At 36.1% G+C, this 119,180-nt stretch overlaps 5 protein-coding genes across 9 annotated transcripts; 3 read left to right on the top strand and 2 right to left on the bottom strand.

Annotated features, from left to right (window-relative positions):
• Positions 1–3,993: 3,993 nt before the first annotated feature.
• LOC106060435 (uncharacterized) lies at positions 3,994–13,799 on the bottom strand. 2 transcript variants are annotated; one of them, XM_056015980.1, is made up of 7 exons: positions 13,662–13,799; positions 12,853–13,015; positions 11,056–11,263; positions 10,474–10,582; positions 8,100–8,218; positions 7,732–7,873; positions 3,994–5,992 (listed from the first exon to the last, which is right to left on the bottom strand). In XM_056015980.1, the coding sequence occupies exons 1-7, from the start codon at positions 13,751–13,753 to the stop codon at positions 5,578–5,580; spliced, it is 1,248 nt and encodes a 415-aa protein (XP_055871955.1). In that variant the 5' UTR covers positions 13,754–13,799; the 3' UTR covers positions 3,994–5,577. The 2 variants fall into 2 exon arrangements, with proteins under 2 accessions (XP_055871955.1, XP_055871956.1); XM_056015981.1 differs by lacking the exon at positions 13,662–13,799 and adding an exon at positions 13,406–13,599.
• Positions 13,800–19,332: 5,533 nt separating this feature from the next.
• On the top strand, positions 19,333–64,499 carry LOC106060436 (E3 ubiquitin-protein ligase UBR5-like). 3 transcript variants are annotated; one of them, XM_056015202.1, is made up of 49 exons: positions 19,333–19,524; positions 20,289–20,415; positions 20,998–21,071; positions 21,506–21,637; positions 21,741–21,972; positions 22,223–22,282; positions 23,644–23,878; positions 24,423–24,637; positions 24,864–24,986; positions 25,358–25,468; positions 25,571–25,728; positions 26,673–26,924; positions 27,033–27,157; positions 27,722–27,840; positions 28,532–28,651; positions 28,790–28,901; positions 29,383–29,537; positions 30,188–30,388; positions 31,271–31,352; positions 32,091–32,216; positions 33,076–33,184; positions 33,510–33,667; positions 34,507–34,723; positions 35,062–35,326; positions 36,472–36,832; positions 37,164–37,290; positions 38,413–38,518; positions 39,011–39,177; positions 39,707–39,887; positions 40,606–40,773; positions 41,173–41,305; positions 41,801–41,938; positions 42,185–42,466; positions 42,834–43,081; positions 43,227–43,470; positions 52,706–54,172; positions 55,572–55,743; positions 56,482–56,685; positions 57,117–57,333; positions 57,715–57,894; positions 58,361–58,445; positions 58,633–58,895; positions 59,795–59,925; positions 60,210–60,458; positions 60,562–60,790; positions 62,029–62,154; positions 62,338–62,482; positions 62,645–62,730; positions 63,318–64,499. In XM_056015202.1, exons 1-49 carry the CDS (start codon positions 19,463–19,465, stop codon positions 63,528–63,530), a joined length of 9,492 nt encoding a protein of 3,163 aa, XP_055871177.1. In that variant the 5' UTR covers positions 19,333–19,462; the 3' UTR covers positions 63,531–64,499. The 3 variants fall into 3 exon arrangements, with proteins under 3 accessions (XP_055871177.1, XP_055871178.1, XP_055871176.1); XM_056015203.1 differs by having other exon boundaries at positions 24,408–24,637; positions 34,546–34,723; XM_056015201.1 differs by having other exon boundaries at positions 24,408–24,637.
• Positions 64,500–68,227: 3,728 nt separating this feature from the next.
• Positions 68,228–80,885, top strand: LOC106060438 (beta-N-acetyl-D-glucosaminide beta-1,4-N-acetylglucosaminyl-transferase-like). The gene is made up of 7 exons (XM_056016464.1): positions 68,228–68,792; positions 69,457–69,689; positions 70,848–71,038; positions 74,310–74,432; positions 75,484–75,585; positions 77,341–77,479; positions 79,940–80,885. The coding sequence occupies exons 1-7, from the start codon at positions 68,330–68,332 to the stop codon at positions 80,021–80,023; spliced, it is 1,335 nt and encodes a 444-aa protein (XP_055872439.1). The 5' UTR covers positions 68,228–68,329; the 3' UTR covers positions 80,024–80,885.
• A 1,133-nt stretch (positions 80,886–82,018) lies between these two features.
• Positions 82,019–100,221, bottom strand: LOC129923552 (uncharacterized). Its single transcript, XM_056014919.1, has 8 exons — positions 100,105–100,221; positions 96,533–96,717; positions 95,245–95,452; positions 89,528–89,806; positions 87,011–87,109; positions 86,129–86,158; positions 84,173–84,190; positions 82,019–83,137 (listed from the first exon to the last, which is right to left on the bottom strand). Exons 1-8 carry the CDS (start codon positions 100,196–100,198, stop codon positions 83,052–83,054), a joined length of 999 nt encoding a protein of 332 aa, XP_055870894.1. The 5' UTR covers positions 100,199–100,221; the 3' UTR covers positions 82,019–83,051.
• A 1,344-nt stretch (positions 100,222–101,565) lies between these two features.
• On the top strand, positions 101,566–117,773 carry LOC106068104 (uncharacterized). Of its 2 annotated transcripts, none has more exons than XM_056014960.1 (10): positions 101,566–101,703; positions 104,816–104,905; positions 105,097–105,269; positions 106,722–106,920; positions 109,153–109,434; positions 110,006–110,098; positions 111,565–111,597; positions 113,400–113,420; positions 115,952–115,972; positions 117,057–117,773. In XM_056014960.1, the coding sequence occupies exons 2-10, from the start codon at positions 104,845–104,847 to the stop codon at positions 117,086–117,088; spliced, it is 915 nt and encodes a 304-aa protein (XP_055870935.1). In that variant the 5' UTR covers positions 101,566–101,703; positions 104,816–104,844; the 3' UTR covers positions 117,089–117,773. The 2 variants fall into 2 exon arrangements, with proteins under 2 accessions (XP_055870935.1, XP_055870934.1); XM_056014959.1 differs by having other exon boundaries at positions 101,587–101,703; positions 104,823–104,905.
• The last annotated feature ends 1,407 nt before the right edge of the window (positions 117,774–119,180 follow it).

The raw sequence follows: 119,180 nt of genomic DNA, 5'->3' as shown, positions 1-119,180 counted from the left end.
CAGAGATTTTAATTATTTGAATTATTTGTCCATACAAAACCTCCTGATACACTGGGAGACTAATTCAAGTGTTTCTTGTCAGTGAGATGCAAGTGTTTTTCCCCAGTGTTTACAGATTAAGAAGCTCTGTACTACAGTATGCTTTATTAAATCTCTTTTCTGCATATGTTAAAACATTTTAGAAACACAAATAATTTTTTAAAAATAGTTTTCATCACAAAAAAATAGTGGGTTTTTTTTTATTTTAAAAGTGGAATTCTATAATCTTGTAGAAACTTACATTATTTTACTAGAGTTCACATTCGAGTAATTAAGTTCTACAGGACAATTGAAATGGTGTTTGCCTCTTTCCAGGCTAGATTTTTTGTTAGGAATGTTTGCCTCAGCAGACAAGCACCCAAACTTTCCACATGATGGCAGGGATTCAAGCCCAGGACCATCCAGACAAGAGTTGAGAGCATGTATCACATGACCAGGCAGTCACCCACAGCATGTAAGGTTAATATCTACTACTTTGAATCCAATTCACTCATTGTTTGTCCCGCCAAGATGACATGAATTCTTTTGTTTTGTTAAATCAACTTCTTCTCTATTTCTTCATGAAATGATATTTTGTATTTTTTAATTTAGATTTAAGTATTTATTTCCAGACAAATGTGATAACGCCATAAAGTATTTATGCCAAGTAATTTAATTTATTTCTTTTATTTTTTCGTCTATCAGTGCTAAAAAAAATGACTTTAGGCTTTATCATATGCAGTGTATGTAAATGGTATGAATCGAGCTGTGCAAGATTCAAATGATTGTGTGATTGCATAAATGATAACTGTTGATGTGTAGGCTATATTATATTTCAATAACCTAATTTGTTTCACATTCAAAACATTTTAAAAAATGAATTCTAAAGGACTTCTTGTAACCTAGTGTGACAAATGGTACACATTTTTGGACAAATACGAAAATACAAAATTGAAATCATCATAAGTTGTGATATAAATGTTACAAATTATATTCTTTACCTGCCAATTACATATTCAAATAATGTATCAATAAATGTTGCAATCTCATGGAATCTGTATATGTTCATTTTGAATGGAAAAGCTTTAAATTGTCTTTTTACCCTAAAAATTTGCTCTCATTTTTGTAATTTCTCAATCAGAATATTTTAAAATATATATAATATTTTATTACTTGGAAATACTCTAAAGCTTAATAATATCAGATAAAAAAAATAGAATACAAACATCCTGCCTTTTATCACATTGTGTCCCAGTTTTTTTTGTTGTTTTTTTAATGGTATTCTTTGCACACATGATAGAATTCCAACCAATTCTTTAATTGACATTGACTTTTTTTAAAGCTTTCTTAGATATACAATGTTATATTTTATAATATAGCCTATGTGCTGTGTAAGAGCCAGTCATTGAACACTTGTGTGTGTGTGTGTGTGTGTGTGTGTGTGACTGCTTTTTAGTAAAACAACAATAGAACTTAGTGTTAAAACAAACTTTTAAAACGCCATCAAAGAAAGAAATAAAAACATGAAACAAAAAATTGAGTATGTAAAAATGTTATTTAGACTTTTATAACGATCAAAGTTTGTTTCCTTTAATCAATAAATTTATTACAGCTTATATAGGAAGTGCATTAAGTGTTTTTTTTAATTTCATCAATTCTGGCAACATTAAAAATATCCACCTGTCAGAACCTTTACTGGGTTCTATAGTTGTGCTTAGAAACACTGTGTAGGACTTCAGTACTGCTGATTGATAATATACACTAATTAACAAAGGAATATACACTGAATGAACCACAAAATCTCCAATTATCCAGAAATAACAAGTTTAATAACTATAAAATAACAACAACTCTGTAATAGCAAACAAATACCTACTCCCTTCCACTTCCAGAAAACTTCCAGCCACCCAGAAAACTTATCTTCTCATGAAACAAACTCAAAACATCCAGTCCACATAATGTGCATACTGTTTACATTTATACCTGGAATATATAAACAAAGGGATATAATTCTTTCATACTCACTTAACAACAAACAAAGCTTCCAGTCGCTCCCTGCATGCTACTGACACCACCAAATAATAACAATTAAAAAAAACTTCCTTTTTATACTAAATGACCTGTATTTAACATGCAAATCTTTCATTATTATAGACCATTCTATCTTATGAATAATGATATGTTGGGGCATTTGAATGTTCAGTTAAAAAAATTGAATGCATATATATATATAGCTGCTGGTCTTTCATCAAATACCATTTTCGAAATGTTCACTATATTCAATAGTTATTGCAATATGCCTGCTTGTCTCTAAGCGTCATGGTAATTGGCAACTTTTTCTCATGTTCTTATTAATTTCTTATTCTCTGATAACAATTAGTAGCCATTATTTCGATCAAGAAACTATCTTAAAAGTAAAGTACCCCTTTCAGACCTTGAGATCTATAAGTAAGTTAATAAGTAGTTCCTAATATCACACCTTGTAATCTATGGGGCAGGGGGTGCGGTGGCTGAGTGGGTACCTGACTTTAGTTAAGGGAAGTAAAGATATATGGCAGATGATATACAGGTAATTTGTTTCTTTGGCCAATGGTTAACAAAGGTATGTGGCCAGCATAGGACTAACCACCTTTACTTTACCCGAGTTGCAGTGGCTGAGTGGTAAACCGCTTGGCTTCCTAACCAAGGGTTCCGGGTTCAAATCTGATGAAGACTGGTATTTTGAATTTTCAAATTTTAGTGTGCCTCCGAGTCCACCCAGCTCTAAAGGGTACCCGAAATTAGTTACGGCGGTTGGTTGTGCTGGCCACATGACACCCTCGTTAACCATGGGTCACAGAAACAGATGACCTTTACATCATCTGCCCCATAGATCACAAGTCTGAAAGGGGAACTTTACTTTTATACATTTACTTCACCATCTAATGTCCCATTAGAGTTGTATTAATTCAGGGGTATTTGAAAATTCTGAAATTCAAAATTCCTGTCTTCAGAAATTTAAACCCAAGACCATTAGACGCCTAAGTTCAGAACCCAAGTGCTTTACCACACAGCCACCATGCCCTCAAAAGAGATAATGACCTTGATTAAAAATTGTTTCAAATATAAATGGCTATTTCTGGCTCCACTACTTTCAATGATGCTTACACATTTTAAAAACTCATGCAAATCTTGAACTAAAATATTTCCATATCACCTTCACCTGTCCCTGTCTGTTTAACCATTGGAGCACCACACAAGATATGTGAACCATCTTTCTCCATTCCTCTCTGTCCTGTGCCTTGCATAGGATTTCATTAAATGACAAGCCTGTCCATTCATTGATGTCTTCCCATTGCTTGTCACAGCATGGTTTGAGAGCTACTGTGACATGCGGTGGTGACTCCTCTTCTTTTTCTTCCTGGTACTGTTGCATGAAGAAAGGTCTTTGCGAGCCATGAGGTCCTTGTGATGTGGCCATATCAGAGTCTCACTAAGAAGCATGTAAGTAAAACGTTGACACTTATAAATTAAAAAGAGAACATGTCAAGTAAACATTGTTTTCTGCCCTGAACTCTTTAGACTAACTTTAGGGAAGTGGATCCTATTATATTCTCAATTTTTCAAGTAACATAGTACTGAAAAACTGGGTGGCTGAGTGCTTGGCTTACAAACCTGGTGAAGACTAGGATTTTGAATTTCTAGATTTTTAGGGAAAAAGTAAAGGCCGTTAGTTGTTGTCCTGGCCACATGACACCCTGCTCATTAACCACTGGCCAAAGAAACAGATGATCTTAACATCATCTGCCCTATCAATCATAAGGTCTGAAAGGGGAACTTCACTTTTAGTACTGAAAAAGTGTTTTAACAATCTAGAAATGGCACTGGGATAAGTTTAGAGATCATTGGCTCCACTGCCAGAAAAAACTTCTCATTGATAAATTAATTTGAAATGATGTACATTTTAAATAGTATTTATATATTAAGACAACAACATTTTTACTTTCAAAAGCTCAAAGTTTATTTACAAAAAAACATGTATGGCCTTTATAACAACTTCAATTAGACTATTAGTAAATTAAGAAAATGAACTATATAAGTACTGGAACTGTAAACACTCTAAAATTGGAATCACAGTTTGTAGCAAATAAAAAAATAAAACTTCTTTACAGTTACTATAATCAAATAATAACAGTAATTAAACAATTGATTACCTTTGAATAATATCTCATGTCTAGCAATTAAGAAAAATGTAAACGAGTAAAAATTTAAAAGATGTCATTCAGTTCAGGCAAAAGGAATATGATGTAATACATATCACATCGGGTGAGGGGACACTGAACCAAAACTTTTACTTAACATAACTTAACATACACATAAGATAGATTTTAAAATGTAAAGACATAAAACAACTTGTCAATCCTGTCGAAACTTCCCAGAAATGGTTCTATAGGAATATTTATCTTACCAACTTTGGTTTCTAATATGTAAAAGAGATTTATATGACAAATATTTGGTAAATAGCATGATTACCAGCAAATGAGAGTGGGTAAACATTCCACTCACTGACCAACAGGCTAAATAAGGGAGAATGAACAAGCTGTCAAAAATAACTCTCTATCCAAAAGAAATGAAGAAATGTGAAGGGAGTAATAAAATGTGAAAATTGACCAGTTTTAAACCTAAGTTCAGGATAAATGATTTATAACACAAGCTTATCTCCAAATGATCAACAAATAATTGTTTTGCTTTTGAACAGAACACAATGGCAATATGGGAATACATGCTGGAAGCTGAAATTTGAATCTAGCGAAACTTGCCCTTGTGGAGTGTCACTAGAGTATGCTGACTACATATTTCAAAGCTGCACAATATAATAATAATAATAATCTTTATTATCCATAAGGAAATTTGTCTTACAATTTGTGCATTACACCAAACAAAACACTATTAACTATAGAAAACCAAAATATATATTCACACCAGACTCACATATGTTAAGAAACCCCAAAACATCTCTTTAAAAAAAAACTATGGGAGCTGTCTGATTTGGATATCATGACACAGTTCATCTCTGATATTGCACTGGTTATACGAAACCTCCAACATAAAATTTAGAACACAGAAAAAGAAGAATTATCAGTGGATAAAAGTAATTACAATTTATCTCTAAAACATACATTGTGCAATACAAATGTATAAGTTTTACAAATGTTAAGTACCTTCCAAATATTTTCGTATCACTCAATGCTTAATAAATATTTGTTTCTTAAATGAAATAAAAAGATAAAAATATTATTTGACCTAAGAATAAGTAATAATACGTTACATTTATTAAAAGCCAAATTTTAAAATAATGGCCACATTAGACACTGATGAAATGAAATGATACACTGCAGTATAAACAATTAGCACTTTACATTTATAATGAAACAATGTTACCTAGTAGCAGAATTACACTGCATTATCAACAATTATCACTTTAATCAAAACTAAAACATCAAAAATCATCATGTTGAATCAGACTAAAACAACATCATCCTGACATAAAGCTATTTTATGAACACTGAGTCACACCATCTATGAAAACAAATCAACATCCTCACTGGCAGATGCTAAATTATCCTGCAAGTACTTTAAAATGTCATCTTGACCTAAGTTGTCTGACTCAATGCCTGGGGATTTAGTTTCTTTGTCAGAGACACTTCCCTGGCTGGAAAGGATTGTCTTTGGTTTGACTGGGATGGCAGGTTTACCCTGTGCCCCAGATTGCGCAGAGTCTTTAGGAGTAGTGCCTGTCCCTGCAGCCTTTGGCTTGGCTGGCAGAGTAGGCTTTCTTGGCAGCGAAGGTTTTGTTGGTGTTTGTGGATTTGTCAAATGTGACTCTTGCTGCAAATCTCTTGTGGGAGATGATCTCTCACCTTCCCCATTTTGTGGCTTGTTCTTTCTCTTTTTAACATCAACAGTCAGAAGCTGATCAAGGTTGTCTTCTATTCTGTGAATGACATTGACACAATTATAATTTCTTCATTTAGGAATTTAAATTACACAGACATGAACAGCAGGAGACTTAGAAAGATGATGTGAAAAATCTTCAGTGTTGTCATAAAGACTTCAAGTTATTACTGGATGTAAAAAAAAATAAAACTTTTGTCTTCTGCAACTGTCTAAATAAAAAAAAAATTAAAACTTCACTCTTCTGCAACTGTCTCAATGAAAAAAGAATACTTAGAATCAATAAGAGTGTTTAGATTTATAATGCCTCTATGTAATATTAGCAATAGTGCCTCTGACAGGAAAAATCTATATAATAATACTGTTTTAGCCCTATTGGCAATGCGATAGGGTTAACAGTGTACAATAAGCTGACACATATGACCCAGGCCAGTAATACAGTTTAGTGTGCTATGTCGATGGACAAGGGACAATACTGGTATGAACTTTGCATGTAAATATGACCCGTGTTATGGTCACATGATTGAATACCATGGTGGGCCAGAGACAGAGTGTGTAAGGCAGTGAAGGAGACCAAGAATGTTAGTCGGCCATAAAGTTGGTCGGTGAAACGTAGAAATCCAGGAAGAGATAGAGAAACAGTTGAGTTTGATAAGGTGATGTACAGTGTAACATTTGTAGTAGTTTATTGTGTTGCCTATTGTGTCCTATTGGCTATTTTTTTTTACTCATTAATGTACCAGATTATTTTGGAACTCTTGTTGTCAAGTTTTTGAGTTAGATGTGTTGTGTGTTAAGCAGTGTTTTCAGAGGCCTGACTAAGAAAGAGAGAATAGTAACAATACTATAATTCTACATACTAAGTCAGGAGAGAGAGAACAGTAACAATACTATAATTCTACATGCTTGCTCAAAGTAATTGTCAAATTAGCCCTATCCAAAAAAAAAGGCTAGTTACAAAGTCAAATTGTGCCATAGAGATGTATCTATATTTCACCAGTTCTTGAGTAAATGGTATTTAAAGGAACACAAGTGGTCTCTTAAGGTTCATTTGTTCATTGATTTATTTCAGTCATATAACTTGTAATACTAATGTTGGCTTAACAAATATATTTTCATATGATTTCAGTATTGTGATTCAACTTGTGTGATTTTCATTGTATTTGTTAATTAAAGTATTCAGGTTTCAAATTGTAGATATTTTCTTAGGTGATTTATTGATTAGAGAGCTGTGAAACATTCTGGGAAAACAAATCTATTATTGCAATTGAGAATGCACTTAATCATCTAAAATACAACAATATTTAGCAATTGTAAAAATGTGATGAAATTCCTACTTCCCCAAACCACACAAGTATATATTAGTAAATATTCCAGGCAGCTAAATTTGCCAAAATTCACTTTTCAACATCAAATCATAATTAATTTAGTAGTAAACATTCAATTTCACTGTTGAAGAAAATAAAATATCTTCTAAAAGTTGGAAATTTGTAATTAAAGTAAGAAATGTTTGTTGCTAAAACTTAATTTCTACTTTCTGCTTCAATGCAGATTCATCGCCTGAACTTGCTTGGTAGACTTGACTTAAGTTGTTTTTTTAATATATTTTAGCTGTAAAAAATTAGTTGACAACTGGTGCAACTATATAACAGCTGATGCTCTACATAACATCAAATTATAAAACTAGCTGAAACTCACTTCATCCTACTTCGAATCGATTAACAGTCAGCATTATACACAAACTGTTATATACAGTAGTTGAAACCTGTCGAAACTTACTCAAAAAGTTCAGAATGATCTTCTGAAACACTTTCATAAACTTTAACATTCTTTTTTATGATGGCATCAGGAATAAACTGGAAGTCCTTTTCATCATCTTCAGTAAGTTCTCTCTTCAAATCTTGTCCCTCAAACATAAGAACTATAAATACATATGTAAAATGTATCAAAAATACTGTAGCCATTTAAACACATTAAGAAATAATATGAGATTTTTCTTTGCATTTAGTTATTTATATATTTATGAGAATACTTGAAAGAAAATGTTAAAATTTGGATTGTCAGATGACTACTAGTAGACAAATAGAAAATGGTTCAATGTAATGTGAAAATAGCGCAGAGCAGTGTGTGGTGTTTAAATTGTCTACCTGTGCTGCCTTCACCCTTATCTTCAAACAGAGCTTTGTCCTGCTCCTCTTCTTCCAAGTGGAACAGCTCACTATCTTCTTCCTCTTCATATCTGTCTAACAGGAAGTCTACATTGTTGCTGCAGACAGAAGTCAAAAAGATGCTATAAAAACATTTCTTAAAAAAAAAGGCAACAACACCATTTCACAAGAGCATAATAAACATTATTTACAAAAAAAAAACAACCTACAACTCATATGCAACCCATGAAATCTGTGACATTAGAGGATTTTCTACAACAACAAATTTCCAGAAGTGCTTTTCTAATGAAAAAAAGTTTGTGTTAGTACTATTTCCTTTCTGCATCCCCAGATACCATCTAGTTTTTGCAAGTAAATTTGATTTACAACTATACTAAATAAGGGACACAAAAGACTCAACCTAATGTGGATCAGAGAGTGCCAGAGTTTGTAAAAATACTAGGTTATTAAGAATATGGTTACACAGAGGAAAAGTATGTACTATAAAAAAGACATCTGTGGCATTTATGTCTCAAGAGACTATCTTTTCCCTTTACAACTTCTCATGTGACTAAATAGGCCTTGATGCACAGCTGCAGTCACAGGTGTTGGGCATCTGTAATCACCTGGTGCTGTTGCAATTTCCACCCTTCTTTCTACTTCTGGTGTGTATGCCATCTGCAATCCAAGGTCGTTCCTTTATGCTTGCTCTCCATGTTTATCTATCCAGTGCATCTTTTTTCCAACTGTTGGTGTCAATTTTGAAGAGCTTAATGTTGCGCTTGCATACATCCTAGTATACCTTTAAAGTGGGTGTCACGTACACTATATCTATATTTAGCCATAATCTATATTTAGCTTGTTGGCGGAATTTTAGCTACCTCAGGATTTTCTATCACGCAACTAAATAATGTTTTGAAATGGATATGATTGATTTGAGATGTTGATTGTTGTACATTGAGCTGCATTTATTGGTCTGATTTTAACCAAGTGGCAGAGAGATATTTAGTCACACGACAAAACGCCCAAGCTTTGGAAGCTGAGAGATTTGACCGCCAGTCTTGTGTGGAACGTGTTAGAGATAACATGTACGAGAGTCTAGTGTTAGAACTCAATTATATTATTGTGTAGATCAGTTATTCTATTCAAGTACATTTAACCATTGTAATTATTTGTGAATAGCTTTTCCAAGTTTTGAATTAAAGTAATTGTTTTAGACGAAGAGAAGTTTCTTCATTGAATATATAATAATATACTTAGATCGTCTTGTCAACTAGTAATTTCTAGATGATCCTCTTATCAACTGGCAACTTCTAGATGATCCTCTTATCAACTAGTAACTTCTAGATGATCCTCTTATCAACTGGCAACTTCTAGATGATCCTCTTATCAACTAGCAACTTCTAGATGATCATCTTATCAACTGACGATTTCTGAATCCTCGGCAATTACGATCATTGATTGTGCTTCAACGTGACATCTTGGCATCAAGTTTGATCGTAACATCTAGCACTATTGATGATCGTAACAGTGGGCTACCAGCAGCTCTCCATACAGAAAGTCTTGTGGGAATTGACCTTGTGGCATTTTGTGAACATGACAAGGTGTATGCTGCTGATAACAACAGCATGGATGTCCTGGCACCCTGCCTTTCACAGCACTTCATCAGTAGTTATTTTATCTTGCTACCTCATTTTAAAAATTCACCTTAAGCAACAGAGGTGGAAGGTATTCAGCTTTTTTTTGCTGCCAAGAGTAGGTTGACCATATCACTACTGTATAGCAGAGTGCTCATCACACAAATCCTGTAGACTAGAGCTTTGGCACTGGTAGTCAGCAAGGTATTGTTCCCCACTCTTTTCTCCAGCCATGGCTATCCTGTTGTTGATAGTCTTTATCCAGTAGCACATCGTTGGAGATAATCAAGCCATAAAAAGATGTGAATGGATGAAAACAGTAATTTATTTACCTAATAAGACAAATACATATAAGAGACTTATTACAAACAAACTTTTCAATATCAACTCATGTTTATGTAGGCCTTTGCAAAAGGGAAACTTTATAATAGAATTATTACAACTAGGAGACCAAAAATATTTAATTTCTGTTAATATGGGAATGGTATGGTCTTTTATCATACAAAATTAACATGGGTCCTTCACTAAGGAAATGCCCATTTCACTGAAAATTTCTTTTGCATTTGTTATGTACAAGAAATTAAGACTTTTTAATTGGTCTTCCCTTATATCAGACCACATAATTACAGAAAAACTGTCTGCCTCATATGATGACATTACTATGATATACCTTAAGTCATTTCATAAACACCTAATAATTCTGCAATAGTCTCAGACTAACAAATAAATATAATTACTCAGCGCCAGTAGCATTTTCTTCCTCTTCTGTTTCTACTGAAGCAGGGGCAGATGAGTTGTCCAGTGGTTCACCGATGCTGAATTTCTTGGCTCTAATGGAATCTACACCTATTTGAAAGCAAATGATAAATACATTTTACCCAATCCTATATTGGTATCAATGATAAAAAAAAAAGTTTAACTCAGGAATATTTTTGACATTGAAGTAACAACAAGAGCTAGTAACTGATTACATTTTATTTTTAAAATGGTATTTAAACTAATCCACACTATATTTCACCTCCAATTTATAGAGACTTAACCTAGTTTAGAATTTTCAGGTGAAAATCTAAATTATGTTCCAATTAAAACTACAATTAAGGATCCCAATAGAACCCAGATTAGGCTGCAGCTATAAGAGTTTACTAAAACTGTTATAAAAAGAACAAACCAGATGAGATCTGTACTCTTTAGCAATTCTTTAGTTTTACAAAATGCATTGGAGAAAATGTTTAAAGGCACATTTAATAATTTAGGACTTGGAACACATTATACTTTTAGTGTAGATTTTGTTGTATTCTTTAGATTGCTTTTAAATTTACCAAGAAATGTCAGCAAAGGAACAGACATGGCCAGCTTTGGCACAGTGACTATGAATCTCAATAGTTGGTCCAAGCTGTTGCGTCTTTCCCGCAGTACAGGTTCACTGACTATAATAGACATCTTGTTGATGACGGGTAATGTTGTGTTGGGAAACATCTCTGCCAATGTAGCTCTCAAATCCTCAAACTCACTTAGTTGTTTCTCCAGCTGAGAAAAAATTTAATAAAAGAAATATTCTATCTTACAGAACAGAAATTAACAAGACTAATTCTTCACTGGAAGCAAGTAAAAAAAAAGGTTTGTTGGCTTCCTTCAATCGTAGAACAACTATGGTTCATCTTGCACACTTCCTTATGAGGCTGTGGAGCCCTATTTTGGAGAGACACTCCCGTCACAAATATCACAGGTTAAGGTGGCTTTTGCTTTGGTGGTAGAGGAGCTGGCCATTTTTTGTATTGTACGTTTTTCTTCTTGAGCTGAGACCCATGTTCTTTCACTGTCCATAGCTTTCTTAGTCACTGTCTCTCTCCATCCGGTGCGGTCTAGAGCTATGTCTTCCCAAGGGTCGGTATTGATGTTCACTGATTTGAGGTCCCATTTTATTACATCTATGTAACGGAGGTGGGGGCTGTAAAGATGCTGGGAATACCTGTTCGCGCAAGGATCTCAGTATTGCACACTTTTTCTTTCCATGTGATTTTCAAGATCCTACGGAGACATCGCAAATGGAATGAGTTTAGTTTTCTCTCTTGCTTTGCATAGGTGGTCCATAATTCACTGCCATACAGTAGTGTACTCATAACGCATGCCTTGTAGACTTCCATTTTGGTCACCGTAGTTAGCTAATGGTTTTCCCAAACTCTTGGCCTGAGTCTAGCGAAGGTCGAGGCAGCCTTCCCTATGCCTTTTTTTATCTCCTCTACTAGAGACAGGTCATCTTGAATTGTAAATCCTAGATAGCAGAATACATTTACAGCCTCCAGCTTGTTGTCGTCTATGGGGATGGAGGGTGGTGCTGTAGCAGGTGGTCCCATAACATTTGTTTTCTTCATGCTAATAGTTAAGCCATATTCTATCTTATAGAACAGAAATTAACAAGGCTAATTCTTCACTGGAAACAAGTAAAAAAAAAGGTTTACTATGTTAAATAATTGTTGTTACCTTATTTGAAAATGAAAGTTTTTTCTGGAATTTATTAACAAATCTTTTTTATACTGCAATGTTATTTTGTTTTTAAACTATAATCTAACTTTAAAAAAAAAACTATTTATTAATCAACCTCACTAAACTGATCTTTTGCAATGTTATATAGCATTCCACCTAGATTTGTTTACTTTTTAAAAAATATATTAAGTATTAAAATTGCTTATGATTAAAAACAAAACAAAACCCTTAAAAGGTTACCTATGTGTAAAGGATTCCTTTAGAAGTCAAAATGTGATGTAAGAAAAGATTGTTATGTGATATAATATTTTAATATGGTAAATTCCTTTTGATTGGATCAAGTTAACTAGTTAACATATGAAAGGCTGATTAATAAGTCTGTGGTAGAGATGGCAGTGAGCAGGGTTGGACCATTGAGACTGTAGGCCTAGATCTAGTATACAGATGTTTGTAAATGTTTTAAATGTTTCGGATGTTAATTCAGAGTGCATACCACATGACCAAGCAGCCAATGTACAGCAACTTTTCATAACATGTAAAACATTTACAAACATCTGTGTACTAGATCTAGGCTTACAATCCTTTTTTGAGTAATAATACATGTATAAAAGTATGAAACCAAAATTTCTTACACTGTACTGCACAACATCTGAATCTTTGTGACTGGGAGATTTGAAACATGACAAATTGGAGACCAGCACCACCTGATAGTGGACTGTGTTCGACACAAGTCCTTTCTGCACTGAGTAAGATGTAACATAAAGGTCAATGCCTGACTCTTTATTCTTAAGTTCCCTGAAATAAGCAATTTTAAAATTAATTGTGAATTTAAACTTAGTAAAACTTAGTAAAGCAATACTAAATCATGAGTAAATGCTATGGCTATGGCACACAAAATGATATATTTATATTTTAATCATTAATGATTAATGGCATGGTGATGGTCAATAATAATTAATATATCTACATGCAGATATGATGATATTATTTATCAGAAATGCAATCATTTGCAATGCTGTTGACAGAGAGTGTTGACTGTTGTGTAATGTGTTGAAATTTAAATTGAACGCTGTAGGCGGCTACTAGAATATATATAGATAGTATTATTCTAATTATTAGAGTAGGCCTTATTATAAGTATTATTATAGGCCACTGTAGGAGGTGTACAGCTTTTAAATTTAATACCTAGATGTCACAACTGGCTTGGGCATTTTTAAAAAGGAAATATATAGATCTATTTAAAATGATGTAGATCTAGATTATATCTAGATCTAGTAGGTCAAGATGTAGATTTATAGACAGATTGAGACTACATCGCAAGACACGCCCACTTGGATGATTTTGTTTATGTTTATGTTTTTACTGAGCGTATCAATTTGAAGTTCGCGTTTCGTTAAAATGTTAAGTTCTTATTTTTATTTACCAATGACATATCACAAACCTATATATATGTCCGTAGATCAAGGTCTGTGTGGTAATGAATGATGTCTTAGGGACCTGGAATGGTCCATCAACTTGAAAAACGGAGGTCATGCTCCTAGCCCAAAAAAGAGGCAAAAGCCCAAGGATTCCTAGGATGTAAACAGCTCGACAACTGAAGTCAAAAGCTGAGGTATCCTTAAAAAAAAAGGAGGTCATGCTCCATATGTCCTCAAACGGAAATAGCTCAGCTCCACAAATTAATGTGAATGGCCTTTCCCTTTACGCATAACTATTCGCTCAGCATTTTTGTCATCAGTTTTACCTAGCTAACAAGGCATTGCAGTAGTCAAGGCGGGGATAGTATTAATGTTACAGCAAGCTTTTTTGTCGACTCCGTAGTCAAATATGGTCGGATAGAGCAGAGACCCTTGCAGAGCTGACTTTTGTGTGAGGGTCAAAAGACAGAGTTGAGTGAAAGAAAACTACAAGAACTACGTGGGCATTGGGAACCTGGCAGTTCGTGCTGAATAGTAAATTTGTACTCTCCTTCACTTGTGTAATATTGTTTTGAATGTTAATTTTAATTTGCTAATATATGTCTTATCTACAATCATCTTAAGTTTAAATGTTGACATACTTCCGAGACATTAAAACTCGCAAAAAGGAGATTTGTGAAAGATGGGAGACTGGTCAAGCTGTGGTGAAAAAGACGGCATGTAATTTCTTATCTGCTCGATCTTGACAATAAAGAAATTTTACCTTATCTTATCATATCTTATCTAATATAATAAAGACTTTACTTCAAAAAAGAAGATGATTACGCCCTACGCGTCATGCATCTAGCTATGCATATTAGCCAATGACTTAAATTCTGCCAAGTCATTAAATTGTCTTTCCTGGCTGGAAAAAAAGAGGGAGATCAGAGAGTGGAATAGATGACGGTAGCCAACAAATTCTTGTCCAAGAGCAGCATTGATCAAAAAAAACTTTATCATTACGGTCGTCATGCGAAAGAAAAAAATCACAGATCTTGGTGAGATATGATAAACAGTTACTTTTTATACAAAGTTTGGCCTATAACAACTTTGTCTGGTTGGAATCTTTATATATAGGCTACACGCTTTATACTTTTCCAACTTCCCATTCTCTGATCTAATTCAAACTTTGTACAATTATTCATTGTCAATGACTACATATGAATCGATCACAAAATGAACAAATTAGTTAACCCTTTCTCTCCTAATCGACGATACCATCGTTGATTTGACCTCATTTAATTAAATTAATATTTATTTATTTTTTAACTTGGCTTTGTGTCATATAAAAGAGCATGCATTTCCCTTTAATTCTATACGAAATAAAACATTTTCTGATAACAAACAACAAAGCTATTGAAGCCTAATCATAACAGGGGTAGTGAAATAGTAATGAGCAAATACAAGAACTCCTTCAAAATGTAGAAAAATAATTACGGAGAGAAAGAGTTAATCCATATTATTTGTAATTAGTTAATTTTGTTTTATATTGTAAATGTAATGAACTTAACGGAAATAAGCCGTGTGTAAAGAATTAGTTCACAAAAAATTTTCAGAACTAAAAATCATTTATAGATGTTTAAAATACCACTGCCACTGACTCAAATTTCAAAAGTTTATGTCGGAGAAATTCTACTTTCGATGCGCAGGTTCAAGTAAACAAAATTGGGGTTCCAGGGAGGGAAATATATATATATATATATATATATATATATATATATATATATATATATATATATATATATATATATATATATATATCATGGGCGTAGCCAGGGGGGGGTCGGAATTTAGTGAATGATTTTTTGCTTTGATTTTGTTTATTTTAGGTGAGATTTTAATACTAAACCATCAATTGCTCCAGCACAACCAATGGGGTTTTGAGTTTAAAACCCCTTACCAAGGGGTTTTGAGTTTAAAACCCCCTACCAGGGGGGTTCGAGTTTAAAAACCCCTATCAGGGGTTTTGAGTTTAAAACCCCCTACTAGGGGTTTTGAGTTTAAAACCCCCTACTAGGGGTTTTGAGTTTTAAGCCCCCTACTTGGAGTTTTTGCAGTTAACCCCCCCCCCCTTCTATCCTAGTAGGGGGTTTTGAGTTTTAAACCCCCTACTTGGAGTTTTTGCAGTTAACCCCCCCCCCTTCTATAAAACAAAACAAAACAAAAATGCAAACGAAAATCCCCTAATTCCGAGAGCACAGTTAAGGGAGATTTTGATTTTAAAACCCCCTCCAAAATTTACGATAAACCCACTCTTCAATTTAAAAAAGTTAATTACGCATTCAAAATGTTATGAGCGTAGCTAAATGGGTTTTGACTTAGTTTTTAGTTTAAACCCCACTTCAGCGGGGTTTGAAGGTAAAAAATACCTCTTTAATAAAAAAAAAACAAAGCAAATTATACACTCAAAATGTTTTCAGTGCAGTCAAAGGGGTTTTGAGTTTAAACTCCCCTCCAGTGGAGTTTGAAGCTAAAAAGTACCTTTTTAATATAAATAAAAGCAAATTACTCACACTAAAATCTATGAACGCAGCCAAAGGGGTTTTGAGTTTAAACCCCCCGCCAGGGGGGGGGGGGGCTTGAGGCTAAAAAATACATCTTCAGTGTAAGAAAAAAAGCAAATTACGCACTCAAAATGCTATGAGCGTTGCCAAAAGGGGTTTTGAGTTTAAACTCCCATTCAGAGGGCTTTAATGTTAAAAATACCTCTTCAATATATAAAAAAAAAGCAAATTACACACTAAAATTATTTGAGCGTAGCCAATCCAATCGGGAGTTTTGAGTTTAAACCCCTCTTCTACAGATGGCGTTTGTTTAAAGTTTAAAACCCCTCCAGATGGTTTTGAGTTTAAGATCCCCTTACAGAGCATTTTGAGGTGGAAAACCCCCAACAGATGATTTTGACGATAAAACTTCTCTTTTCGATATAAAATCTAAAGCAAACTACAGTCACTTAATTCCAAGAGCGTATTCAAGAGTGGTTACACATTTTTACCAGTGGCAGGGCTCCCTTAATAAACTGCAGTGAATATTTATCTGCCGAAATTGAAAAACACTAAATGTGATTCAACAAAGATGACTAAGACAGATTTTATGAGTCAATTATAGAGATCGGGTTTAAATCAAGGAAATCCTATGCCGAACTGGAAGTCGACCCTTTAGTAAGATTGTGAGAGAGCGACGCATGAGGTTTGCGGGACATGTTCTCCGACAAAATGAATTAAGCATAAGAAGAGTTGCATTGATATCCTAGTACAACTTAACGCCACTCATTCATTGAGGTCCTCATGGCAGGTGGGAAGAGGCTTCAGATATTACCAGTGACAGATTTTTATGGCAACAGCTTGACGTCAAATGCTCCGAACGGCGCGGTAGGGTCTAAGTCAGTAAGAATAGCACATTAGGTTTTTGAAATAAAACTTTTTAGTAGCAGGAAAATGCACTGTAGATACCTCAGAATATGCATTTTGTTGGCTTTCAATACCAGAAATAGTGCTTGGCGACGGGGCTTCGCCCCGCGCTAGCGCTCCCCAGACCCCATTGCTAGTAATGGCAGGGAATCTACAATTTTATGGAAACAGCTTGAAGGCAAATGCGCCAAACGGCGCGGGAGGGTCTAAGTCAGTAAGAATAGCACATTAGATTTTTGAAATAAAACATTTTAATAGCAAGAAAATGCACTGTAGATACCTCAGAATATACATTTTGTTGGCTTTCAATATCAGAAATAGTGCTTGGCAGCGGGGCTTCGCCCCGCGCTGGGGGAGCTCCTAGCGCTCCCCCAGACCCCCTTGCTACAATTTTCCCACTAACTCATGGAAGAACCTATTCTAGGGCACAATAAACGTCTTCCGAAAGAATGAAGGGTCAGAATGCAATAAAGATTATGTACACACACACATAAATACATATAAAAAAAAATTCGCGGGGGGGGGGGGAGAAAAAAATCCCCCCAAAGCCCCCCCCCCCGAAAAAAAATCCTGGCTACGCCCATGATATATATATATACAAAAAACAAAAAACATTATAACTATAAGAAACCAAAGTGTACATTCACACCAGACTCACTCATAATTTACATGTGACAAAGTTTATACCAGATTGTTCTTATTTAATGATTTGATTGCCAGGGGAACAAAAGAGTGTTTGTGTCTGTTTGTCTTAGCTATCGGTGTCTTGTATCTCTTTTGTGATGGTAAAATCACAAAATCCTGACACAAAGGGTGATTCTTTATTTCGAGGATCTCTCTCTCTCTCTCTCTCTCTCTCTCTCTCTCTCTCTCTATATATATATATATATATATATATATATATATATATATATATAGAGAGAGAGAGAGAGAGAGAGAGAGAGAAGAAATGAAATATAAACGTTACTTGAAAAAAAGAAGACCACATTGCATATGTTAACCAATAACTTCGATTCTGCCAAGTCATTGGTTTTCTTGGCTGGCTCTAATAGCAGTAGCAAAGGAAAGAAGGAGCATTTGTACATATGTGTCAAAGCATATGGGACGAGGAATGCGCCTTTATCTTTCAATTGTGCCTTTCTGAGTATTTTTTTAGGTTTTGTTTTTGTATTTGAAGATAATGGTTCAGTGTTTTATGCATAATTGCTACTTTTCTTTTAAGTCTATCCTTAAGGATTTCTAAAATTAGTGATTTTACTAATGGTGTTTCTCTAGTCAAATGTAACAGATACACTAATTCACGGGATTAAAAAAAAATTCTGTTAGGTTGATTGCTAAAATGTGGCCCGTTTATTGCAATTCAATAAAATAGGGGTGTTCCGGCCATAATTATCAATATAAAGCCTGTCGTGGACAGATCAACGGGCGTTGCCGTTGAGTACTGCTAGCAGTTCACGTATAGGCCTATCACTTTGTTCAATAAGGGAGAAATCTTTCTGAATTAAATCTTCATAAGTTTGTAACATATAGAATGTGTTGTTTCGTAGCTTGTCTTTATAGGATAATGAAAAGTCAAAATAAATTATTGGTTTTTTTTTTTTTTCTTCTTTTTATTTTTACACTATGAAGAAAGGAAGAGTTACTGAGCTAATAGATTTAGTAGGGATTTTAAAATAAAAATTAAAAATAACAGTAAAACTTTCTAAGAGAAATTAAGGAAGATCTAAAATAATTAAAGGCCTACTGAATTCTAGTCTGAATCATACATTGAGCCTAGAATAAACCAATAACTGGCGATCTGCCAGGGACTAATACGTCGTGTAGTCTTAATAATAATAACATATAAAATATGCCTCGATTTTTTTTTTGTTTAAAGGTAAATTTTAAAATTTCTCTTGCAAAATTTATGGAGTATACAAAACGGGAGGGAAGGTGTCGGGGATCTTAGGGTTAGGCTTAGGGCTAGGACATTTGCCCCACCCAGACCCAATAAATTTATAGGCTCAGCCCTAACTTTGCACAGATAAAATTTATCAATCAATTTAGGCTAAACAAATAGTTTAAAGTATCTTCTTTTAATAAATAATTATACTGATAAATGTTTTCAAATTTGCGCATATTTTTTAAAACTGAGCTCTAAGATTAGAAAAATGATCTAGATGTATTCTAATATAGAGCTAGATCTACGCACTAAGTGAGCCTTTTGCCAAGGCGCTGTCCCATTCTGTTTTTAGCCAATGAGCAAGAGACATCCATTTATTGCAGGACTCTTTACCGATGATAGCACTGTGAAATAAAAGTGCCTAGATCAAAGAGTTCTTAATTATGATTTAAAACAACTTATATTTAATTTTCTTCAATATATTTGTGATAAAATGACATCCCTACATTTCGCTGTGCAGCCTTTGCCCGGCAACGATGATTTATTAATTGATAAGTAAGTCAAATCAAATATCGAAATTGTGGTACCCTGTTTTCGATAGTTTTTTTTTATAGTAATTTTTTAAGTCTTTTACCATTCATTTCTCATGATTCAGTGATTAGATCTACTCTAGTATTAGATCTAGATCTAGATTATTCTAGATTTAATTTGTGTGTGTGTGACAGTCTACATTTTACTGTTTCGAATTAGAATCTAGCTAGAATAGAATAGTGTGTAATAATATTATAATATTTAATATCTAGATTCTAGTCTAGATCTAAAATCTAATAACTTTAATAAGTAAAAACAATTATTAAATATTAATCAATTAATCATAATTAATGGATCTATAATATCATCTAGATTATTCTAGATATTAGACTTAGTAGAGTGACTTAGACTGACTAGACATTCTAGATTTTAGATATAAAGTTAAAAGTAGAAAATATCTCTGGGTCCTGGGTACACTAGATTCACTAGATTACTAGATCTAAAATCTATAAAAAGTATATACTTAATTTTTATATACTTTATAGTGATGAGTATACTGTCTAAGTCTTACTAGTCTAGACAACTAGACTACTCTACATCTTGAGTCTTAAGATCTAGTCTAATTTAGAATTTGATAGATTTTAGACATCTTGAATTTAGTCTTCAATAAAGTAAATTAAGATTGGACATGTAAGACATGTTTGTTTCTATTTTACCACATTAGTATTTTATAGATTTTTATAGAATTAAGCTTTACTATCATCATCATTGTCTTTTTCAAATTGCAGATTACGTGAAGTTTCTGAGAGGTTTAGTCGACATGGCTTTGCTGCTCCGACAGCTTTGAGTAGTTTGAGGAATGTGACTATTACAGAATGTGCTGTAGGACCAAGCCATATTGCTCTTTTAAGAGAGGTTAGCTTTAAGATGATTTTAAAATATTATAACAAAAACCTATACTAAATTCTAACTTGGTTTGTGAATCTAAAATCTAAGTTTTACAAAGTGTAAACAAAGAAAAGGAAATGTAAAACAGTTTTTAAACATCTTGGAAGGCGTGGTGGCTAAGTGGAATAGTGCTGGGCATCGGAATCAAGGGGTTTTGGGTTTGAACTCTGGGACCACCAAACTATAATAGGTACATAACATGTTGGGGAAAGTAAAGGCAGTTGGTCACTTTGCCAGCCACAACATCCTTTTTTTTTAACTATTGGCCACATAAACATTTGAGCTTTTTATCATCTGCCCATATATTGAAGGTCTAAAAGGGGTGCCTTGCCTTTTTATAGATAATCTAAAAAAAATTAAAAAATCCATGAATAGCTTCACAAACCACAATTTTATTACTTCCCCTATTGTTCTAATAAAAAAAAAGTCTATACACAAAGTAAATCTTATTTATGGTATATAGTTATCTACAGCTTAAAAAAGGTGAATTTCAATATATTAGGGGAAAAAAAGCTAATAAACATATATTCTCTTTTAATTATCAATTAGGATGGCAGAGTGTGTCGTGTTGCTTATCATGTTGCTACTGACAAATTGGACCTCAGCAAATCTGACACGAAACCGTAAGTAAACTATGAAGTGTGTCCAAGTGTTGTAAATAGAAAAATATATTTGGGAATGCTTGCATTTAAACGTTTGAAACATTTTTCATCAATATAAATTTTGCAATGTGATGCACTGTTGTTAAACAGTGTTTTCGTATCAAAATTACTTCAAGAAGCGCAAAACATTTTATGGCTTAATGTTAAAAACAATGTTCTGGTTTAGAAACCCACATTTTGGCTGTACAAGAAGACATCTTTAATAATGATTCCTGCTTCATCATCTACAGTCACACAAAAAAATACAAATGTTGGATCATACAAAAATTTTAATCACATTTGTTTCAATCTTGCGTTAAACATTTCTTTTATTAATGAATAAATTTATATTAATTCATGCCTTAAAACACTAGACCTATTACAATAAACTTTGTGATGATTTTTTTCCCCCCTAGAAAACCTAGCAAGCTTGAGAAGCTAGAGAGAACTTCTTCAACTGCCAGGAGTGGCACAGTTGTAATGGAGAGTCCTATTGTCTTAGTTTCTGATGCTCTAGGCTCTGCTGCGGCTCAGTCCTCAGCCACAGGGTATATTCACATTTTCATGATTAGTTTAGTTATTTTGCACAAAGAAAACAAGGCTAATTGAGTTATGACTACATGTGTTTGTTTTGTTTTTTCTTAAATGTAGACGCTGGTCAGCTGTGGCGTCAAATCCCACAGTGACCCGAAGTGGATCCGTTGTCACTGGAGGTGCTACGGGTGGCAGTGCCAGCGGTGGGGCCAACAACAACCAGCCTGCAGGCTTCAGCAGGATGCAAAGGGCAGTGCATGTTAGCAGAGGTGGTCGTAGGTCAGGTGTTATTGTGGGCGGTCGTCCACTTGTTCCTGCCTCTGTTGTTCCAGAAGATCTCATTAGCCAGGTAAAAATCTCACTGAAAGTTAAACTAATATATCTCATAAATCTGATTTCGTATTTATCTAAATAAATGATTAAAAAATAACATAAAAACTGTTTTTTTTTTTTCTTTTGTTTTTTTTTTTTACTTGCCAACTGACCTCCTATTTTACTTGAAATGACAAAATGTTACATTTGTTTTGAATGTATTTGAGGACTATAATCATGAAAATTTGTTTCCTTTTAAACCTTATTGAACTTTTTTTTCCTCATAGTGTCAAGTTGTACTGCAGGGTAAATCCAGAAATCTTATTATCAGAGAACTACAGAGAACTGTAAGTGATTCAATAATTTATTTTATTGATCAAATACACAAATATTGATTACAGAAACTAAGTTATAGTAAATTGGGCTTTGAAATTAAGAAACGCATCAAACTGTGACTTGCAGTATTTTAATTTAAAGTTTATCATGGCTTAAACTTCACTATACTTTCTGCAAAGAACAGGAAGTTGGGGTAGTACTCATGGCCATTAGAGAATCTCAGTTTTTTAATTCTAATGTAGGTTGGGTTTTTTATTTTGAGTGAAGCTGGGTTTTATTTTGAGTGAAGTTAAGGCATCCAAAGCTTGCTAGGTATCTTGTCATTCATGAGTGGATTAAAATGTCATTTTTCTATGCTTATTATTTCACCTAATTTTTAACTGTTTGTTAAGGAAATTTAAAAACTTTGCCCCATGTAAAATGTAATACAAGTCTTGAATAAACTGGGCTTTAGACAATTCTGAGCTATGTTTTGTTTTGTTAAAGACAAAATTTGAAGAGATGATCAATAGAAATTGATGATATTAAAACAGATAAATAAGATAATAACTGTTTTAAAGTCCATTTTTAATCATTCTCTCTTGAGGTGATCACTTGTATATATAGTTATTAGGAAATGTATACATTTGAATGATTCATTAAACAGTGTCACCAATATTACCTATATGATGTATGCTCTATGGATTTTAGAAAAAAATAGATTAAATAATAGCACATTATACTTAGCTTGCCTCTGACGCCAGAAAGTGATGTTTAATTTAAGGGGAACTTAACTCTTTCTCTCCTAACTCACGATACCAACGTTGATTTGAACCCATTAAATTAAATTAATTTTAGTTTTTTAAACTCCAAATAGTGTTATAAAAAAAAGAGAGAGCGTTCTTCTATAATTCTATACATTTCCTGATTACATACATTCAAGTTTAAACATAACGGTAGTGAAACACAAATGAGCAAGCTGAATAATTTCGCCGGAACGTGGAAAATAATTACGGAGAGAAAGAGTTAAAGTTCGATGCTGGAATTGTGGCATCTCATTGGTACTTCACCCCTTTGAGGGCCCTGGCCTGCTTCAACACATCCTTCCATTTAGATCTATCATGAGATGTTGTAGATCTGCTTATACTTCCTAGCCATCATATTTGTGGTCTGCGTTTAGGTCATCTACCGTTTGTTTGTTCCCAGTATACTATTTTTGCCCTTCTGTTCTCTGACATTCTTTTAAGGTACCTTGCCCATCATAACCTGTCCCCCCCCCCCTTTTTTTTTTTCATCACTGTAGATTAATAATTTTGTGGCTCTGTTGTTAAAATTGATACTGGAAATTCTAAACCTTTAAGGTTTTATTGATTTTATTTTGTCATCGTTTCAGAACCTTGATGTAAATATGGCTGTGAATAACTTACTAAGCAGGGATGATGAAGGAGAAGGAGATGATGATGACAGTCAAGACTCGTATGTCCCAGATGATTTGATTTCTCTCTTGGACTCGGGCGTCCATGGTGAGCACCCGTCTGTCATCATTGATGCTGATGCTATGTTCAATGAAGATGTCTTTGGGTACTCTACCCTTAGAAATCGAGGGTCTGGAACACGCTCCAGGCTTGGTTAGTATCTCTTGAATAAAAAAATTATTTCCAAAATTAAAAAAAAAACTCAGTTCTTAACTCATTTAAAGTCAAAATCTCTGAAGTTCAACTCAAGCTGTAATAAAATTAGGTAAACATGATAATAGTTGCACTAGACATCATATCAGACATTAAAAAATGTGTCTTTTTTTGTTTTAAAACCAAAATGGTTAATAACAAATTTCTAAAAATTATTTTCCTTTATAGATAATATTTTGATTCCAATTAATTATAAACTTTGAAAATTTAAGATTAGAAGGGCCATTTTGCCAAAAAGCAACACTAAGAATACAGGAAACATTTTAAAATTAGTATTTTACGTATTACAATATTATGGAATAAACTAAACTTAATTTTGTTACATTAGTTACATTACAAATGAATGCTAGATATTGTATCACTATTGTTAACAAATGTCAATAATATTTATAAATGTTAGTGGTTTGTTCAATCATGAACTTCTTCCTTCACAGTGGTTCTAATCCAATTCATTTTTTATAAAATTTAGCTTGCTTTTTAACAGGGGAAAGAGAGAGGGATTTAGAGCGTGACAGGGATTCTATGTTTCGCATACGTGACCACCGAAGGAGACTTGAGACCACTTTTAGAGACGAGACCCTGAAGTCATTGGAGCGAGACAAGGCGGACGGTGGGGGGTCTGATGGAGGGAAGAAGCAGAATTCTCCAGCGCAAAATCCGTTGATCTTCGGAGAAGAGTTGCAGTACTGGAACGAGAAAGTTAGTGTCAGATTGCTTTCTTTTTTTTTTTTTTTTTTAAATATGTATTACATCATCATTATAATTACATCAGCTATAGATCGCAAGGTCTGAAAAGGGAAATGTATGTACTTCTTTACTATTGAATCTTGTCATTGCTTGGCTACTCTAGTGAGACTCTCATGTCTATGAGTAGCAAAACACATAATACTAGTTACCAAAAACTATATATATATTTCCAACCTAGGATGTGGATGCGCCATTATTTAAGCACATTGAAGCCATGTATTCAGATCTTATAGCTGTAGGAAAAGATGGGCGTCTATACAGTTGGAAGTGGTCAGATCCAGAACCTTACAAAAATGTAGAGGTACCCCTTTTTTTTTTTTTTTTTTTTTTTTTTTTTTTTTTGTTGCTGTAGTGAGTGTTTTTGTCTATAGAAGTGAAACTAGGAACTACTTGTTATTTTTTGTAGCATTTTTTCTTTTATTACCTCACATGTAGTGTTATGTGTATGTAAAAATATGTAGAATATATAAACATGTCTGTTATTTAACTTTTTGTAATAGAGATATTTTTGATGTTTTTTGTACCAGTAAATATGTTATGTTAACCCTTGTAAACCGTAAGCCACAGAAACAGATGGCATTTACATTACCTGCCTGTAGATGACAAGGTTTAAAAGGGTTAACTTAACTACTTACTTTTAAAATATGTTTACTTCTTTTGTTTGTCTTTTAGAATCCACACATTCATCATCCAAAAGCTGCAGCTCTGGGTCTCGTCCAGGAAAAAATAACTCTTCTATCTGCTTGTGCTGTGAGAGCTACTGTGTTGACAGAATCTGGGAAAGTAAGCTTCCCTATAGTTATACAGCTTAGTTGTTAACACATTATTTTTTTAGTATTCGTTTTGTCATGTTCTTGTTAGCTAATGTTAAGTTGTAATCGCCAGGTTGCTACTTGGCTCGATGAATCTTTGAACTCTGTGGCTACCAAGCTAGAACATACGGCTCAGCAGTTCCCAGAGTTCCAGAGTGACAGCATTGTGTCTCTACACACATGCAGCCTCTACACCTGCGCTAGACTTGAAAGTGGCGCTCTTTACTGGTGGTATGTATTTTTTTTATTTTGTTCTTATTAGCATGAAAACCTAAGTTGACCGCCACTGGTCAACAATTATGTCTGCACTGGATGTGGCCAAATAAGTAGGCTACACTAAAGTCTATATTCATTCTACTGGTGGTTCAGGGAAACCATAATGACACTGAACAATTTCTTAGGGGTGGTCTCTACATCAAGGACTTAGCCTAGTTGTGTTACTTGAGTTTCAAAAGGTTGAAAGCGACTAATGGATAACATTCTTATTATATTATTATTATTATAGCTTTTATATAGCGCTACTTTCATGCTTATAGCATGCTCAGAGCACTTTTGGTCCAATCTCATCTGTGGACTAGTGGGGGGGGGGGGGGGGGTATCTAGGAGTTGGTTTTCCGTGCTGCCTTTAGGCGCTCAGTAAACGCAACTCTGCCAGAGTCGGGTGTCGAACCTCGAGCCCCCTTCTAGGTAGCCAAGCCAAGTTCAAGCGCACTTGGCCTCTCGACCACACTTCACACATTAATCATCAATAATATGCAAAAGGTGTTAAATCATTCATGTTACATATAACAAGTCTCTGTTTGTTAATTCTTCTATAAAATGTACACTTTAATTGCAAAGTTTGTTCTATACATTTCTAGGGTGTGATGTCTTTTTGATGTATGTTTGTTATATACATTTCTAGGGATGTGATGTCTTTTTGATGTATGTTTGTTCTATACATTTCTAGGGATGTGATATGTCTTTTTGATGTATGTTTGTTATATACATTTCTAGGGTGTGATGTCTTTTTGATGTATGTTTGTTATATACATTTCTAGGGATGTGATGTCTTTTTGATGTATGTTTGTTATATACATTTCTAGGGATGTGATGTCTTTTTGATGTATGTTTGTTCTATACATTTCTAGGGATGTGATGTCTTTTTGATGTATGTTTGTTCTATACATTTCTAGGGGTGTGATGCCATTTGCTCAAAGAAAGAAACTAGTAGAGCGCTCCAGTAAGAAAAAAAAGGCTAAGGAGTCTTCTGCAGCAGCTTCTGAGATTGTAGCCGGAGCTACGGTCTGTCTCCGCAGTGCACCACTATATAATGCCGGCGCTATTGCTTTCACTGAAATTAATGGTGTACCCAAAGTTGGAGTCTTGTTAGAGTCTGCTTGGACACTAACTGAGCCTTGTCGGTTCAGAATTCGACAGCCAGGAGTGTAAGCCTTGTTTTCTTTTTCTGTTACAGAGTTAGTTTGATAATTTAGGGTCACATATGTATTCTAGAGGGTCTTTGCTATTCATTCATGCACTGTGCACTGTTTCAGAGATTTGAAAGCAGAACCCAGCAAACCCGAGCCACCTAAGTCAAGTGAGATTAAAACAGACATGCCACCCCCTTCCCCTGCCTCTTCAGTCTGCAGTGATCACAGCAGTGCCTCAATCTCACTCAGTAAGTTACTTATCTTAGCTATCAAAATGTGACTTTGTTGTTTTAGATGTGTTCATTTTGGTTACAGAGCCATAGTTGAATTTTGGGCTAATCACTCTGTTTTTAAATGTGGATATTTTAAGTCCATCAGCTGTACATAATTATCTGTATGGGGAGCTATTTAATTTGTGTATTGTTGGACAATGTGTTAACTGATACTTTTACTAGACCTTATTTTTCTTAATAGCTCAACTTTTTAGCCTAAAAAATAAATTAGAGGATTAAATCATTCAAAACTAGTCCTTTAGTTGAATTAAGTTATTCATGTAATGCCTTACCGATCTTTGTTCTATTGTACAAATGTTTGCTCTAATCATGTACGTTTTTTTTTTTGTAATGCACAATTGTAAAATAAATTTCCTAATGGATTATAAAGATTATTATTATTATAATTATTATTATTTTAGCAGAGTGGTAACTTGAAAGTCCTATGCTTGAAATGAAAGTCCCATGCTTGAATATGTTCTTGGCTTGACCAATGGAAATAGTATTTATTTATATTAGTTATGTTGTCAAATTTTTTAGAGAGAAAGAAAGGGCCTGTCACTCCTGTTAAAGATGATGAGAAAGAGGAAAGATGGCCCCTGAAACATGTAGTGTTTGTGGAAGATGTCAAGACAGTTCAGCTTGGCAAAGTATTAAAGGTGAGAGTTTTTCTTTCTTTCCTCAAGTTAATTTAGTTGACTACCTCTTAAAATGATTTTTCTTGTTTTCTTGTATCATTTTTTTCTGACTTTCATTAAAAAAAAAAGAAAATTTTAAGCGCCCCTTATTGGGTTTGCTTCAGGCAACTTTCATTTTTCTTAGAAGGCATGTTTGCTAAAGTTATATGTCACAACCCGTGGGCAGTAAAAACATTTGATTTGTAATTTGAGCCTCAGACCATCTTAACCATCTTTTAAGCAAAAGGTTTTATCGAATGTCATTAGTAATAATAAACTATGTAATTGTCAATCTGAATATCCTTTCTTTCTTGAAGGAAATATTTTTTGCTGTAGTTAATCATTTTCTACAGCACGACATGGCCTAAATTGTGCTGATGTGCCTAAAATCAAAAACAAAAAACAAATTATTTTCTACAGTTTCTTGCTAACTATATATTTGTTGTTGATATTCAAAACAGTGCACAGGTGTTCATTAAGAGTTAAAGACTGTAGAAAGGCAGAGTTTGTGATGTTTGAATCAATTAGTAGTTGTTAGTATTTAAATAGTACACTTTTTTTGTTGAGTTGCACTTGGCAGAAATTTAGAGACCAGAATTTTTCCCAGAAAATACTGCAAAACCTAACTCAAGTATTTTTGTCATGAAGTGTTTTTATTCTTATATTTTTCCAGGTTGATGGAGTATGTGCAGCTGTCAGATTTAATAGAGACTCTGACATAGCAGGTTCCAGTAAAGATGATGTATCCTCATTGCTGCAGGACTGTAGACTTTTGCGTAAAGATGAACTGCAGGTCTGTGTTGCATTTTTTTTAAAGAAAGAAATTTCTATGAAGCTATTTTACTATATTATTTAAAAAACTGTACTAAATATAGTATAGAGTAGTAAATATCAATTATTTTATTGTATTAAGAAAACCTTGTATATTTAGATTGTGAAGACAACAGGGGGCCCTAGAAACCCAGATTGTTTCCAGAAGCTGCCCAAAAAAGTTGCTTTTGCTGAACATGGACAAATAGAAGCTGTCACTGCAGATGCAGAAGGTAAACTCATTGACTATTTTATATGTCTGTTTGTTCACACTAATTACACCAATCTTTAGGAATTACATTGACTTCACATGATAATGATAATAATATTCAGAAATTTTAATATTTTTAAAGGGATTTCATTTATCTTTGCTTTGGTGAAATCTAATAAAAAATCTTCTAATTAAGAGAAAGTTAAAAAAATTTACTTTGGTTAGGCCAAAGAGAAATTGTGTTGTTCAAGATTCTGTTGTTTAAACAGCAATTATAATAATTTCAAGCAAACGTTGAATTTCAAAGAATAGGATAAAAGTAAGAATATCGTAAATAGTAAATTAATCTAGACATTCAAGCCATATAAAACCATTTAATTTAATAACATGATTTTACTATTAGAAATTAACTCTGCCTACTCCGTACATTTCTATGGGACATCATTATGTATATGTACTGTGGGGTACATGTAATTGGCATGACCATGTCACTATCTTCCCAGGTCTTCACATTATATCTAGAAGTGGATCTCGTCTGTACTACACATACTACAATCTCAGCACCCAAAAAGCTGAAGCCAACTGCTTGTTTCCCACCAGCTCAGATGCCTTCCTAGGCACCAGAATCCATGATGTCAACATTGTTACTTGTGGAGTTGTAAGTTATGTTTTTCAGAAATACATGTTAGGGTTTATGCTGCATTACAAAAAAAAATAAAAATACAAGAACCAATGTGTATAAACATTTGTTTATGAGACTATGTCCATGAGACAGATAAAATAGCTTTGTCTTGTTTCTGTGCTCATCTATAAACCAAGATTTGGTTTGGCAAACTGGAATGATTAACTGAATAATTTCTAGTTCCTAGTTGCATGAGTTTTTTTATTTTTATTTGTTAGAATAGTTTATCCATCCTGGGACATATATTATAGCCACCTCTACCATATAGGGAAGCGTGGTTGAGAGGCTAAGCGCACTTGAACTTAGCTTGTCTTGGCTACCTATAAAGGGGGCTTGAGGTACGACACTCGACTCGGGCAGAGTTGTGTTTACTGAGCGCCTAAAGGTAGCACGGAAAAACCTTCTCCTAGATACACACACACACACACACACACACCCCCCCCCCACTGGTTCACAACTGAGATTGGACCAAAGCGCTCTGAGCATGCTATAAGCATGAAAGTAGTGCTATATAAAAGCCATAATAATAATAATAATATAGCTTTTTTTTTTTTGGTTCTACTTTATATGACATTATGTCATTATTTTTCTTTAAAATAACATTTTTTTTAAACATATGTTCTTAGTCTCCCCCTGCTGCTTCTATCATCCTGCGAGATGGCAATGGAGCCATATACCCACTGGCTAAGGATTGCTCAGAAAACATTAGAGATCCTATTTGGCTTGACCTTCCCCCAGTCTCTTCAGTTGGCATGAGAATTCAGAAGCTTCCAAACTTTGCCTTAGCAGGGAAAGATTCTGCTCTGGTCATAGCCTTTACAGTCAAGGTATGTCCAAAAAAACATTTTATATGTGAAGAAATGTTTTATATAAAAAAAATTTTTTCATTACAAAATAATTTTGACTTATTGTTTCTGCTACTCCTTTATCTATTAACTCTTTCTCTCCATAATTTTCCTTGTATTGATAGTATTGTTTGTTTTGTCTCATTTGTAATACACTATCCTGTTAACTTTTTTGTTTGTTATCAGAAAATGGTATATTTGATATTAAATTGTAGAAGAAAGCATGCTCTTTTAATGCAACACACAAAAAAAAGTTTATATATCCAAAAATCAATTTAGTTTAATGGGGATCAAATCAACGTTGTCATTGTCAATTAGGAGAGAAAGAGTTAATATGTAAATCTCTTTTTTCGTCATAAATATTTAAATATTTTACACATACATACATGAATAACTTAATTTGGGAAAAATAACTAATAAATAAATACCCATAAAAAAAAAACTTTTTGGTGTTCAAAGATTGGCTTGTTTTTAAACTTTCAAATGTTAACATTGAAGAAATTTTGAAGAAATGCATTGTATGTCTAAAAACATATACATATATTGGTTTGATACAGTTGAATATTTTGTAAATCTTTCCTTAAACAGCAAAACTTTTAAATCAAACATTAGCCTATCCATAGAGATTTGTATGTTTTTTAATCATTTATATCATTGTTAGCCTTTGAATAAATGCAGTAAGTAACTTGAATGTCCAAATATGACTTACATATAAAACTCTAATCTCAGGGAAATTTGCTTTTGAGAGAAAAAATGTTATGTTGTCAGATCTTGAGACTTCATTCTTTGAATTTTAGGTCAGTTTTAAAACTGCCTATATCACTACAAGTTGTCCCTGTAATCAAATAATACTTTGTGTTTCAGCACCAGCTTCTCATGCCTCACATCAACAGATCTGATATCACTAAAGTCAAGTCTGTCATTGCTTCATTGGAAGAGGAGGCTAGTAAGTACAGCTTAAGACTGACATGGAATTTCCTCTTGATACTTAGTTTCATCTGGAGAGGCACAATGTTGTTGAAAATAGTTTCTATCCTTTTTTTTTTTTTTTGTTCCATACTGTACTTTTGAACTAGTTCTACTGGCTTGGTCACTTTTTTTGTTTTCTGAACAAAAGATATGAATGCTAAGTGGCTTAACTCAAATTAACTCGATTAACTGACTTATTTGATACTGGAATCAGGTATAATTATAATTTTTGATCAGACTGGTGGAAATCTGTTGGAATTGAAACCTGGTATAACTGGGTGTTGGGTAAAACTGAATTTGGTTTACTTTTAATTTGTAATTTCAAATGATTCTTGATTACAGTTTATCTGAAGTTGTAGAAATAATGACTAATGTATGGGAGATACCAAGACCCATCAGAGTGTCCATAGATTCCATTATGCTATGTTTATAAGTAAACTAAAATTTTAGAACCCCACACCTTTGTATAATCTGCACTGCAGACATTCATTTGTAGAAACGTGTATAGCCCACCGGTTATAGGTGCAAAAATACAGTGGTTTTACCTCATATTCTTTTTTTTTTTTTTGATGTCTTGAAACAAACATAATTGCTTTATGATCCTGACTCTTCGACATTGATTCTTTACTTAAAATGCTGACATTTTTGTGTGTATTTGTACACAATTTGATGCAACTGTTTGTTAGCTGTAAGTTTTAATATTATCTTGTGATAGAAGAGTCTGTGGCCTCGACGCTCAAGCTGCAGGAAATATTGAAAGAACACTGTGATGGTAACCGAAATATTCTTCACATGTGTGTTGCAGCCTGCATCCCACAGTCCAATAAGGAATGTGACAATGGTAAATAAATGTTTTAAAGTACTCTCCATATATTTCAGGCCTTGACAATTATAGCCACTGTTAGTTATCTCTATGGCTTTACAATATTAGTTCAGTGTTATTTTGGGTTTTTTTTTCAGCACCCTATTAGGTTTTTTTGTTTAATAGACACATTAATTGTCAACCCTGAGGGAAAATCAGGAGCCAGTGACCCCCACAGTGCTTCACTTTGGCAGAGCCTTCAATCCCCTGGCCCCTAACTGTATTTGCGTTTGCTGTTCTTTTGGATACATCAGCTGAGTGAAGAGGGGGGAGCTGCTGTGTAGGCAATATTATTCAGGCCAGGCATTCAATGAGATGATCCATGTTAGCTTTTTTGACTAAAGGATGCCATACAGACTCTTTTCAACAACTCCCAACATATTCCACTTCCTTTTCATGTTTAGTGGATAATAATAAAAAGATGCTTCAATTTTTTTTTTAAATTTTGTTTTGCTTTAAAACATAATGCTAATGAAATTTTGTAAAAAGTCATTATTTCTTTTATAGATTACAATTTAATTACTTATTAATTGTACTTATTCCAAAATGGCTTTCATAGTTCGGAATTTTTCACTAGTAATTAAGATATTTTAAAAACTTATGTGAGAACTATTTGCACAATTAACTAACTTTGAAAGGTGGTTTACACATATGCTTTGTCTTTACTGTTAGTTTCCTTGTCAGAAAACATAACTGGTTAGAATCAATAATAGAAAGAAAATGATTTTGCTAGACTGTATTTTGTTAGCAAAAAAAAAGACAAAAAAAGACAAGATAACAGTGAAGCAATAAGTTACATTTTGTGACCCTGTTCAAATGTATTGCCTGTTTTTCACAGAGACTCAACAAGGACCCAATTCATTCAGCTGCACCCTTGATGCAGTGACCAGTGCTGTTGATGCTATAGCATCTCTCCAGTCCAGATCTGAGAGTTCAGCCAGCAGAAGGTATGTATCTGAATCAACAGGTCAATAGATTTAAGTAAGGCCTCGTTTCTTGGTTGTCATCAAACAAGCCATAGCATGTTTTAGCATTATTTTCCTCTGGTCTGTACATCCTGTCACTGCTAGACCTGTGTTTGTGTGTAATCTGTTCTATATATTAAACAAATTGAAATGGACATAACAAATAGTGCTATAGTTTATGCAGTTGACAATGTTACAGTGTATGTTTCATTTATAACATTATTATAAAAAATGTTTTGCTTTTTTAAAATTCCCGTTTTATTTCTTATCATTTTTAAAGTAAAAAAAATCTCTTCCCTTTCTTCAGTATGAGTGTTAGAGAACTCATCAGACGTGCCTCATCTGCCGCTAGAGGTGTGAGTGGCTTGGACTCGAGAGATTTGGACAGGGATGATTCTGGAATAGCTGTTCCCACTATCAGCTGGCCTTCAGATCCTCCACCCAGTTATGACTCCATACCATCTTGTAAGTAGTCATATGTCTAAAATCTAAATTTAATTAGGTAATGATTGTAAATCTATTTATGGAATGGCTACCCTCTACCTTGTTGAATGATGAGACACACATTTATAACTGGTCTAAAAACCCTTAATGGCTGCTAGAACTGTTGCACTAGCAAAAAATGTCATTTTTCGATTACTTGGGGTTTTAAATCTGGTTAAAGACATGATATAAAAATTTATGATAAACATCATTGAGGCTCTTCCTAATCTAGGCGGTTTATTCCTGTTTAATGCTATTACACTTCTATTACCAATATATATGCAACTAATTTTGGTCCTTACATCCTTCAAAATGTGTGCAGATACAGTTAAATCATTTATAAAAATACTCAGAAACTAAATACTTAAAGTTTAAACAATCCTAAGACACATCATTTAGCTTAAAATAGTTGCTAAAGGCTACATGTGGTTGGAATAGCTGCAAAAGGCTACATGTGGTTGGAATAGCTGCTAAAGGCTACATGTGGTTGGAATAGTTGCTAAAAGCTACAGGTGGTTCTTAGCAAGCATATTCTTTGTTTTAAAAAATTAAATATACATTTGCTTTTTGGTAAACAGTATTTGTAAAGCAAGACTAAAAAGTTTGATAACAACTGTGTAAAAGTACACTGTCTTATCTGACTGGTTTTTATCTTGTATAATAGTAAACTTTTCATCACACAGGTTTTTATCTTGTTTCAAATTATGTATTTTTAACACTTGTTCAAAAGCAACATCTACTTGTGGTCCTTTTGTTTTTGAAACAAGTATGCATATTTTTATGTCATATTTTGAATGCTATAAATATTTCCATTGTTTAAGCTGACTGGTCAACTCGCCAATCAAATTCTGCTACATCAGTAGGTCATGGGTCCGTGAGTGGTCCATCTGGTCTATCTGGGTCAGAATTCAGCAATATCAATGTGGCCCCAGTCAAAATGGATGACAAAGAGAGACGTGCGGTAGCTCTTCAAATCTTAGAGGCTATTCTGGAGTGCCCCTTGTTTCAGCCTCATCTGTTTGAGCTATTGAGTTCCAAGTAAGTTTGTTAGGGACAATTCACTCTGGTCAGGCTTTTACTTTAAACAAAGTATTTTAGAATTCTATCTTTTATTATCTGTTTCTTAATAAATTTTTAAAAATATGTATTTAAGTTTAAATAATGCTCTAGACAATAGTTATGCTTCATTTTAGAATTATCACTATAAAAAAAAAGCAAATTACGGACCATAAAACTTGCTTTACTTTTACAAATAATTCTGAAAGAAATTTTTTTGTTTTAAACTGTTTTAATTTCAAAACACTTATTAGAATCCTAACTTTGCCAGTCACCTGTTATTTATTTAATTGTACTACTAAATTGTAATTTTTTTGAAGGAATGCTGAAGGATGCACACCATTTATGCAAGCAGTTTGCTGCAGGGCCTACCCAGCAGCTTTGTCCATTCTGGAAGCTGCCATCAAAGTCAGGAACCAGCTTCAGGCAGAGGACAGTGTGGCCAGCACAGAGCTAAGCAGGTCTGAGCTGCTCATGAGCATGATTTACCCACCAGGTTCTAGCCTGGACAACTCTCCGCTCCACGTTCTCTGCGCTAATGACACCTGCAGTTTTACTTGGACAGGAGCCAACCATATAAATCAGGTTTGTTTAGTCCTTTGCAAAAGAAATGAGATGCTTCTTTAGAACCATTTTGATATGAGACTGCCTGGTCTGGAAACCTATGCACCGTTCATCTCAGATATAGGATTACTCGTCTGAACCCTCTAAAGTAAAATGAGACCAAAGAAGAAACATTACTTAGTTAAAACATGCTTTCGATTTGAAGAATAGGATATAATTTGATTTACAAAGAAATCTTTGAATGAAATTTATTTCAATTAAATTTTTATATACCTTCAATTCACCTTCACCTATTCTTTAGTCTGTCAAACTGTTAGGGCACCACACACAATCTGTTGATTGTCTTTCTCCATTCCAGTTTTTTGCCTTGGATAGAATTTCATTTAATTACTGGCCTGTTCATTCTTTTATGTTGTCTTCCTATCGCTTTCTCTGTCTGCCTCTTCTTCTTTTTCCTGGTACTGTTCCCTGGAGGAAGGTCTTTGCAAGCTCTGAAGACCTTGTTGTGTGGCCATAAAGTTTAAGTTTGCGTTGTTTTGACAGTGGTTAGCAGGTCATTGTGGGGTCCAATTATTTTAGCTTATGTTTTACTTATTAAATTCATTATAATACATTGTCTGCCAATTCTGATATTCTGTCAGCCATCTGTGTGCTACTTAAGACATTAAAGTTTTCCCTGTGCCACCAGCCTTTTAGTGCATTTCACACTTGGCTGAACTTGACCTATCTAGCCTTTATCTCATGGAGCAGAAAAGTTTAATTTTGACTTAAGAGTCATTAAGTCAAAAAAAAAACTAGGGGAACTAATTATAACTAATTTATTTTTATTATCCACACACTGTCTGTATTATGAACAGAAAAAAAAAAACAGAAAATGCTGCAGATTTTAGTGTCTATAGAATTCTGAAGAATGTGAAAGCTACCTGACCTTTTTTACTGAAATAAAAAAAAAAGGATGAAAGTTTCTTCAGACATTCTTAGCATCATGCCAGAAATACATTTTATAGGAACATTCTAAAATGAATATCTCTCACTTGTAAACATTATTTGTTCATTATTATCCATTTTGTTATATTTCTGTAAGTGTAATTACATAGTTTTGTATAGTCTCTTAGTTTTTCTTACTTTAACACTATTTTAACTAGTTTGAATATTCAATTTTCTAGGACATATTCGAGTGCAAGACTTGTGGCCTAACTGGCACCTTGTGCTGCTGTACTGAATGTGCTAGGGTCTGCCACAAAGGTCACGACTGTAAGCTGAAGAAGACGTCCCCCACGGCTTACTGTGACTGCTGGGAAAAGTGCAAATGCAAAGCCCTCATTGCTGGTGTTCAAACCTCAAGGAATGCTCTGCTGAACAGACTGTTGCAGGTGACTGACCTGGTCACAGCCCCCAACTCCAGGGGAGAGAACATTCTTCTCTTCTTGGTGCAGACGGTAGGCAGACAGCAAGTGGAACAGAGGCAGTTCCAGCCAACTAGAACAAGGGTGTCTGGAACGAGGAGAGCACAGCTTGCCGACTTAGGTGAGTACAAAGTGGATAAAAATAGACGCATATACCATATAAATATCTACATTATTCTTATCATAAACAATAGCCACCTAAAATCTATTTGAGTCATGTATTTCAACTTAAATATGAAGTGATTGGTCCAAACTGTAGGACACAGAATCAGATGACCTTTATATCATCTGCCCTATAGACCACAAGGTCTAAAAGGGGAACTTTTTTATTTTAATGTTTTTGTATACCATGTCTTATTATCGACAGTCAGAACTTATTCTGTTTGTATAATTACCCTAACACTTTTTAGTCACTGAGCTAGTTTAACATGTTTCTTACTGTTTGGGCATAGACATTGAAATGCCAGAGCATGATTTGGAACCTCCTCGGTTTAGCAGGAGAGCTTTGGAGAGAATCCTCAATGATTGGTCAGCTGTTAAAGCCATGCTCATCTCAGGATTAAAGCAGCCAACCTCTGGGTGAGTAGCTTCCTTTTATTTTTTACTTATTCTAGGATTTTTTAATTGATTGTCGTAGCCAAAACATTGGTGTTAGCAGAAAAAGTCTCTTCTTTGTTGACATCTGTAGCACTGGTAGCATGAAAGCTAGTCTTATATTGAGATGAATAGCACAATGCTCTAGTTTGTAAATGTTTGTAAAATGTTTTACATGTTTCGGATGTTCCTTCAGAGTTGAAGATAATTACTTCCTAGTCCAAACCTCCCGCAGGACGACGGGGAATGGGAGCGGGCAGGGTTTGAACCCTGGACCATCGATAAATCTGAACGACAGTCCAGCGCGTAAACTGCACGACCAGGCTTCTGGATCATGCACCTCTCTTCAAGAATTTATCGTTGAGAAGGAATCTTAGTGTCCATCTCAAACAGGGCCTTTCAATATTGTATACATCTTTGTGTTGTATACAGGCTTTAAAGATTTTTCAGCATGTGACTTTTCACTGTGACATCTGCCATTGCTTCTGATTTTCATCATCTGGAACATTTTTTTTTGTCTCACTCTGTTTTGGAATTTACTAGCATGTTACCACCAATCATATTGATTCAAGGAATGAAAGTAATAAACGTAATTGAACATGTGAACCTTATACTTTTGTTAGTCTATTGACTCTTTCTCTCCTAATCGACGATACCATTGTTGATTTGACCTCATTAAATTAAATTGTTTAATTTTATAAACTTGACTTTGTGTTATATAAATAAGAGCATGCATTTCCCAATTCTATACCAAATACAACATTTTCTGATAACAAACTTCAAAGCTATTGAAGCTTAATCATAACAGAATAGTAAAATAGTAATGAGCAAAATTAAGAATTCCTTCGAAACGTGGTAAAATAATAACGGAGAGAAAGAGTTAAAATCTACATTTATTTGCAGGACTGATGCTTCGATGTGACACACACAATAAAATATTAAATATACTGTTTCTAGTGACCATTTTTTAAAATGGGTTAAAATCATTGAAAAAAAAAAAGTTCATGTCAATGGGCAGGAGAATTTAATGTTTAGTGGCCTAGAGTATGAATGTTGAAATGACTGCTTACCAATACGCTAAATGATGATGCATTGTTGCCATTGTAGAGGACCTGATGTTGTCTATGAGGAACAGATTTATCTAGAGAGTCAAAGTGGAACTGCCAGACTGGATAAGTTCACACACTGTCTTCTAGTCAAATGTAGTAGTGAAGTAAGTAGTTCAGTAGCATAGACTAAGTTAGACTCCAGTTAATCTATAAACAAATTTGTAGATGGTTCTTATAAATTTTAATTTGTTTACATTGTAATTTTTTTTTTGTTATATGGTAGTTTATTTTCCATTGTACTCAAAATTTTTGTTACATTTGACTTTTTTTTTTTTTTTTTTTTTTTTTTTAAACTTTCAAGTCTGTTGCCATCTAGATTCTTTCAAGCCAACACTACAGTTGCTAGTTTCTTACTTTTTTGGTTGTTTAGTTATGAGGCTTTAATTTAGTTATTATTTGACCTGTTTATTGATACTACATTTTTTTTTTTCAATCTACATTGTTCATTTAAAAAAAAAAAAATTTTTATCAACTGACCTAGCAAGCTGCTTGACCTCAAACTTGAATGAAATATAAGATTAGTTGACACGTTTGCGTGTATGCTTTCTTCTTTTGAAAGGATAATTTTGTGAACACATTAATGCTTGTTTTCTCAGATGCTGGACACACTGCTGACCACATTGATCAGAGAAATGCAGTGTGAAGGGGTGCCCACACGAAGGGAAGAGGCTCGCCAAGTGACCAGGAGATTTGTGCGCTCAGTGGCTCGTGTCTTTGTGGTGCTTAACATAGGCATGCTTCCCGCAGCGAGCAAAAAAAGAAGGTACCCATCTCCCCCGTATTGTAGAATTAGTTAATGACTAGATAGCCAATGGAAACTTTGAGAATAATATAAAAAAAATAAATAAATAAAATGCAGTAGTTTAGTAGTGTAACTTTCAAATTGACTTGGTGGAAGTTACTTTAACTGTTACAAAACCCGTAGGCTATGTTTTAGAGACTCTTGGATGCCATGTACTAGAATTTTGGGCTGTTTAACCAGAGATGTTAAAATCTTGTTAAAGTATACACTTTAATCTGGCAATTCAGTCCTAAGACTTTTTAGTTGATACTATATTTACCGTGTATTCAGGGGAGATTGCTGAAAATTCAGGTTTGATTAATGTAAAATAATACCAGGAGCTGGTTTCATTTCTGACGCGCACCTTAAATAGTAATGATCACTACCCTATAGAATCATAATAATTGGTTGTGCTAAGATTTTTCACTTCCTACCCCTGCACTTCAGGCTTGAGTTGACACTTCTATTTGAAAATGTTTGCCCTTAAAACTTGTTTGTTTCCTTCTTGCAGCCTTCATGCCACTCCATGTCAGCCCTTAGTGAAATGCAAACGTGTATTCCAGGCACTGATAACCATAGCGACAGAGGAACTGTGCCAAATGGCCGATGCTTTGATTGTGCCAGTAAGAATGGGTGTAGCTAGGCCAACGGCACCATTTGCCCTAGTCAGCATCAATGCTGATGCAGTACAGGTAAAGATCTGATAGAATAAATAAATGTTAAAAGATGCTAGATAGAATGTAAAGATAATGAGAAGATACTATTTAATAAGAGTTCTAATTTTCCAAAATTAAATGGGTCAATGGTTATTTACATGTTCACTCAAGTGAGACAAACAAATTACAAGTATCATGATAAATCATACTATCACAGCCAAACAGTTTAAAATGTATTTATCACTGGTTTAACTTGACTGAATGATGAAATTCATATTCAATCTGATGACCAGGCAAACTTTTGTTTTGGTTTGAATTGAATGCTACGGACGCTGAAAGTCTTAAAGTTAAATCACATTTTAGTCCTCAGTATTTTATATACAGATTTCTTTTGAACATAGAAAAGATATTAAAGTACAAAGCTGTTTAGTCGTCAATTAATCAGAAACAACCAATGGCCGACTTGCTTCTGACTTTTTGGGCCTGTCCATTCTTAAATTTTGTCTTCCAATCACTTCCTCCGCCTGTCTCTCTTTCTTTTCCCATAGTCAGAAGGTCATTATGCGGCCCACTTGCCATAGTGACCCTGTTTCGTAGTCTTTTAAAAACTCACAGCTTACTTAATTTTAAAAAAAAAAGTTTAGCAGCTATTTTTGGTTAACCACCTTGAGAATTCAGTGATCATGGAATGGTCACACTTTGCAAGCCTTTTGAAATTCAAATTGTTCTCAATTCTTAATGTTTGCTTCTTCAGGGCAGTGAAGAGCTGTTTGTCTTGGACCCATTGCCCCCGAGACCATCTTCCACTGACACCACTACACAGCGAATGCCAATCCTGACTCACCGCTCACCTAGGCACAGGTCCCAACCCTTGTCACGGTCACCGGCACATGATGAGAGAATGCCTGTTGATATTGAAGAGGTTAGCGATACCCTCCATCCCATTTGTGTTTTTTCAAAATAAATATAAAAATGTCATTTATATTTTTTAATAATGTTAGTAATTTCATTTTCAAACTTATAGTTACTTCTTAGAATTTTTTTTTTGTTTATTTATTTGTGGTAGAAATTTTTCTTTTTTAGTTTAAATTATAATTAGCTTTAGTTTAAAATATAATTTAGCTTTAGTTTAAAATATAATTACCTTGTGGGCTAAGGTTGGAAAAAAATAATATTTCTTGTGTAAATTATGATGGAAAAACATTGTGGTCAGTTTATCCAAACTAAGCTTGTATTCATTGAAAACCCTAATGAAAAATATCAAATAACAGCTCAATCAAAGACAAAACTAATTAACACTTTTTTATTGTCTCTTGAACAGGTGGAGGTGGTGGAGAGCATGCAGGTAGAGGATGACCACAGTGACCGTGAGGACAGAGATGATCGCCAGTCTGAGCATTCAGACATAAACCTGGACCATGACCCTGAGCAGCCTCCCCCTGACCCAGAGGATGGTGAGTTTACAATTTTGAGTAGATAAGTAGATAGTTTAATGCTGAAAAAAAATGAATCATAGACACCTGAGCCTTGAGTTAGTATTAATTCTACATGTTTCTCAAGATATTGGTCATTAAAATCCTGCAAAACCTTGATTAACAGTAATTTGGTTCTCATGTATTGAACTTTCTCAAGTGTAGGTAATGCTCCACAAACCAATTTGAAGCTTCCTCTCTTACGCATGGAACATGTTTTCCTTATATGAGCAGATCATGTCATTGTGAAAATTGTCTGCGCTTGTGATCTAGTGTATCAATTCTGAATTTACAAACTTACTACAACCCTTCAAAATATAAATGTATTGATTTTCTCATTTCACTAACAACAGCTATTAGTTCAAAAGAGAAACTGGCAATCCTTCTGAAATGGAAGCTTTTTTTTTTTTTTTTACATTTGTTCATTTCTTTTTTTTTCAATTTTATTTAAAATCTTTTATTACTGTATGACAATAGGACCAGCTGAAAGTGACATGAGTCTAGTCATGTTGACAGAGGAATCTGACAGTGACAGTGAGAGTAGCCACAGTAACCAGGACAATGTCAGTGTCCAGCGATCAGCTGTTACCATGGCAACAGCTGGCTCTGATGCTGGTAAGACATTATATTTGCTTTTGAAAAAGATTTTATCGCTGTAAAGTTGAGTGTCACATCTCTTAAAAACTTTAGTGACTCGGAAGGTATTAATGATTTTTTCCCCCCACTTAAATCTACCTATTTGTCTAAAAATGTGTATAATGATATATACTTTATACAAGAGCAGTAGAACTGAACATATACATTCTTGCCTCATTTTATTTGTTAATTTAGCTGAGAAATATTCTTAACTTGTCAATTAAGGTCTCGGCAGCTTGGCCCACTTCTCTGAAGACTCCGGAGACTCCTCTAACCAGGAAGATGACTATGAAAGTGAGGCAGGTGAGAGTGAAGAGAGAGACACTGATGAATTCATTTACATGGACGAGCAGCTCGAGAGGCCCACCACTGCGGGCCCAGGAGCACAAGGCCAGCGCACGCTGCAAGCACCTCAGACAATGCAGTGGGCCATAAGGCAGAGGGATCCTGTAATCACTACAACCGCCACTAGACCTCCAACTACTACGACCACAACAAGTACAGCAGGTTAGCTCTCTTTTAGTATTATCCTAACAGTAGCTGATTTTGTTATTGAAGGCATTTGACCAAAGGATGAAATCCATACAATTTCTGATAGCCAAGGTTTTTGGCTTGACTTAAACGCTACGGACGCTGATGGTCATATGTTCAACTTTTTAACAAGTATTAGATATTTTAATTATTTTTTTTTTTGTTTCATAAATTATTACCATTTTATAAATATTTTAAATATAAATATTTTGCTTAAATTCGCAAAAGAAAAAAAAAAATTGTGCTTTAATTTATCCTAATGTTTCTTCTTTTTCTTTTTTCTTCACTTGTATTGATAGTTTTAACTGTATAGTGTTCTTTCTTTCTTTCTTTCTTTGTATAGCTGGAGGAAGCCTGATTTACATAGATCCCTCAACCCTGAGGCGTTCTGTGTCTGTTGCTGCTCCCACTGTCACCAATCAGGACAGCTCTGTGACCATGGCAACAACCGCTAGTCAGTTGGCCCGAGCTTTTAGCATCATGATTCGCCAAATCACAGACTTGTTGAACCTTCTACCTTACTACCATTCTCTGACCCCTAGCCTTCCAAGGGTCCTCGATGTAACGCCGCAAGAGGAGCACAACCTTCAAGTGAGCTTTTTCCAATCCTTTGTCCATTTCATGAATTCTTGTGTTAAATTGTAATAACTTTTAAATTTACACTCTTGAAATTCTTGATGCATTATGGTCAGGTTTTTGAATAATGTAGTGATGTAATATTTTGTTGCTCATACAGGTTTACTTGGAACAGCACTTGCGTCCTACCTGGCAGTGGCTGGTTGCTGTTATGGACTCCACAGAAGCCCAGCTTCGATTTGGCTCTGCACTGAGTAACAACAGTGACCCTTCCTGCCCACAGCACCCCCTGCATGCTAATTACACCAGGAGCCAAAGAGAGAGGGCAGTACCACCGAGAGAGGAGACCAGGCCTATGCAAGTCCTCGATCACAATAGAAGGCGGTTGAGATTTGGAACTCTGGGTAATTATTTTTTTTTTTAACATTAGCTAGTAGTTTATTTCTCTTCTAAAATTCAACATCTCTGCATAAGTTTTAGACTCAGCATAGGCAATAATATTTAGCATTGACAGTAAGACTTAGTCAATATAGGTTATAAGACTAGTAGACTAGTAGACTTAGTATATATCAACCTTGTAAGCATAGAATATAGACTGCAATGCTTAGTTACCATAGTTATTTCTGATAGTCCAGACTAGTAAAAGCAGAAAGCTTATAATCTAAACAAACAAGTGCATTGTTAATCAAAATTGTCACTTTTTGTCTTGTGAGTTAATATAACAAGACTTAATAGCTGTGTAATGCAGAACTTGGTTTGATTATAGGGTTTCTTTAATATAATTTTTTTTTTTAAATTACCAAAACTTCTTGTAAACCGTTTCATTTTAAGTGAACATATTCTAACTGGTTTCACATACAAGACTGAGGGATGAATTTGAAACGGGGTCTGATGGCCAAACAAACATATGTTTTGGCTTGACTTGAACGCTACGGACGCTGATGGTCTTAATGTGAAATCTGTTATTAATTTTTTTAAAAATCTTTGAAGTTTTACTTCTTTTTGTCTCTTCCAAGCCTTTTTGATTATGAATATTATATGTCTTGGTATTGGGGTCAGATAAAGTACAAATATAACCTTGTGGAACCATTGAACCATGATGGACGAACTATAGATACCCTTGTGGAACCATTGAACCATGATGGAGGAACTATAGATACCCTTGTGGAACCATTGAACCATGATGGACGAACTATAGATACCCTTGTGGAAAACCTTCAGCACTATGACCAACCATATAGCACTTTCCCCATCTGCCCACTCAGTCTAAGTGAACAATAATGATATAGACTATAAAAAAAAATTAAGAAAAAAACTTCTTATTGGTGCAAACCCAGACCCTTTTTTTTATGTTCTCTAGTAGTTGGCTATAATGCTGTTGTGCTTTTATTTATTACATAACTAGATGGATATGACCCGTGGCCTGCAGGCCTTAGTTTGGGTATTACTGATCAACTGGATTGAATTTAGATCTATGTCAAACTTGGGGAATGTTGCTTTCACATTTAAAAAAATAATTTTTAATGAAAATAAAAGTGGACTATGAAAATGTGTTTACCCGGGTAATTTCAGCTGACATATTCACATTCAATATAAATTTCTGTGATAACTGGCTTACCCAATTTGTTAAAAAGTTTCGTTATTTTAAAAAGATATAAGGTACTTTTTGTCTATTTTTAGAGCCCTCTGGTTGTGGGAAGGACATTAATTATACACTACTGCCTCTGGTATGATCTTTTATCAAGATTGGTCAAACGGTTTTGATTTTTATTCGAGACATACATAGATACGCCTTACTTTCTGCTTTATTTATTAGATGGTTAAACTTATATTTTTTTGAAAGACTTATATCCTAGAACTGAAGTTGTGCTTCTTTTAGTTTTAGTTGTTCCTGTGTCCCAGATTTAATGTGTAGTGGAAGACATGGAAGTGATGTTTTTAGAAGCACTCTAAACTTAAGATGAACATTTTAAATGAACATTTAATTACTAGTTTAACATATAAGACTGAAGGATGAACTCAAAAATCATTCTGATAGCCAGACATACATATATGTTTTGGCTTGACTTGAATGCTACGGACGCTGATGGTCTTAATGTTAAACCCGTTAATAAATTTCAGAATGCTTTGAAGTTATGTTTAATAATAATAAAAATAATAATAATAATAATAATAATCTGTATTATCCACAAGGAAATTAGTCTTACAATTTGTGCATTACACCAAACTAAACATAACAATAGAAAAACAAAATATATTCACACCAAACCCACTCATAATTTACATGCGAAAACTTTATAGCAGATAACAGGTAACATATGGATAGTTAAATATATAAATAAATGTGATGACAATGTTAGAGATGCTGGTTAGGTACAAATAATACTTAAGAATAACCACTGGCACTATGGCCAGCCATTTATACTTTCCCTAACTGCCCATCATTTAAAATGAACAATAATGTAGAAATATCTAAAACTTTTTCTAACATACAAGACCGAATGATGAATTCTGAAAAATGTTAATGCCATTGCTGTTGGCTAGGTACAAATAACCCTTGTGGAAAACTATCAGCACTATGACCATTCATTGATTACTTTCCCCAATTGTAAAATCATTCCAGATGAATAATAATTATGTAGAACTAGAAATATGTAATTTTTTTTATTGTTTTAACATACAAGACTGAATGATGAATTCCATACTCGGTCTGATAGCCAGACATGCATGTTTGTTTTGGCTTGACTTGAACGCTCATACGCTGATGGTCTTAATGTTAAATCTACTTTTTATTTAAAGATGTTTTGTAGTTTCCCCTTTCTTCTTAAAAGAGTTGTCTTCTATGAATTATCTAATATATAAAGCAGAATGTGAAGCGTATGTATGTATATATGTATGTATGTCCCTGTATAGAAATCAAAACCGTTTCACCGATCTTGATAAAACTTGGCAGAAATGTTCCTTGGGTACCAACTTAGACCGTAGTGTATGTATTGTAGCCCTACAACAAACTTAAGACCCTCAAAAAAAAAAGACCAACTCTATTACAGCTATAGTATTTTATGGATCTAGGCCATGTTTACATGCTGTGTCTAAATGATGAAAGACGGAGAGGTCACGCATGCGCAGCAGAGATAAAAATGTTTAGATCTAAATTAGATCTCATTCAAGAAAACATAATGTTGATATTTTACACATGGAGATACAAATAAGTGTCAATTCATTTCATTATTTGATGCACATTAACCTTAAAATTTGAGTTTACAAAAGATTTTTTACATAAAATCATTCGCTCTAAATGCGAATAGCTTTAGCCGCATTGACACAATTTTCTATAGCTCGCGCGTACCATTACTTAGTGCGTAGTGATACGAATGAAATTAGCGTCAGAGTTCATAATATCAAGCATTATACAGGCATATTATTAAACTAATAAACTACTTACATAATGCAATTTACTTGCCAATGTGTATTTTTTTTAGCATTTAAGCCTACAGTTACCGATTCGGTTTAATTTTAAGTCTTTATTTTCAATTTACTTTTTTCTTTGAGATTTACTTATGCGCATTTAAACCTCTTTGCAACTTAGCTACGAAAGGATGAATGAAACACGGCTTATGTATCTAGGTCAACACATTACACCTAGGTCGACACAAGCTCACATCTCATTATTTATTTTATTTTATAAGTTGATCTAGGTCTAGAATATAGATCTGTACACAATCATTCTCCGCTTGGGTAAACTATCTATCTCTGTCATCAATGTAGCCTTTAGATGATACTTATCTTACTAGAAATATTTAGATCTAGAAAGTCTAGATTCACTTATTAACTTACACCTTATACCTAATTAACTAAAAAAAAATATTACTTACCGGTACTTATAACATTATTATTTCATTTAATTGTTTACAAAACACTCTCAGTGACTACATCGAAAGTGATACGCAAATTAAGACCCGCGGGCCGCAGGTAACATATGGATAGTTAAATATATAAATAAATGTGATGACAATATTAGAGATGCTGGTTAGGTACAAATAATACTTTAGGATAACCACCGGCACTATGGCCAGCCATTTATACGTACCCTAACTGCCCATCATTTAAAATGAACAATAATGTAGAAATATCTCAAACTTTTTCTAACACACAAGACTGAAGGATGAATTCTGAACCGTTCTGATAGCCAGACATACATATATGTTATATATGTTTTGGCTTGATTTGAATGCTACGGACGCTGATGGTCTTAATGTTAAACCCGTTAATAAATTTCAAAATGCTTTGAAGTTATTTTTGATAATAATAATAATCTTTATTATCTATAAGGAAATTAGTCTTACAATTTGTGCATTACACCAAACAAAACATAAAAATAGAAAAACAAAATATACATTCACATAGAACCCACTCATAATTTACATGCGAAAAGTTTATAGCAGATTGTTTCTATTTAATGATTTGATTGTCAGGGGAACAAAAGGGGATGGTTTTGATGTTAAGTTTTGATATTCTAAGTGTAAATAACTCTTTAGAAAAGCTATCAGCACAGTGGCCAAACTACCTGATTAGTCAAGATAAAAACATAATGATGTGGAAATAACCAAGACTTTAAAAACTTGACTAAAGAAGGAATATATTTAAAAACAAACAAATAAAATTGTTAATGGTGCAAATCCAGGACCTCTTACATGTTAGACCCTACCTATCAGCTTGCATTAATAGTAATGTTTTTTTTTTTTTAAATAATTAAAAAAAAGGATATTTCCTCAAATGTTGTATTTTGCTATTGTCTTATCATAGTTGTATGTAGATAAGTCTGTTCTGTGTCCCAGATTTTATCATTTAAATTAATTTTTTTTTTAAATTAGCACAACTTGAGATAAAACACTTTTGTTTTTATAGATGAACATTTGTTTTTTACTAATTTAATATATAAGACTAAATAATGAATTTTACACATGGTCTATTAGCCAGACATACATATATGTTTTGGCTTGAATGGAATGCTAAGGACGCTGGTGGTCATAATGTTAATTCTACCTTTAATTTTAAAACACTTTGTGATTTGATTTTTTTTTCTTCCAAGTTTTCTATGAATATAAAATGTTAATATCATCAATGTCTTGTATGTTGGTTAGGTACAAATAACCCTTGTGGGAAAACTATCAGCACTATGACCATTCATTGAATACTTTCCCCAATGAGATGAATAATAATTATGTCAAACTAGAAATATATGATTTTTTATTGTTTTAACATGCAAGACTGAAGGATGAATTCCATACTCGGTCTGATAGCCAGACATACATATATGCTTTGGCTTGACTTGAATGCTACGGACGCTGATGGTCTTGATGTTAAATCTACCTTTACTTTTAAATCGCTATTGTGTCCCCCCCCCCAAACACCCCAGAAAAACCTTCTTATGAATGCGAACCCATGACCTTTTTTGTATGTTCTCCTCTAGTAGTTGGCTAAATGTTGTTGTGCTTTTATTACACAATGGTTAAAATGATATTGACAGATATCCTAGAACTGAAGTTGTGCTTCTTTTAGTTTTAGTTGTTCCTGTGTCCCAGATTTAATGTGTAGTGGAAGACATGGAAGTGCTGTTTTTAAAAGCACTCTAAACTTAAGATGAACATTTTAAATGAACATTTTATTACTAGTTCAACATATAAGACCGAAGGATGAATTCAAAAATCATTCTGATAGCCAGGCATACCTATATGCTTTGGCTTGACTTGAATGCTACGGACGCTGATGGTCTTAATGTTAAATCTGTTACTATAATGTTGTTGTGCTTTTATTACACATGTGGAAATATCCCAGACATAAAAAAAACTGGACTAAAGAAGGAATATATTTAAAAAAAAATTGTTAATGGTGCTAATCCAGGACTTTTAACATGGTAGACCCTACCTATCAGCTTGTATTAAAAGAAATGTTTTTATTTTTTAAATAATTTTTTTTTTAAATTATATTTCCTCAAATTGTATGTTGTTGTTGTTTTATCATAGTTGTGTGTCTGTACTTGTGTCCCAGGGTTAATAATTTAAATTTATTTTTTTAATAAATTAGCAGAACTTGAGATAAAACACTTTATATTTATTAATGAACATTATTCAAAAACTGGTTTAATATACAAGACTAAAGGATGAATTTTACACCTGGTCTGATAGCCAGACATACATAGATGGTTTGGCTTGAATTGAATGCTAAGGATGCTGGTGGTCATAATGTTAAATCTACGTTTAATTTTAAAACACTTTGTAATTTGATTTTTTTTCCTCCAAGTTTTCTGTTAATATCAAATGTTAACGCCATTGATGTTGGCTAGGTACAAATAACCCTTGTGGAAACCTATCAACCATTCATTGATTACTTTTCCCAATTGTGAAATCATTCCAGATGAATAATAATTATGTAGATTTAGAAATATGTAATTTTTAAAATTGTTTTAACATACAAGACTGAAGGATGAATTCCATACTCGGTCTGATAGCCAGACATACATATATGTTTTGGCTTGACTTGAATGCTACGGACGCTGATGGTCTTGATGTTAAATCTACTTTTACTTTAAAAACGCTTTGTGTTACCTCCCCCCCTCCCTCCGGAAAAACCTTCTTATGATTGCGAAACCATGACCTTTCTTTTTTTATGTTCTTTTCTAGTAGTTGGCTATAATGTTGTGCTTTTATCTATTACACAATGGTTAAAATGATATTGACAGAAATCCTAGAACTGAAGTTGTGCTTCTTTTAGTTTTAGTTGTTTCTGTGTCCCAGATTTAATGTGTAGTGGATGACATGGAAGTGATGTTTTTAAAAGCACTCTAAACTTAAGATGAACATTTTAAATGAACATTTTATTACTAGTTCAACATATAAGACTGAAGGATGAACTCAAAAATCATTCTGATAGCCAGACATACATATATGCTTTGGCTTGACTTGAATGCTACGGACGCTGATGGTCTTAATGTTAAATGTTACCAATTTTTAAATTGCATTGAAGTTATGTTTTTGTCTCTTCCAGTTTTAATCATAATTTTAGAATTTTGTAATGTTAAGGTTTGATATGCTAAGTGTAAACAACTTTTTAGAAAAGTTATCAGCACAGTGGCCAAACTACCTCATCAGTCAAGATAAAACCATAATGATGTGGAAATGTCCCAGACATTAAAAAACTGGACTAAAGAAGGAATATATTTAAAAACAAACAAATTGTTAATGGTGCTAATCCAGGACTTTTAACATGGTAGACCCTACCTATCAGCTTGTATTAAAAGAAATGTTATTTTTTTTTAAATAATTTTTTTTTTTAAATTATTTTTCCTCAAATTGTATGTTGCTATTGTTTTATCATAGTTGTATGTCTGTACTTGTGTCCCAGGGTTAATAATTTAAATTTATTTTTTTTATAAATTAGCAGAACTTGAGATAAAACACTTTATTTTTATTAATGAACATTATTCAAAAACTGGTTTAATATACAAGACTAAAGAATGAATTTTACACCTGGTCTGATAGCCAGACGTACATAGATGTTTTGGGCTTGAATTGAATGCTAAGAACGCTGGTGGTCATAATGTTAAATCTACGTTTAAAACACTTTGTAATTTGATTTTTTTTCCTCCAAGTTTTCTGTTAATATAAAATGTTAATGCCATTGATGTTGGCTAGGTACAAATAACCCTTGTGGAAAACTATCAGCACTATGATCATTCATTGATTACTTTTCCCAATTGTAAAATAATTCCAGATGAATAATAATTATGTAGAATTAGAAATGTGTAATTTTTTAAATTGTTTTAACATACAAGACTGAATGATGAATTAATTCCATACTCGGTCTGATAGCCAGACATGCATGTTTGTTTTGGCTTGACTTGAACGCTCATACGCTGATGGTCTTAATGTTAAATCTACTTTTTATTTAAAGATGTTTTGTAGTTTCCCCTTTCTTCTTAAAAAAGTTGTCTTCTATGAATTATTAAATATATAAATAAATGTGATGACAATGTTAGAGATGTTGGTTAGGTACAAATAATTCTTTAGGATAACCACTGGCACTATGGCCAGCCATTTATACTTTCCCTTACTGCCCATCATTTAAAATGAACAATAATGTAGAAATATCTCAAACTTTTTCTAACACACAAGACTGAAGGATGAATTCCATATGGTTCTGAAAGCCAGACATACATTATATGTTTTGGCTTGACTTGAACGCTACGGACGCTGATGGTCTTAATGTTAAATCTACTTTTACTTTGAAAACGATTATTGTTTCACCCCCACCCCCAAAAGCTGTTTTCTATGAATTATTAAAAGTGTCTTAATGTTAAATCTACTTTTAATTTTAAAATGTTTTGTAGTCCCCCCCCCCCCCCCCCCTTTTCCAAAAACAAAAGTTGTTTTCTATGAATTATTAAATTTGTTGACAATGTTAGTTTCTACGACTTTTTCTAACACACAAGACTGAAGGATGAATTTCCGATGGTTCTGATAGCCAGACATACATATATGTTTGTGCTTGACTTGAACGCTACGGACGCTGATGGTCTTATTTATGAATCTTAAAATTGTAATCTATGCTATACTACTGGTTATTTACCATTTTTAATTTTCTTAATTTTCATTTACATATTGACAGTACGTCAGTCTTACATTGGGCATCTTCACTAAAAAATGTAAAGATTTGGTCAATAAAATAAACTAACATTTTCAATGAAAAAACTGGATATAAGGAAAAAAACGTAATAAAATGAAAATAGGAAGATAGGGAGAGATTTTTAAATCTATAAACTACACAATGTCAAGGACACCATAGTGGAAAATCACTATTGCCAACTAAGTAAAAGGAATTATTTTTGTGCTACAAACAAAAGAGATTAGAAATTTGCAAACAAAAGAGATTAGAGTTTACAATCAAGAGATTAGAAATTTACAAACAAAAGAGATTAGAAATTTACAAACAAAAGGGATTAGACATTTACAAACAAAAGAGATTAGACATTTACAAACAAAAGATTATATATGTACAAACAAAAGAGATTAGACATTTGATGTGATGAAAAGTGCACTTACTTTATTGTTAACCTTTGAAACTGCCTAGCTTATCAACACCTCCTACACCAGTGAGAGAGAGCTATTTCTAGTTTTCCACCATGTTTGAAAAACTTCAATATTCTTTATATGGATCATTGATTTTTAACACAGAAATATTAGGTTGCCAGTTTCAAAGGCTCATTCATAGCATGTAATCTTTGATATATTTGTCTTTGTTCTTGTTGATACTGGAAGTGATAACTTCATTAAATTAATTGAGGTTTGATAATTTAATCTCAATATTAGAACCTAAAGTGTGCTTTCTCCTGCTTAGTATTTAGAGATTTTTACTCAAGATTAGGTACTTCACGTTTATTAATCAGAAAATTAAAAGTTTGTTGTTCTGCTGGCCAATAAACATCTATGATTACAACATCCTTTCTCTCTAGTTAATATTAAAATACTTTCATTGAAAAAGCTATAACTAATAAGTATTATTATATTTTTTGTAAATGTAAAATGCTGCTAATATTGTTATATATTTGATAATATATATATATTTTTTTTTCTTTACCAGCTACCACAAGTGATGGGAACTCTGCTAGAAGAGATTTTCTCAGCTATGCCCTGTCTTTGATGCGAAGTCATCACGATGAACATTCAGACTCACTGCCAGTTATGGACATTACCTCCTTGAGACATATAGCCTACGTATTTGACGCTCTGATCTACTACATACGCACTGCTCCGGATTCTGATGTCGAGGCTTTGAGGGATGGTGTGTCTGTCACTTCCTGGCAAGATGGTGAGGAAGGCGAGGAGGAGCATGATGAAGAGTTGCCAGGGACAACGGCTACTTCTGGGCTGAACCTGGAGTCGGAGAGTTTGGATGGAGACAGTGACAGTGCAACCAGGCTCGGCAGAAGGCATCCATTCTTTCAGCGGTCAGATTCGACTATATTCATGGGTTGCCCACCCCCGGACCCTTTTCATACCCCACTTGTTGAGGCCTTGCCCTTGGCTGACCAGCCCCATTTGCTGCAGCCAAATGCTCGCAGGGAAGACTACTTTGGAATGGCTAAGCCGACGGTTGTGTCAAAACCTGGACAGGGTACGACAGTATCACTCGGACAGCAGTTGCCTCTCAGCCTGGCCCTCTCCTTGAAGCCTGATGATGAAAGAGTGCAGCTGACTCAAAGCTTGAGAAATGCATCTTTCCAGCCAATCTCCTCTGCAGGTCATGCAAGTACCAGCAGCACTGCCAGATCTTTGTCTACAGTCACCAATTTGGTCTCTTCGTACAGTTCTTCGAGGCTCATATCAGATGTAAGGGCCTCTGACCATTTCCCACAAAGTGTTGCTGTTAACTTGTCCCTGTCTGGGAGCAGCTCCAGTTTTGCCCATGATGCCTCGGACAACTCGGTGAACATACAGCTGCCCCTAGAACCACCGCCCCCTTCTTTCCAGTCTGCATTTATATCAGCATTAAATCCAGAGCCATCTCCACTAGTCCTCACTTCATCTTCAGCCACGTCTAGCGGCTTTGCCCTCCCTAACCCTTCCGCCCCCATAGCACCCTTGACGCCAAGTCAGCTTGCCAGGGCTACCCTGTCTGCCTTCTCAGAAATTGCCACAACAAGAGAGAGGATGACAACATCCCTCTCCACACCAACTACAACAACTGTCAGCACCACTCCTATGCTGCCTAATTACCAACTGCATCTGCAGCAGTCAATGGCGGCCCCTTCGCTCCCTGATGTGGGTCAGGCTAGTGTGATAGTCCACACCGCTTCCACCCCTACCCAGCAGATAAACCAGGCCCCTGCCACTAGTCAACAGCCCCCCAGCTCCTTCAGCTCAACGTTCTCTCATGCCGGCTCCAGTCACTCCACCACGCGGGCTGCTCTCAGTCAAGACAGTGAGGACTCTCACCCTCCAATACGTCCCAAGATACACTTTGCATTTTTGGCATGGTCGCAGAATCAAGCAGCCTCCTCTGGCACTGCCCCCACTGCATCTTCGTCTGTTGCTGTGAGCTTGCAAGGTAGGTGGATAAAAATGTATTTTATGTTTTGTTGAGAATGCATTCTGTAGTAGGCTGTTGAATTAAGAAAATATATGCAACCATGTCACTTGAGTCATTGCAATGAGCTTCACAACATTTTCTCAATTTTAAAAAATATTTCATTGTTCCATTTCCATATTTGTTTTTCATTGTATCATTGCCTTGATCACATAAAGGGTAATATTTAAAAACATATTTCCATGATCTTACACACAGTGATGGGAGTTTTCTTAAAAAATAATTTTTAAAATGTGTAATATTCTTTTTTGAGAGAGATGTTGCCATGACAGTTCTAATTAGTTCAGACTGCCTTACTATTTACAAAGCTACTAGTGCAAAAAGAAGTAAAGCAGTCTTCAAGTACTCACTTTAAATTAGCAAAAAATGTCCTTGCATGCATATTTTATGTATGCAGTAAAGCATAAGTACTATGATTTTCAACTTTTTTGTTTCAAATTTAATAGATAAATAAATTATAAATTAAAAAAAAATTCAATGACTCTTTTTTTTGGATTACCTTAGCATGCTTGTGCAGAAAATGTCCTCAAGTTGTTTTAAAGTCTGTTCCCATAACTGGAATCTTAGTCTTTAAATTAAATATTTTGTTTGAAAAGTATTTACATTTCAGTTGGGTGTATAAAAGATTTATATATATATTTATAATTTTTAAAAAAAGTGAAGAAATTGTGTAAGAATTTCTCTTACATGGATTTTGGGGGAAATCAATACTATCTTAGTAAACAGGCATTTTAGCATTACATTACTCAAAATCTATAATAACCTTTAATAATAATGTTATAAAAATCATATTATATATCTCATAGCCATGAGATAATCTATCAAAGACTTGTTTTTAAAGTAAATTTGAATTCCTTAGCCTTAATAATTTGTTTTATAGTACACTAAAATGTGTAGGTTATTAATATTTATGAAGCCTTCTGTTGCAGTGAAATAGTGTATTTTGTAAATTATACACTTAGGGAAGGAGTTAGGAATAATTATGGCATGATTAGGAATTGTTTGTTTTATAAGAGGAAAAGTTTTGACTAATAGACAATGACACAGCTAGTAAAAACTAGATGTGGATTTTAGGAAGAATAGCTACATATTTTAACAGACTACTTTTGACGGCTTTAGAGACAGACTGTTTTTACGAACGTAGAGATTTAGCTTGACAAGATTCCATGGTTCCCTTCGTTATTATTGAATTTCTTATTCAACATCAGCATAGACTGACTTAAATTGTTGGCTTTATGCTTGTGTTATTTAATATAGTTATTTGAGTGTTACCTCTGTTTGAAGCACCTAACAGAATATAGTCCAAGGGTTTTATAGACATGTCTTTATTTGTGTACGAGAGCTCTTTTCACTGTTTCAGGTGCCAGCAGTCCTCAAATTATACAGCCCTTGGCTGCTGGCCACGAGCCTTCTTTAAACATCAGCTCAGATGCTCAAGGAGATTCATCAGATGCCCACATGCTAACCCCTGCTTCTGTAATGTCTCATGCTGTACCACCATCTCCTGCCCACACTCCTTCATTGGCTCCTAAGTAAGTTCAGTTTTTCTTCAAGAGTTTTTATATACTGGGCTCAACATATAAGACTGAAGGATGATTTCTTGGCACGAATCTGATAGCCAGACGTTTGTTTTTTGGCTTGACTGTAACCTCTACATACACTGATGGTCTTAATGTTGAACAGATATATATAGTTACGAAATTATTGAAAAATCAAATAAAGCATTAGGGTTGATTGATTATTCAAAGAAATTGTTACAAATCAAACAAAAACATACAAAACAAAATGCTATGTAACCTTGGTTTGGCCAAAATTAGAATGTGCACCCTCTGTTTGAAACCCCCTAAGCTTAAGAAAGCAAAGAAACCTAATGACTACATCAAATGATTTTAATCTTAACACTATGACCATAGATATGCTTGGATGTTTCTAGAATTGTAATAGGACATTTCTCAGCAAACAATTATAAACCAATTTTAAACCCAAATGGTCACTATTTGTTACCCATCTGCATGATTTTTTCAAGTGGTTGATAGAACATTGTAGAACATGGTGAGGCTGACTCAATGCTTCAAACTTAAACTTTCACCGCCCTTAAAAGAATATTTGTAAGCTTAGAGACATTTTGTTTTTATTGAGTAATTGTTCTTCATAAATTTAAGCAGATCATCTTACTGTGTTGTGCAATCTCAATGGTACTACACTTTTTTTTGTGTGTAAATCTTGATGAATGCTAATTACTGTTATTTTTATTGATAAATGTTTGACAGTGTGACGGATGCTGCTGCCAGTATGGACACGTCACCCATTGACCTTGTTGGGGCCAACGAGAATGTTTCCAACACAGTGGACATTGAGACTAGTGACCAGCCCACTCACCATGCACCGCCTCCTCCTCCCCCACCTCCCCCAGTCCCTGCACCCTCAAGCATATTGCCACCTCCACCACCACCCATGACTATGTCAGCTGTCAGGTAATTATAGTGTTTTGTTCTATTTTAGTGTACATTCAATCAATGGGATACTTCTAAAAGTAACAATTTTGTATTGCCCAAAAACTGTCTGTTGTATAGAATATGAGCTTCAAGTCTGGTATGAACTAATAGACTCTTATTGCTAATTTATCCAAATATTAGTCCAGCTGCACAGCTAGTAGTCTTGAAAGAATATCATTATTATGAACTATTATCTTTCTTTTAAATTTTAACATTCTTTATAATAAAAAAAAGTGAGTCATTTCATAATAATTAATATTATGTTTAAACTCTTGAAATGTAAAATTGGATTAATTTCTTTTGATGAATAATAGTAAAATATTTCTCTATGGTTTTAAAATAAAAATGATAAAATTAGTATGCAGCCCTAATGACAGCCGTTGTAAACATTAATTCCCCCATCTACTTAGACATCAAGGTCCAGTTGGTCAGATAGTATCACATGATATATTACTTGGTCGCTGGAGGCTCTCTCTGGACCTGTTTGGCAGAGTTTTCTGTGACGATGTCGGAGCAGAGCCTGGCTCGGTGGTGAGCGAGCTTGGTGGTTTCCCAGTCAAGGAAGGTCGCTTCAGAAGGGAGATGGAGAAGTTACGCAACACACAGCAGAGGGATTTGACTTTGGAGGTAGAGCACAGTTCCTTTAAGTAACTTATTCCTTTTTTAGATAGTTTTGTAACATTGTTGTTATGCTCTTTTGAACAGATTGATGTATATGTAGTTCTTAAGGGAAATCAACATTTAGTTCACCTGATTACTGTGACATCAGTTAATGTTGCTGGCACAATGACCACCTTCCTTTTTTCTCGAAGAAAGTTCTTCCTTTAAGATTAAGTTGTCTGTCAGTGCTGTTTGGTATTGTGAAAATCAGCCCAGCCCATCTTTACTTTCATAAGTTTAGCTTAGGCACCTATTGTACAAACATATTTCCTCGTGAGATGATAAAAAAAAGTTCTTTTTGAAAGTAAACTACTTAAGTAAGCATAAGTTTGTTTTCTTTTGTTTCAGGTGGAACGTGATCGCAATGCTCTCTTGACGCAGACATTCAAGCAGCTGAATACTTATTTCAACAGGCGAACAAACACGTCAGGGCCTCCCCTTTGTGTACACAGGGTCAAGGTTACATTCAAAGATGAACCAGGTGAAGGCAGCGGTGTTGCCAGGAGCTTTTACACAGCAGTGGCCAATGTAAGTGTTGCCAATATTGCATTTGGTGCACAATAGTGAAATGACAAAGTTAATGGTTGTATAAGCAGTACAAACACAGCTACTTTATATCCACCTCATTGTCAGTTGAATTCATTGCTTATGATCAGTTTTTGTGGGCAGTAAGAAGTTTTTATGGGAAAAATTATTTTCAAATATAAAACTGGCTACAAGTCATAACTCAGTAATGTTTACATTCATTGCACAGAACATAAAACTTCATATTTCACTTTCTCTATGTAAATGTTTGGAAAAGAATTTCAACTGTATCTGTTCACAATGACCAGCTTCAGTTATTTCTCACAACTCGTGTCCTGGTGCAATTGGTGAAAAACCATGATCTCCACAGCCTGGGTTTACCATTTGAACCAAAGCTGTCTGGGCTAGACATCACAACACATTTCCTGACACAATAAGTTACTTTTATTTTTGTTTGATTTGTTCCCAGGCTGTTTTATCCCAAGAGAAGTTGCCCTCCCTGGACTCAATACTAGTTGGAGGAAAGAGTCTTCAGTATACCACCAAAAATCTGGGTAGGTTTGTCTTTCAACATCATTCTGTGTTCAAGCTTAATGCTCATTAAAGAATTTAGAGTATATATTAAATTTAAGAAAAACAACAACATTGGTCTAAAATGAACATTCGTTAATGGCAAATACACTTTAAAATAGTGTGTTTATACATTTAGAATAAAATATCTTTATATTTGACTACTAACAGATATAATCCATCGATTGCGCTCTCGAGAGCGTGAAAGGGAAAGACAAAGGAGCACCATCAGGCAGCGTAGCCGAGACAGAGAGATGAGAAGAACTCTCTCCTATGATGCTCCTCCTTTTTACATGCCCACTGATGCTCCACCTGGAAGCTCAACTAGCGGAGTGTCAGGAAGTGACAATGCAGACAGTGGGACAGAAGCAATTTCACAGTATCGGAGACAGCTTGGGGAAAGACTTTACCCAAAAGTCAGGGCGTATAGGCCGGTAAGTAATCATTATCATTGATTTTTCAGTAGTTTCCAGAACCAAGGATCTGAGGTTATGCTGCGGGGTTTCTGTAATGGTATTTCACTTTGAATTATTATTAAAATAGGTCAAAAAGGTTGCAGACTCTGGTATAATAAAATTCTTCTTTATGTAGCTTAATTCAAACAATACCTTTTTTTAAAAGTTGCTTTGAAATGGGATGATGAGTGAATTTCTTTATTGCTAAAAATTATTATCCACATGTATTTTATATTTATTTGTCTTCAACTGAAACATTGATGAAGATCAGACAACTGAATCTATGATGAATTTCTAGTTGGTCTTCAGGGCAGCTAACTTAGGATGTGGGAGAAAAAAAAGTAACTAGTTGTATGATTTTGAACAAAAAAAAGCATAGAAAAAAACTGTTTATTTTGAGATATCAACTTTGCATAATAGTCTAAACACATAAATTACAATCAAATGGTTCCATAAACCTAATTTAAGATTGGCCCTGAGTTAGCGATTGGGAGTGGATATAGGTGAGGTAGATATGTTGTGGTAGCCATAGTGTATGTACAGTAACCAGTATAGGGTAACCTTCCCCAGCAGCTTTTATGTATCTTTTTAATATGTGGCCCTTGATGGGCCATCGGTTGGCCACAGCTACTACAGACCATATAGGAGTTTCACTTATGGCCCCAAATAATGGAATATTTATACCTAAGCATTATATAAATTATTCTTGAACTGGAATAAATAACTTCAAACATAGGATAAAATATTAATTTTTACTTTTTTTTCTTCTTTTCTTAAATTACTGTTTTAAATTACCTTTTTTTCTTTTTGCTTGATTTAATATAAAAAGAAGCATTATTTTATAATTTTTATTTATTGCTAAAAAATTATTTTTTTAGGGACTTGCCGCCAAAATTACAGGAATGCTTCTAGAGCTATCTCCCCCACAGTTGGTGTTACTTTTAGCATCTGATGAAAGCTTGCGCCAGAGAGTAGATGAAGCTGTAGAGATAATCTCATCTCATGCCAGGTACTGCAAATAAGATTTACTTAACAGCCAGAAATACACACAAGAAAAAAGGCATAAATTGTTTATCAAGATCAGGCATACATGGTTTCTTTTTCAAAATGGTATTTCTTAGTAAACTCATCTCTTTTTCTTTCCATTTCATCCAATCATTTGGTCCACATTTGATTGCCAGTCTATATAAATTCCTCAAAACTGATGTTGGCACAACTAGCCTATATATTACTGATGTGCCATTTAAAATAATTAGTCCTAAACATTTTTGTCTACTATTTATCTATTTCTAGGGAAATGAGCTCTGATAGTTTCCTTGACCTTGACATCTTCAACCTGTCCTCTGAGAAATCCAAGACTCCTCCTACAGCTTCTGCAGTGAACAGTAGCCGAGGTGAGGGCCTGGCCTGTGATCTGCTGATGGAAGAGGATATTGAGGACAACGCCCCATTGTTCTGGCAGCCTGGCAAGAGGGGCTACTACTCTCCACGTATCGGGAAGGCCTCGCCTGAGAGGCTGAATGCCTTTAGAAACATTGGAAGGTGAATTGCTTTGACTTTGAACTGAAAGTGTGTTTATCATTCATAAGCTAAAGGGTTATTGACAAGCACCTTGAGGTTTACATAGTTGTTTTTTTTTATCTAGGATCATTGGCCTTTGCTTGCTACAGAATGAGATCTGCCCACTATTTTTTAACCGCCATGTCCTGAAGTGTATCCTTCGACGCCGCATTGGCTGGCACGACCTTGCCTTCTTTGACCCTGTGATGTACGAGTCCTTGAGGTCGCTGGTTGAGGATGCAGAGACCAAAGATGCTCAGCTTATATTTACTGCCCTGGATTTGAACTTCTGTGTGGAGTTGAGTGCTGAAGAGGTTTGTCACCCATTTTAATTGCAAATTGTTTCCCTTTGAGCATAAAAACTAATCCCTGGACAGCAAGATTATTTTAAGTACCATGTTATGAGATATTTTGTGTGTGTGTGTGTGGGCCTGGCTGAAAGACATTGGCTTACAGAATGACAGTAATATTATGGGGTTGTGATATAAAATTATAAACACTTTTTTTTTTTAAAGGGTGTGGTGGCTGAGTGGTAAAGCATTTGGCTTCTGAAATCTTGGATTTAAATCTTGGTGAAGGTTGGGATTTTGGAGTAGGGAGTCCACCCAACTCTCTAAGTACCTGACAATAGTTGGGGTAAGAATAGGTGGTTGGTTGTTGTGCTGGTCACATGACACACCCGTTAACTCTGGGCTTAAGAAACAGTTGCCTTAGAGATCCCAAGGTCTGAAAGGAGAAACTTAACTTTTTTTTTTACCTTTCTTAAATAGATTTTGGCTTTGATATAAATGGTGAATTAAAATATCAAATCAAGCATTTATTTAAACAAAAAAATTAAACAGATGAATTCTTGGACAATGTTTCTGGGAAACATTGGAGTGAAAAAGTATTGAGATGAATCCTTATGAAATTTGTTAAAATATACTTATTGAATGTAGTTTCAAAAAAAAATTAAATAAAAAAATGTATTCCACTACACTCTTTTTCACCGCATTCAGATTATAGTCTAAATTAGCAATTCTTACTGTCATAAAATGTAACAAAGAATAGTGACAGATAAAATAAACATTACGAAGTGTTATGAAAAAATATACTTTAACCCTAGAAATAGTTCTTGATAAACAGAATGATATATTTCCAGGTTAAAAAAGATAAACAAAATGATAATGGATAAAATAATTGTGTACAGTATAATGATACCTTCAGTTTTTCATCCAAAGGGGTAAAAGTTGTTTTTAATGATGTCTCAAAAATTTTAAAATATATTAGGCAGGTGTAAGCAAGTTCCCTCCTTACCTGGCCAAATATTTATTAAGCTGATAGATAGTCAGGATATTATCTTGTGTTATCATATCCCTATACAATTCTGTCACCCGTTTGTGATGGTTTGAGCCCAGGACCTTCAGTTTTTTAATTCACTCTGTGACACAAGTGTTACACCGAGTTTTAATGATAAGCCAAGTTTATTTCCATTTGGGTTTCTAGAGATTTAGTTTAAAAACATTTTCCTTAGTTCAACAAACATTTATCTTGAGAAATCTGTTCTTTGCAGGGCGGGGAACAGGTGGAGCTGGTGTCAGATGGTGCAGAGGTGGAGGTATCAGCCCAGAATGTACATAACTATGTCAGGAAGTATGCAGAATATCGTATGGTTGTTGTGGCAGAGAAAGCCTTGCGGGTGAGTAAAATATAATTGAAAAATAAACCCAGTGAAATAAATAAAGGTCATTCAAATGGAATGTTGAAATATTTTATAGAATATGTATGCCGTTTAGATTGAAGGATTTCTAGGGAAAAAAACTGAAAAGAAGAAGAAAAAAACTTGCAAAGAGTTTAAAGATATTTTTTTTTTTTTTTGCAGAATCTTCGACTGGGCGTGTTTGATGTGATTCCCTCCAACTCCCTGGATGGACTGACCGCTGAAGACCTGAGGTTGTTACTGAACGGTGTGGGAGATATCAATGTGCAGACCCTCATCAGTTACACGTCTTTCAATGATGAATGTGGTAAGTGCTATAGTACACTTTGTTGCTACATGGGTAGGGGTCTTTGTGGTATGCTTTCATGCATTGTCATTTAAGGACTATTATATTATGTCTTAACCTTTCAGATGTCTCTTAAATCTAGACTTGTTCATATTAAAGTGTTGATCTTATTTGGTTTACCAGGTGAAAGTTCAGAAAGAGTTCAGAGGTTTAAACGCTGGTTCTGGGCTGTAGTGGAAAAGATGAACAATTATGAGCGACAAGATTTGGTAAGTCAGTGTTGTGATTTGATGTACAGGCACCACATGCCACATGTAATTACTAACAGGGGGAAATGGTGACTATAGTTTGTAGTATTTGTGCAGTCCATCACAATAAAAGCGGTTAGTCGTTGTGCTGGCCACGTGACACCCTCGTTAAACGTGGGCCACAGAAACAGATGACCTTTACATCATTTGCCCCATAGATCGCAAGGTCTGAAAGGGGGAAACTAATTTAAAAAAAAAAAAAAAAAGCTGCCTTTTAAAAATCTGTCATTAAAAGTAATCCTATATCTGAAACAGTTAAAATTCCAGCACATGATCAAGTACGAGGGGTGGTGGCTGAGCGGATGAAGACTGATTTTTAATTTCTGGATCTTAAGGGCGCCTCTGAGTCCACCCAGCTCTAATTGGTACCTGACATTAGTTGGGGAAAAATAAAGGTGGTTGGTCGTTGTGCTGGCCACATGACAACCTCCTTAAGTGTAGGCCACAGAAACAGATTGCCTTTACATCATCTGCCCTATTGACCACAAGGTCTGAAAGGGGAACTTTACTCTTACATGATTAAGTATATAATTTTTTTTTCTTTCTAGGTATACTTCTGGACATCCAGTCCGGCTCTTCCAGCCAGTGAGGAAGGCTTCCAGCCTATGCCCAGCATAACCATTCGACCAGCTGATGATGACCACCTGCCTACAGCAAACACCTGCATCTCACGCCTGTACATCCCACTGTACTCAACAAAGGCCTTGCTTAAAACCAAACTTCTCCTGGCTATCAAGACTAAAGCATTTGGCTTTGTTTAACTCTCGACAGACTTTTAAGGTGTGCATTCAAATGAAAATGTTACGGCACAGCACAGTTGTGTTTGTAATGTTCCCCCACTGACGTCTTTATTATTTGTGACTCCAGCAATGACCAGGACAGCACAACTATGATTTCATCAGTTGACATCATGCACAGATGTCATTATGCACAGATGTCATATTTCTGCTTAATCAAAGTGAGAGCTTTTGCCGAAAACAGTGTAAGCCTGTATCATTTAAAAAAAAGAAACAAAATTAACTCCAGTGACTGCAAACAGCTCGAGTACTAAAGACAGAACTATTTCATTTCATAAGTATGCAAGGGAAGAATGTAAAAACTGTAGGTGACTCAACGTAACTATTTATACAAATGTTCCATTCATGTTTACATTTAGATCTAGTTGGAAACAAATTTCATATTCAGTGGCACCAATCTTACCTCAGTCATTTAAAATTCTGTTGGATTCATTTTCTATTCAATTTTTTACCCCAGTTGAAGTCATGTATTGGCTTTAAATATCCCTCAATTTGATGTGTATGAAATAATGCCTGTACCTTGGTTTATAAAACTGGGTTATTGGATTCGTGGATATAATCTCTCATTGAAACAGATCATTTTTATCCCATGCTATTTCTGTCATGTGGATTTAAGGACCCAGAAACCTAATGTTTCAGTATCTTAATGCAAAGAAAATACATTGAATGAATGTAATGAACATTTCTTTTATTTCAAGTCTATTTATAAATGACCAATCACTGTATTGGGAAATATATGTTTGGGAATGAGACTTTAGTGAGTTTTACTTGTTTCAAGTGTTTCACATTTTGGACATAGTGCTTGTGTGTGTCAGATTTGTTTTACTGGCTATATCATTTTCATATTTGGACACAGTGCAAGACGGCAGTAGCCATTTTGTTTTTTTTTGACTGAAGGAATTGATTAAAATTTCTGTTTGCCCATCAACTAGAGAGTGTGTGTGTTTGTGCTCTTGATTTGTTTTAGTTTAATTTAAAATATGTTATATGGTTATAGGTTGTTCTTTTTTAGTGAAGGGTTTATGTAAAGGGAGAGAATGTGTTCTCAATAAGTTTGAACAAGAAGAGTTACATCTCTTCACTGATACTGTTATTTTAAACTGCCAAATGTCAAAGGGACACATTGTGTTAAATCTTATCAAAGGCCCACAGTATCTGGGAAACTTCATTTCTGTCTGATAGAGATCTTTAGTTGGTATTGTTTCTACAAGAGCTTCAATATTATGTGATCATTCCAATGAGTTGTATTGTGGTGGTTCTTTCTTGACAGCAGTCCAAATAAAACTGCTGGAAGATACAAACTTCTGGGCACTTACTTGACAAGCCATTGGACTTTGTTTTAAAAAGCAGTCCTAAATTCTTTAGGCCAGGACTTCAAATGTATATTAGGCATTCATTGGGGTCTATTTAGGCATACATTGGATGTCTATTTAGGCATACATTGGGGATCTATTTAGGCATACATTGGGGATCTATTTAGGCATACATTGGTCATAATTTGACTTGACTTTTAGTTGCTCTCTTTCTGGTTTGTAATCTTATTTTTTTTTTGTTCTTAATTCAGAATTTAAATGTTTTTTTTTTGTTAGTTTTTTTTGTTTATGTTTTTTACAATCTTGTTTTGATTTGTATTTGTCTTAAGTTATTTAAAAAGTGAAACACACACAACAAAACAAACAATGTACTGTGTCCATACACTGGGTGAGTGTATATGTGTCAGAGGATGCAAGGAATAAAGCAATGGAAACATTTTAGTTTGTCTTGTGTATGGGAGAAGACCAAACAAATTCTTGTTTTTACAGTTCTGACTCCAGAAATATGAACCAGAGAGTTGTCTAGTGCAGTGTCTCCCAAACTTATCTCCTTGAGGGAACACTTCAGCGGAGCACAGTTTGGGAAGCACTGGGCTAGCGCAATGAGTAAAAGCTGTAGAGAAAATGTCCATGTCTAACAATAATGGCAAATGTCTTCGATTCTAAAGATGAGTGCAGTGTTTCACATGAGTACACAACCCACACCAGTCAGACTTAAGTACTTAGTACACATGATACATAAACACTAAACCATAACCTACAAATAGAAAAAACAAAACCTAATGAAATACTCAGAAAGACTCAAAAGATAGAGGCACATTTCTTATTCCTTACGCTAGAACAAATTCGTACCAAAGCTCCTTCCTTTGTGCTATTAGAGAATGGAATGGGCTGCTAGAATCAGCCAGGAAAACCGACTTTGCAGAGTTTAAGTCATTGATTAACATGCATGACTAGATCGAAACATGTAATGCGTAGGACGTAATTATCTTCTTTTTTTTGAAGCAACGTCCAAAATGTATAAGATAACACCTAGATATTAGAATAAATGAAAAGTTATCTTGGCATCTCCATATTGACGAAATTAATACAAAAATCAAACATTAGGGTTTATTAAAAACATTTCTACAAATCAACTAAGAACATTAAACTAAAAAACTGTTTAACCTTGAACTATAGTGGAATACACTTCCTCTGTTTGGGGATTCCCCAAGAACTCAAAGAACTTAGAGCAGTCGTTAATCAGACTCAAGTAGCACCATTAATAATCCACTAAACTTGTCAACCCTCTAGGACTGAAGAACACAAAAGTAAATTAGCCTACATGAAACTTAGAACTGTAATTTAAAAGACAATTAAAATAATTTAAAAAAAAAAATAACCATTGCTTATAGTGGGTGACATTGTATCAATTATTTGAATCATTTCATTAATGTTAAATAGATCTGGACTAATACAATAGTGCAGTGATGCCCCAAATACGGCCCGCGGGCCAGAACCGGCCCGCGACATGGTTCCATCCGGCCCACCGAAGTGTTGGCACAAAGTGTAGAAAATCATCCCCCCCCCTCACAACCCAATTACTTTTTCTCTGATGGATAATAACCATAACTTTTAACAATTGTGCATGATCTACCAGGAAAATTGAAAGGATCTTTTTTGTAGAGCATGATAATAAGCCAATATATTTCGTTTTATAAGGAAAGTATGGCTTGTTTACAAAACAATTTATGAACTGCATTATAAAATATGACGGCATTCGTGGTTTGAGAGATTGTTAAACTACGCCTAGAAATTGGAGGATCGATGGGAATATATACCCAAAAGAGACAAGAAAATAAGTTGGGGTAAAGCTAGATACAATGTTGCTCACATTTTAAGTAGAGAAATGAAGCCATTTTCTGGCGCTTAAAAAAAGATGAACTTTAAATTTCCCATTAATTAATGTAAGTTCTAGTCAAACGGGTTTCTTATCAAGTTGTTTTAGGTTAAGTTCACTTAATTTATTTTTTGTACCTTTTTGTTGATGTGGCCCGCGACACGAGTGTCAGAAATTAAAATGGCCCGCAGGTCGATTTAGGTTGAGCATCACTGCAATAGTGTGATAGGAAATATTTTTTTTTATTAATTGTTTTTGTGTAACGCAACTTTCATGTCTATAAAAGGCCCATGAGGTCAAAGCAATTCACCAGATGGATTTTTCTAAGCGAAACTTGTTCATTACGTTGACTCGCAAACCAATCATAGTTTATTCTTCTTAATATTTCCTTTGTCACTACTTCTGGTGAAGTCTTCACCTTCACTGCCTTTTTTTTTTTAAACCTAGAAAACAGACAAAACCAAACCCTGTCGAATGAAATAGACGAGTAAGGCCTACGTCTGTTTTGGTGTAGCACAGGGGTTCTCAACCTGTGGGTCGTGACCCCTTTGGGGGGTCGATTGACGATTTGCCTGGGGTCGCCAAAGACCATCGAACAAGTCTGTTCTTCTATTGCTGTATGTCTGTGAGCGTGGGGGGGGGATTGTAAAAAGGGGTCGCCGAGCTTAAAAGGTTGAGAACCGCTGGTGTAGCAGGTCAACGCTCACGTCCGCTGTTTACAGACAGGAATGACATGTGCAGGACACACTAGGTACATTTGGTGACAAATGTATACCAAGGCATTACCAGCAAGAACGCAGCGCTGTAGAGCTGACAATTACCTGACATGAAAAGAACGAAGCCGTGACGTTATTCGTCAACGCCGTTGTGTGTAGGAGCACATACCACCATTTGATCGACACGGATACACTCTCCATTGTTACCTTTTCCCCTTGTTTTGTTTGGGCTCTCACTCATTCCTGTACCGGTTTTCACAGTGTTTGGACTAGTAAAAAAAAAAAAAGTATTTTACATTATACTGAAGCCCTGAATTTGACTCTTCTAATATAATCTCTGTGCCGAGTTTGACTTATTTGGAGTGAAGTTTATTTGAGACATTTTGTGGATGTCAATTTTGTTTCATTTATGCATTAAAAAAATGCGCATACTTTGATTTAAAATATAGACTTAGCTTGAGAAAAAAAAAATCGAAACAATGGTTTCCTCCTGTTCATTTAATGGTGAAATTACATTTGTAAACACCGACAGATAATCCGCGACTTTGAAACAATAACTAGAACCCTAGACTTAGCAGAGTTTAGGTTTCTAAGTAATATGCATATCTAGATTATCACGTAAGTCACTATTAGGCCAATTTTCTGTTTTCATCAAAAGAGTGGAGAAAGAGAGAGAGATTAGAGAAAGAGAAGACAGAGACGTAGGACGTAATCATCTTCTTTTTTGAAGTAACGTCTGTATTATATAAGATAAGAAACGTCTGTAATTTTATAATAAAGAAATCGGACAAAAACATGATCTATCAATATTTAATATTGCATGCCTAAGTATAACAATGGTGTTCAATACAAACTATGTCTAAACTACATTACCGTAAGTGTATGATTCTCGCCATAAGCGCTTCACTGTTATTATTGATTATTAATAACTTATTATTTTCGTTGCAACCCTATACGCCTTTGAGAGTTTCATCAAACATAAGGGTCTTGGTCTCAGAGTTCAATTTAAAAACGCAAACGAATGGAGAAAGAGGCCTTGAAGTCCAATCAAACAACAGTATTCCAGAACCGAAGTTTCTCAAGTCAGAGTTAGGGAAAGCTGGCTATGATGATGGAGCCAAACCATCCTTCTTAAACTTAAGTTTAGAATTGAAGCTTTCAAAGTCTGCGTCGAAGAAAATCTCAGAAGCCAGAGTTCAATCAACACTTCGGAGCGCGAATTCAGTGCCACACTCTAAGAAAGGGACATCAGTAATACCAGCCTGGAGCGTTACAATGAAGGACTTTGTCAATTGTTGGAATGTCTCCACTTATTTAGGTAAGTGATCTTTCTTAGAGTGAACGTCCACTGTGCTACAGCTTTTAAAACATACCTTTATATAAACTTTATATAAACTAGTATAAAAGTTGTAAATTAAAATTAAATTATGGCTTTTATAAAGCACCGCTTTCATGCTTATAGCATGCTCAGAGCGCTTTTGGTCCAATCTCAGTTGTGGGATGGGGGGGGGGGGGGAGGGGGTATCTAGGAGAAGGTTTTTCCATGCTGCCTTTAGGCGCTCAGTAAACACAACTCTGCCCGAGTCGGGTGTCGAACCTCGAGCCCCCTTCATAGGTAGACAAGCCAAGCTAAGTTCAAGCGCATTGGTCCAATCTCACCACGCTTGTTCACGATGTTCCCCGTAGGCTACTAAGATAACAGAGAGAGAGAGAGAGATAGAGAGAGAAAGAGTAGAAAGAGAGAGAGATTAGAGAGAGAGAGATGAGAGAAAAAGAGTGGAGAGAGAGAGAAGAGAGATTAGAGAAAGAGAAGACAGAGAGAGAGAGATGGAGAGAGAGAGAGAGAGAGATGCTGGAAGCAGGTAAACATTGAAAGAAAAATCTTCAGACTAAAAAAAAAAAGTAGCAATAATCGATTTTCACTGAAAGACATGACAAATATTCTTTTTTAATAAGCCACTTTGCTTTCGTATCGCCATCAGTGGGACGTTTCCAACCAAAGTTTACAGAGTTCACTCCAAAGGAACTGGCTTTCATGTTCCCCTCTCTCCAAGAAGGTGGGGTATTTACCCCGTCATCCTGCACCCAGGACCAGAAGGCGGCCATCCTCATACCTTACAGGGACCGTTGGAAACATCTGCACACGCTACTTCCGGTTCTCATACCGCTGTTGATGAGACAAAACGTGGCCTTCAGGATATTTATAATTGAACAGGTAAATTACAAGATAATAACAGTAATCAAATTATAACATTATATGAAAGAGTAATTAATAGAGCAGCCAAGGGTTGTTACTCATCAAGGTAATTATACACAAAATGAAGTGTCAACAATGTTAACAGGTCTAGCAGTGTTTTCCAAACTATTTTCTGTAACGGGACACCTCACACATTCGGAGAATTTGTCAGAACACTTTTGCTCATTTAAAAGCTTATATTATTTCACTTTGTCTGTCAGGTACAAATTTTGAACATGTTATTTCTCCACTTCCCATTCTCAGATCAAGTTGAAACGTAAAACAATCATTGATTGATCCTAACAAAACATGAATCAATCAAAAAAAAAAAACAACAACAGTTAGTTAGATAGTGGTAATTCATTAATTTTGTTTGATATTGAAAAAAGGAAATAAATATTACAGTATTGAGATACATGTGTCTGTTAATGTTGAATTCTTCCCGTTTGATAAGCTTTGTGTTTTTTAAAGTATTTTTTGGATTGTGATTTTTTTTTGTTTTGTTTTATAAGTTAGTATTTGTATAAGTTACTACTATAAGTAGTACAATGATTTTTCCATTCGTTATTACAAAGCTTATATAAATTCACTCTGTCAGTCTGGTAAGAAGTTTTTACACATCCAATCTCGGATCAAACTGAAATTTTCCGTTATTTCTTTTACCCGACAACACAAGAATCAATTAACCAAATAAGTCAATTAACTATTGGTAATTAAATATTTTGTTTGGTATCTCAAACAAGGGAAATAATTTGTACATGACTGACGTGGTGGTATAAGCTAAATTATTCCCCTTTATAGGCCGTCGTCTGAGTCTTAATGAAAATAACACGAAAACTAGGACGTGACTATAGAAACAATAGATAACTTTACAATCTTACATACTCATAAGCTCTCCACTAGCAAAGTGGTTACCGTGTTGGCTTGAGAAGTCTGAGACGGCTTGAGCCATGAGTTCGAATTCATGTCGTTTTTTTAAAAAATAAATGTCTCTTTGTTGTTAGTCTAGATCTATTACGAATTTAATTACATGACTGATCCAATACCCTAATCGATAAAAGTAAGCTTAATATAAGCCTTTTTTTTTAAAATAAATACTTAAAAAAATATTTTCTTGTTTTATTTGTTGACTCACAGGAGCTACCAGGGGAGTTCAACAAAGGTGCCCTTTTCAACGCTGGTTACCTGGAGGCTCTGAAGGTTGAGGACTTTGACTGCTTCATCTTTCACGACGTGGACATGGTCCCAGTGAACGACAGGAACCCCTACAGGTGTGACAGTCAGAACCCAGTTCACCTGGCGGCCTACGTAGACAAGTTTAAGTACGAGTAAGTTGTTATCTCTATATTGTTATTATTTGTAACGTTGAATGCCTTTGTAGCTCTTTTGCTTTGTGGTAAAAACAAATAAAATTGTTTAATTGTTATTGCTCCATTCAGCATTCAAATGTGGATTACACACCGTCCCAATCTTCCCTATCAGCAACCATTGGAGGCCTAATGCCGAAATCTTGGTTAAAATCATGTCTGTTGATGCCCGTGCAAGTTTTCTTGACATTATCTGCTACTTACCCCAAAGTAAATCTTTTCGATACACATTTATTTTTGGCTACACTTAGATCTAAGTAAGTCTTTTCGATAGAGATTTATTTTTGGCTACACTTAGATCTAAGTAAGTCCTTTCGATAGAGATTTATTTTTGGCTACACTTAGATCAAAGTAAGTCCTTTCGATAGACATTTATTTTTGGCTACACTAAGATCAAAGTAAGTCCTTTCGATAGAGATTTATTTTTGGCTACACTAAGATCAAAGTAAGTCCTTTCGATAGAGATTTATTTTTGGCTACACTAAGATCAAAGTAAGTCCTTTCGATAGAGATTTATTTTTGGCTACACTAAGATCAAAGTAAGTCCTTTCGATAGAGATTTATTTTTGGCTACACTTAGATCTAAGTAAGTCCTTTCGATAGAGATTTATTTTTGGCTACACTTAGATCAAAGTAAGTCCTTTTGATAGATATCTATTTTGGCTACACTAAGATCAAAGTAAGTCCTTTCGATAGAGATTTATTTTTGGCTACACTTAGATCTAAGTAAGTCCTTTCGATAGATATCTATTTTTGGCTACACTAAGATCAAAGTAAGTCCTTTCGATAGACATTTATTTTTGGCTACACTAAGATCAAAGTAAGTCCTTTCGATAGAGATTTATTTTTGGCTACACTAAGATCAAAGTAAGTCCTTTCGATAGAGATTTATTTTTGGCTACACTAAGATCAAAGTAAGTCCTTTCGATAGACATTTATTTTTGGCTACACTAAGATCAAAGTAAGTCCTTTCGATAGATACCTCCTATGACTGCAGTTAGATCATTGTATCTCTTTCAGCGAATCTCTTGTCTCTATCCAAGGCAAAAGACAGCGAGGAATGGAAAAATAAGGTCCAACAGACTAAGGTTTTCCCAAACTTTTTCCTTAACGGGACGCTTCACACATTTTGAGTATTTAGCGGAACACTTTGCTTATATTCTTTTTTAGAGAGGTTAATTCACGTGGTGGCCTACTAGTTAATTATTTCAGTAGCTCGTGCAACACATATTCACGAACTCGCGGAACACTAGGGTTCCGCGGAACACAATTTGGGAAACACTGGACTAAAGGATAAGTGAAGGTGGAGATCTTTGAAATTGTCGTAAGAATTCACTCGAAGGCTCTTGGAACTCTAGCTTCCTTTCATCGACCTATCTGAACCATTGTTCTGTCTGGAAGGGATCCAAGCAGATGCAAATTAGTTACATCCCTATTACCAATGGCTGGTATCCCAAGAATTTCGGCTTAGAAGCGAGGCCGAGCACACAGGAGAACATCTCCCATATTGCTTCCCTGCACCACATCAGCCGCGAGGGTATCCGCCATGAAAAAGGCCCCACGGTAAGAGGTTAGTGTCATGTTGGTGCTCTCTTCCATTCCAGCAAGTGCAATGGACTCGGTTCTTAAGCATCCCAAAGGTTTCTGTTTTTTCTTCCCTATTGGTCTAATTGTCTCCTCTAATGACAGTTTCCATGCTGGTGCCAAGTAGAGGCTGAGAAACATTGTCCTCACTTAGATCAAACATTTCTAAGTGATCCGTTTTTTGCTACTTTAGGCACGCGGTTGAGCAGATCGTTTAAACAGCCTGTCAGCTGTAGAATTCTCGTGCTCGAGACTTGGTGTCAGCTGCTGCACGAGAAGTTGCATCATTCACGTGATCATTATCTGTAGAAGTGTTAGTTGAATCATTAATAAAAATAGGCCTAAAAGTTATATTTATTGGACACAAATACATATTCATTTTATACTGTTAAGAAAAATCTTTAGCATTTAGGCACAATTAACTTGGTTGAATTTAGTCAAACTTCTTTTAAAATCGAGTCTATACTTTATGATATGGAGATCCATAAAATAACAAGGTTTCAAAGATAGTTTGTGTGGAAACACAAACTCAAAATCGGCCCCCAAAGTGGTCCACCCAGACATGTTAAAAGGCAGAAAGAATATCAGATTAAAATTCTATCAAAGACAAATGACAGAGAAGAATGGAGAAAGAAGGTTGACAGATATTGTGTAGTCCCCCAATGGTCCAGCAGACCTAGGGATAGGTGAAAGTGAAGGTGGAGTTAGATGTGAACCTGGCCTAACTGATGTCATATAATGATTATCTAATTGATCTAATTGTTTTGTAAAGGGTCAATCTCTTATTCAAGGCCTCAAGGTAAAAATACGTTTCCGTAAAAATAAATTTCCTTTAGTTCTAAGGCAGTGGCGCCGCGCAGCAGTTCAGTAAGACTGAGACTAAGACTAAGACTAAGACTAAGACTAAGACTATATATAAGACTATATATAAGACTACTAAGACTAAGACTAAGACTATATATAAGACTATATATAAGACTAAGACTGCTTTATTGATCCTTATGGAAATTTGTTGTGATTACAAGGACTCTTTTCTCATTTGAAGACAACACAACAGAAACATACACATAAATACAACAGACACAACATAAAGAGTTATTTCATCGACTACACACAGACATCTTGGTCCTTTTCATGTTTCCTGATCAACGAGTGGCGTTGATATAGTCTGACCGAGTGAGGTACGAGCGAGTTTTTGTACCGCTCGGTTCTTGTCTTGATTGACAGAAGTCGCCCACTCCGCGACGACTTTACGTAGTTAGCATTAGTATGGAACGGGTGGCTGTTGTCTTCCAAGATTTTTCCGATTTTTCTTCGACATTTTCGTTCAAAAAGTTCATTTAAATATGGTTGTGTTGTGAATGCAATTTTTGATGTCTTTTTTTTATAATGTTTTCTAGGCGGCGCAACAGGTTAGATTTTAGATGAAGCATTGCCTTGCCAACAAGTTATTCCGTATGTTAGAAGATTTTGCATAGTCGCGCCGTAATAAAAATTATCTAGGGTCTCCTCTCTTAGTTTAAAGCTATTGAGATAATATGAAAAACTACTTATTAATTGTTTTTTTTTTAAATTATGTTCCACTTATATGCATACTAAATAGATTTTTTTTCAAACGAGCCATTTTGCTACTTTCCTTTTTGTCCAGGCCATTCTACGACGGGCTGTTCGGAGGTGTGGTCGGATTCACCAAGTACCAGTACGAACAGGTTAACGGTGCTTCCAACATGTACTTCGGCTGGGGCGCGGAGGACGATGATTTGAGAGATCGGTAAGTGATTGATCAAGATCTTTACTTATCTTATAAATTACAGACGCCCCTTCAAAGGAGAAGATAATTACGTCCTACGCGCATCCACAAGTTAATCCAGTGGTGCATGGTCATTAGAGACTCTGCTAAGTCATTGCTTCCCTATGGAATGACGGAGCAAGTATTCGAACCTGTCCTAGTATTTGGAATAAGAAATGTGCTTATTAACAATATTTCGATATTTTTGAGTAATAAACCTAAGACGTCTGTCCTTGCGAAGAAATACAAAGAAACAGTGTGGTATATGGCTTCGGTTTTTGAACTCTTTTGAACAAAATCATTGAGCGACGAGAGCGAGGACCAGTCAACTGAAGTGCTACAGTCAATGAATCCTGAATGTTCGTCGGCAAGTCGACGACTGGGATTTTTAATTTTGGGCTCCATGTGTGCCACTGAGTTCACCCAGCTCTAATGAGTACTTGACATTAGTTGGGGAAAAGTAAAGTCGCTTGGTCGCTGTGCTGGCCACATGATACCCTCGTTAACCATGGGCATTAACCGAAGCGTTACCTTTTTATTTATTCTCACTTATTGAAGATCGAAGTATGGATAGGAACAGTCTCCTTTGTGAGGTTGCTGTAATAACCAAAGTTTCGTGTAGACCCTCTGTCACGGAAGAATGTGTGTATGTATGTATAATCTATTTTTACAATCTGCGCGAATGACCGGAAGTGTGTTTTGTTGTCAGACAGAGACCAGCGTGTGTGTGATATGCAGTAAAGCTGATTAAAGTTTATGTGTTTGATCTAGTGGTTTCATTGTTTTATTTCGTTAACTAAAACTGAACCAGGGACACCTAGACGTATCGAGACCTAAGGTAGATTCTATAGAGTTATTATTATAGATATAATAAGGAATCTGTGACACCATCTCTTCCCACTTTGAGACCCTTCTTCCGAATCTAGTAGTAAGTAGCGTAAATGGCGTGGATGTGCTTGTTATAATGTTTGAACCTTAAAAGAATTATATTACAAGACAGCTTCAAGTAGCTTACAGTTTCTTCTTTCCACAGGGTTTTCAAGAAAAATTTCACAATCGTTCGGAGACCAGAAGGTTTTTATAACATGATCAAACACAGTCACGGAAAGTCTCAGTGGACTCCCAGTCTCGAGAGGTACGTGTCTTGGTGAGGTACTGACGTTAGAACATACGTGTATGGTCTTTGGGGTCTTATAGGAATAGCGCAGCACGGTACTTTATGACGCATCACTCTCACGAGAAGTTGATAACTGTCTAGCTAAGGTAGGTAGCGCCTTCTAACGCCTGCAAGCAAGAATGTGAAATAAATCGCGCCAGCTGTCTACAAAATTCAGTGTCTACCAAGCAGTGTTTCCCACTGTTTTTGTATGGTTCTGAGACCTGGGTGCTCAATAAAAGGCATCTAAGGCTCCCCGAACGCTTTTATCAAACGTGCCTCCGCCCCATATTGGGCATACGCTGGCAGGAATACCTTACAAATAGCCATCTTCGGCTGGAGGCTGATTTGGACAGCACAGAAGCACTACTTACCATACGACAGCAGCTGCGCTGGGTCGGACACCTATCCCGCATGGAGGACCGTATACCGATTGTGATCTTTTTTTTGGCGAGCTTTAAGAAGGACGGCATAACAGAGATCCCCATCTTAAGCGTAATAAAGATCAACTCAGACGCTGTTTGGCCCTTACTGGCATGGAAGAAAGTAGCTGGCAGCAGATGGCCCCTGAAAGGGCAGTTGAAAAGGTCTCACGAAGGCCCGGGATCACACATTTGAGGCCCAGAGAAAAACCCTGGTAGAAGTCATGTGAAAATAAAACTTTAAAAGAACCCCGCAGGTTAACAGCTTTGCCTGCATCAGATGTGGAAACATAATGCAGGTCAGAACTGGGTTTGCATAGCAATGTGAAACACTACACTCAGCTTTAATCTTCAGAATCAAGGACATTGCCATTATCATAAAAATAGAGGCCAACTGGAGGCCCTTGCCCTAACTATTTAGTATGATATAAATTTTGTTTAAAGATTTTTAACAAAGGAAAGATAAACTCACACAAATTGGGACTCTCTTTGACGTAGGTAATCCCGCTGGAGCGAGCTCTCTCCAAAGAGATGGGTCTTGGGCGATGTCACGGATGAATGTCTATGTATATGTGTATATTCTATTTTTACAAGTGCTCGAATGACCGGAAGTGTGTTAGTTGTCTGAAAGAAAAGGGAGACCAGCGTGTGATGTGTGCCATGAAGTATAATACAGTTTCTGTGTTTTGATCGAGTTATTAAGTGTTTGATATAATTACAGTTGAACCCAGAAAATACCTAGACTTGGAGAGAAGCTATTGTAGTTTCTAGAGGGCTATTGAAATATAGATATAGTAAAAAGTTGTAACAGACGACTTCCAAATCCTCTTCCCAGCTGGTGTCCACAGATTTTATGTCTTCTAAGAAGGTGCCAGGTAACACGCGGACTGTTTTCTTTTCGCTCTACTCTTTTCGGCTTTCATTTTGGAACATTCAATAATGTCTTTGTATGTTTGTTCACAGTTTAAAAGTTTCCCTTTCAGACCATACGTCTATAGGGTAGATGATGTTAAGGTCATCAGTTTTTTTGCCAACGTTTGACGAATAGGGTGTCATGTGGCCAGCAAAACGACCAACCGCCTTTACTTTCCCCAACTTAAGTCCATTAGAGTTGGGTGGACTCAGGGGCGCCCTGAAAATACTGAAATTCAAAATCCCAGTCATCACCGAGATCCGAGCCCAGGACCCCATGGTTCTGAAGCCAAGCGCTTAACCATTCAGCACATGAAATATTCTTCTTTCTTTTATGTCTCACTTGTTTAGCTGGCTATTTGTGAATGTTCTTTTACGCTTAGTATTTTTTTGCCCCCAGGTTTAAAGTGTATTCTAAACGTTACGAGAGACAAGATGTTGATGGACTCAACTCCATCGTTTACCATCAGCGTGACTTGAACATCTTCCCATTGTATACCTGGATAAAAATTTGGATCAACACCACGGAATTATTAGAGGTGAGAGCCATCTTTTCTGTCATCTCAAGTGCGCTCAGAGTTTAAGCCCTCGAAGTTGTTTTCCTGTTTAAATATTGCACAGTTATTTTAAAGATTTGTAACTGTCCTGATTTTAAAAAAAAAGACATTATAGAAGTAATACCGTAATTGTTTCGCTGTTATGTGGCAGGCAAAGCAAAGTTGATGTTTTTAACAATTATTATTATTATAGCTTTTATATATTGCTACTTTCATGCTTATATAGCATGCTCAGAGCGCTTTTGGTCCAATCTCATTTGTGGACCAAGTGGGGGGAGGGGGTATTTAGGAGTTGGTTTTCCGTGCTGCCTTTAGGCGCTCAGTAAACACAACTCTACCCGAGTCGAGCCCCCTTCTAGGTAGCCAAGCCAAGTTCAAGCGCACTTGGCCTCTCGACCACGCTTCCCACTAGGAACAACACCTCATTTGACAATAAGTTCATGGAACCTGGAGAGTGGAAGGTGGAACATGGAAGGTGGAACATGGACGCTTATAAAGCAGACGAAGGGCCAGGTTTAAGGAACGGCAGTCTGGGCTACAGCCCCCAGGGCATTCCACAAGCCTAACCCACAATCCATTTTTCGACGTGTTAGCAACTACGGGGTTATTGTACACATTGTTGTTCACATGTTTACCAACATTACTATAAAACTTACAGTTGACTAAACTGTCTTGGTGAAGAAGTGTCCGCTTGTTATATATTCGTTATCGAAGCAGGACGTTTTGGCGCCGCCGTTTTGGCGCCGCCGTTTTGGCCCCGCCGTTTTGGCGCGAAGGTCGTTTTGGCGCGAGCCGTTTTGGCGACGGGACGTTTTGGCGCGAAATACATTATGTACATTTATTGTATTATTTCTTTTAAAAGAATTATTCATATCTATGTTTTGCATGAGTGTTTGTGTTAAGACATATTTTTCACGTACTTAATGTAAATGTGTGTTTGTGTTTCACATCATTTTCTTAAACATTTTGGCTTGTGTATGTGTGCTTATTAAGAGGCACACTTTTATTTTCAAAAAAGTTTTTAAAGATATTACTTTAAAATTAAAAACAAAAATCGCGTGAGAGAGAGGAGGGGTGGAGGAAAGAGTATATACAAGGAGTGAAATGTGAGCAGAAGAGAGGGGCCGGGATAGGTGTCACATGTAATGACCATTACCAAGGAGATGATCGCCAGTTGCATGACGCCAACGACCAGTGCTCAGTGCTGGTCTTGTCTTCATTTGTTTAACTCTACCTGCGTCAATGCGAGATGTGTCACCCAAATCACCCCTACCCAATTTCTCAAAATATATCTATTCACGTTAGAGTTTGTACTGACCACATTCCGTGTCTTGATCTTTACTATGTGTGGAGTTATCGTCGTCATTCAGCGTATTAGAGCTTTAGATGTTAATATGGTTTTTGTTATATTAAAGTGTGACACTTAGCTAGTTCGTATATTAAATGTCATCCAGTGCGATTAGCAGAACTCACATATAGCATGTCATTACCATTCAGGAATCTGCTTATTATAGGCCTATATTCATGAAATAGGCAAAACCTTTATAATTAAAAAAAAAAATTCGCTGATCGGTGTTAAAATTCATACTATACATACAATATTATGATAGAGTGAAATAAACAATGTTATAAAAGCTACGTGCTTATTAAATTATCGTCAAATGATATCTCGCGCCAAAACGTCCCGTCGCCAAAACGGCTCGCGCCAAAACGTCCCGTCGCCAAAACGGCGGGGCCAAAACGGCGGCGCCAAAACGGCGGCGCCAAAACGTCACGTACCGATTCGTTATATATTCCGAATTTACTAAATTGCGTAAACATAAAAAAAACAACAACAAATATATGAAATAATTGTAATTTTTTTTTAAACGAAGGAAAATTAAATTAAATTTTATAAATAGGCTACTCTCTTTCTTTTATAATATGGCAAGTTTTTAGATAGTAGTATTTTTTTTTTATTAATAAGTAGCTTTTTATTAAAGCTTTAGAAAAAGTGTAGGGACCTCCACAAAATTTCTGCTCCGGGTCCTCCAAAAACTTAAATCCGGTCCTGGCATATGATGTTAAGGTCATCTGTTTCTATGACCCACGACTAAGCACCTTTACTTTCCGAAACTAATATCAGGTACCCATAAAATTAGGGTGGATTCAGGGGCGTCCTAAATATCCCGAAATTTAAAAAAAAAAAAAAATTCACTGAGACTCGAACCCAAGGCCCCCTTGGTTCAGATGAATTAGCGCTTTACCACTCATTCACCACCTATTAAAATAATAGTTTCAGCTCCACAAAGTCACATAATCATTCAACACCTTACACTACAAACTTGAAAACACACACACATACACAAACACGCACGCACGCAGACACACACACACACACTCACACACACACACACACAAAGAACCGTGTATTGATGTGGGCTGATTTTTTTCCCATTGCAGACTGTGCCTAGCTATCTCAGGGCTGGCTCCATGGCTGACTTCAAATATCTGAGACTGTCAACGAAGACTAAAAGGAAGACATGAAGGACTTTGAGTGCGCTCCAAGCAAATAGCAGAAAATCATGACAATTGGCAGCGACAACAGCTGAAATGTAGCTGAAGAATAGTGCTTGTCAAACGTTCGCTAAGTTAAAAATTGCAAGTGTAAATTTTCTGGGACGAAAAGTTTAAAGCTGGTCGTCAGGAAAGGTTTTTGTCTTTGTCAGTCATCACAACATTAGTGAAAGTACTGTCAGTGACATCTGACAGAGAAAGTGATGTCAGTACAAAGGAAAGTGTTTGTTGCAGAAGGCAAAGAACTTTGAAGGCAGTATTCCATACTGTCCTAATCTTTGATTTGTAGTTTTTGGGTAATTGTCCATCAATGTGTATCAATGTCTTCCTTTCCTTATTGGTTCCTTTAGATTTTTACAAATTACTGTCAGTCTGTCATTCTGTCTGTCTGTCTCATAGGCCCATTCTCGGATCAAATTGAAATCTCGCAAGATTATTTTTTGTACCTGACAAAACCAGAATCGATAAAAAGATATAACGACTTAGTTAATCAACTATTGGTAATGAATTATTTTGTTTGGTATTGAACAAGGGAAAGAACTTGTACTTGACAGATGTGTTGGCATAAATTGAATTAGTCCCCTTTATACCTTGTGTAGAGAAGTTGCTAAAAGAATTGAACCTACCAAAAGATAACTATAACACCTTCTATTCTCATAAGCACTTCGCTGGCACAGTGGTTAGTGTATTGACTTGAAGAGGCTTGAGCCCTCGAGTTCCAATTTAAATCGTACAACTTTTTTTCTACTTAATAAAATACATTTAAAAAGCGATCACAGTTCCCTTCACCCAGACAATTCCATTCTTTCTCAGAGCGCCTCGATTTGTAGCAAAAAAAGTAACTTTTTTTTAGAAGTCCCGTAAAGAGAAAGCCTTTTTTGATTTTGTGTTGAAGAGTTATGTATATCTGATGTCACCGGTTACCCTACATTGTGATTGCTAAGTTTGGATGCAAGGCTACATTGTATTGTCTGAAAGTGAACCATTTTTTAAATTTAATTACGTAAGCCGTTTCTCCATGAAAATACACTCCCTTTTGTAACAATACGTACCTATATGTAAGGGAGATAATATGTAACAAAACTTATTGTATACGTTCTGGTAACATTTATGTAAAGTTACATTCAGTTTTGAAAGTGTCAATATAATGCTAACAAATATATATGTATTATTTATTCTTGCAAATGTTTACCAATGTTTTGTTTTTAATTTTTTTAAAACATTTTCCCATAGCATCTATTCTATCATTACATTTTTGTATCGCAACGCTTCGTCTTCGTGTTTCTTCCTTACTGTGAGTTGACGGTCGCTGTAACAGACTTATGTATGAGTTGTGATGCGGATGTGGAAAGAACAGACGACAGATTCACTTTTAATAAGAAACGTTTCCAGAAAGATGCGAAGGTAGTGATGAAGTAGCAATGTGGTAGTGGTGTGGTAGTTATATGACGATGATGTGGTAGTTATATGATGATGATGTGGTAGTTATATGACGATGGTGTGGTAGTTATATGATGATGATGTGGTAGTTATATGACGATGATGTGGTAGTTATATGATGATGATGGTGTGGTAGTTATATGACGATGATGTGGTAGTTATATGATAATAATGTGATAGTTATATGATGATGATAAGGTAGTTATATGATGATGATGCGGTAGTTATATGATGCGGTAGTTATATGACGATGATGCGGTAGTTTATGACGATGATGCGGTAGTTATATGTTGATGATGTGGTAGTTATATGACGATGATGTGGTAGTTATATGACGATGATGTGGTAGTTATATGACGATGATGTGGTTGTTATATGACGATGATGTGGTAGTTATATGATGATGATGTGGTAGTTATATGACGATGATGTGGTTGTTATATGACGATGATGTGGTAGTTATATGATGATGGTGTGGTAGCGATGTAACACCGTCTGGTTCACGATTTTTACATTTTACCATCACAAAGGAAATATAAGACACCGAACACAAAAAAAAACAGACGTTGTACAATCTAGTCATGCATGTGAATCAATGACTTAAATTCTGCCAAGTCATTGGCTTTCCTGGCTGGCATAGTGCATTGATATTAAAAAAAATTTTGCTACCAAAAGCGTGGTAAGATTCAATTTAAAGTCATCACAAGCTATTTATATATTCGCATAGCAAACAACAAATAAGACAGATGTGAACACTGAGAATGAATGAAAGTTAACAGCAAAGATTTGTCTGAATCTAACTGAAGTCAGCTTCTAGGTTGAAAAGAATAAGATTACATCTTTATTAGCAAACTGAAATTGTTTTTATTAGATATTTTCTATCGTTACATAAGTTACAATAAGCAAATAGAGTTACAACTAACATTTCTCTTTTCAGTGGACAAACAAAGATTAACTTTTGCAAATGAAGCGTCCATTTCAGAACTGCCCAAGTCTGCTGTTTTTGTTCTAAAATCATTTAATCTAATTTAATGAAAAGTCGTCTTTTCAGCATTCGGTATTCGACCTTTTGAGAGAAACTACTGTCAACTGTAGGCAACTGAACTGACCCAAGGTTTTTTTTATTAAAATAGATACGTCACAGCAAACTAATGTTGATGACGGTTGTTCTGTATGACGTATGTTGAGTGCCGTAGAATAGACGCACAGAGAAGTGTCGCCAGGAAATGGCTTTAGAACTTGGCATAATGCATCGACCTTTCAATAATTCTCTCTGTTTTTGTGAGTGGCTCTTCATTAAGATGTGTCTAATTTCGGGGTACACCATGACGTCATTGATAAACAAGACCGTTGTCAAGTAAAAATAAATTTCGACATTCGGCATGTCAATTCGAGTTTTATCAATAAACCTTTGACATTTTGATCCTGGGATGTTCTTGCACCAATAAGTTTTCCCAATCACCTGACTCTTCGTTCCGGCCATTGATTCTCGATCTATTGAATCCACATCTGTGTTTGGGCACAAGGACAAGGGAAGTGCCGTACTCTCCTCTTGAGTCTATATACTGCTCAGTACCGTGGAGTCCGCTAAAGCAGTGGTGCTAGTGGTGGTGAATGTATGTTCTGTATTTGTTGCTGTATTCTCTGAAACAAACAAACTTGAAGTAGTCAATTAGAAGAACACTTCTCACGAACCAATTACTGCCATATTACTCGATTCACTTATATCTGTATTTGTATACATATACATTAGTACAGTGATGCCCAAACTACGGCTAGCGAGCCAGATCTGGCCCGCAACGTTGTTCCATCCGGCCTGCCAAAACGTCGACACAAAGAGAAGAAAATCCTTCACCTCCCAAACCACACTTTTTGTTGAAAAATGTATGTTACCTACATTACGCATTGGCACCATGACCTTTGACATTTGTACGTTGATGCAATGGGAGAGTTGAAGAAACTGATAATAAGCCAACATATTTGATTAGTGAAGAAAGTGTGGCTGCTTTATTTTTTTACCTTTACGGTCATGTGGCCCGCGTCAAGAGTCTTGGAAATTAAATTGGCCCGCAGGTTAAATTAGGTTGGGCATCATGTGTTGAAGTAAAGTAAACCTTTCAGGCCTTGCGATGTTAAGGTCATCCGTTTTGTGGCCCACGGTTTACGAGGGTGTCAAATGACCAGCACAACGACCAACTGCCATTACTTTTAGCCAACTAATGTCAGGTACCCATTAGAGCAGGGTGGACCAAGATTAAAATCCTAGTCTTCACCAGGATTCAAACCCGTACCTTCGGTTCAGAATTCAAGCGCTTTACTACTTAGCCAACGCGCCTCCTGATCATGTGTTGGTTTGGGATAATTTAGTCCAATTTTGGGTATTTTTGTTAACAGGGCTTTCTTTCTGGTAATTGTGACCAACTAATTACTTCCGCTTGATAGACTAAATATAGAAAAGAAGTCATGACCCTGATAATTTTTTTTTTGCTAAAATTGTTGCAAGAACGAAGTAAAATGTGGAGGAACGTAGGTGGGCTAATTTTTGATAGCGACATTGCTAAACTGATTGCCAAACAGGAAGATAAAGGGACGATTCTTGGTCGGGAAGGGGAAAGAAAAAATGTTTGGAAGTTTTGAACTCAATGTCGTAAACTCTATTTCTAATTTATTTCAACTTACCTTCAGTCTTGACGTCTGCTGGGAAACAGAAGAAATGCAAATAAAATTGTATCAACTGGAATAAAAGATAAGGCATTTTTTAATGTGGTTTGCATGGTCTTGGGAAGCCCTGCAAGCTCCCCCAGCGAGGTCTGCTTGGCCGCGATACGGTTTAAAGAGGTCAGAGGTCAAAATGCATTTTCCAACAACACATTTTGATGATTTTAAAACTCTTTTATGATAAATTATTGTTTTAAAAAAAAGAGGATTACTTCAGATTCTAAGTTGACTAGCTCTGTGTACACGGACGGCACGCCACTGTTTCAAATGATTTCGCTAATAAAAACAAGTTTAGAAGATTTGAACTTAGAACATCTAAGGATTGATTTCATAACATAGGCATGAGCAGTTAGTGCAATTCCATCTATGGAAAAATTCAATAATTACTTCTTATTTGTTATCTGAGAAATCTACTTCTTAAAGAATCCTGGCTGTATTGTTTTGCGGATTCATTGAATGCGAACTGTTTTACGTTGGATTGTAGAGATAGTATCGCTATAGTCGCCTCCTACCTGTTTCCAGTTTTTGCTACACCTCTATTCAATTCGTACCTTCGTGAAACGAGTGTGGTGGGAGAGACATGAATACGGATCTTGAAAACGGCTCTAACGTTTTCCTATGAATTTGACAGTTAATGTATATCGTTGGGAGAAAAAAAATAATAATATGACTTGCTTATTGGCCAGACTGGGAAATTAGTGGGAAAACCAAAGTTTGAACGTTATGGTTTTTGAAAGTATAAAAAGAAAATAAATTTAAATTTGGCTGGAGAACCAGAAAATATTTCTCTTGAACGGACTCTACGTCTTCGGGTATCTCCGCATGTAGGCGTTATTATTCAAAAAAACTTTAATAAATTAATTTTAGGGAACATGTTGCGCATGGTCTTCTGAGTTGAGACCTAAAGACCTATCATTGGACTGTTCTTCTTCTTCTTCTTCTAGCCAGCTTTATTGCTGCTGAGCTGTGAGCTCTTTTGCAGACTGTGCCAAGGAAAAAAAGTGTGCTATTTTCTTCAGTTGTTCAGCACTGCCGTAAAGGGTGTTGGTTATGTTGGGCTGTAGTGGAAGTAGGGTCTGCCTAAGGTGGATTAGGGAGGGGCATTCAAAGAGGATATGGTTTACGGTTTCAAAGGGGTGGGCGCAATGTCTGCAAAGGGGTAGTTGTGTGGAGTTTATTTTGTTCAGGTGGTAATTTAATAGTGGTGTGTGTCCTGTTCTTAGTTGGAAGATTGTAGATTGTTCTTTGCGGGGGAGGAAGTTAATACTGTCCAGTTTGTTAGGCGTAGTCATTTCTCTGTACATTGGACTGTTATAAAATGTAGTAGATCTAACTGATCTAAGCATTCGCTTAACCAGGATTTTTTTTTCTCGCGGGATGGGAGTGAGGGGGGGGGGAGGGAATGGGGAGAGGTAAAAAATAGTCCATTAAAAAAAAGATCTAACATTTCATTAGGGATTAAGAGAAAAAAACAACCGCTCTGTAAGTTGTAATAACGAGATGTTGACTTTTTTTTTTTTTTTAAAGTAGTTTACACGTTTTTGTGATTTCAACCTTTGACGGTTTTAAATGTTTTAAAAAAAATGATTAATTTATATAGTCGTAACCTTTTTATGGTTCCTTCATGTCACAAAACGCTTGCCTTGGAATAGTGTATGATTGGAAACTTATACGATAACTAATTTAGGTAGATCTAACAGTGTTAATTTGAGATAAATTTTGTTTGATTAAAAGAAACATTCGACCTAATTAGAGTCCAGGAGAACTTTGTTAATACACAACATGTTCTGCATATTTTTTTGTTAACACGAATACTCTTAGGGTATAATCATCGATAGGTATAATCATATATTTTAAAATATTATTTAGCAAACAAATTGAGATAAGATTAAAATAAAAACTGCTTGGTTAGCTTACCATCACTGCAGACTATGATCTTAAAGTAATCTGAAGACAAAAAAAAAGTTTATTTTTCAATGTATTAAATGCTTTATAATGTACACGTACAACAGTTGTTGTTTTTTTTCTTTTTACAAACCTTAAAGTCTGTCTGTCTGTCTGGGTGGAATTTAGTACACGTTATTTCTCCCCATTATCTTCTCGGATCAAGTTGAAACTTTGCAAAATCATTCATGGTCGATGACAACTTACGAATCAAAGAACAAAAAAAATTGGATAATTACTTAGTCAAAAAAAAAACTATTTTGTATAGAGACCGTAGGGCCTGCCAAGCTAAGGGGAGATAAGCCTTGTGTAGAGAATTAGGTCATTCGCAATAAATAAATAAATAATAATGACAATAGACTATAAAACCTAATTTTCAAGTAGTTTCTTTTCAAAACTGATGTTGGATCAAGGTCTAAATCTAGATCTCTAGCCAAATTTACATTATTTATATTTTTACTTTGAAAAATTAAAACGGTCAAACTAGAGTTTTCCCCTTGTGGCCTACGTAGTAGTAAGTCTTTTCTCAGCAATATATCAACTGTTAAATTTTTAACTTCTTGGAGAATTCTCAACAAAGCTCTAGAGATGAGTGTCCAGGTTGTTCCGCCCACCCAGCCTCAAGTTTCCTGCTTCCATGAAATTCTGACTTTAATAGAGGAATTGTAAAGAAAAAAAATGGACGAGAACAAATGATTATGTATGATTGGTTGTGTGTGTGTGTGTGAGAGAGAGAGAGAGAGAGAGAGACAGAGAGAGAGAGAGAGAGAGAGAGAGAGAGAGAGAGAGAGAGAGAGAGAGAGAGAGAGAGCGAAATGGAGAATGAATGAAGAGGTTAATCTCTGGTTGACTTACACAGAATATATATTGTCGCTGGGACCGCTATCGTTGAGGTGACAGCAGGTAACAACCACGGTAAATATTTGGTAAACAGCCTTGATAATTTACTCACTACTGCAAATAGATTACAGAAAAAATTGCAGATCTATGTCCACTGGTGGAACTCTTCTGACATTGTCACCCATTCTTCCAAGACCTTTTTTTTTTCTTAAACATGATTCAACCTAACCCATGACAACGGATGGCTATCGAAGGCGATATATAATAATAATAAGGCTTGTCTTCGAGTCTGAAGCTTAATGAAAAAATGCAGTATTTACCGTGGCTACGCAGCGCCCGGCTGTGACCTACATAATTTGGCACATAAAATACCTATTGGATAGTTGCCTGGTGGCGCTCTGGACTGTCGTTGGGTGGTCTCGAATGTCTCTGCTGGAGGTTCCGGCTAGAATGTTATTACCTTAATAATCTCCAGGAACATTTGAAACACTCAAAGCATTTTACAAAACATAATAATATAATAATAATAATAGAGCGGCGTTAACAAACAAAATGTAGGCTCAAGGCGCTGTGATAACATTACAAACTTAAACACGGGAACTAAAATGACAAACTAATCCAAAAAATTTTTAAACATTCTTAATGTTCTTCTTGAAAGTAGTGTAGTGAGATCAATGGGGAGTGAGTTCCAAACCTTTGGTCCGTGCACTGAAAAAAGCCCGCAGACCGTAGCTTTTGAGGGAGAAACGTGGCACCACTAGAAGCGTTGAGTCCAATGAGCGCAGGGCTCTCTGGGTGACACGGTGGAGTGATCAGGTACAAGGGGCGTTCCTTTATGATAGATACACTGATGACAAAGTGTGGCCAGATTTCCCATTGAGATCGTTAAACTCAGTTTTAAACTTCTAGACTGAGTTCTAGTTACTACTTGATCATGTGTTATACGCTCCAGATTGGCCCTGGATGTTGCGAGTTCGAATCCTGCCGGCTGCTACTACCTGCCGTCCTGCGTGTTCATTCTAGAACGTAATTAATTTTTGTTCTTAACGAATATTTAAAACTTAGAAATATTTTTTTGGGCTTTAGTTATCAACGTGACAAACTTACTTTATTGGGGCCTAAATACAGAGGCGTAGTGAGCAAAATGTGCGCCCGGGGCAAAAAAACGTAATTGGCACCCCCCACATACATTTTCCATGAACATCTCATAGAAATATAGGCTTATAAATAAACAAGTTTTTAATAATAATATAATACTAATAACCTTAGCATGTATTACATAACTTAAATATCTTCAATATTTTTTTTGGTGCCTCTGCGTGTGGCGCCCCTCCTTGAGGGTGGCACCCGCGGCATCGTGCCCCTCTTGCCCCCCCCCTCACTACACCTCTGCCTAAATATGATAGTATATCCACTGCCTAAATATGATGGTATATCCACTGCCTAAATATAATGGTATATCCACGGCCTAAATATGATGGTATATCCACGCCTAAACATGATGTTTTTTCCACGGCCTAAATATGATGGTATATTCACGGCCTAAATATGATGGTATATCCACGGCCTAAATATGATGGTATATCCACTGCCTAAATATAATGGTATATCCACGGCCTAAATATGATGGTATATCCACGCCTAAACATGATGTTTTTTCCACGGCCTAAATATGATGGTATATTCACGGCCTAAATATGATGGTATATCCACTGCTTAAATATAATGGTATATCCACGTCCTAAATATGATGGTATATCCACGGACTAAATATGATGATATATCCACGGACTAAATATGATGGTATACCCACGGCCTAAATATGATGGTATATCCACGGCCTAAATATGATGGTATATCCACGGCCTAAATATGATGGTATATCCACGGCCTAAATATGATGGTATATCCACGGCATAAATATGATGGTATATCCACGGCCTAAATATGATGGTATATTCACGGCCTAAATATGATGGTATATCCACGGCCTAAATATGATGGTGTATCCACGGCCTAAATATGATGGTATATCCACGGCATAAATATGATGGCATATCCACGGCCTAAATATGATGGTATATCCACGGCCTAAATATAATGGTATATCCACGGCCTAAATATGATGGTATATCCACGGCATAAATATGATGGTATATCCACGGCCTAAATATGATGGTATATTCACGGCCTAAATATGATGGTATATCCACGGCCTAAATATGATGGTGTATCCACGGCCTAAATATGATGGTATATCCACGGCATAAATATGATGGCATATCCACGGCCTAAATATGATGGTATATCCACGGCCTAAATATAATGGTATATCCACGGCCTAAATATGATGGTATATCCACGGCATAAATATGATGGTATATCCACGGCCTAAATATGATGGTATATTCACGGCCTAAATATGATGGTATATCCACGACCTAAATATGATGGTATATCCACGACCTAACGAATGGTGTCACTTGGCGATGATTGAAAGAGAATTTAAAACGAGGCTTTGCAATAACTCACCAATAAGTTTACAGATATATAAATTTGACCTCTTGCACTTGTCCTGGTAGTGGAAGTCCAAAGCCGACATGTCAGATGTAAACGTCAATGTCATGGTCAAGCAAGGGTCGTTCCCAGGGACCACGTGATGACCATGTATTGATATATAGGTGGTGGGCTGGTTCAAGTTCACGTAGCAGGAGTGGACACTGTACTCCCGCGCTTCCTCGACCACCAGGGAGCAGTTTCCGTATGGCTTAATTGCGTTGCCATCAAAGGATGCCACCATGACAGGTTGGGCTGAAATTTGACGATATATATATATATATATATATATATATATATATATATATATATATATGTTATATGTTATATACATATATATATAATATACAGAGAGAGAGAGAGATGTATATTCCGAGATTTTGTATACGTATTATAGTTCACCAATGTTTAAAGTCATAAAAGAAAATAAAAGCGACCTACTTTACATCAGAAGATATGATACGAAAACACTTGTTGCATAAGAAGTAATCAATAAAACAAAAAACATGTTGATCTCTTTGTGATATATCTGTGAAGTTTCAGCAACTTATTCAAAATTATGACGGACGAAAATAATTATTACACAGATTGATCTGATATAATCTTAGGGAACATTGATAACATCATCACACAGATTGATCTGATATAATCTTAGGGAACATTGATACCATCATCACACAGATTGATCTGCCATAATCTTAGGGAACATCGATAACATCATCACACAGATTGATCTACCATAATCTTAGGGAACATTGATAACATCACCACACAGATTGATCTGCCATAATCTTAGGGAACATTGATAACATCACCACACAGATTGATCTGCCATAATCTTAGGGAACATCGATACCATCATCACACAGATTGGAACATCGATAACATCATCACACAGATTGATCTACCATAATCTTAGGGAACATTGATAACATCACCACACAGATTGATCAGCCATAATCTTAGGGAACATTGATACCATCATCACACAGATCTGCCATAATCTTAGGGAACATCGATAACATCATCACACAGATTGGAACATCGATAACATCATCACACAGATTGATCTGCCATAATCTTAGGGAACATTGATACCGTCATCACACAGATTGGAACATCGATAACATCACCACACAGATTGATCTGCCATAATCTTAGGGAACATTGATAACATCATCACACAGATTGATCAGCCATAATCTTAGGGAACATCGATACCATCATCACACAGATCTGCCATAATCTTAGGGAACATCGATAACATCATCACACAGATTGGCCCAACATCTTCTTAGGGAACATTGAGATGAAGATAGCAATGATGTTGTTAGTGGCCAACCAAGACCTATACATTTATATGAAAACTCCTTGAATTTCTGTGCAATAGAACACAAGGCGATTTGAATCTTCTGAAATTGTGGACTTAAAAAATATCTACGTTGGCACGTAAACGCTGCCAACTTCGCGATTAGCTCCTAGATCTTAATGTTCTACCACAAGGGCTTAGCTCCGCCTGTACCACACAGCCTCGTTTTAAACATGGCCATTTCCTTTTACACCTCATAGGAACTAGAACTTCGCTCGTTCATTCGTTCCTAGCAGTGGCGTAACTAAGGGGGGGGGATGGGGGGGGGGGAGAATTTTAAAATCCCCCCGGGCCCCCACCTAGGGGGGGCCCCCAAATGGGTGTCCGAAATTTATTTGTAAATACATAAATTAATATGTTTGATTGACAAATAGTGTCAACGGGTGTCTTTTTTTTCAACATTTATGGATTAAATTTATCACATAGACTAAACCTAGATCTAGGTCTATCAGTAAGTTGACTTTGTTGACATTTTAAAAATATTTTTTTCCCACAGAGATCAAATTAAAAAAAAAATTAGTCTTACATTTTAAACTTTGTTGCCACGAATAAAACTGCATGATATACAGCGAATTCCAGGTATCTTGTTACCTTTACTAATAATAGATCTAAATGGCGAGTATTATATGGCTACACTAATTAACCTTGAAGCAAAATTTACAGAATCCAGTATAACAGATCTAAAAGTTATTCTTAATAATGCTAGAATAGTCCATTATTTGTGTGTGGCGTCTATAATTTCAGAATTAAACTTCACACTCGAGTTACCCCTTTATTCATCTTTCCTCATTCCAATGGAAATTCTCTTTTTGTTTACATCTAATCCTTTTGATTTCGCACAAATTATAAACAAAAAATAACGACGTAATATCATATACTATTAGCACATCCTTCCTTTTGAAGTTATTATCACACCCTTCATTTTAAAGTTCTTAAGAGTAATATCTACTAGCAGGGCCGGCCCTAGCATTTTCGGGGCCCTATGCGAAACGGATCGAGCGAGGCCTAGTCTGGGTAGGGATAAGCATAATGTCAAAATAATTTTTTTTTTAAATTAGAAAATAGGCCTACTTTCGTCTTTGCAATAAATTTTTTATCAAATGAAAGCTCGCAATGCCACTTTTTATTTATTGGCACCCCAAAATGTCAATTTCGTCTATTCTTTAGGAGATTTGAATAAATTCAAAAAAAGTTGAGGACTTTATCGTATATTTTGCCTTTTCATGAGATTTCCCGGAGGCCCTGGAAAATCAGGAGGTCGCGAAAACCCTGTTATTTTTTATACGTTATAATGGTTTAATTTAATAATGTACACTTGGAATTAGCGCGGGGCCTATGAAAGCGCGGCGCCCACTGCGACCGCATAGGCTTCAGTGGCCTAAGGCCACTACTAGAACTTTAACAATTCGTCCATTTCTGGTTGTCTTGACTGACACAACAAGTTCTCTAGACGTTGGTCTATAACTGTCTGTTTCGTTTGTTCCAACAGTTTGCAGTTCATTGTCTCCATCGGTATCATAGTACCCAGAAATGTCTTCATCGAAACTCTTATTAAAAAAGCGTTGATTTCTTCTGTATGTTTTTCCACCGTTTGTCTTTACGATGTAAGATCTGGGTGCTGAATGTTTTTTTATGACAACTACTTTCTGCCATGTTTGACCTAGACGAACTCTCCTCCGACAGAATAATCTTTAGGTAGTCTTGCTTTTGCATCGTATTTCACTTTGCTTTTCATCTGTCATTCGTAGAGTAATGTCTCTGCATTTTCAGCTACCGATGGTTTCAATAGTTTGTGATCAGTTGAAATCATTCCCTGAGTCTTCTACTCGTCAGCAGTTGTGATGGTGAATACAGCAGTCTACTTATCGGAGTATTTCTATACTCGAGCATAACGAGATATGGATCTTTCCCACTTTTGTATGCTCTGAATCCTTTTGCTTTCGCATAAAACATAAACAACCAACAATGACGTAATACCATATAATATTAGCACAGAATCTTCTTCATGCAGTGGAAAATTAAGATTTTTTTTGCCTATCTTGAATTCTGGTCAAAGCTCCTGCGCCCAATTAATATATTCGGAAGAAGCTACAAAAGTCTGGACTGCATATACGGGAAGCTGCTAAAGAAATTAGTACCCTTTCATGCTTTCTGCAAAATGATGACAAACTGATAAAAACCCAATCCATCGAAAAAGCAAAAGAAGGTAGTGAATACTATGGATTCCCTGTAATCAAAACAACCAGAAGAAAGAAAAGACTTGATGGGAAGTTGAGTTCTAATGTAGGACTGTCAATAGAATTGCAATTCAAACGTAATACGACAGAAGTGCTAGACAGATTTCATATGGAGATGAAGGGCAGATTCCAAAGGCTGGAAAGAAAATGGATGCCTTTAGGTTTCTTCTTGAACCAAGACACCTGTTAGATGAAGACACGCTTATGACAAACTGTGCTACTTTTCCTGTTTGTATGATGAAATAAATGGAAAATCGCTTTTTCAATGATGTCATTGATGCACGAGCACTTTTCATTAACAAACCAGTAATACAATTACCAATAGACATATTGAGGAAACAGGCTTCATATGGGAATTGCGTGTGCTCAAACTTTGCAACCTCCTCCGAATACCGCTAACTAAGGCCACTTCCATTACGTCATGTGAGAGATCATTTCTCAAAGCTCAAGTTCATCAAAAACTATTTCAGGAGCACAATGATGCAAGAAAGGCTTATCATGGTTTTAATGTCAGTGAAGTCACAAATACTAGAAAGTATCGATGTAGTTGATGTTATAGATGTCTTTGCTGCACAGAATGCACGACGTGAAGCGATATCAATTTAGATTTGTCACTTGTGCATTATTTAACTAATAAACAACGGTATTATTCATTAAAAGAGTCTTGATGATTACTTTTTGTTAAGTTTAATGATATACTGAACCAATTTGATTTGGGGCTTATTTATTTTTGCGTACATTATCTCATGTCATATGTCGAATGTCAAAATGCAAGGGGCCCCCAAACAGGTCAATCCCCCCGGGCCCCCAAATCCCTAGTTACGCCCCTGGTTCCTAGGCTATATATTGTTTTTTTTTTCCCAGCCTACTCCCCCCCCCCCCCCCGCCAATTTTTTTTTTTTACATCGAATAAAACGTCACAAACTTACAAAAATAAATAAATAAATAAAACTGGGTCTACATGGAACCTGTTGTTTTCTATTTTGCATCTTGCTTTTCAACATAGACTTTTGGCCCGTGAAGGAGGGAAAAAACAAAAAAAAAATGTTTTCAAAGAAATTAAAAAGCTGATCGATTTGGTGTGTGAAGATGGAGGTATTTTATCCTAAGGACATGTTTCTTATGTCAAGCTTTTCCCTGCTCCCCCTACATTTCATTGAATATTTGTTTAACCCCCCCCCCCCCCACAACACACACCTTTCCCCACAGCTCTTTTGTTTCTAGAGACAAAGAATATCTAATATTTTCACTTAATAAGTCAATATTGTTGTCAAGGTTGTTTCCAATGTATAAATGCTGTCCAACAAGTTTATATTTCGAAAAATAAAAGTAATTTTCCTATATAGCTAAAAACAGGGGGTTAGGATTAAGTATAAAAATAATCTTTCCAATAGAACATATAAGCGAGATCAATCAATAAGTTTCAAGCTTCATGTTAAGTCTACTTATCGTTGAAATTAAGTTATATTATATGTTGATAGTGTGTGTTGAATCTACTTGAAGAATTAAATAGTTTTATTTCGATAATAATAATAATAATCTTTATTATCCGTAAGGAAATTTGTCTTACAATTTGTGCATTACACCAAACAAAAAACATTATAACTATAAGAAACCAAAATGTACATTCACACCAGACTCACTCATAATTTACATTTGACAAAGTTTATACCAGATTGTTCTTATTTAATGATTTGATTGCCAGGGGAACAAAAGAGTGTTTGTGTCTGTTTTGTCTTTGCTATCGGTGTCTTGTATCTCTTTTGTGATGGTAAAATCACAAAATCCTGACACAAAGGGTGATTCTTTATTTCGAGGATCTTGTTAGCTTTTTTTTTTATAGATGTTTGTCTCAAACAACTGCCCAAATGGGGTTTGTTTTTTGCCAATGATTCTGCCAGATAAGAGCAATTCTATTTTTTCTAGAGCTTCATTACATTCTCCGGCATACATAGGACTTTGATTCATAGTATGTGACAATATTTATGATCAAATTCTACTGCAACATGTACTTATGCATAACAAGCCAATTACAGTTCAAGAATTATTATATTTTATATTTTCTATTTTAAGAATCTGCGCCATACCATACGCACGAGGAATCTGCACAATAGCTGACGACACGTTCGTGGAGCCGTCAATGTTGTTCATGACAGCCCGCATGGCGTTGTAACTTTTGGCGGTGAGATTTACGTAGAAGTTGGCCAATGTTTCGTTGTAGGCTGTACAGTAACATCCCATCATGGCTTTCCTTATCTGGCCTTTCGTTGGCGGCTCCAGGGGGAAGGAGCAAAGCTGAAGAACATTGAAAGTAAAAAACCCGAAACAAGAAGAGTAACGCTTACGAATCGAAGGCGTTCCTCTCTCACACACATAAACACAGAGAGATAGAGGGAGAGAGAGAAAGAGAGGGAGACAGAACCAGAGAGAGTGAGAAAGAGACAGAGAGAAAGAAAGAGAAAGAGAGAGAAAGAGAGAGAAAGAGAAAGAAAGAGAAAGAAAGAGAGAGAACGAGAGAGAAAGAGAATGATAGAGTGTGTTAGAGACAGTGAGAAAGAGTGATAGAGAAAAAGAGAATAAACGAGTGGGAGAGTGGAAGAGACAGAGAATAAGAGAGACAGTGAAAAAGAGAGAGAGATAGAGAGAGAGTGAGAGAGAGAGAGAGAGAGTGAGAGAGAGAGAGAGAGTGAAAGAGAGTGAGAGAGAGAGAGAGTGAGAGAGAGAGAGAGAGAGAGTGAGAGAGAGTGAGAGAGAGAGAGAGAGAGAGAGAGAGAGAGACTTATGGCTGATAAGATCGCAGCTTGGCTAATGCTCCATACATTTTTTTTATAGATTTTATACTCAACATATCCCAGAACTTTTCAAAACACAACCTGGGACCAGGGGCGTAGGAGGGGGTAAGGAGGAAACGATGCCTCGGGGGGGGGGCACCCTCTGTGGGGCGCCACACGCAGAGAGGCGCAAAAAAAAATATTGTAGATAAGTTATTTAATATATTATAAGGTTTTGTATATTATATTATTATTAAATACTTTTTATCTATAAGCCTATATGATGTTAAAGAAGGCGCAGGCTGAGCGGTGAAGCGCTTGGCTTCCGAACCGGGTTCCCGGGATCGAATCCTGCTGAAGACTGGGATTTTTAATTTCGGGATCTTTGGGACCCCATCTCTAATTATCCTTATCACCACCCAGAATGGGCCCCGCGCAATCAGTTTCTCATAGGGCCCCGCAATTTGTAGGACCGGCCCTGCACATAAGTTTATCTCATGCATCAAATTTCCTTACAATATTTTCTGTGCCTTGCGGTTGCTGTGAATCATCTGTCCACATCTCCCACTTTTTCACACCGTGGCTGGTCTGCATGTGTTCTTACCTTCTGCCAAAACTTCCCTGTGTCATTCCTGAATTCAACAATGACCATCTTCTCCCACTGTGGACTGCTGAATCCACTGACCGACCCTATGAGGTGAATAAGTTCTCGGTCCATCAAGTAGCCACTGGACTCACAATGAGAGGACTGTCCAGTTATCTTCATCGTTATTTCAGGCTGGGGAGATGCTGGGGGGTAGAGAAATAGAAATTTGCTTAATTAAGGAATCTAATGAAAGTAAGTAAGTCAAGTTCCCCTTTCAGATCAGTTTTTTTGGCCCACTGTAAACGAGGGTGTTATGTGGCCAGCACAACGACCAACCGCCTTTACTTTTCCCTAACTTATGTCAGGTACCCATTTGAGCTGGGTGGTCTTAGGGGCGCCCAAAAAACCCGAAATTAAAAATCCTAGTCATCACCAGTATTCGAATTTGGACCGCTTAATTTGGAAGCCAAGCGCTTACCGCTCAGCCACCGCCCCTCCTAAGGAATATAAACAGAATCTTTAATAAAATCAAAATTTAAACTAAGAAACAGATTAATGGGTATAATTTTTATCGTGCATATCACCAAAAGTCTATAAAAAATATAGTGTAAGTCTATATATGGCTGCCTGGTCGTGTTGTATGCGCTTTGGACTGACGTTCGTTGGTCTCGAAGATGCCGGGTTCGAACTCCGCTGCCATCCCCCGTCGTCCTGGGGTAGTTTGAGCTAGGGTGTAATTATATTCAAAATCCGAAGGAACATCCGAAACAAGTAAAAACAAAAATATATCAAGTATGACTAAGCCGTGGTTGAATGTCGCAAATACCATTGAACATCTTACCTGCGTGCTCCTATATGTGAAACATAAAATAATTATTACCGATGGACCCAATTAGTTATCACTGGAAATACAAATCAGTAATCACTAGAAAATACTAGAAATACATTCTAAATCTAGTTGAAACATTATGACCTTTTCTTTCATGTAGTTAATCAAATATGGATGAGCCTCGGGTGAATGTTAGAAATTTATTCAGAGGTATATTGTCTAAAGTATTTTAAATTATGCGGTAACAATTTAACCACGTTTTAAACTTACAACTGCCAAATAAATTGCATCATCTGTAATTTGTCTGTTCAACATTATTCATAAATAGTAGAAAGATGTGCACAAATCATCTTATCATTGCGGATTTATAACTTAACTCATTTAACTCATTGGGGGTTGTAATGACGACATTCCAAAGGCCATCTTTGAACGTTCCTGATTTGGATTCTCTTTAGAGAGCTTAGATCAGTTTTGTCTTGGTGGAATCCTTGCACACATTATCTCTCCAACTTCTCAATCTCAGATAAAAAATTGCTCAATTATTCAATGTTGTCACAGTCTCAGTTGACATTGCCCGATTTAATGTCCACGTCATGTTAAGAGGTTTAAAAGACACGTGGAATTCCTGATGTAGAAAACAGGAAGTAGAAGGAATGAAGTTGACTTTGAGTTCAGTCAAGTCAGTTAAGTGGTATCCTCTGGACGAGGCAGTCAAATGTGATTTTAGTAGTAGCGTTTTAGTCGAGTTGTAACTCTGAGTTAAGAAGTATCTTTTGGGCAGTTGATGCCAGTGGTCTTTTTGAGACATGCATTTCTAGTAGTTATTCTGTATCATTCTGTACAGTGTTACCCGCTGAGATGCGGACGTGATTTGTAATCTACTCTGGAGAGTCTAACGTATTTGATATATTTGATACCGCTGTTATGTGGATAGGATTGTTTATTTCTTGACTTGTGTAACTGACAAGGAGTGCAGTATTATTATTATTCTTGTTGTCAAATAAACTTTATATTTGTCTGTTGAAACGGACTTAAGTCAATCTGTGGTATCTATGTTTGTCACGTGTCGAGAGTACCCCAGGAATCACGAACCCAGCATTTTACGCATTCGCGACACAGCAGTAGTGACCAGTCCCTCTATAGTCACACTATATCAACGACACGTCTCTAAACGTGAATATACAAATGTCGATGGCAACTCATGAATCAATGCAAAAATTAACCAATGAGATCATCAATTAGTCGTAATTAATTCCTTTGGTTTTATTTAGAAAAATGTACAAAGCTAAAGGGGGATAAGCCTTACATAAAGAATTAGGTCGTTCGATAAAAATGTTAAACAACAGATATCTTTAAAACCTTCTCTTCCGTTCTCGTATTGTTCTGTGGCTAACCGAGACTGTTCGCAGTAGAAGGCCTTAACACTTACTTGCAACGTCACTACTCTAGAGAAGGGGTTCTCAACCTGTGGGTTGCGAACCCCTTGGGGTTCGATTGACAATTGCCAGATGTCGCCAAAGACCATCGAAAAAGTCTATTCTTCTATTGCTGTGTGTGAGAGCGGGGGGGGGGGGGGGTCGCGGCAAAGTGGGGGATTTTAAAAAGGGGTCGCCGAGCTTAAAAGGTTGAGAACCGCTGCTCTAAAGCAAGGATCTATATTCTATCATCATATATAATATAGTATACTATAACTATCTACAAAATTTACAAATACCAAAAAGTCTACATTCGAGAGAGAGCATAAATGGTGGGACCCGGATCGCAGATGCCATACACAACAGTAGTAGAAAGAAGGGTGAAAATGCAACGGCGCCTGGTGATTATATATGCCCAACCTGTGAACGCAACTGTGCATCAAGGATTGGTCTCTTTAGTTCAGCGGTTCTCAACATTTTAAGCTCGGCGACCCCTTTTTTCAATCCCCCACTCTGCCGCGACCCCCCCCCATACACACACACATACAGCAATAGAAGAATAGACAATAACAATCCATATTTTCGATGGTATTAGGCGACCCCTGGCAAATCGTCAATCGACCCCCAAGGGGGTCGCGAGCCATAGGTTGACAACCTCTGCTTTAGTTAGTCAGCTTTAGTCACACGAGTAGTTGCAAAGGGAAAAATATCGTCTCTCAAGACGTAAAATACCACATACATTATATAATGGAATCTCGGGGAAGATTTGGGATTTTGAATTTCGGGATTTTTAAGGGCGCCCCTGAGTCCACGCAAAGGCGGCTAGTCGTTGTGCTGGCCACATGACTTCCTGCTCGTTAACTCTTGACCAAAGAAACAGTTGTCCATAACATCGTCTGCCCTATAGATCGCAAGATCTGAAAGGGGGAACTTTGCTACTACCATTGTTGGCCAAGTGTTTCGACGGTATTTCACGTCTTCTGAATATTTTCGCATCGATGTCTATGTCGAAGCAACAGTTTACCATTTATTTACTCGACCAAGTGGCGTTCCGACGGGACAGCTGGCCCTGGAAGTCGGAACGTAAGACGTCAAATAAGAAGATGATTTCGTCCTACGCGTCATTCATTTAGTCATGCATATTAACCAATGACTTAAATTCTGCCAAATCACAGGTTTTGCTGGCAAGCTCAGGCAACCCATTCCATGCTCTAATAGCACTAGGGAAGAAGGAGCCTTTGTACAAATTTGTCCTAGCATATGGGACGAGCAATGTGCCTTTATCTCTGTGTCTTTCAGATCTAAAATCTCTATCTAGCATCTCGATCTATAAACCATAAACTCACCCTTTCCTGAAACACAAATAACAATTATAAAAAGAAAGCAGAGATATCTTCTTCCCCTCCTCCTCATCAAAGATAAAATTAACTTGTTGAACATATTTGAATGAATGTCTTCTTTTTTAAAAAACGCCAATTCTATCAAATGGTTTCTTCGCTTTCAGGACAGCGCTGCTTGGTGCTTAAAAATTTACGCTATTGTTTTATATGTGCAACAAAACTTATGAGTAGCGAGCGTATTGGTGTTTCCGGTACAGAATAAAGATAGTGTGGATACTTTAAAAAAAAATAAATTTTGATCACTTTTGATCACTGGAAAATCACATTTTTCTAAGCTTGACCGTAGCTTAATTAATTTGTTAAAACATAGTTTGTAACAATGAAGTATATATCTGAAAAATCCCCTATTGTGACTATAATAATAACACTAGCATTGCACACCCGTTGATTTGTACCCAGGCTTAATGTTGTTCATTATGACCGGAACATGCCCTCCTTTTAATTTTTTTGAACGTCCAATAAACGGGACCCGATTGAATGACCCCTTCCGTTCAAAACACTACATTTTTTTTGGGGGGGGGGGGGGGCAAAAGTATAATTGAAAGTTTGCTGTTTTTGTTTCCCCCGCCCGACTTTCAGGCTGCAAATCCGTCCAAACCATGTTTTAGCGAGCACCTACCAGGTACAAAATTTCACGTCAATCCGTTCGGCAGTTGATGAGATTTTTTAATTACGTATATAAATCAGTCAGTATAGATTATTGAAGAGCTCTCAAGGGTGGACACAGGTGCGCATTAAATATCACGAAATTCAAAATCCCAGTCTTCACCGAGATTGGAGACAATGACCCAAGGTTTGGAAGCCAAGAGCTTAACCACTCAGCCACCGCGCCCCCCCCCCTACGGAGTAAGCTTAGAATGAGATTATTGCTGTCCTTTCTGCATCAACGCTGAGCTTCTTGGTTTGTCTTTTTGAGAGGCTTATGATATCAAGTTACTCCATTTGTCTTCTATCTGGTAAAAATCTTGCTATCATGTTGAAACTTTGCCGCAATAATTCAATTCGATGACAACACATGAATCAATCCAAAACAATTATTTAATCATCTAGTCGTAATTAACTAATGTATATATATATAGGCTATACTTATGAAAGAAAATAATTTATCTTGGGGGGTCGCCGAGTAAAAAAAGGTTGAGAACCGCTGTCATAAAGGATTGGACCACAGCGCACTGTGCATGCATGAAATTGGAATATTTTCTAACGCTCAAATATATTATTGTAAGTCAAGATCTACATGCAATTAATTACATTATTATTTCAAAATAATTGATGCAATCTTACTCAATATAAAATTCATATTTTAATTAAATTATTTTTAAAAAGTATTTAGTAAAAATTCATAAATACCGACCTATGCAAGAGAATTTCAGTAGGAGCAATTTTAAACTCTATACGAACGAGATGCTTGTTTTACACTGCTGTTAACTACATTTTTTTGTCTAGATCTGCTTAGCCTGATAAAGCCAGTACACAAGTTTAGATTGCCTTGCCTGATGACCAGTATGTGGACATACGCTGTTATAATGCTGTGTCGACTTGAACGTAAGTAGACCAATATATTTTGACAATTTCAAAAAATATAAAAAGGCAGTTTCTTAGACTATATAGTCTTAAGTACAACTTCAAAGTTTCACATAGCTACTGCTGGGACATCTTATCTTATCTTCTTATATAATACAGACGTTACTTCAAAAAAGAAGATGATTACGTCCTTCGCGTCATGCATTTAGTCATGCATATTAACCAATGACTTAAATTATGCCAAGTCACTGGTTTTCTTGGCTAGCTCAGGGAACCCATTCCATGGGGGCATAGGCCACCTACCATGTTTTTCCAGGGCGTCTTGGCTCTGGGCGAATCTATCCAATTGTCCCCACTTCTCGTCCATCTGCATGACATCTACTTCCAAATCGAGGCGCCATGTATTCCTGGGCCGCCATCTCTTCCTCTCTCCAATGGGGTTCCAGGCGAGAACGTGCCTTGTAAAAGAAATAATTAAACTTTAGATATTAATTATTTCTTCTAAGCTCTTTAGCCCCCCCTCCCCCAATTAAAAACATTGATTGTTTTCTCACGTGGTCATGTCAGAGTACAACTTCCCTTGCATCGACGCTAATACTGCATTCCTCACTAATAATCGAACTCCAAGACAAGCCTTATTATTAATCTAAATATTTGACCCAATGATACACCAAGCAATGATACGCCTTGCAATGATACGCCTTGCAATGATACGCCATGCAATATTGCAATGACAAACCTTGCAATGACACACCTTGCAATGATAATCATGACAACGATACGCCTTGCAACGATACGACTTGCAACGATACGACTTGCAATAATTACTCGTGAATATTATACGCCTGGTCTTCATACAGGTGACTTCAATATATGATATAATAAGATAATTCACGCTTAGTTTTCTTCTGACAAGTATAAGGAGGATCCTTTCAGAGTGGGGCTGGGTTTGACCAGTATAGAGCATATTCTTTCAGATTGGGGCTGGGTTTGACCAGTATGAAGCATATTCTTTCAGATTGGGGCTGGGTTTGACCAGTATGGAGTATATTCTTTCCGAGTGGGCTGGGTTTGACCAGTATGGAGTATATTCTTTCCGAGTGGGCTGGGTTTGACCAGTATGAAGCATATTCTTTCAGATTGGGGCTGGGTTTGACCAGTATGAAGCATATTCTTTCCGAGTGGGCTGGGTTTGACCAGTATGGAGTATATTCTTTCTGAGTGGGCTGGGTTTGACCAGCATGAAGCATATTCTTTCCGAGTGGGCTGGGTTTGACCAGTATGGAGTATTTTCTTTCCGAGTGGGCTGGGTTTGACCAGTATGAAGCATATTCTCTTAGATTGGGGCTGGTTTTGACCAGTATGAAGCATATTCTTTCCGAGTAGATTGGGTTTGACCAGTATGGAGTATATTCTTTCCGAGTGGGCTGGGTTTGACCAGTATGAAGCATATTCTTTCAGAGTGGGGCTGGGTTTGACCAGTATGAAGCATATTCTTTCAGATTGGGGCTGGGTTTGACCAGTATGAAGCATATTCTTTCCGAGTGGGCTGGGTTTGACCAGTATGGAGTATATTCTTTCAGAGTGGGGCTGGGTTTGACCAGGGGAGCATATTCTTTCAGATTGGGGCTGGGTTTGACCAGTATGAAGCATATTCTTTCCAAGTGGGGCTGGGTTTGACCAGTATGGAGTATATTCTTTCAGAGTGGGGCTGGGTTTGACCAGTATGAAGCATATTCTTTCAGATTGGGGCTGGATTTGACCAGTATGAAGCATATTCTTTCCGAGTGGGCTGGGTTTGACCAGTATGGAGTATATTCTTTCCGAGTGGGCTGGGTTTGACCAGTATGGAGTATATTCTTTCCGAGTGGGCTGGGTTTGACCAGTATGAAGCATATTCTTTCAGAGTGGGGCTGGGTTTGACCAGTATGAAGCATATTCTTTCAGATTGGGGCTGGGTTTGACCAGTATGAAGCATATTCTTTCCGAGTGGGCTGGCTTTGACCAGTATGGAGTATATTCTTTCAGAGTGGGGCTGGGTTTGACCAGGGGAGCATATTCTTTCAGATTGGGGCTGGGTTTGACCAGTATGAAGCATATTCTTTCCAAGTGGGGCTGGGTTTGACCAGTATGGAGTATATTCTTTCAGAGTGTGGCTGGGTTTGACCAGTATGAAGCATATTCTTTCAGATTGGGGCTGGGTTTGACCAGTATGAAGCATATTCTTTCCGAGTGGGCTGGGTTTGACCAGTATGGAGTATATTCTTTCAGAGTTGGGCTGGGTTTGACCAGGGGAGCATATTCTTTCAGATTGGGGCTGGGTTTGACCAGTATGAAGCATATTCTTTCCAAGTGGGGCTGGGTTTGACCAGTATGGAGTATATTCTTTCAGAGTGGGGCTGGGTTTGACCAGTATGAAGCATATTCTTTCAGATTGGGGCTGGGTTTGACCAGTATGAAGCATATTCTTTCCGAGTGGGCTGGGTTTGACCAGTATGGAGTATATTCTTTCCGAGTGGGCTGGGTTTGACCAGTATGAAGCATATTCTTTCCGAGTGGGGCTGGGTTTGACCAGTATGAAGCATATTCTTTCCGAGTGGGTTGGGTTTGACCAGTATGGAGTATATTCTTTCCGAGTGGGCTGGGTTTGACCAGTTTGGAGCATATTCTTCCTGAGTGGGTCTGGGTTTGACCAGCATATTCTTTCCGAAGGGGGCTGAGTTTCTGCCCCCTTCCCCCAACTTAAAAAACAAATTATAAAACGTTTAAGAATTAGTCTGTTCATATATACGTGAAACAGACTTTCTTTTTAATCTACCAGTTGTTTTGTTTTTTTAACAAAGCTTATATCAACTAATTCTGGTAAAAATATTGTACATGTTATTTCTCCCACACCCAGATCAAGTTGAAGCTTTAAACAATTATTTATTCTACCTAACAAAACATGAATCAACTAAAACAGACTAACCAAAATAATAGATTAATTATGGGTAATTAATTATTGTGTTTGCTATGGAATGATGGAAATAACGTCTACATTATTGAGAGATATAGTTGTAAGAGCGGAGTTATATCCTTTAGATATAAAAATATTTGCCATAAAAATATTCTGCCATCCCTACATATCTTTCAGGATAAAGACTGACTGAAGCTGAGAACAGAATGGATTTGATCACACTTCTTATAGTTTGGCATTGCCTCATCTTGTGCAGTTCCTCAGAAGGTAATCTATTTAAAAAATAATTTTATCCCAATTTTCATTTTAGAGTGCTTAAGTTACACCATAAACCTTTAATTTGAGATATGTAGGCACATGGTTCAGGATAGTTATACCGCCACAGTAATTTTCCACTGACATCATCTCACGTGACCAAAACAATCTTTTAGTAACCAGATCGAGTCTTTCCTCGTCAGATGTACCCAAGCTAGATTTCTCCCCAGTGGTCGCCTCCAGGTTCTGCACACGCGGACTGCTAGCCCACCATGACATGCTGAGTTTCAACGTGGAGTTTGAGAACATCTGGAGAGGCTGGATCGATGACGTCATCTTCGTCCACAAAGCTGGCTCCGATGACCACATGGAAAAGGTAGTTAATCGATCATACTGGCGTCCATAGGAACGGTTACCAGACGTCAGGCAAAAGAAGGTTATGTCCTTCTTAGCGGTTCCTTCCCTTAGATAAGCTTTGTATTTTAAAAAGTACTCTTTTTTTTCCTATTTGCTTTTTTTTTCCCCTGTTCTAATACGTTCGTCTTTAGAACAGTGACGTAGCTAGGAATTAGCCATCATTTGGGGGCACGGGGGTGGCTTGACCTCTTTAAGGGCCCCTGCATTTTGACATTATGACATTAGATAACGGCGAAATATTTAATGTAAACAAAATTCGAGCACTGATTTAGGGGCCCTCTTCAAGTGGGGGCCCGGAGGGATTTTCAACTTTCTCCCCATCCCCCCCACACACCATAGATACGCCACTGGTTTAGAAATACGCATATGTATTCCCCACTCCACAACTTATAAATAAAGTATAAAGTAATAACCACTGAATCTACTATATAAGGTTGCAGTTTCACCAAATTATGAATAAAAAACCTTAGAATAGCAAAATGGTTTCAGAAAAGCTTAAAAAGGTTACGAGAAAAGAAAGAGATGACAGTGGCCAATGTCAGGGTTATTAGTTGCCACAAATATGAATGTGCATTTCAATGCTGACTACCCGTAACTAAGTCATGAAGATAATCGTAACGACAAATATAAAGACAGAAGGAAGATTCAGGATGCCGATTCACCGACATATAACTTGTTTATTGAAAATTTAAATAAAATAATAGGCACAGTTGAGTAAATGAAATATCCAGTATCAATTAATATTCAGCAGAGCAATATTCCATAGTAGACTGAATAATAATTGCACGATACTAATTAGAGTCTATACTTCAACTCTGGAAAACTCAAATCTAATAATTCTAGACTACAAACAAAACCCACACTGTTTTACTATGAGTTATTGGGCTACATTCCATTAAAAAAAACTCAGACATCTGACAAAAATAAACCAAATCAAAAAACAGTCTTAAAGTCAAGAATTTAAATTGCCCCGTTCTTCTCTAAAGTTAACAGGAGACCCAGGCTGACCAGAACTCAGTCCTGACAGCCTTTACCTTTACCTATCCTTTAGTCTCATGGACCGTTGGGGCACCAAGCAAGATACGTCGACCGTCCTTCTCCATTCCTCTCTGTCTTTTGCCTTAGAACCCCTTTCAATGGCAGGCCCGTCCATTCTTTTATGTTGTCCTCCCATCGCCATTTCTATCTGCCTCTTCTTCTTTTTCTGGTACTGTTCCCTGAAGGAAGGTCTTTGCGAGCCCCCGAAGATCTTGTAATATGGCCATAGATTTTTAGCTTGCGTTTCTTCACGATAGTTAGCAGGTCATCATGGGAGTCCAATCGCTGCAGTAACCCTGTCTCTAATCTCTTGGTTTGTGATGCGGTCTTCGACAGCCTACATTCTGACCAGAACAAATGTATCACTCCTCAGTTGTGCAGCTTGCGTGGTCTACGCCTGGCCGTTTGCCAGTACCAAGCGATCATGGGCTGCTACTGTTCCGGCAAGTCTACCACCAAATCCATCGTCACTCTCAATGTGACGGCTGACAAATACGGCGACATCAAGATTCAACTTGTGCACACGCGTGGCTCGGTAGTCGAGTTTAGCCTCAATGATTACACAGTTTACGGTAAAAAAACTGCATTTTGTATTAGTGCACTATTTACTGTCATAAATTTATTTTGTAACGATGCACAATTTACGTTGAAAATTTTATTTTATAACAGTTAACCGTAAGAACTTAATTTTCCTATCAGTACACAGATTACCGTAAAAACCTAATTTCCTATCAGTACACAGATTACCGTAAGAACCTAATTTCCAATCAGTACACAGATTACCGTAAGAACTTAATTTTCATATCAGTACACAGATTACCGTAAAAACTTATCCTATCAGTACACAGATTACCTTAAGAACTTAATTTTCCTATCAGTACACAGATTACCGTAAAAACTTAATTTTCCTATCAGTACACAGATTACCTTAAGAACTTAATTTTCCTATCAGTACACAGATTACCGTAAGAACTTAATTTTCATATCAGTACACAGATTACCGTAAGAACTTAATTTTCCTATCAGTACACAGATTACCTTAAGAACTTAATTTTCCTATCAGTACACAGATTACCGTAAGAACTTAATTTTCCTATCAGTACACAGATTACCTTAAGAACTTAATTTTCCTATCAGTACACAGATTACCGTAAGAACTTAATTTTGTATTAAACTTCATTTTGTATTAGTACTCAGTTTACCGTGAGAACTTTATTTTGAAGAGAAATTGACCAAACGACACGTTTCAAAAACATAATTTCTTGATCTTGATTGCTCAGTACGCTGTGGTCCAAACTCTATTGAGGACATGTGGGATAGGCAGGAGCGAAGTGAGCAAAACGAACGCCTGGGGCAAGAGACTTTATTGGTGACCTCTCCTTTTTTCATGAACATCACATAGAAATAGAAGCTTATAACTAAAAAAGTATTTCATAATAACATAATACAAATAACCTTAGAATGTATTACGTAACTAAAATATCTACAATAATTTTTTTTTGGCGCCTCTCTTCGTGTGGCTTCTTCCTGTGGGTGACGCCCGGGGTATCGTGCCACCTTGCCCCCCCCCCCCTCACTACGCCTCTGGGGGTTGGGGCTATCTGAAACAAGGTTTCCGTGTTGCCTAAAGGCTTTCAGCAAACCCAACCCAGCTAGAGTGAAGATTTAATCTCGAGACCTCTAGATAAGCATTTTTAGCCACTCAGCCACTCATCTTATCCCACCACCATCGGCCTTCTACAGTCGAAGAAAGACGCCTATATGAAAAAATAATCTGCAGAATTATAAATAATACATACGCCTAAGCCTGGCATCCGCTGCCTTGAGCAAACTGTGGAAAATCTGGGAAGAGTAACATCAGCTTCCAAGTATAATTAAAGCTGTATTCTTCGTTGGTGGTTTATGTATTCCTATATGGTTGTGAAAGTTGGAACGCTGAGGCTGAAAGAAAACTAAACTTCAAGCCTTGGAGAGTAAATGCTACAGAAAAAAAAATGCTGGGTTTTAGAAACCAGGAAAAGAAGAGAAATGAGTTTGTACTGTTACAAGTCAACACTCTGGCTGGCAAAAAGAAGGAACTCCTCAGTACTGTGAATAGACGAATGCTGAGCTGGTTCTGCCATATTGTAAGGCATGACTCAACTGTTTAAAGTGATCCTTCAAGGTGTAGTGGCGGGAGCATGAAGAAAGGGTCGTCTGGCTGGACAACCTAAAAGAATGGACCGGCCTCTCTCTTGAAATCCTGCTTAGAATAGCTGCTGACCGGGAAAAGTGGCGGGATTTGGTGACGCGAACTGTCACAGCACCCTTACAACGAAAGTCAAGAGACAGATGAGAAAGCGATGGGAAAAGAACGTAAAAGAATGGACGGACCTGTCATTGAATATTCTATGCAAGGCAAAGGACAGAGGAAATGGAGAAAGACGATAAACAGATCTTGTGTGGTGCCCCAAGGGGAAGGTGAATATACCCGGGATTTATAAAAAAAAAATGATCGAAAATAGAAATTGAGACCTGTATCTGTTTTACATTATGCAAAGAAGCGTGGGAAGCGTGGTCGAGAGGCTAAGTGCGCTTGAACTTGGCTTGTCTTGGCTACCTAGAAGGGGGCTCGAGGTTCGACACCCGACTCGGGCAGAGTTGCACAGAAAAACAACTCCTAGATACCCCCCCCCCCAACTGGTCCACAAATGAAATTGGACCAAAGCGCTCTATAATCTATAATAATAAAAAAGTCTTTGAAATCAACTTCAAACATGAGGTATAGGACATATGATTTATCATCATGTACTATTCTTTCACAGGAGAACCAATGGTCCACGCTTACCTAGATCGCTATCCAATTTTCCCATATGTACCGTGTGCTAAAGCAGTCAAAGGTGAAGGCTACCACGAGCTCCGCTTCTGCGTGGACAACCTTCTCGAGCCTGTGTTGAAGATCGCTGTGAAAAATTACGGCGAGGCCTCCAATAGCTCTGGCCGCTGCGTGACGTATTCGCTGAATCTCTACGCTGGAGAGAGCCTCGCCACGTTTTCGTATTTAGACGCCTGCAAACGCTCCAAGACGTTATCTTGCTCTATCACAGGTTATCCTATTCTGTTTTATGCCTTCCCTATCTTGCTCTATCACAGGTTATCCTATTCTGTTTTATACCTTCCCTATCTTGCTCTATCACAGGTTATCCTATTCTGTTTTATGCCTTCCCTATTTGGCTAATTTATTGGGAATGTTCCACATTTAAAGAAAAGACTAATTTGATTAAAAGTTCAGAATTCCCAATTTATGACGTTGCTGCGTGTTGCACCAGACGATGTATCTGTATGCCAGGTATATGTGTATCTGTGATCCAGGTGTATGTATATCTATAGGTCAGGAATGTGTATGTATAGGTCAGGAGTGTTTATCTGTAGTTCAGGAATGTGTATCTGTATGTCAGGAATGTGTATCTGTAGGTCAGTAATATGTGTATCTGTAGGTTAAGAAGGTGTATCTGTAGGTCAGGAAGGTGTATCTGTAGGTCAGGAAGGTGTATCTGTGATCCAGGTGAATCTGTGGGTCAGGTATAGTGTATCTATGGGTAAGGTTTGACTGGAAAAATAAAAGTTCTGACTTATTGCAATAATTTTTTTACAAAATGGATCAATATTTGCTCACAGTGGATCACGAGTTATATTCAGTAACCAAGCTGCTTCCATGGACCCTGCCCTTGTTAGCGGCAGTCACACTCTTACCATCTACTGCGTATATATGTAAGTCTTAATGACATAGATCATAAATATATATGTAAATCCTACTGACTTAGATCATAAATATATATGTAAGTCCTACTGACATAGATCATAAATATATATGTAAGTGTTACTGACATAGATCATAAATATATATGTAAGTCCTACTGACTTAGATCATAAATATATATGTAAGTCCTACTGACATAGATCATAAATATATATGTAAGTCCTACTGACTTAGATCATAAATATATATGTAAGTCCTACTGACATAGATCATAAATATATATGTAAGTCCTACTGACATAGATCATAAATATATATGTAAGTGTTACTGACATAGATCATAAATATATATGTAAGTCCTACTGACATAGATCATAAATATATATGTAAGTGTTACTGACATAGATCATAAATATATGTGTAAGTGTTACTGACATAGATCATAAATATATATGTAAGTCCTACTGACTTAGATCATAAATATATATGTAAGTCCTACTGACATAGATCATAAATATATATGTAAGTGTTACTGACATAGATCATAAATATATATGTAAGTGTTACTGACATAGATCATAAATATATATGTAAGTCCTACTGACATAGATCATAAATATATATGTAAGTGTTACTGACATAGATCATAAATATATGTGTAAGTGTTACTGACATAGATCATAACTATATGTATATCTTAGAATTAAGTCTATCGTAATGACAGAAAAAGAAGTCAGGCTGGGGGGCAAAAAAAAAAGTCTCTGAGTACGAAAAGTAAAGAGAGTCCTAAGCTTCACATGGAGACACGGACCCAGCTGTGACCTTTATATTTTGCCACACTTAACACAGACAAAGCTATTGTATGACGTCGATTTAGGTTTTCTTTTTGGCGTGTCGGCTTGAAACGTTTCTTCTGTTGGTAGATTCATTCTACAAATATAAAATAGTATCAATGCTCGTCTAATGCTGGCTTTAACTACTTCGACGAGTATCAGGTACTGAGTGCATTCACCAGGGTGAATATTTACTTAGACTTACATCTTACCACGCCGTTCGGCGCATTGGGCGGCAAGCCATCACCACAAAGATCTGTCACTGGCTATGCCTGAAGCCTCTTCCTTGTAGAAAAGATAAATACAGAAACACAAAATACGAAGGGAATAGCTGCACGCTTTGAGCACACAATGTTCGATGCTTTGATGTGCACATTACTAGATACACCATTCACCTTCTTTTGAGAGACAAGGCTTACTTACAGGGCCGGCCTTAGATCATCGGAGGCCCTATGCGAAGTGAATTTGGTGGCCCCAAATGAAATAGACCAAGGTTACAAAGACAGTTGGTGTGGGAACACAAGCTAAAAAAAAATCGCCCCCCGAGGTGTCTATTTGTATGACATGCGATCATAATCCTGCAGTATGAAAACGGCCAATGAGTTCTCGTAAATGTTGTTACAATGTAACTTTTCGTTTCACCAGGTTACAAAGCCAGACAACAAAGCTTGCAGAAAGGTAAGTGTCACATAGAAACTGTGATTGTTTCCCTTGAATGTGTTGATGTTTCTAAAAAACAAACTAATCACAGCCAACAAAAAGAAATAAAATAATATATTGAGCATGAATTAAAATACAAAAAACAATCTCATTAGATACAATAAAATGCCCCCCCCCCAAAAAAAAAAAAAACAAAAAAAAAAAAAACGACTTATTTGAACCAAAAGATTATATTCTGATTAGAAGGACACAGCGTTCTACATCGTTCTACGCCTTTTCACACTGTGTTAGGCGCTTTCGCGCTGCGTCCTATGCAGATAAGTCAAATGGAGGTAACTTTCAAATAATGAAATCCAATATAGTTCGTCCATCGTGGTTCGATGATGACCACTTTGTCATCCAGGGGGCTGAGGGCTTTGCACTGGGGTTTTATGCCTCCTCATGTGGCTGGTGAGACCTATGTGAGCCCGGAATGTTCGGCCGCACACTGGGCAGGTTGCTTTTCTTCTCTGGCGTTTTTCTTCTGCCAGCATTGTTCTTTTTTTCCTGTGAGCCTGTTCTCGACGCCATGATGCTCTGTCATGTGCCTCTGTCTCCCAGGTGCCTGGGTCTATGCTGATCGCCTTCAGAAAAGCTTTGAGGGTGTCCCTGAAGCGCTTTCTTTGACCACCTTGCGAGCGCTTTCCTTCGCTTAGTTGGCCATACAAGAGTCTTTTAGGGATGCGGTGGTCTTCCATTCTGCAGACGTGACCTGCCCATCGCAGCTGGGACTGCATCAGGATTGTATGGATGCTTTGCAGACACGCTCTTCGAAGGACTTCAGTATCTGGTATTTTGTCTTGCCATTTGACATTTAGCATTTTTCTCAGACATGTCATGTGGAAGTGGTTCAGTTTCTTTGCATGTTTCCTGTACACTGTCCATGTTTCTGAGGCATAGAGCAATGTAGGGAGGATGACGGCTCTATAGACCCCTAGCTTTGTATTTGTGGTGATACCACGTCTGTTCCAGACATTTTTAGACAGTCTGCCATAGGATGCACTGGCCTTGGCGATACGCAAGTCGATTTCACCATCGATTTTTCCGTTTCTGGAGAGTGTGCTGCCAAGATATGTGAATTTGTCCACTGAGTTCATAAAAGGCCCCTCTCTCTAAAGCCGTCAAAAGCAGTCTTTATACGTCTGTTTATATGTCTCTACTCTTCTAAAAAAACCCAGTTTTGTTTTTACTAGTCGGGTCATTGTCTCCTAATAAGGCTTGTGTTCGAGCTCGAAGATTAATAAGGAATGCAGTATTTCCCGTGGCTACGCAGCTGTGACCTACATATTTTGTCACATCCAGAGCAAGCATAACCATTGTCTCCTAATTAGGAAACATTATCAGTAATGGTGCCACAACAAAAGCTAATAACAACTCTGTCTGTGTATTACTGTCTAATACAAACTTTGAACTCGACACTGTTATAATTCTCCATGCTGAGATACAGATGAAACTTTGCACGATTATTAAACAACTTATGAATGGTGAATAGTTCAACAAATTACACAAATTGTTAATTAAATAGTGGTGATTATTTAATTTTGTTTGATATAAAAAAGGAATTTAATTCTTACAGTATTGAGATATATGACTGTAAATGTGGAGTTACGCCCTCAGATACGCTTCTTTTAAATAAGTAATTTTTTAAAAATGTGCTTGTTAATCTCTAAACCGCCAACATCTCGCGTAGATATAGCAATCGACATGTCTGAATGCTTGAAAATTTTACAATAAAAGTTTGAGTTGCTGTCACATGCTTTTGGTATTTATTTTACTTTCAGATGAAGAGGCGTACGCTAAAAGTAAGTTCCTACAAAGCTTTTATCGACTCTGTCTGTCTGTTTGAAAGTCTGGTAAAAAGTTTGTATACGTGTTTTCTTCCACTTCCTTTCTCGGATCAAGTTGAAACTTTGCACAATTATACATTGCCATAGACAAGATAGGAGTCAACAAAACAAAACAAAAGGTTACAAAGACAGTTTGTGTGGAAACACAAACTCAAAATCGGCCTCCGAAGTGGTCTACCCAGGCAGGTAAAAGGGCAGGTTGCAATATTTTCAGAAAGAATATCAGAATGAAATTCTATCAAAGACAAATGACAGATAAGAATGGAGAAAGAACACTGACAGATCTTGTATGGTGCCCCAACGGTCCAGCAGACCAAAGGATAGGTGAAAGGGAATGTGAAGTTAGATGTAAACCTGGCTTAACTGATTTCATATAATAATTATCCTATTGATCTAATTGTTTTGTAAAGGGTCAATCTCTTATTCAAAGCCTCATTAAAAAAAAGATTTCGTAAAAAGAAAATCTTTAGTTGGGTGTCTTGTAGATTCTCGACAACTGTACAGTTCACGCGATAGTATGAAAAACTACTTATTAATTTTTGTTTTAAAATATGTTCCACTTATATGCATATTAAATATTTTTTTTTCTCTTTGAAAATAATAGTAACCATTTTTTGGAAATAAAGTAGTTAGTATGACAGAATTTACTTAACTTAGCAATACGGTACATTTGTAGAAAAAATATTTTAAAAAAATAATCTAAAAACCGTTTGCATAAATGTGTTCAAAATATGGTTAATAGTCATTTCCCTTACTAAATAGAATCATGTGTTTGTTACTTTTAATAGTCAATAGTTGTAAAAAATGGTGTATTTTTATGAAGAAAACTGCTTGCATAGTTGATTTTAAAAATTAAATTTTTTCGCCTTCAGAAAAGAAAAAAGTAGCCGTTGCGTCAGAACTTTGAAAGGTCTAAAATATCATGATGTCGGATTTTCAATATCTTCAAGGACAAGTGTGGCAACGGAGAGGACTCAGCATATCTACAAGAACTGAAAGTCGACAGTGCTGTAGTTCTCCCGTCACTCTAATGTGCACCAGAGTCCTGGACCTTATATTCCCGCCACACCAAAAAAGCTAAAGTCTTTCCACCTTCGCTGTCTAAGTAAAATTCATAAGGTGCATTGGTCTGACCACAGAGCAGATACTGAAATCCTCCTGTTGTCTAACATGAACAGTATCAATGCCACAGTGAAAAGGCTCCAATTTTGATGGGCGGGACATGAAGTACGCAAACCAGACAATCGCCTTCCCAAACGACTTCTGTACGGGGATTTGTGTGCAGGCAAGCACTCCGAGGGAGGTCAATACAAGCACTATAAAGACACTCTCAAGAGATCCTTCAAGGAATGCGATATCGACATTGACGGTTTGGAAGCACTAACTTTCGATCGCTCCTCATGACGTGAAGCTGTGAGTGTCGGAGTAACGAGATATGAAGCAGGAAGAGTGGCCAGCGTGAAAAAGCGCCGAACCAACAAAAAGCTGAGAGAAGAAGCAGGCCTATCTGCAACTGAAAAAACCCACCCATGCCACGTATGAGGCCCACTTTTTAAATGGATTGGACTTTACAGTCTTCTTCGAGGATATTAGAAATGTGCTCATCTTCGATCACGAAGGAGGAGTTTTAGGAGACATGTAGGGTTTCGTCCCTTTAGAAAATTGAACACGTTAAATCGACGTGTCTGAATTCTTCAAAATTTTACAACAAACGTTTGCCGTTCTTACACATACATTTGTTATTTAGTACAATACCTCTATTCAAGTCGCTCCTTCACGGAGGATGGGCGGGCGTTGATTTCGAAAACGGCTCTAACAATTTTCCATCAAATTTAACAGTGGATGGATGTGGCTGAGAAAAGAATTACTAACTCGTTGGCCACACGTGGATAAACTCTAGTTTATAATTTTCAAAGTAAAAATAAATAATAAATGCAAATTTGGCCACAGACTAAATCTAGGTCTAGATCATACATTGGTTTTTAAAAGACTATCGCGTTCTTTAAAGGACTATCGCATTCGGGAATTTCCGAATGTAATGTTTTATTGATTCAAGACTGAATGTTCAAGAAAATTTTGCGCATAGTGTTCTAAGTCTGTGAGGCGCAGTGGCTGAGCGTTAAAACGCTTGACGTCCGAAACGGGGGTACCGGGTTCGAATTCTGGTGAAGACTGGGATTTTTAATTTCGGGATCTTTGAGCGCCTCTGAGTCCACCCAGCTCTAATGGGTACCTGGGTAGTTGGCGAAAAGTAAAGGCGGTTGGTCGTTGTGCTGGCCACATGACACCCTCGTAAAACCATAGGCCACAGAAACAGATGACCTTTACATCATCTGCCCTATAGTTTGTGAAGTCTGAAAGTGGAACTCATTACATCTAACATTCATTAATTTATATGAGAAAAACAAATAATTTGCATAATGGTGATGTTGTCTTTGTAAAAAAAAAATAATTTTTTAAATGTTTTTTTTTTGTTTTACTTTCAGAACGAGAGGCTGTCGGTAGAAGTAAGTTTTTACAAGTCATTTATCAAGTCAGTCTGTCTGTCTGTCTGTCTGGTAAAAAAAGCTTGTATACGTTATTTCTCCCACACCCATTCTCGGATCAAGTTTATGCTTTAACCATTAATTTATTGTACCTAACAAAACATACGTCAATGCCAACAAATTTAACCATTTTGTCAATTAATAATTATTTTGTTTGGGATCGAATAAGGGAAACAACTTAACATTTTTTAGAGATATAGTTATAAGCGTGCATTTATTTCCCGTAGTTAAGCTTTTTTTTTGAAGGATCTTTTTCACCTAAAATAACTACAAACAGATGGTATAGTTGAATCAGGAGATATAATTGAATCAGAAGGTATAATTGAGTCAGGAGGTTAAATTGCTTTAGGATGTTTACCTATCTTAGGGTGTATAATTGTAGTATAATAACCTATGCTGCTTCCATCATATCGTGGCATTTTGGAATACACATTCCTCCAGTAGATTCACTCAGCACATTCTAGCAGAGCAGCATTGCATGTGGGGTGTAGGAAAGAAAGGCTTTACTAATCCGCCCCATCCGCCACGCCGGTCCCCACAGGGGCCACCTGCTGTGGTGGCTTCTCTCTCACGGACCGTATGAGCCAACAGGACAGTGGCCTGCCCTGCACTGTGCTATAATAGCTTGCTCAGGCCTGGACGGCCTCCACCACGGGGAAGTGCGGTCAGGGTGCCTCATGCGCTCCCAGACTACACGGACTTTTTGGGACTTGCCCCAGCACTTGAATTATAGCCAGAACACGATGAAGACCCGCAGCCTGTTTGGTGGGTGGTGTTTGCCCTCCTTGGTGGGCCAAGGAGTCTGCAACATTGTTGCAAGTTGATAGAGTTGGGTTTAAAGAAAAGGATAACGCTTAGTTTGTGTTGAGGGTTAGATGAAGTTTCTATTATTTAAAGTTGGATCCCATGTCATGCAGCGTTACTTGCCTATCGGCTTTTTTTTTTTTTTTCACTTATGTAACTGAACCTTTATGTTTTTTTTTATTCTTCTAATAATTTGAATATGATTCCAAAGCTAGGAAATATATTCTGCTGGTTATTTCAGAAAAACTCACCAATTTTCTACCCATTTTGTGAAGAGTTCAGCAAGTGCGCAAGTGTTCACTAACGTTTTGGACACATCCGGGTCACAGATGAGGTGAAAGCGTCTCAAACGGTGAAGTGAAAAAGTCAGAACTGTAGTTTTTTTTTTTTTTTTCGTGACATCTCTATAGTCTGTGTAATTAATTGATTTCTCTTTCAAATAAGATATTTACCAATCTTGTCAAACAGAGAACCTTGACCATGACTTCACATGATTTGTGAAGCTAGTGATTTAAATTAAGTAGTCTCAAAGTGACAAGTACATTTCTTAGAAGACAGCTGATCACATTTACTACATACTTTTATACAATCAGTAGATAGAAAAAATATTTATACTGTATATTTTTATATATGTATATAAGACTGAAATAAAGTGCTTTCTATTTATATATTTATTAATATTTAGATTAAATCGGCCACTTGCACGCAATGGCTTTGTCTGCATAATATTTGACAAAATATGTAGGTCACAGGTAGGTTTGTGCTGACATGCAGACTTCTTTAACAAATATGGACTCTGGGTGATATGACAATTCTATTACATATTTACAATATATACATTCAGACACCTTTTTTTTCTTCAGTTTATGGCTTTTAGGTTATTTGTGATATTTTTTTTTAAAGTGGTAAAAACATAGATATACACTTATTAAATATATGTTGATGAATGTTTGATAGAGGGATGTAGTATATATTTTTAAAATAAAAATAAATTTAAAGACTATTTCATTTCATTGTTGAGTTGAGCAAGAGTTGTGTTTATTTGTTTTTTTAAGTGCTGTTAGATCTACAATATTTGGATATTATGCATATTGTCTTAAACCCCTTTTAAAACTGACTAAATAGAGAATTCCTGAATAAAATAAAGTATACAAAGCCATGACCTACACCAAGACATTCCATATAATCACATGTTCGACAGGATATTAGCTAGAGATTCGACCTTTGGTCCATATTGTTTTTATAATTTATTAGATATTATAAAAGAGATTTCAGAAGTTATGCGTTTTTTTAAATAGAAATAAATAATTAATAAAAACGCATATTTTATAATCTTAACCATCAATATGTAGATGAAGATTAAGATAATATCGAACTAAGTAACTGTTTAATTAGCAATGCGTGGCCTGGCCAGTAGGCCTACATCTATATATAGACCTAGGCTGTATATGTAAGACAATGATATAGATCTCATGTAGGACAATGATATATATCCCATGTAGGACAATGACATAGATCCCATGTAGGAAAATGATACAGATCCCATGTAGGACAATGATATAAATCCTATGTAGGACAATGATATAGATCCCATGTAGGACAATGACATAGATCTCATGTAGGACAATGATATAGATCCCATGTAGGACAATGATATAGATCTCATGTAGGACAATGATATATATCCCATGTAGGACAATGATATAGATCCCATGTAGGACAATGACATAAATCCCATGTAAGACAATGACATAGATCCCATGTAGAACAATGATATAGATCCCATGTAGGACAATGACATAAATCCCATGTAAGACAATGATACGGATCCCATGTAGGACAATGATATAAATCCCATGTAGGACAATGATTTAGATCCCATGTAGGACAATGACATAGATCTCATGTAGGACATTGATATAGATCCCATGTAGGACAATGACATAAATCCCATGTAAGACAATGACATAGATCCCATGTAGAACAATGATATATATCCCATGTATATATATATATATATATATATATATATATATATATATATATATATATATATATATATAAATATATATATATATATATTTATATATATATATATATCATGTAGAACAATGATATATATCCCATGTGTATATATATATATATATATATATATATATATCATGTAGAACAATGATATATATCCCATGTAGGACAATGACATAGATCCCATGTAGGACAATGATACGGATCCCATGTAGGACAATGATATAAATCCCATGTAGGACAATGATTTAGATCCCATGTAGGACAATGACATAGATCTCATGTAGGACATTGATATAGATCCCATGTAGGACAATGATATAGATCTCATGTAGGACAA

The sequence above is a fragment of the Biomphalaria glabrata genome, chromosome 17 (genome assembly GCF_947242115.1).
Source record: "Biomphalaria glabrata chromosome 17, xgBioGlab47.1, whole genome shotgun sequence".
In the NCBI taxonomy this organism is placed as follows: Eukaryota; Metazoa; Mollusca; class Gastropoda; family Planorbidae; genus Biomphalaria; species Biomphalaria glabrata.
The sequence above is the reverse complement of the archived record's forward strand: the minus strand, read 5'-3'. Positions and strand labels throughout refer to the sequence as shown.

Excerpts from the sequence above, each read along its gene's own strand:
- LOC106060435 (XM_056015980.1), bottom strand. The coding sequence starts at position 13,753 with ATGACCTCCGTTTTTCAAGTTGATGGACCATTCCAGGTCCCTAAGACA. Across the intron at positions 11,264-12,852 it reads CAGATGTTGTGCAGTACAGT|CTGGAGAAACAACTAAGTGA; the intron begins GTAAGAAATTTT and ends ATTTTTTCTCAG. Across the intron at positions 7,874-8,099 it reads TAAGGGTGAAGGCAGCACAG|TTCTTATGTTTGAGGGACAA; the intron begins GTAGACAATTTA and ends ATGTATTTATAG.
- LOC106060436 (XM_056015201.1), top strand. The coding sequence starts at position 19,463 with ATGACATCCCTACATTTCGCTGTGCAGCCTTTGCCCGGCAACGATGAT. Across the intron at positions 21,973-22,222 it reads CAGAAGATCTCATTAGCCAG|TGTCAAGTTGTACTGCAGGG; the intron begins GTAAAAATCTCA and ends TTTTCCTCATAG. Across the intron at positions 33,668-34,506 it reads TTATGACTCCATACCATCTT|CTGACTGGTCAACTCGCCAA; the intron begins GTAAGTAGTCAT and ends CCATTGTTTAAG.
- LOC106060438 (XM_056016464.1), top strand. The coding sequence starts at position 68,330 with ATGTCTAAACTACATTACCGTAAGTGTATGATTCTCGCCATAAGCGCT. Across the intron at positions 69,690-70,847 it reads GGATATTTATAATTGAACAG|GAGCTACCAGGGGAGTTCAA; the intron begins GTAAATTACAAG and ends GTTGACTCACAG. Across the intron at positions 77,480-79,939 it reads ACACCACGGAATTATTAGAG|ACTGTGCCTAGCTATCTCAG; the intron begins GTGAGAGCCATC and ends TTCCCATTGCAG.
- LOC129923552 (XM_056014919.1), bottom strand. The coding sequence starts at position 100,198 with ATGTTCAACAAGTTAATTTTATCTTTGATGAGGAGGAGGGGAAGAAGA. Across the intron at positions 96,718-100,104 it reads TATTTGTGTTTCAGGAAAGG|CATCTCCCCAGCCTGAAATA; the intron begins GTGAGTTTATGG and ends TCTACCCCCCAG. Across the intron at positions 95,453-96,532 it reads CAGGGAAGTTTTGGCAGAAG|CTTTGCTCCTTCCCCCTGGA; the intron begins GTAAGAACACAT and ends AATGTTCTTCAG.
- LOC106068104 (XM_056014960.1), top strand. The coding sequence starts at position 104,845 with ATGGATTTGATCACACTTCTTATAGTTTGGCATTGCCTCATCTTGTGC. Across the intron at positions 111,598-113,399 it reads ACAACAAAGCTTGCAGAAAG|ATGAAGAGGCGTACGCTAAA; the intron begins GTAAGTGTCACA and ends TTTTACTTTCAG. Across the intron at positions 115,973-117,056 it reads ACGAGAGGCTGTCGGTAGAA|AAAAACTCACCAATTTTCTA; the intron begins GTAAGTTTTTAC and ends TGGTTATTTCAG.